At 46.5% G+C, this 129,290-nt stretch overlaps 1 protein-coding gene across 1 annotated transcript; it reads right to left on the bottom strand.

Moving 5' to 3' along the window:
- Nucleotides 1-17,049: 17,049 nt before the first annotated feature.
- On the bottom strand, nt 17,050-124,689 carry KIAA1549L (KIAA1549 like). The gene is made up of 20 exons (XM_036259001.1): nt 122,511-124,689; nt 121,499-122,113; nt 119,390-119,505; nt 116,744-116,963; nt 115,091-115,224; nt 108,463-108,625; nt 106,401-106,460; nt 100,554-100,705; nt 95,232-95,403; nt 86,084-86,247; nt 79,658-79,848; nt 72,950-73,077; nt 65,972-66,150; nt 61,432-61,649; nt 53,885-54,014; nt 30,560-30,910; nt 24,096-24,193; nt 21,683-21,831; nt 19,783-19,934; nt 17,050-17,380 (listed from the first exon to the last, which is right to left on the bottom strand). The coding sequence occupies exons 1-20, from the start codon at nt 124,687-124,689 to the stop codon at nt 17,099-17,101; spliced, it is 5,853 nt and encodes a 1,950-aa protein (XP_036114894.1). The 3' UTR covers nt 17,050-17,098.
- Nucleotides 124,690-129,290: the final 4,601 nt, after the last annotated feature.

Here is a 129,290-nt window from a genome sequence, read left to right as displayed (position 1 = left end):
GCGGGTGGCAGCCACTCGATGTGTCCGTTTCACATCGATGTTTCCCTCTATCTCTCTCTTTCGCTCTCTCCCTCCCACTCTATCTGTGCAAAAAAATGGAAAAATGTCCTCGGGTGAGGATTAAAAACAAACAAACAAAAAACCAGATAATATTATAAAGAGATAAATCATAATATGGTATCATAGACAATAACATAGTAAGGGGGGAAAGAGAGTAGGGTAAGGGTGGTCAGGAGGGTCAGAGGAAAGCAGGGTGGAATTTCAAATATGATTTCTTCAAAAGGTAATATTTAAACAAGGCTCAAAGGTGATTGAGGGTGATAGCCATGTGGCATCCTGGGAATGTTCCGGCAGAAGGACCGATGCAAAGGCTGAAAGTACGAGCATGCTGGGGTGTTTGAGAGTCTGCAAAAAGCCCGGATGGCAGGAGCAGGAGTGAGAGGACAGTGGGAGGGACGCTTGCAGAGAGGGTTCATTCACGTGGGGCCTCACAGTAAGGAACCCACGGTAAGGACTCTGGGTTCTACTCCACGTGGAATGGAGAGTGTTAGAGGGTTTTCAGCCAGTGAGTGACAGAATCTGACTGTGCTGCTGGGTTGTGAATAGACTAAGGAAGGAAACAGGGAGAGCAGTTACGAGGCTGCAGTCATGAAAAATCCAGCTGAGCAAGAAGTGACGGTGCAGCCCCTTCTGCCCTTTCCCCTCGCTTGGTGAGAGGTGTCTACGGGGCACCTGCTGCCACCCCCACCCCACCCCCACTGCCAGGTGCTGTCTGTAGAAGGAGGTAGGGGGTGGGAGGAGTGAGATCTCAGTGACAAGCACACAAAGAAAAAAGTATGTTATGAAACAAATCTTCAGTCAAGTAAAACATTTTGATGCTTGGCATCTAGACGCCCTTGGGCCTTCACTCTGCCAGCAGCAACTGTAGATCATAGCCCCAGAATTTGTGAAGTTCGGGCTTCTTGCAAAAGGAGAATGAAAAGGAGTGGCCGGTGACTCAGGTGTCTTAGAAGCCAGGTGAAGCGGTGTTTAGGAGGAGGTGGCAGAGGGACGGTAGAGGTCACAGCCTGTAGCGGGAGGAGTGAATTCCCTCCTCCCCAGTGGCTGTTTTGCCCAGGATGGAATATGAAAGCTGCTAGGGCTGACAGCCAGCTATTTATACCATTCCACGACCTTTCAGCACAGTCTGTTACTCTGAGAAATACCAGTTTCAGGTCTGACGGGAAAACCTCCAACTACTTTATCTAAGTAATCTTTGTCCCATTCCGTGGCCAGAGGAGTCAGGCAGGATCCAGTGCCAGCAGGGGCCTGGCTTCCTGGAGAGCAAGGCAGGGCGCTGAGCGAAGCTTTCTGTGTCCCTGGAAGTAAACACCACATGGGTGGCTCACGGAATATCACCCTTGTCCTTTCAATAGTGTCTTGATTTTGTAACCAACTAGATATGTGACCTCAGGAAACTTACCCCACCCCTCTGAGCCTGTTTCCTCATCTGACTGCTCTCACAGGATGGTTGGATGGGGCACAACAAAGTGAGAGATGTGAAACTTGCCCCAGCTGGGAGTCATTATTTTCCAGTTTGTTTATGACAACTCCCCTCCCCCACCACTGTTGAGCTACTGGTACATGGAGGGAGGATAGGATATGAGCTGGAGGGAGGCCCAATCTGCAGGGCAGGAGATGCCTTGGATTTGCAGAGCCCAAGAGTGATAAGGGGGTCAGCTGGCTGGGAGGCAGTCTGACTCTTTTCTAGAGAGAGCCAAACACACTTCTCCCAGGCAGCAGCCTATCGCTCTTATCAGCCAGGTAAGGCCAAGGGCTCGGCCTCTCTGTAGGTGATGCCCCAAAGAGAGGACTTTAGTTATCACCCATCTGCACCAGAGCATCAGCACGTCCAAGAAGGTATCTGTGCATTGATGGAGGGAAAGTGACCAGAGAGAAGTCCAGAAAATGCATCAGTGACACAGAGCTGGGACATCACCTACTCTAGGGGCTTTTTTGGTTAGAGGAAAAAGAAGGCCACTCAAACCAGCTTAGTTAAATAACAAGAGTGGCTGACAGTAGGGGTGTCTGTCTACAGGCAATAGAAACTGATGAAAGAGGAACAAAGAGGCCTCCAGGCCTTTAGGAGGAAAGGAAGGAGATGCTGCCGCCAGACAACTCAGCTCCAACCAGCATTCCTTGGAGAGGAAATGTGACTGGGCTACATGTCCCTGTGTGTCCCTGTTGGGGACGGGTGGACAGGGTGCTGTGATTGCAGCCCCACCAGAAGCACTTGGGGTGCCGGAGCAGCTACGGACAAAGATACCACATGTCCCCTCATGGGACTCATACCAATTGACACCAGGGCCCAGAAACCACCAGGAGCTGGAGGAAGCTGCCCTCGATCTCCTCCTGGATCCAGAGACCTATAGCACCTGCCACCCTTTCCTGCTTTTCCCATTCAGCTTCCTCATAATTTAACTACAAAGTAACTCATGGGAGCCACATTCATTTTCCACCGCAAACTCTTTCCTCGTTCCAGTTCCTAACAGATAAACAGAGTGACTCACCAGCTGCCTTCCAGCTAGGTTACAGGTCAGGGGAGGGGAGAGCCGGAGCAGGAAAGTCCCATCATCAGCTGATGGTTCAGCGGGGGTCTGAGGGATGATTCTTGATTCTTCTGGAAGGAGGGGAAAAGATTAGCTATCCCACCTATCCATTCACAAACTCACCCAGGATTATTAATCTCATCTCAGAGTTTATTTGAATGTAGCACAAACATTGTGTAATTGAAAACAGGGCACATAAATTAAGCCTGCCTTCATGTGCTCACTTGTTCGTTCATTATTCATCCAATTGTTTTTTCAGTAAAGCTGGTTCTAAACTTCTCTGAGCCCTTTCACTCATCTGGAAATACGCTGCTAACACCCCCTGCCTGGGGCGTTGTGAATGAACAGATAGTGTGTGTCAACTGCTTAGCTCACCACCTGACACACAGCCCCTGCTCACCATCATTTTGCCTCTTAGGGTTTGCTGGGCAAATTTTCATCAAGGTTCCTGGTCATTAATACAAGATCCTCCTGTTTCTCTCCTGATGGAACCCACGAGGTGGCAGCATGGATTTAGAAGTGGTATGACACCGCCTTTTCCCTTCCTAGACCTCTCACATCCATGGCTGACATTATCAGCTTGTTCGTTATCATCTAGGAGAAAATCCAGTTGAGAAATCATTTGGGAGGAGGAGACGCTGCAGCCGTTAAAGGCATTTGTTGCGAAGATAAACACAGGTGCGGCCCCGCCCCTCCCAGAGGCTGCAGGTGGCTGCTCCTGCAGAGCCACGTTCTACTTGCGCGAGGAAAGTCTCATTTCAGAACCAACGTCAAGATGAAAAGTCCAATTCCCGCAAGTAAAATGAGCAGATTGAACCCATTAATATGCTATGTGTATTGGCAAGCCCAGGCTTCTGTAACAAAACCACAGGCTGGGTGGCTTAAACGACAGACATTTATTTCTCACAGTTGTGGAGGCGGGGAGTCCAAGATCCAGGCGCTGGCCGGTCCAGGGCCTGGTGAGGGCGGTCTTCCTGGCGTGCAGAAAACTGCCTGCCTGCTGCCGCCTCACACCGCAGAGGCTTTGTCTTCTTATAAGGACACTAATCCCATCGTGAGGGCCCCGCCCCCATGACCTCATCTAGACCTAATCACCCCAAATCCCAACACAGTGGGGATTAAGACTTCAACATGAATTTGAAGGCGGAGATGGGGAGACACAATTGGGTCCATAGAATTACTTAGTGTGTTCCTAGTTATTCCTCCCTTTTCTGTTATGTTTCTACTGAGTTCCTATTATTCACATATTGGTAGGAAACATATATAGATCTAGTCGTGCACCACACAACAGTGTTTCAGTCGATGACGGACCACATATACTACAGTGGTCCCATAAGATTACAATGGAGCTGAATTTCCTGTAAGAAGTAGAAGGTTATGTGGTTCAGGGGTGATTTGTTTTTCCTCTGATGGGAGCAATATCTCTAGGGCTTGGTAACAGATTCCCTCTCACTCACGGCACCTCGATTTCGGGTGCACAGATCACATCCCAGTCAGTCAGCCCTGGGCCTGTTAGAGCACAGAGGGGGTCATCCCCCCATGGCTACATAGTCATAGGGCGCTACAGCCCTCCCGAGTCTAGCTTGACGGTCCTCAGAGAACACTGCTGTGGGTCTCCGTCGAGGACCTGAGATCCTGCACAAGGACGCAGATCCAGAGGCGCTCCCCTAGCCAGTACTGAGTGTCACCACCCAGTGAAAGCTTTCGGTGGCAGTGTGGAGCCAGCCTGTCCTAGACTTCGGAAATATCTTCAGATCGTAACGACGTGAAGCATAGATACGTTTTATTTCTTCCATCAGTTCAATGCCAGAGCAGGCCCTTTGCGTCAGATAGGACAGTGGAACTAAAACCAAATTTCCAAAGTCAAAATACTGAGTCCTCAGTTCTATACCCTTTACATGTTAAAAGCCTTCTTTTTTATGAATACCACAAAATTCCTTAATCTGATCGGTGCTCCAACATGCCATAGTCAAAACCACATTGCCATGGCAATCCTGTGTCCCTTCATCTCTCCATCTGGACTCCTTATTCCTACTGAGGCCCAGGCCACCTCTCACTCCCTCCTGACCGCCGCAGTCATGGTGACCTGCGCCTTCCCCAGCCAGTTCTCCTCGGTGTTTCCAATCAATCCAGCCCACGCCCCTGTGCGCCAAGCAGCACTGACAGCTTTGATGTTCTGTTTCTCACCCTCTCAGAAGAAAGCAAGGGGAGGGCTCGTTGTATAGTGTTTATAAAATCTGCAGTAGTGTCCACTCGTGTCCTAGGCCTTCGCAGTCACTCACCGCTCACTCACGACTCACCCCGAGCAGCTTCCAGTCCTGCGAGCTCCACTCAGGGATGGTGCCCTCTATAGGTGGACCATTAAAAAAAATTGTATACCGTCTTTTTACTGTAACTTTTATGGGTTTAGATATGTGTAGATACACAAATCTTTACTATTGTGTTGCAGTTGCCCAAGTATTCAGCACAGTAATGTGCTATACAGGTTTGTAGCCTAGGAGCAACAGGCTAGACCACACCTAGGTGTGCAGTGGACCACTCCATCGAGGTTTGTGGGAGTGCACTCTAGGATGTTCTCACAACCATGAAATTGCCGCATGTCGAATTTCTCAGAATGTGCCCCAGTTAAGTGATGCATAACTGTATATATAAGTAGACCATCAATGGATAACAATAATCACAGGTAATAAATAGGCGGATAGACAACCGTCCATAGATAAATAGGTATATAGCTACCTACCTACGGACTGTTGCATATATCTACTTATTGTTACCCATAAATGGTTGGATGGTATAGATCTATGTTGCCTGGTAGAATTTTCTGGAGTGACAGAAATGTTCTATATCTGTGTTGTTTAATATGTGACATTAGTCACATGTGGCTGGCTGGCTATTAAGACAACATGTGGTTGTACAACTAAGGAACTGAACTTTACATTTTATTTCATTTTAGTTATTTAAATTTAAGTTTAAACAGCCACATGGGGTTGTTGTAACCCAGGAGAGTCATCCTCACTCAGACATCAAGTAGTTTTGACTATTAGGAGCTTTATTACCTGCGCAGGGACTGCAACCAACCTACACAGAGGAGAACTGCAGCCCCGAGCTCAGGGGGAGGGTTGCTTATATAGGACAGGGGTTACTCAAGAGTTTAGCAGAGCAAGCAAGCTACGTGTACAGAAGCAGATATCAGCAGTTAGTAACTGCACAAGTTGTTTATTTTATATTTCTTAACATTTACTAGACCCCAGCCTTGAATGTCTCATTGCCCCACCTGGCATCTCCTGATCAGTTAAGCTCATGGTCAATACCCTTGTGGTCATGGCTGATGCATACCTTCCTCCTCAAGAATTTTTGCAAAAACAACTGGGGTTCAAGGAACCCAGGAGAGGTTCCTTCTTCTAGCGGATGGAGAATTACTGGATTATAACAGGGTTAAGTGACTGCCATATGGGACAGCTCAGGTCTAGAGAGAGCTACACACACACAAGTTCCCCCTTATTTAATCAATTAGATTGTATTGAGTTTGGAAAAAGGGAAAATTTGGTTTCCAGAGCTAACTACTGAAGGATCAGGTAAAAACAGTATTTCTTTATAAATGAGGAGACTAAGGTTCAGAGAAGCGAAGTCACTGCTCAGGTGTTACGGTGAGTCAGCAGCTGAGCCCGGGGGGCTTTCTCCAGCGGCAGCTCCTTCCTCCCTGCAGGCCCGCGGGAATCTAGCTCACCACGTTAAATCCCCTGCTCCCCCTCTTTCCTGTGCTGTGCATTATGCCCGTGTGACTTACTGGTTTTATAACCAGAAGGTTATCTTCATTTCACAATAAGGCTGGGAGAGGGGACCAGTGTGCCCACAACAACACATGTAGAGTGTGGTAGAGGTGAGGTTCAAATCTAGGTCTGGGTAACTCCAAATCCTAAGATATCCCTCTAAAGTGTGATAACAGTGGTCAGGACATAGTTCAGAGCTAGAGTAAAACCTTTTCAGGTCCCAAACTGAAAAGATTTTGATGCCCTCTTACCGCATATATAATTTAAAATGAAGACAATGAATTCCTCCACTCCCACCCCAAGGTGACTGCATTACTTTTTCCTGAAGATTAAATTATATTTAAAACCTCTCGCCCTGGCCGGTTTGGCTCAGCGGTTAGAGCGTCGGCCTGCGGTACAGAGAGACCCAGGTTCGGTTCCCGCTAAGGGCACGTACCTCGGTTGCAGTTTGTCCCCGGCCCTGGTTGGTTGTGCGGGTGGCAACCACTCGATGTGTCCCTTCGCATCGATGTTTCTCTCTCTCTTCCTCTCTCTCCCTCCCGCTCTGTCTGAACACAAAGTGCAAAAATGTCCTCGGGTGAGGATTAAAAAAATAAAATAAAAAAATAAAAAAAATAAAACCTCTCCATCGTCTTCCAATTTGAGTGCGTGTTTTGCCAAAACCCTAATTCTGCTTAATCTTTGACCAGCTAAGCCAACATCATGTGCACAGGCCAGGAGGTGTACCCCGTGTTGATTTCAGGGTGCAAAGCTGGAGAATTTCCCCACTAAATTCTCTTCCAACTCAAAGAGTATGGAATTTCATAATTTCAAAACAACAAGCTACATCAACTCATTACATGGCAATTTGTAATATTCTGAGAATCTGTGAATTCTTGTTAAATTTTTTTCGTATGGGGAGCAGAGAAAGAAATATTAACTAAGAAAAAAGATAAAATGTGAACACAAATATCCACAAATACCTTGGAAGGAAAATCACTAGTAAGACAATGTGCTTTATTTATTTATTTAAACTTATCTTTTTTTTTTAAATGAGGATTCATTTATTTCTTTCTTCATTGATTTTTAGAGAGAGATAGAAACATTGATGAGGGAGAACATCGATTGGCTGCCTTTTGCATGTCCCCCACTGGGGATCGGGCCCACAACCTGGGCACGTGCCCTGACTGAGAATCCAACCGGTGACCTCTTGATGCATGGGTTGACACTCAACCACTGAGTCACACTGGCAGGGCCAAACTTTAATCCTTACCCAGGAATATTTTTCTATTTATCATCAGATAGAGTGGGAGAGAGGGAGAGAGAGACAGAGAGACAGAGAGAAACATTGATGTGATGGAGCTACATTAACTGGTTGCCTCCCGCACAACCAGACCAGGGCCAGGGTTGAACTGCAACTGAGGTATGTGCCCTTGACTGGAATCGAACCAGAGACTCATTGGTCTGCAGGCTGACGCTCTAACCACTGAGCCAAACTGGACAGGGCTAAACTTCATTGTTAAATGTATTACAGATGTCCCTTCTCCCCCCACCCCTTGATCTCCTCCTCCCCACTCCCACCCCCCTCCTGTCGTCACCACACTATTGTCTGTGTCTATTGGTTATGCACATATGCATATAAGTTCTTTGGTTTCTCTCTTCCTGCCCCACCTCCAGACAATGTGCTTTATAGCAGAAGCGAATTTGTCATGAAAAGCCACCACAATTTCACTTACACTGAACAGAGAAATGCAGCAAGGAATGGTGTCCCTGCACAGCTCACTGGTTCACCTGTTCTGATGTGCTCCATAGAGCACTATATTTTGGAGGTGGAATAAAACCAACACCCATTCATTAAGTGCCTTCTGAATGGCACTTTATTGAAATAATGTAAAATGAGAGTGTTCAGTGTACTGTGGTTTCATTCATAAAGTGTATGGTTCCCGAAATTTTCATTTGGATTGCGTAATATACACATTTCCCACATTGGTTATCCCTCTTCTTACAGTTCGGGCTCTGGATTGCATTTGGCGATGAGAGCTCTGGATTTTGGGTTTGTAACACTTGCTGACTCTTGGCAGTGGGCATCTTGTTCTCTGTCCCCGTGGGGTTATTGTGAGCACCTTATTAATTGGATGCAGATCACTGGGAAGGAAAACTGTGTAGCCTAACGAAAAAACGCAACTGCAGAGTCTGTCCTTTTCTAAACCTAAATGTTTCCAAAAAGAAGGGGACTTCATTTTTATTTGGCTGGCTCATATGAAGTAGAAAATGCACTGAATGAATTGTGAATCCTTCAGATGTTGTTGGGCTTGTGCCTCAAGGATCTTTCTTCCTTGACAGGAGCTCTGTGGGGGGTGGGGGGAGGGAGGTACTCTGTGACCTGCTCACTGTTGAATCCCTATCACCTAGCGCCGTGTGTGGTGCATAGTAGGTCCTCAGGAAATGTTTGCTTGGCCAGAACACCTGAATGGATGGCTATGTGGAAGGTTCCCAAAACACTGAATATTAATGCACGAAGCAACTGGGCATTTTGGCAGCCCTTTGTTTTCTCAGTCTTAAGACTATCCAGCCTTTCTCTCAATGCTGCCGAAATGTGACCTAGAAGATGGACTTCTGCAGGAGTGTGCGAACAGCTTTGCGCTTCACCACCATGCATCTAGCAGACAGGATGAAGCATGAGACACCCGGTTCGACATCTGGCTTACCGGTAGACCCTAGCTCCCCAACCCAACTGTCCCATATGTAAGACATCCGGGTAGTAACCTGATTTTTTATTAGATTGTGTTGGCATCACTGGGGATATAGCCTCATGGGGTATGGGCACCGTGGGTCTTCCAAAGGCCTCAGCCACCAGGACTGAGGGGCTGGGTGATAGAGTGGGCACCAGGGGCAAAAGCAAGCGCTGTTATATGTTCAGTGAAGGTGCATCGGAGTCCAGAGCCAGCTCGTGTAGCCCATGTCAGAGACCAGGTAACCAGGAGTGCTTTTACCTCCAAGCATTTGCCAGAGCTCTTCGGCTTGGAGGAGAGCTTGGTGGTGGAACTGTTATGCGAACAAAACTTTATTTCAGGTCCAGAGTCAGAGGCTTTTCCCTAAATGCGGTTTGTCCAAGTGCAAACAGACTCTGAGAAGTTATAATAAAGTACCCAACTGTGCCAACCAGCATTTGTCATAACTGTACCTCCAAGAGGTCATAGAGAAAGTCAAAGCAGTTATGTTTCCCACTAACCATCTGTGCACATCTCTAGGTATTGGACCTCACCTCCACTGTTTCCATTACTTGGTTCCCACCTCCTTCCTAGTAGCCAGCAAAGCTCATAAGTTGGATGCATGACATTTACTTAAGGTCAGAGGTCATCCTTTGGACTCCTTTGCTCTCCTGTTACTGCTGGGGACCCAACAAGGAAAGGCTGGGCTCGCCATCTGTCTTTTTCAGCTCCCTGGGTCTATGTCATCGGCCATTCCTGGGACTGAAGTAGGCACCAGCACTTCCTTCCACTTGATCATGTCATTTGTCCTGCAAAATAAGAGCAGCCAGGGTCCAGTAGGAAAGCATAAGAAAATGGAGGAGCAGGGAACTCCTTAGTTCCTAGGCCCACTGGCTCTATTATCTGCAGTAATCTCCACCCCATGGGGAGTCCCACAAATGCATCTCATGGAGCCTCCAAGTTTATTCCTCATGACTGCAGTGAGACAGTGGCTTTGGGGGAGTGTGTGTGGGTGCATATTTGAGCCTTCTTTACAGGACAGAGCGATATAAAAGTGCTCCCTCAGTCCCTAAGTGATCATGTCAGTATTGCAGAGAGCTTCAGTGGAGTAAGCCCCAGTGGGAGACAACACCGCATTGCTGCCCAAGCCTCGGGGGGGCGCCACAGAAGCCTCAGGGCATGGGGCTCCATCAGGGCACGGGGCCTCCTGAGAAACACTGAACTGGGTTTTGTCTGTCTGTTTTTGTTACAGGAGACAGGCCCTTTTTCCTATATGCAAAACCTCCTTGACCTCGAGCTACTTCTCACTCAATAGTCTGCTTTCTTAGACTTTTGCTTTGAGCACAGTCCATCATGGCCTCTCTGAGTCCTGATCATTCAGTTTTAATATCTGCTGCTAAGTCTCTGCGTCTTGGCATTTCCTACAGAGAGAATCCGGTTGGCCTAGCCCCATCCCCGAGCCACAGTTTTGTGGCTAGTCAGCCTATGAATGTGTGCAGCTCTTGGGTTGGACGTCTCTCCTGTCCACTCAGCTTAGGCCAGAGGCTGAGCATGGCGTTTAACACAGGGGCTCTGGAATGGGCTGAACGTAAGGCAGGCATCATGATGGCTGGGAGAGGTAGGGGGTCTCGGGAGTTTGTGTCCACACCATGTCATCCCTGGACTGCTTGGGAGCCACTAACCTGGAAGGGACTTCTCTATGCTCTGAGAAAGGCATGTGAGCAGACATTGGCTTTTTGGGCCCCAAGAATACAATCGTGGATAGGCTGCTTCTCTGGGACCTGTGGATGGCCAGGGTGACCCTTCCTGGGCCACCGGCTCAGGCCTCAGGCTGGGACAGCCTCTGAGACCACACGGGGTCTGCCTGCATGTGTTCTTCACCAACACCCCGCAGGCCCTGCGGTGCAGCTGGGCTGTGAAGGGTTCCATCTCACCATCTGGCCGAGGCAGAATGAGGAGCAGGCAGGTTTGGGGTATGAAAGCCTTTGCCATTTTATTTTACAGTTAAAAAATTCCGACAGCATAAGAACACTCTGTCCCTGGTAGACGCCAAGGATGTACAAAGTTAATCCGAAAGCAAAGCCTTAAACAACAACAACTACAGTTCAAGCTCCTGCTCAGTACCCGTCTCTGCCCAGGGTGTTTCCTGTGGTTGGTAAGGAACCGCGGTCTGTCCTTACATGTCCTTCAAGTCACAGACAACACAACAGCAGCAAAATACAGCTCCAGAAGAGGCTGGCTTTTGTGGGCATTTCCAAACTTAGAAACATCTTTTTTTTTTTTTTTCATTTTATAGAATATAAAATTTAAAAATCTCATAGAACATGTGACAAATTAGTTCCATGGATAGAAGGAGCTAACATATTTTGCTCGATAAAACTGAATTAAGACGCTAACCCTTTAGTCAGAATACACTTTCCAAAGCATTTTCACACGCGGCAGGCCACGGGCTCCTCACAACCACCACCGGAGGTAGGAAGTGCTGACGCCCTCACACCCATGTCACAAATAAGGGGTCAGGGACTGGTTCATAGTGAGTTGACTGAGTCCTTGACCATTTATTAGGCCTTTTCCAAAATTCCCAGACAATGATATTCCTCTGGTTGTTTGCTACAAAGCTCCTCTCTTGTGTGTGGGTTGAGGGCGAGTTAACGCATCAGGTCCAGATGGTGGAAAATAAGGTGAGGCCGCGGGTAGTTTATGTAACATACACTGACAGCCTCCTTCCATAGTATACAAAAGTCTGGCCAAGGTCAGAGAATACAAATAATCAATTTCTAGATTTCGTTACAGAATGCCTTTCACTGAAGTGTGGGTTTGACCTACGGAGACAAATTCTGCCACATCCCGAGTTGCCCAATTTTGAGACCTGCACAATGAAAGCAACTTGATATCCTCTAAAAGAATTTGCTCCCGGCACGATCCATTCTATTTTGTAAACATTCCTTTTTAGAAACACCCAACATGTTAGCACTTAACACAGGCTAGGCTTCTCTAACAGTTCACCTTACGAAATCAAGATACTTATCAATTCCTGGGAACACTAACATACTCTATTTGGAAGGGCAGAGCCATGAGAACATCAATTTCCCTTGAAACTAATTTTGTTTCAAAAGACTCTGTTGAGAGCTCATGGGTTTTCTCATCCATGCAAGTGTGTGGCCGTTTGCCACATTAATAGCACCTGAGCTGAGATCATGCATTTCCATGTACAAGTATTTACTGTCTGCTGAGCAAGACATTGTGCTAACTGGGCCTTGGTCAGAAATCACTCTGAGACACAGCAGCAGAATCTATAGCACTGGTGGTGAGTAGGAAGTGGTTGCAGGAGGTCCGGCTAGTCCGCCAAGGTTTCAAGCTCATGCATTCTCACTGATGTGCAAGTCAAGGATGCTGTCTGTCTGTGGCAGTACCCATGGGGACTTCACACTCGTTGGTGGCATCCTAGGAATACTGGTCAATTCCAGTCTGTAGCAGATTCCTTTTGAAGATCCTGTCCATTCATGCTCCCTCCTCTGGGTACTAGCCCCCAACAAAAGCTTTCATTGAGAGGCCAGTCCAAGGGGCCATGTTCCTATTACATGACCCTGCCTCCTTGTTACAGTTGACGGGATAGACACCGACCAAGGGTGCCTGATCCACAGGCAGATGAACTGGACCAATCAGACTCTCGAGAATTGGCCCTAGGGGCGTAGAGATGGGAGTCAGAGAGGGATGGGTACGAAAGAGGAAAGAGTGTGGAGTGGGTCCAGGGGTGCATTTTCAGCTGTGCATCCACCACTGAGAACACAGAAAGCTAGCAGGCCAAGGGAAGCAGAGAACTGAGCAGCTACGCAGAGAGAAACACAGGTAAAGCCCACAGGAGAGAACATGAGAGCAAAAGAGAAGATGCTGTCTCCATCCCTTTCCCATATGGGGGCTGTGGTTTGTTTCTATGCAATGGCCCTGTACCTTCAGCCAATGGCCCTGTACCTCTGAAAGTGTGAACTGGCACGTATGAGTGGGTTTCTAGTCCTTGCAAAGTAGCTTGACTACAAAGAATGTTCCTGTAAGGCTGACCCACGGGCAGAATTTAATTCTAATACCGTGGACGGCCACTCCTCCAAGCTTTGCTGCTCTTTCCCTGAGTGCTAGGCCGTGCTCCGTAAGGAAGCCCACTGCTTCCTGGTGTGTGGCAGAAGGAATGGATTACGTTTAAATTCTGTCCTCAAACTTTTAAGATAATAGCTGTCATTTTATTTGTTAAGCACTGAGTGCTTGTGTGTTATGTAGGAAAAAAGCAGCTTCTTTATCTGTAATCGATATTAAAATCTTTGATCCATTTCCCTAATTTCTGCCTGTTAGAGAAGCATTTCCTTTAGTCAGGTATTTAAATTCCTCTCCTCCATCTGCACTCTCTCGCAGAAATTTTTTTTTTTAATCACAAACCTAATAATATCCTATCTGTTCTTCCATCGAGGTGGCTCAGAAATTACGTCTTTCCGCCGAATTCCTAAATTAACAAATGCACCACGTGACTTCTCCTGGGTCCAGAGGACTGATTCTTACACAGCCCACCCCATTTTAGTCAGCTCAGGCTGCCGTAACAAAGTACCACAGACTGGGCGGCATGTACACAACAGGAATTTATTTCCCATAGTTCCGGAGGTTGGAAGTTCAGATCAGGGTGCCAGCCTGGTAGGGTTTTGGTGAGAGCCACCAACTTCCTATTTTATCCTCACAAGCAGAAAAGAGGGCAAGAGAGCTCTTGGGGGGGGGGGTCCCTTTTATAAGGGCACTAATCCCATTCATGTGGGCTCCATACTCATGACCTAAGTCTCTCCCAAGGCCCCACCTCTTAGGATTTCGACATGAACTGGTGGGGGTGGGGCACAAGCATTCAGTCCATGGCACACTCAACTTCCTGCTCCATGGGTGACACTCCATCTCAGATCACAGGTACCAGGACACACAACAGACTTCCCGCACCACGGGGCTGCCACCCCAAGGCAGAGCATGGAACCTGCTACCTCACAATGACAGGCTGCCACAGTCCCCCGCCCCCTGTTTGAATACATAGCATTGAGAGGAACATACCCCTAGTCTTGAACAGCAGTTGAGAACACCATTTCCTCAATGGTACGCTCTAGAAGAAGCCAACATGCATTTCTTTTCTGAATGCAGAAAACTCACATCAAAACGAATTCCAAAAATGTTTATTATGCCACATATGCATTGTCCTCTATATACTGCATCTGAAGTTCTTTACATATTCGATCGTCTTTTTTCTTCCAAAGAACTTAGGAAATGTCTCATATGACCCTTGTCTACCTTTTAAATTTCCTAGCATAGTTCAAGAAACCACAGACAAGCACGCAGGCAGCGTGGTGAAGTGGGGAGCAGGTCGGATCATGAATCAGCAGGCGGGGCTGGAATCCTGGGCAGGTCGCTCTCTTCTCAGGACTCCTGCTTCCTTCTCCGAGGTCACCAGGATCCTGGAGGCTTCCCCAACTGTCTGGAGGGTCATGAGGAACACAAAACCTCTGGGCTCTCATGGAACTCTATTTTAACTTCCATGAAGCACTTTTGACCATTTGCCTTTTCTCTGAGCCAGTTGTCCAGGTATCTGTCACCTCCGTGAGATCAGGAGACTCCTTACAGAGGAGACCACATCTTAGTCATAGAATATCAAACAATGGCGCTGTCTCCCCGTGAGTGGGAAACCATGAACAGATTGACCTCTTTTCAATGTAAGGTTTTCCTTCCATATACTTTCTTAAAGTGGTGGTGTCTAGTTTAAGGGAGTCTCTGATTAAGCATGCTGTGTCTCAGCTGACTAACTCGGTATTTCATGGGTTCAGTAAAGACCTCAATGACTTGTTTCTCCATCCTCTTAGCAAGCTGGAGCCGAAGGCTCGTTCTCTTAGTCACTGGCACATCCAAAGCTCAGACACTGTCTTTGAAGCATGTGCACATATTTTAATTACACTAAGATCTTATAACTTCATTTTCACATACAACATTTCCAGGCATTTACCAAGTAGACAAAGTACTGGGTTGATGTCATTGCACTGATGAAATATTAATATTATTGATAAGGCGGGACAATGTAGCTGACTTTATCAGACTCATACCATTTGCATGAAAAGGCTGAGTTTCTTTGGCTCTTTGTTCATTCAAGTGCATTGAATACCAATTTGGATAGACTTAGGCATTGTGTTAATCTGTCGATAAAATCTTGCACTGTCCACAGTGTTTTGCAAGCTGATTTAGGTTTGGGATTACAACTGGCCATTGGTAGAAATATACCATATATACATGTGAAAATTACAAAAATACATTTTATTTATAGCTGATTTTTTTTTTTTAAGTAACAAAAAACTAACACTATGAAATATCAACCAGCATACCAAAGACACTACCTAAGATCAGCCAAACAAGAGGCTTTTGGGGAATTCCATGATGCATCAGCTCCGGAACATCCCAGGAAGAGCAATTTGCCCCTGGGAAATAAAAACCGCTTCTTTGAAAAGTCTGTGCTTTGTCAGTTTGAATCTCCCACTTTAACCAGTTCCGTTCCTACTCTTCTCTCAACTTTTAAATTTCCACCTTCTCTCAGTAAAGACCAAAGAAACTCATGAGGAGAATGGGAAGATGGGCTTGGGCAATGGATACAGCTGAAGCGAGATGGGTCTTGGATGAAGGCAGGACCGGACCTTATTCTCCAACAACCAAGTGAGCTCTCGGTGTCATGCATGGGCCCCCAAAGCTGGTGAGAAGACTGGCCTTTTCTCCCCGAGGCCCCGTCTGCGGCAGATGCCTCAGGCTGCGAGACGCTGCGCACCCAGAGCCCTGGAGGCCGACTGGCCACTGCAGGGGGGTGACTTGCAACATCACCCTCCCAAGGTCAACAGCCCTGCCATTTCAGCAAATGTCCTCCAGTGTTCATTAACCACAGGGAGTGGGGAGGAAGGGGATTGGCTACCTCCATACACTTTTTAAAAGGTTATTTACATTTAAACGCAAATCAACAGGTTTTCTATATTCAGAAGCTTCAGAGGCTGCAGGCTGGGGAGACCGGATCCACTATTGCTGCTTCTGGCAGGCATCAATGACTAGTTCCTTTCGTATCACTCGGCAGCCCAGGCTGGACATCATTGTTGCAGGGACGGAGATTTTTTCTCCTAAAAGTCAATGTATCTGTTATCCCCAAAGAGAAAGAGAAGCTTTGTTCTCGGGCCACCTTCATTGTAGGACAAAGAAGAAGCTCCACCAATAACTGTTTTTCTTTTGTAGGATCCTGAAAGCTCTTAGTACCGCTTCTCTTTTGGTTAGATTCCGCCTTGCAGGCTACTCCGGTTCCAGAATAACACCACCTTTTCAAAAACCCGTCAACACAAACCAGCCATTCCCTCTCATCTTCTCTCTTTCTTGGCTTTTGCTTAATTAATGGGGCGGAGGGGGCAGGCATCAGGACCATTTATAGATACAGTCATTGATAGCACTGATTGTCATCCAATGCATCTGACTTGGAACATGAATCTTCAAAAGAAAAGGACTCGCATTTCTTGGCTGGAGTCAGTGTCTCCTTTACAGACTGGAGGTGATTTTAACAATTACAGTCATGGCTGAATGAGAGAGAGTAAGGTCTGGTGCTTAATCACACGCCCGCATTGCCTTTAACACAGAAACAGAGCGACATGCAGGGCCACCAAAGACAGAGCTTTGTCCTCCACCTTTCGGTGACTTATTGAAATGTGGCATTGAACAGGAATCTGCAGATTAGCGAGTGTCTCTCGAGACTAAGGCTCCATAGGGAAAACATTTACTATAACAGAATATCAAACACACGGTCCCAAGCAGGGACTTCTTGACATACAATCAGTTGAACAGGCTGAGAATCCAGTTGTTCAAGAGTTTCCTGTTTCCCAGAAGCCCCACTGTTCACCTTGTCAGAAACTAAGGATGAGGAGGACTCACCCACAGTCTATGCCTCAAGTCCCAACACATTAGGCTTGACAAGCCCCAAAACTCTTTCCTCACAGTCGGGAAGTCCCATGGGGCTAAGGCATTAGACCTGGAACTCAAACATGTCCGTCTGTTTCTTGGCCAGCTTGGCCACCTCTTCCCGGATGGCCTTTACGAGGGCCGCTGTGGAGATGTTGGTCAGGGGTGTGTCGGGAGGGTCGTTTTCTGCCAGGCTCTGCTGGGAGGCGGCTGTGGAGGGCACAGGGGCCTGCTCCAAGCTGGGGTGCATGCTGGCTGGCTGGCTGTACTGGCGAGGAAGCCTGGAGGGAGAGTTCTGCTGATAACGTGACCGGGGGTAGGCCTCGATGTAGCCTGGGAGGGGGACCTGCAGAGAAGTTGGAGAGAGGAGAGGGCCTGGGATCAGGAAGGGGCTCAAGTCATAGGATACACCTGACACTGAAAGCAGGCGTGGATTGAGAACAAGGAAAAAGATTCAGAAGAAAACCATTGTATAGATACAAAACCTGGAGTTAGAATATAGGTCATTTGAATTCACTGGATATGCCGGTAGGAATTTACCCGAGTCTACATCTGAATCTACCCGGCCACCTTTTTAGTATAAGCAGAATCCATCCAACAGAAGTGCTATAATCTAAAAATTCTAGTACTTTGGAGATATCTGATGGGGGCAATAAACCTACAACGGTCAGAGACCATCTGACACATGCCGTTTTAGTACAGTGAGCCATGATAATGACGCTGAATCATTTTCTAAAGACAAATTAAATTATGTTTCTCTTTTAAAGGAGTTGGAAGGATAGAATTCATTCCAGAATTTTCCAAATAAAAGATGACATATATTTTAAAATATTTTAGAAAGTAAGGGGTAAGCTTTGATCACCAGGAAAATTAGTATATATAGAATAAATTCACACCCCCCCCCCCCATGATGATGTTTAGATGGGCCATCACTGCAATAAGAATAGGTACCAACTCTAAGGTTGAGTTGAATCTGTAGGGGTGGAAAGTGTGGAGCCCGGGGGGGACTCAGGCCTTGGGTGTCAACATGTTTCCTAACTCTAGAATGGATTTCAAATGCTGAGACTAAACCCTAAAATGACACACATGCCTGGCCGGTGTGGCTCGGTGGTTGAGTGTTGACCCATGCATTAAGAAGTCACCGGTTCCGCCCTGGCCGGTTTGGCTCAGCGGTTGGAGCGTCCGGAGTGACCCGGGTTCGGTTCCCGCTAAGGGCACATACCTCGGTTGCGGTTTGTCCCTTGCCCTGGTTGGTTGTGCAGGTGGCGACTACTCGATGTGTCCCTTTCACATCGATGTTTCTCTCTCTCTCTCTCTCTTCCTCTCTCTCCTTCCCACTCTACCTGAACAAAGGAATGGAAAAATGTCCTCGAGTGAGGATGATAAAAAAAAAAAAGAAGTCACCGGTTCCATTCCCTGTCAGGGCACATGCCCAAGTTGTGGGCCTGATCCCCAGTGGGGGGCATGCAGGAGGCAGCCCATGGATATTCTCTCTCATTGATGCTTCTATCTCTCTCTCCCTCTTCCTTCCTCTCTCTCTAACGTCAATAAAGAAAAATAATAATAACACACAGTACTGGGGGTCCTCAGGTTCAGCCTGGAGAGACAGCCTGCCTTTCCTATCCATGTAGGATGGTCTCACACAGGGATTGGAGCAACCCACTCCAGGGTCCATCAGATGTGCTCCCCCCCCCCCTGTTTTTTGTTTGTTTGTTTTTATTATTATTTTTCACTTAGCAGCCCTTGACAGGTGACTCAGAGGCAGGTTTGGATGTGACTATCCAGATGCATCTGGTTGCTGTCCCTCTTTTTTTTAAATCCTCAGCCAAGAACATTTTTTGCATTTACCTTCAGATAGAGCAGGAGGGAGAGAGGGGTGAAGAGAGAGAGAGAAACATCGATGTGACAGAGACACATCGACTGGTTGCCACCCGCACAACCCCAACCGGGGCCGGGGACAAACTGCAACCAAGGTACATGCCCTTAGTGGGATCCGAACCTGGGACTCTCTGGTCCGCAGGCCGACGCTCTAACCGCTGAGCCAAACCAGCCAGGGTTGCTGCCCCTCTTTTGTCCAGGCTTGGCCAGGTCCACTGAGCCACATACTCCTCATTATAAAGACGGGAGAAACCAGGGGACGATGACAAGACAGTCCTCAGCTGAAAGTCTGGCAGACAGCCTTAGGAGGTACATGCAAAGTAATTCAGTCTTGAGTTTCTAATACTTCATTTTCGGGTATTTCATCGACATTTTTTTACAGAATTTTAAAGCTAGAGGAACAAATTTAAAAAGGCTTTGGAGCCAGAGACAGGTTGGAATTCTGGCCACAGCGCCTCACAAAAGCTGCGTGGCTTTGGACTAGGCCTCAGTTTCCTCATCAGCAAAGTGGGACACATCATGGGAATAATAACACCTACCTGATAGGATGGCTGTGAAGATGAAAAAAGATCGTATAAATCAAATATCTAACATGGTGTCTAGCACGTAAGAAAATATCCCCCAAATGGTAGCTCTTATAAAAGTTTATTTGACTAAGGTTGCCCTGCTGGGAAGAGGTCGAACCTGGCAGGTCTCAACTTCCTCTACCAAAGGACAATCCATCTTACCATGTCACCTTTAAAATGGCTGGCTTTGCCATCTGGTTGGTGGAAGTGGGGCAGAGATGACACTGTCAGTCTCCACCTCTCACCCACTCTCTCCCTGAAGTGTGTCAGGCAGAAAACGTGAGGGAGTCAGCGGGGGTCTCACCGAATCGGCCCACTGGCCCGGGAGCTCGTGCTCTCCTGCACAGGACATCCAGGCCTGGCTCCTGTAGGACGAGGGGGGTGTCGGGATGAAGTAGCCAGTGAAGCCCGGTCTGTTGGCAGCTGGGATGGCGAACACTGCCGGCACCGTATTACCTGGCGTGGAGGAGAGGCATGGGAGAGCTTAGCACCCCACCCGCTCGACTGGCATCTGCACAAGCTGGGCAAGCTGGGAAACGGGGAGCTCTAGCCCGGGGGAGTTGGCCATGTGGGGGTGGGGGCTCCACCTGTAGCCTCGGTCTTGTTCACCAGCCCAGTCAGTATGAAAGGCATAATCTGCTGCGACGCAGACCTGTCTCTCTAGAGAAATGATCGCTCGGCTCCCCTCACTGAGCCCTCACCAACTCCCCCAGCCCCAGCCCAACACTTCAGCCTGCTGACAAGAGGAAAGAACACCTCAGTGCCCAGGTGTTTTCTTCCTAGGAGGATAGATTTTTTTTTTTTTTTTGGTACCTGCCCCTAGTGGGGACCGAACCCGGGACTCTGGTCCGCAGGCCGATGCTCCAACCGCTGAACCAAACCGGCCAGGGAAGGATAGATCTTTTTAAAGAGCCAAGAAAATCAATCAAAGGAATGGAATCCACCAGTGAAATGTCTGGACACAGTGAATGCTTGAATGAGTGCTAACAACTGGGTGCTTGCAGTTTTAGCCTGAAAGGTAAGGTTTGAATAAATAAATGAACAAACAAAATCAGGGCATGTACAGACCTCCGTGTTCATTCCAGCATTGTTTGTAATCATAAAAAATTGGAAACAACCAATTGTCCCTCACTAGGGAAAGGATAAGCTGTGACATATCATGTAATAGAATACCACATGGCAGTTTAGATCCATATGTATCCAGCAACCTGGAGAAATCTTAAAAACAATGTTGAATCAAGTAAACAAAGTGCAAAAGGAAATGTATAGCTTGTCATCACTTATGTATATGTAAAATACATAACTATTCCAATATATACATATTAATATATTCCAACGGTTTTCAGCTGTTGTGCTGCAAGAATTTTTAAAACATGCAATGCCTGCCCTGGCCGGTTTGGCTCAGCGGTTAGAGCGTCGGCCTGTGGTCCAGAGAGACCTGGGCTTGGTTCCCGCTAAGGGCACGTACCTCGGTTGCAGTTTGTCCCCGGCCCTGGTTGGGTCGTGCAGGTGGCAACCACTCAATGTGTCCCTTTCACGTCGATGTTTCTCTCTCTCCCTCCCACTCTATCTGAACAAAAAAAATAGAAAAATGTCCTCAGTTGAGGATTAAAAAAAAAAAAAGATGTTAAAACATGCAAGGCCTGATTATTTATTGTCAAATGAAAAAATCACAACAGCCAACACAATAGCTGTCCTGGTGTGAATTAACAGTATATCTTTTTTTTTGTTGTCAGACTGGCAATATATATATATATTTGGTGTGCTTCAAAATTTTAGTGACTAGTTTATGTGTGCCATGAGATAAAAAGGTTGAAAATTGCTGATATGTCCTGTCGTATATACGCAGGAAAAGGTTAATAGTCAGGACTTAAGGACTGTGATTCCCTCTGGGGAGAAGGGGAGTGAGATGGGGTGGAAGTTATATCTGTAATGCTCTAAAAAATATATAATAACTTTTGTAAAACCTGAAATCTGGCAAAATGTTAACATATACCCTGACTGTAACATATCTTAATGTTTTGTCAGATTTTCAGATCTTTTTAAGAAATAAAAGCAGTAGCTCTCCAGAAACGCAGTCGCTTGGGTTCCGGAGGGTGGCAGGCAGAAGGTGGAGGGCGGATTTAGCGGTACGGCGGGGGTCGAGGGGCTCTGTGCGGCCGGTCCGAAGCGGGCTTTTTGCAGGCTTTCCTCCTGTCACTCACCTGAGTAATTTAAAGCCGACTGATCCAGCTGCGCCACGGACACCGGGCCCCTGGACACCTGCGCGAAGGAGGCGCTGTCGTGCAGATGGGCGGGCTCGGGCCCCGCGGACTCGCCCATCCTCGTTTTGCTGCCGACGTCGGAGGTGGACCTGGGCGGGCAGAGGGGCTACGTTAGTCGCTTCCCCCAGATCACAGCCGGCCAGGGCCGGGACCTTGGGGAGCCACAGCGACCCTCAAGCCCCATGAGGATTTGCCCCCAAATAACGAAGGGGGCCAACACGCCCAGACGAGTCACAGCCACCGCGCTGGCTCTTATGTCTCTGGGGAGTCACAATACTTAATTTCCACATAAAATTAAGCGGAGCAATTAGCGCTGGGTATCAGCTGGGGAAGGTCGACCTGGGAGGTGATGACATCATCAACAGCCAATGAGAAGGCTCCATTTGGAGTGCCTGGGGGCTCCCCACCTCCAGACACAAAGACAAGTGACTCCCGAGGGCCGGGAGGACTGTGCAGGCAGGAAGGAAAGAGCCGGGACTCTGGGAAGCCCAGGCACGGGCCTAGCACTTCGCTCTTCCCGGGCATTAGAATAAGAACAGTTTTTTTTGGTCCCAGGCGAGCAGAGAATCTGGCCCATTTAACACGCCATAATTCCACCCAGTGCTGGGAAAGCCACGGAAGAGGGCGGCCTGGGCTCAGGGGCAGCCTCTCCCACAGTTAGGAGCGTGCTTCAGCCACAGACTGTCTCCCCTGTCCCAGAGAGTCCAGGCTGGGTGGCAGGCTGCCAGCCTACAGGGGTCACCCTCTAAGCAAAAGTCTAAACCTCTGGGTCTGTAGAGAGGGCCGCGGCCTCCTGATATTTGGTAAGGATGGCAGACAGTACAGAAGGACACGGGAGGAGACTGGTGGTTGAGAGAAGAGATGAAATCGATGCTGGCCTTGGGCAAACCGACCACATGGTGGATGTGGTCTCCTCCCAGCCCAACGATCAGGAGTACCCAAGAAGCCCTGTGCTGCTCCCCAGGGAGGGAGGGTGCTGGAGGCTCAGCAGTGTGGGGTGGGGCTCCCTTTCTTTTTCAATCCCTCCCTCCCTCTCTGGCCTGCTCTCTCCCACCGGCCTGGCCTCCCTCCTACTGTTCCAGGCATCGGCTACTCCTTCAGAAAACCCTTCCCAGGAGGAGGTCTGGGCCCTGCACCCACATTGGCCCCCTCTGAGGAATCCCAGAGCCTCTGAGATTATTTAGGGTGTGGCCCTCATTTTACAGATAAGGAACCAGGGACCAGACCGGTGAAGCAATTTGCCTGGAGTTACACAACACATTACTGGCAAGTCTGATGGTCAGATGGAACGCGGTCTGCTGCTCCTCACCCCACCCTGAGCTCCACTGGGGCCCAGGGGTGGTATCTACACACAGCTGGGCATTCTAAACCACCGGAAATGAGGGCAGGGTTGTTTCTGAGGGGAACACCATTTTTCTTTCCTGGGAATTCAAACCTGTGGTCCACAGATAAGGTGTGACTAGTGTGTTTGAGGGAGGCTAGGGTAAGAAGGCCAGGGCAGTGGCCTGCATATACTCCTGGGACCAGATGTTTCTCCCGGCCCTGGACGTAACTATTTCAACCTCTCCCATGACCTTTGTGTTTCTTGTCTACCTTTATTAAAAACATGCGCCTTTGCCCTGGCTGGTTTGGCTCAGCGGTTAGAGCGTCAGCCTGCGGTCCAGAGAGATCGGGGTTCGGTTCCCGCTAAGGGCATGTACCTCGGTTGCAGTTTGTCCCCGGCCCTGGTTGGTCGTGCAGGAGGCAGCCACTCGATGTGTCCCTTTCACATTGATGTTTCTCTCTATCTCTCTCTTCCTCTCTCTCTCTCCCACTCTATCTGAACAAAAAATATCTTCAGGTGAGGATAAATACATAAAAACCATGCACTTTTTATATTACACAGCAAAGAGAATGCTGGAATATGCTTCACAGGGACATGTTCATGTGCTTCCAGCCCCTCCCTCTTGGAAGTCAAGAGTTGGGGTGGCTGCAGAGACACGCTGCTCCCTGGCCTCCTGGACACCACCCCGAATAACAGACAGTCTCCTGGATGTGCACACATGGCAGGAGGTGCCCGAGCTGGAGTAATGTTTAGATGTTCGAGATCAGAGACGGAGCTTTCAGGGTATGGGGTAGTTGACACTGGGTTTCTTCAATTGTGGCTTCTACAAGACTTTCTATTTACAATGACAAGAAAGTCAGCCCTCTGTGTCCCCCACTCCCCTCCTGGTACTCGGGGTACCCAGGGCACATGGTTGTCTGTACAGGTGTTGCACAGAATGGGCGCAGCAGAAGGAAGTTGCCAGTGGGGTACACAGGAGCACATCCTTCCCACATATTCCAAACAAAGCAAAGAAAGGAAACGTGTTACCGCCTGAGAGAAGCGACCGCCACAGGGCCAGTCCGGGGAGGTACAGGCGGAGGGGGAGAGCCCATGACCATTTCCGGAAGCTGGGAAAACCTGTAGGCCTGTGAAAGAGACAAGCAAATAGAGGGAGATCTGTTCAAATCCAGAGTCGATCAACACACAGGTTCTTATTTAAATGGGAAGCAAATTTCCGAGGGGCAGGCTTTCCTTCCTTCCTCAAACTTCCCCCTCAGATCTTCCTTCACATGGTCTCCAGCCCCTCTTTGTCATCTCCTACCGCTCTCCACTCTGCTCAGGACACTGTGGCCACGGAGTCCTTCAGTTGCTCTTTGGCAAAGTGTTCGTGGCAACTGAATGTGCCAAGTTCTTCCCCGCCTGAGCTTTTGTACGTGCTGCTGCTTCTCCCTGGTGCGCCTTTAACATCGCTTGTTTATTTATTATCTGCCACCACCTAGACTGTAACAAGGGCAGGGACTTTGTTGCCAGCTGTATCCTTGCTCCTGGAACAATGCCTGGTATATCAAAGATGATCAATAAATATTAGATGCATGAGCCACTGATCGTGTCTTACTTTCTCACCCTCGGAAATGAAGTTTAACAGGGGAAAGCCGTGGGCTTGTAATCAGGAGGTATGGGTGGAGGGCCTGCTTGCTGATTAATAGATGTTATGTCCCTGAGCAAATCAGGGGACTCTCTGGGCCTCAGTGTCCTCTTCTGAAATGGAGCAGAGATACCTTGCTCAGGGGGTTACTGCAAAGATCAGGCAAGTGAGGGTATGTGTAAGTATTTTGCAATCTATAAAGTACTATTCAAAGATAAAGGATTGGAATTTCGCGAAAGTGAAGACTTCAATCAACACTTGAGGGGATAAGAAGATGACAGTCAGTGACAGGCAGGATCAGAGAGCCAGGCCACAGCCTTCTCAGCAAGAGAAAATCTAGAAATGCTCTCTAGAGAGACAAAGCTTGCCTTGTGCTTCTCATTCACCTTTTTCTTTAGGTGTCATGGCCTGCCAGATCTCTTGGGGAACCAGATAACAAGACTAAAACGGAAGGCATCACGACAAAAAGCAGCAGTAGAGAGAATCCATAAACTAGGATTCTTTAAACTGAATGAGTCTTCTCCCTTCAGCATTATGGCAACCACGTACGTATAAGGGCCAACCCACTGGGTAAAACATACCTTTTAAGCGCAGTGGGAAGTGCAAGATATAAGGGAAATCTCAAGGACTCCACCTTTCAGATTTGCTTACTACTCACTATTTCCAGCCCTGGTTTCAGCTCATGGTTTTATTGTAGTTTGCTGAGGTGTGTGTGTATGTGTGTGTGTGTGTGTGGGGGGGGGGTGGTGCATGCCCTGGTGAATTTGGCCCTTCACTTACCTGCACAGTGATAGCCTGGGGACTTTCCTGAACCTTAAGGTTTTGCTGAAAATGTGAAAATCATTGTCCTAGATGTCCTTGCAGCTTTGCATTCCATTATTATCAACAAACCAATAAGTAAGCACGTAACTTTCCCAAAACAGAGAAGGGGGTGCTCAGTTGGTTTTCAGAAGGAATTTCTCAGGGCAGTCCAAAGGCAAGGATCCAGGCATGACAGAATGACCCACCTTCATGACTCCTTAGAATTGGACCATGCCCCATGAACAGTGCCTGGGGATGGACCCTCTCCTGGTGACCCAACTTCATCAAACCACCAGTGACTTTGGTGTAACCAAAAATGAAGGGAGTTCAATGACAACTGATGTTGAGTTCCCCACCTACTTAGACAGAGGGACACTCAGAACAGATTCCAATTTGATTTGGAGAAACGCAAGAAATGAACACTTCTTGAACTCGAGCGCTGTGGTGGGTGCAAACTCGTAGCTGGTATGTCTGCACAGCTCATTGTGAGCACAGGTTTGGGGAGAGGTCTTTTTATTTTGCTTTGTTTTTGAGGGGAGAGAAGGAAAAAAAAAGAATAAAATTCTCAATTTCATCCTAACAGACATGTCTTCCTTACAGGGGGCAATGAAAGGGAAGGACAGAATCCCCTCAAATTGGGTGAGCTTCCTTATGAGAAGATCACACTGAAGTTTTGCAGACTCGAGTTCTCATCAGAGCCTGCAGGACCTCCCTACGGCCAGCAGGCCAGGGGGTTGGAAAGAGCGTGGGCTGTGAAGTTAGACAGCTCGAGGTTCTAACCCCAGCTCTTCCCTTCACAGCTGTGTAACCTTGGGCAAGTTTCTTTACTTCTCCAATTGAGTACACAGGGATAATAAAATTGACCTCATGGGTGGTTGTTAAATGATAAGAGGTAATACCTTAGCTTAGTGCCAGGTACACAGGAAGCTCAACAGACTGTTTTTTGTTCTTTTTGTTGTTGCTCTTAATCCTTACCCAACGATATTTTTCCATTGAATTTTTAGATAGAGTGGAAGGGAGGGAGGGAAAGAAAGAGAGGGAAAAATCGATATGAGAGAGATACATCAATTGGTTGCCTCCAGCATGACCCCAACTGGGGCCAGGGATCGAACCTGCAACCCAGCTACGTGCCCTGGACTGGAAATCGAACTCAAGACCCTTTGGTCTGCAGGTCGATGCTCTATCCACCGAGCCACACCATCTAGGGCTGTTGTTATTGTTATTATTGTTATTACTGTTAGTTTCCTCTGTAAAGCCTCTAGCACTTGTAGGGGGAGATATAACCTGTGGCTTTCTCAGAATCCCCTCCTCTGACACCACCAGGAAGGCCATGGATGTTTTCCCTCCACTTGGCACAGACCCATGATGGCTGCTGGCGAAATTCGATTGGTCACTAGGTATTGAGTCCAGTTTCTTCACAGATTTAGGGGTAAAACATGATCAAAGAGCTCTTAAAATGCATTACAGAAATCCCAAGCTGCCAGCAGTAACCTTTTCCATGATATAAATGCCATCAGCATGGAACCGCCAGCCTCCAATTATCCTCCGGCAGAACTCAGAGCGCTTCCTTTTGGGAAGCTGAAAAGTAATCATAGTTATCCTTCTAAATTGCCCCCTTTTCTATTGATTTCCTCATTATCATGGCACAAGGGGGCTCAGTAAGAACTTGGGTTAAGAACCATCATTTCTACTATGTATTGTTACCTATTTTCTCCTTTCATGAAAATCGGGCCACATGTGCTATTAGCAAAAGAAAACAAACAAATCTTAATAACCAAAGAACTGCCTTTGATTTTGGTCTGGCTGGATGGCCCCGCTCTCTGTTGCGTTATTTCTCAAGCCTTTTCCTGCCCTCATTTTTCCAGTACGTCATGCTGATGTTTTTGTCCTTCTTGGCACAACCACCAACCCCATATTGTGACAAATGGAACCATCTAAGTGTGCATATATCCCACAATGAAATTTTTAGGTGATTTTGTTAAATTGAGCATAACGGATATGGTTGTGGCATCTTCTTGCCTGTCATTGGTTGGAAGACTCATCCTGTTTAAGTAATTCTCTCTGAAACCCAGATCTCTTCACGATGCCCAGAATCTGGTCTCCAGCCAGAGGGGTCCAGTAGTTCTTGAGAATCATCTTTAAACACAAGTGCAGTTTCTCTGGAACTCAGAGCTGGGCACCCAGAGCATGCTCTGGAAGGAATGTCCCAGAGTAGGAGGAGAAGATGTCATCTCAGAACTGTCGGGGGAAAGGGATATTACCAGTGGAACCCAGTGAAAAGGAGAGAATATTTTCATGTTAATGACTATCATTTATCGAGTAATTCAGTGTGCTAGGCACCACACGAAGCACTTTAATTTCAGCAAACAAAGATCAGATGCTCGCTTGGTGCCAGGACGGTGCTAAGCATTTTACGCAGATTTCATCCTTTCCACGGCATCTTATTGTCACCAGTTTATGACTGAAGAATCTGAGGCTCAGAGGTGTAGTCACTGGCCAAGGTCACTCATCGGGAGAGGGGGGGAAATCCTGAGACATGGCGAGTGCATGGAGCTCAGGAAGGATGAACCAATGAAACCGACGTCAGTGTGAATCGATACAGAATGGATACAGGCCACTTCTCCCAGGGGACAGACACTCAAGAGGTAGTACATACAGGGTGTGGCAAAAGTAGGTTTATAGTTGTTCATATGGAAAATAATGCAACCATTAATAAATAATAATACAAATAAACTGGATTTCATGTGCTCACAACTGTAAACCTACTTTTGCCACACCCCGTGTGTGATAACATTAGAGTGTTTTCTAAATCTCAGTGAGAAAATCCCTTCTTCCCCCATTAAAGTAGGTACTAATTTAATGTGCAATTAGTGGAAAAGTGTAATATGACTGTCATGGAAAAGTATATTAAGGTGATAGATTTGTAAGTACAGTGAGAATTTTTTAAATTTTCTGAAAAAGGATTTGGACGCTAGACTGATGGGAGCGGGGCCAGTGGTGGCCCCCGAGGTGCCGACTCGCTTCTGGGAGGCAGCCCCTCTTGACTGTGTCCAGCCAAGTTCCCTGAGAGCAGAGGCAAAGTTGTGTTGCTGAGATCTGGGCATTGCCCTAAAGCCTTCTGTGTTCACTTTAATATTATATTAAGAATTTTGCATTATTCCACCCAGATTTCAGAAAATGAGATGCAAACAAAAAAGGATGCCCCGTGTTCATCCTGCTTCCTTTATTGACTATACTCTGGTATAATTTATTGCCGACTAGGAACGATGACTTCAAGACCACCCAGTTGTTCTGATAATATCTCACTTTCCCCAAACTGCCCATTTACTAATGAAAGGCACTGCTGACCAGCAAACAAACCTGGCCCACCTGGTCATCTGGCCTCTCATTGCAGGTTTGTGAGTTAGTATTCTTAACAATAAAGCAGTTGTTCTGAGCTTAATCAGCACGAGTCAGAGTCTCAGGATCTGACCACCCTGAAGCAGAGGCACCAAACAGAAATTCTGTACCTGACAAGGGCCTGCAATGATGGTGACCCCACCCAAGCACAGCCACCATTGCCCCAGAGGTTAAGTTTCAAATAAACTCTGGCCTCTCCTGCTAAAGCTTACTCAACAGGGGCAGGTTAGTCTAGAGAAGAACATTCCAAGAGAGGGCACCGACAGAGAAAGAGAGACAGAGGGGATTAGGAGCAGTGTCAAGGGAAGACCTCAGTGATCTGGGGGTGAAGGGGGATCTGGAGCAAAGGAGAACAGTAAGGAAATTCACAATGGTGTGCAGACTATGCAGTTACACAGCATAACAGCAATTTATTAAGTGCCAGTGCCGTGTGGGCTTTGGGCAGGTGGAGGGTGGTTCAGTGTTATTCCAGGGCTCTACAAGCCCATAGGTGTCCCAAAGAGTCTACAGCAAGTGGAAGAAATAATATGGATGGCAGTGTAACACAGCGCAGAGCAGAAAGGCAACTGCTTAAGAATATGGGCTCTGGCACCCGACTGCCTGGCTTTGGGCCCTAGTTCTGCCCCTTTCCGGCTGTGTGACTTGAACAAGTTGTGCAACCTCAGTTTCCTCATCTGTAAAATAGGGATAAAACCAGTATCTGTGTCAGAGGCTTGTAGTAAGAACTAATAAATGAGGTAACATACACATGACACCTAGATCGGTACCTTGCAACAGTGAAGCACTCAATAAATGTTAGTTTTTATTATGTAATTACATATCACTATGACAATTTATAAAACTCTATTAATGATAGGCCATGAAATATTACAAGGGTGGAATCTATACATGCACAAAGCATTGTCTATTATGGTCTATGGCTTACAAAATTAAGTCTGTCTTTTAAAAGAGATAGATGTGGATGCCATGATAATGAACACAATGCAAACTAATTAAAATAGTTGTTTAAATCAGGGAAGCTTTTTGTCACTGGGTGCTTTCTCAACACTGAAGTGCAGTTATCACAAAATGAAATAATCACAACTGATACTTCTGTAGCATGTACTATGTGCCTGCATTCTTCTGGTATCTTGCATGCATCGACTCGTTTAATCTTTACAAGAACCCTGGGAAGTAGATTATTTTTATTTGTTAATTTCATCTGTAGAGAATTTAAGTAACGTCCCCAAGTGACAAAGCCAGTGAATGGTAGAGCTGGGATTCAAAGTCAAACCCCCTGCCTCTGAGCGTCTGCTCTGAACCACCAGGCTACACGGACCCCCTAACAGGCAGCTCTGCGATGCGTTTTGACATTTAAAATAGGCCCTCACACTTGGAAATGTAGGAAACCATCAGTGCATGAAGAATGAGGTCAGCCCTTCACAGGAGAGATAATAGGAAAGGAAATTCATCCTGAAATGTATTCCTGTGTGCCTGTGCCCATAGGACTAAATGGCTTAGGCTTGGACATGGGTGGAGGACCGGATGAGAGCCCAGCAAAGTTCCATCTCCAAATCTCAAGATGCTTTATCACTAGAAGTCCCCCCCACCCCCCTTGAAAGCCCTGTTGGGACACTCTGGGCAGGACTGACTTGCTAATAGCAGGCAGGCAGGATGTCTGACTTACCGGCCGGGGCAGACTGTACTGGTACATTTCTGGGCGGTAAGTCGGCACCCACTGCACCCCAGCCCTGGGCCGCGTCATGGTCCCCGGAGCGCTGGTCACCACCTCCGAGTAGGGCAGGTGCTGCGTTGAGCCGTAGGCCTCCTGGTGCCGGCTCTGGCCCGCGTGGCCCGCCGAGGCCAGGCTGAAGGCCTCCTCCAGCAGCATGTGCATCTGCTGCCTGACCTCATCGATGGAGGGCTGGGAGCTGAGCGTGGAGGTCTCCGAGTGGCCTTTCACCTGCCGAGACCTGGCGTAGCCCCGGGGCTCGTTAACTCTGTCAACGTTGGTTTCCTCTATGATTTCAGGCTCAGTCTGTGGGATCAAACAAAAGCCCATAGACATGTTAATTGACTTCCCTTTCCATTAGTGTTGCCAGTAATGTACTCAAAAATGTTCAGCTTGGACGGTGCTGATTTGAATTACACCTTAGGTGCCCTGTCCAGAAATTCACACGATAGGGTAGTCAGCTGTCACTGTATCAGTAAGGCCATCCTGCTATCCCTGGGCACTTCAGTTACCCACAGCTCAAGCAGTGCCACAGGTTTGGCAAATTAGCATAATGACCATGGGAAGTGGCTTTTCATTAATAACATTAATGGTGTTCTAAAACCTCTGGGGGACCTTCTCTGCCCTTATGCCTTTTAGGCAAAAGAATCTAGAACATTCTGTAGTCTATATTCCAAAGGTTGGCCCTCTAGATTCTAGACTACCTCTCCAAATGGTCCTGGGTCCAGCACATTGCTGGTTGCCTAATGCTAATTTCAGAAACAATAACAAAACCTGCCTGGAGATCACTGATCTCAAGGTGTGACGCACACTGAATCAGAAGCTCTGGGGGACGGGCACAGCAGCTGTGCCTTAAACCCACCCGGAGATCCTGATGCCTGATGAAGTTTGAGACCCAGTATCTCGAATGTCCTCCTGCCTTTCTCCAGTGAACCTTTCATTTAGGGAACAGCTGCAGTATCTATGGCCAGAGAGCTAGGACTTCATCAGCTTCCAGAGCAGGCTGCACAGACTGGCTCATGGCTGCCTGCTAATGAATGCTTACTTTATTACATTTTTGTTATTGATTGATTGTTTAGGGAAAGAGGAAGGGAGGGGGAGAAGAAGGGGAAAGTAGGGAGAGTAAGAGACATCAATTTGTTGTTCCACTTATTTATGCATTCACTGGTTGATTCTTATATGTGCCTTGAATGGGGATCAAACCCACAACCTTGGCGTATCAGGATAATGTTCTAACCAATTGAGCTACCCAGCCAGGGCTGTTAATGAATGATTATTTAACGAGTCTTCATTTGTGGCAGATTTTGGTCCGAGACTGGCTTTTGCAATAGCCCAATGGTGAGGCTGTGGGAAAGTAGTTAATCCATAACCGTTTCAAGCGTGCTTCTGGCTACCATTGTTGGCTAAAAGAACTTGGGAGTTCTGTGAGTATAAATTGGCATAGATCAGTTTGCCACCCTGCTCTCCATCCATTACTTAAGTACAGTAGTCCCCCCTTTATCCATGAGAGATATATCCCAAGACCCTAGTGGCTTCCTGAAACCACAGACAGTACTGAACTCTACATGGAGGGGGGGGGGGGGGGAGTAGGTTACAGTTGTGAGTACACATAACACAGAGTTTATCTTTGCATTATTACTTATTAAGTATTGTATTATTTTCCATACGAACAACCGTAAACCTACTTTTGCTCATCCCTGTATATACTGTTTTTTTTCTATACACACTTATGATGACATTTAATTCATAAATCAGGCACAGTAGATTAACAACAGTAACTAATAACAAAATAGAACAATTATAACAATATACTATAATAAAATTTATGTGAAAGTGGTCTCTTTCTCCCTCTCTGTGTCTAACACCTGATCTGATAACGTACAGGGCTGCTAAGTGACTAATAGGCAGGGAGCGTATTGGCCTCTGACTCTGATCCTCTGTTAGTCAAGGGTGCCCCAGAGACTGTCCTCGCACTGAGATCTGTGTGGGTGCCAAGTGGGTGGAATGGGCTCCCACAGATGTCCCAGGGAACAGTGACCAAGAAGCCTCAGTGCAGAAGCCAGAAACACGACTGCTAACGAGACACAGCCACGCGGCTGCTGGGCCGGGCAGACAGCTGCCAGCTAGCAGGTAAGCCGGAAGGGAACAAGACGGCAGAGCAGCCGTTCCAACCAGGAACTTACTGAACTTTTCGCTGTTTCAGTTTTCTTGCCTGTAGGATGAGGATAATAATAAGAGCTGCTTCCAAGGGTTTTGTAAGGATTAAATAAGATGATACATGTACAGATTTTAGAACAGGAGCACATGGTAAAAACACAGTAATAGGAGATGCTGATGATCATCATAATTGTCATTATAATTGCTTTGACTCATTCAACTGCACATATTTCTCATGTACTGACTATGCATAAAGTACTTCAATATATGAGAATAAATAACAAGGAAACATCATCAGGGAACTCATTCCTAAAGGGAAGTCCTTTCCTCCTTAAAATCTATACACAGAAGGCCAGACTTTTGTTATTTTTCATATTTTAAAAATGTGTTTCCTTTTCTTTAGTATGCTCATAAAAGAAGAAATAAAAAATACAAAAAGAACACAAAAGAAATTAAATATTTCCTGTAATCAGCCAGGGTTAGGGCTTGTCTATAGTTCAAGATCAAAAGATAAGGTTCTCTGTCAACCTTCCAGTCTAGATTTATCAACAAGCACTACAGCAAGTAATTTAGAATATAACATCAACTATTTTTATATTAACAAAGCAAGGATAAATTATGGAGTAGAAAGCAAAACTACCATTGTGATAATAAGAACTCAAAGACATTGCATGCCTGGAGGCGTGCCCACAAACCCCACAAACCCAGGGCTGAGGGGTACACTGGGGCTCTTCTGCATTGGGGTTCTTTAGGGAAATGTGCTTCCTGGAGGCCTGGTGATACCTTCTAGGGTAGTGAATGCAGCTTCTGAAAAACATTTTCTTCACAATGCACAGAACATTCTGAACTCAATTTCAGAGCCTGAAGGGACTGTTGGAGACCATTCAATTCAAGCCCATTTTACAGATGAGAAGGTTGAGGCCCAAGTAGTTAAGTAACTTAGCCAGAGTTGCCCAGAGGTGTAGTGGCAGAGCCTGACTCTCCCAGCTGCTGTCCCTGTACGTCCTGCTGCACTACATTGCCTCCTACATTTCCCTGTCAATGCTGGTTGCTACCCACACACCGCCCTTCCTCCCTACATCCCCAGCCTCCCGAATAAATAATGGATGCTTAATGCTGAACTCTCCCCAGGTGGAAGATAAATGGCACTGGGAGAGCTATGATTTTCCCACCCTGGAGCTATGCTGTGCATTTCCAGTCATACCGGTGGATCTATATTATGTGAATTTACAGTTGTGCCTTAACCAGGGCAAAAGTATACTCAGCAATAACTGTCCACTCTCCTACTCTCCCAGCCCACGAGAGGGGCTGGGTTGGGTTGGGGGTGTTTCTGAGTAAGGTGGTGGGAGATATTACCTTCGCTGGGGAGATGAAGACACTTTCTCCAGGATCCTGCTGCATCTACCGTATAACGTCCCAGTGGAAACTGACCTCCGCTTCCTCTCATAGTTGCCATTTCGCATGGGGGAAGAGGGGCTCCCTTTAACTTGAGGGCCCAGAGTCATAACCCAAATATGACCTCAACAGATTTGATCTAAAGAACTGTCTTTCCATTGTTCTCACTTGGCTTTTCAGTTTCTCCTCGAGTTCATCTCGCCTCTGTCTTTCAGGAGCTTAGCATAATGCACTTGGCATTCAATAAAGCTCTGTGAAATTGAACCAAAATAAAACATTCTGTCCAATTTCCCATGGGGTGGGTTTTGAGCTTAAGATAAAAGGCCCATATTCCCTTACAAATTTCCTCCAATGCCACGAAGCTGCACGACCACAGGAAATCACATGAACTAAAAAACTATAGTCTGTGAAGTCCCTTCTGGTTCTCATATTTACTGTTTCTTGGACTCCATCTGCTCTAGAAGGGCCCAGATTCATCTACTGTCATCATCCTTGGGGGATTCTGATGTCTTCTCATGAAGGCCCCCCAACAATAACCTCCTTCACCACCTTGAAACATGTGAACACTCATAAGTTTGTCCTTTCGTTTAACAGGTAATTATTTATTTCTACCCTGTAAAAGGCCCTGGGTTGAGAGTTGTAGATACAAAAATTAATAAGTTAGTGACTCAGCCCTCAAGGAGCGCCCAATCTATAGGAGAAGACAAACAACAACAACAATAATAATATCAGCTAACATTTATTAGCAGTTTATGTGTCAGACACTGTTCTAAGTGCTATATACATATTCAATTTTTTTCTCACAGTAATAAGCATGATTATCTTCATTTTACAGATGAAGTAATTGAGGCATTGAAAGATCAAATATGCTGCCCGTAATTGGTGGAGCTGGGATTTGAACCCAGAGAATCTGAATCCAGCACCCAAGTTCTTACCCATTACATGTACAAACAAATCCATTACCATGCCACACACATGGCTCCAACAGAGGGCGGTACACCCTTCTGTGACCAGGAAAACAGACTACAACATAATCATTGGGGCCCTGGCCGGTTTGGCTCAGTGGTTGGAGCGTCGACCTGCGGTACAGAGAGACCCGGGTTCGGTTCCCGCTAAGGGCACGTACCTCGGTTGCAGTTTGTCCTCGGCCCTGGTTGGTGGTGCGGGTGGCAGCCACTCGATGTGTCCCTTCACGTCGATCTCTCTCTCCCTCCCGCTCTATCTGAACAAAAAATGGAAAAATGTCCTCGGGTGAGGATAAAAAAAATAAAAAAATAAAAAAAATAAAATCCAACTTCTTTAAAAAAAATAAAAATAAAAATAATCATTGGGATAATCTACCTCATAGATTACTATAAGAATGAAAGCACCAATATGTAAATATTAAGGTATTTAGAAGAGTGTCTGGCACATACGCACTTAGTAGACATTAGCTGCTAGCACTATTGTTATCTGCCTTCTCCCGTAGAGGGGAGCTCCTGCAGGGTTGAATCAGTGTCTTATCATTACATTCAAACTGAAACCGGGGGTCCTTCTGACTGATTAAATTTAGTTTTAAATTCTAGCTCTAGAAATCCCTCTAGAGAGAAATTTCTCTCTCTCTCTCTCTCTCTCTCTCTCTCTCTCTCTCTCCCTCCCTCCTTCCCTCACCCCTCCCCCTCCCCAGGCAGCAGAAAACAGTAGCCAGGACCTGACTAGTGGTCACAGGTCAAAGGGTCCCGACCTCTGGCAGGCTAAAGATAACATCTTGACCTAACTTATGTTTCAGCTCCTGAGCCCAAAGGCTACTTCTCCATGAAACCAGACAGAGGGACACCGGAAGAGACCTCAGAGCTGTCCTCAAGACCTGAACAAATGATTCCTTAGCTCTACCTTACCTCCGACCAATCAGCTGCCAGCACAGTCCCAAATCCCTAATCCATGGTGTCTTGTGATTTTGTCCTATATGGTCTGGAACCCACACGCCAGTGTGGAGTTCGGACGTTTGAGCATTAACTTCCTGTCTCCTGGTGGCGCCATTCATAATAAATTAGCCAGTATTTCCCCACTGCAATTCTTGGCAGTGTTTGGCTCTGCTGGTGCCTGGTGGGTGAACGCTTTCTGTTATGTGATCCATGGCTACCCCACAGCTGAGAACGGTAATTATTAAGTGGAAGAGGTGTTTAATTATTAACGTAACATAGAGGTGCTTAAATCCATTTGAGGACCTGTGACGTGCCAGCCTGTGCCCGGCTTTCCATCTGTGTGACCCCCTACGCTGGAGGTCTGCTTGGTTTTACCCGCCTTCCAGATAAGCCATACCTTGTCTGCTGCCTCCACCTGCTCCAAGTCCTTCTCCCTAACTTGCGTATTTCTAAAAGTACTTTCTGCTTTTATTTGACAAAAGTGGGGAGACAAGAGCAAAGACAAGCCTCTCAGTGTTGGCAGATGGCTGGCTTGGGTACAAGGTCAGGAGCCGTATCTGGGACAGAGAATATATTTTTAAACCTCCTTAACTTGAGTTTACCATACTTCCTTCTCCAACCAAATTTTCCTGAGAAGCACTGAGGAATTATTGTTTTTAAAACCATTCGAATAAACTAATCAAGATATACTTCAACAATAAATTTAAAAAATTAGTCAGGGAATGTCTGCTCGCGGTAGAAAATGAGAAAACACAGATAAGCAAAAGAAAGAAAATGAAAATCCACTCTAATCCTATCACCAGAAATAACTATTGTTAACATTTTGACCTTCACGTCTGTCCTGCCAGATGTTTTCTATGCACATGAAATAGAATGAGGAACAGGAAAGCTGGACCGGCGCCAGCACTCTCCCCCACTCCCCCCACCCCACCCCACCCCACCCCACCCCACGGCACAGCAAAGGATGCTGGTTTGGTCAGGCTCAGTGTTCCCCTGCTCCTCTTCTGAGAACCACCATTTGCCACACAGATTCTTCAGCTTTTGTCACAGAGAATAAGAAGTGGGGACAGCAAAGAGGGAGAAGGGGTGTGGGCTGCAAAATGTTTAAATGGGATTTTGGAGAGAGGTACAAAGGCAGCTGTGGTATGTGAATGGGAGAGGAATTTAAAGGGATTTTTAAAGTATTACTGGGCAACATGAATAAAGGAGAAGTATTTCAAAATTACTTTTGCTGACACAGATACTCTCTCAGACTGAGCCATCTGGGTCATAATTTTATAAACGAAATATATACATTCAGTTGTGTGTATATATACATACAAGTTTTTATAAAATGGGATTATATTATATATATTTTGAAAACTCTTTCTTATATATATTAAATATATAACAACATATGTAAATAAATAAACAACATTTATTTACATATATCTGTCAACAAATATATGTGTTCAAAGGGAATAACTTTAAATGATTCCACAGCATTCTGCCATATGGAGTTTTTAGCCAATATTGAGCAGTCCACTATTGTAGGTAGTTTCCCAGTATCTTACTACAGAAACAATTCTGAAATAAGTATATCTGTGATTAAAACTTTGCTTATAACCATGGATTCAGCCTTAGGTTAAATTCCTAGAAGTAGAATTATTGGGTTAGGGAATATGCAAATAAATATTTCAGATTTAGCAGCAAAGGCCACAGGTATTTTTTTTAAATTAAGGCCATTTCTTCTCTACACCTGAACATACATGAGCCCTGGACTTGAGCTTGATAGTGCCCACTGGACGTGATGGTGCCTTTCAACTGATAAAGATGATAACTGAGACTAAATGAACATGGGTCTGTGGGAGGAGCTAGGGCTTACGGGAGGAGTTCTCACACTGTCATGGTGAGAACCCAACAGGAAGACCCTGTGCTTACCGTAAAGCTCATGGTCGTTAGCTGTCCCTCCCCTTGACTTCCTCTTCCCTTCTGTATAGTTTCCATCTTGCCATCCTGTGCAGCATGCGTGAGACGTCACGACCACATGCACTGACTTGAGACCTTCTTTTCCCCCCTGAATAAACCCTTTCGGTGACAAAACTCCTTAGCCAATATCATTTTTTACATGACACATCGTTGTTTTCAAAAGAGCACACCAGCCCCACACACTTAGGACGGCCCACACAGTAGCTAAGTATCCATATGACACCACTTCTCTTTGAAACACCCCAGGGACAAACTGGAAGGAAATTACAGCCCTGCTGGGAACTCCAAGTATCCTCTCTCTGGAAAATATTCCAACACAGCTCAGTCCTACTGGCTGGTCCTAGAGCACATTCTGTAGGCCTAAGGCTTCTTTATCAAGATTTAAAACGTTGCAGCCCTGGCCAGTTTGGCTCAGCAGTTAGAGCATTGGCCTGTGGTCCAGAGAGACCCGGGTTCGGTTCCCGCTAGAGGTGCGTACCTCGGTTGCAGTTTGTCCTCGGCCCTGGTTGGGTCGTGTGGGTGGCAGCCACTCGATGTGTCCCTTTCACGTCGATGTTTCTCTGTCTCTCCCTCTCCCTCCCACTCTATCTGAACAAAAAATGGAAAAATGTCCTTGGGTGAGGATAAAAAAAAAAAAAAGGCAGTTGCAGTTGTTTTTTTTTTAGACAACTAGTGAAAAGACAAGCCATAAGCCAGGATAAAGTATTTGGATTTGTATCCAGAACACATAAGGAATTCCTACAAATGAATAACAACAACGACAAAAAAACAACAACAACAACTTAAAAACTGGGCAATGGGCTGGAACAGACACCTCAATAAAAGAAGATACATAAGTGTCCATAGGTAAATAAACACATGAAGAGAGCTAAACACCATTAGTAATTAGGGAAATTACAGCATTTCACATTCACTGGCATGAGAAAACTAAAAAGAAAAAGAACAACTGTTGATGAGGTTGAGGAGTAGACTTAGAACTACCACCTGTTGGCGGGAGGGTGAACAGTACACATACTTTGTAAACCTGTGTGTAGTTTCTTAAGAGGTTAAATATACACCTACCTTATAACCCAGAAATGCCACTCCTACAAATTTATCCAAGATAAAGGAAAACATATTGTCTTAGTCCGTTTAGGCTGCTAGAATAAAATAACACAGACAGGGTAGATTATCAACAACAGAAATGTATTTCTCACAGTTCTGGAGGCTGAAAGCCCAAGGTCAGGGTGCCAGCAAGGTTGGGCACGGGCCCTGCTCTGGTCTGCAGACTTCTCGCTGTGTCCTCACAGGGGGAAGGGACTCGGTGGGATCTCTTTCATGTGGCACTGGTCCCATTTATGGGCTCCAATCTCATGACCTAATCACCGCCCAAAGGCCCTACCTCCATACTAATACATTAGGGGTTGAGATTTCAACATAATTTGGGGGAGAAGCAAACATTCAGACCATAGCACACGTATTCACAACGTTTTTACATGAAAGTGTTTATAGCACTTTTTTTCCCCCTAGTAGCTCCAAAGTGAAAACAATCCAAATGTCCTACAACAGATAATGGATAAACAGTGGTAGAATTATACAATGGAATAGCACTCAGTAATAAAAAAATAAACTACTGATACATACAAGATACGTTTTGAGCAAAAGAAGTCAGACACAAAAGTGTACATGCTGAATAATTCCCTTTACATAAAGTTTAAGAAGAGGCAAAACCATGATGGTAGGTATCAGAAAAGTTGGTGGGGATGAAGACTGACTGAAAGAAAAAATGAGGCAACTTCCTGGAAGTGATGAAAATCTGTATTTTGATCAAATTGGTGGTTACAAGAGTATACATATTTGTCGAATCTCATCCAGTTGTACACTAAAGACCTGTACATTTTATCATATACAGAGTTTGCCTAAGAAAACAGACACAATGAGTTAGGCCACATAGCTAGTTCAATGGGGGTGATCAGGAAAGTCTTTTAGAAGAAGTAACTTCTGAGGGAGCAGAAGAAGCGATCAGCCATAGGATGATTACTGGATAGCTTATATAAAAAAGCTTAAGTTGGGAGAGAGCTTATAGCATTTGAGAAAGAAGAAGGTAGACGTCTATGGGCTAAACTGTGTCCCCACCCAAAATTCATATTGTGAAATCCTAAGCGTCCAGGACCTTAGAATGTGCCTGCATTTGGAAACTGGGTGTTTACAGAGGTAATTAGATTAAAATGAGGTCATTAGGGTGGGTCCTAATTCAGTAAGACTTCTAAGATGAAATTTGGACACAGACACGTGAAGGGGGAAGACAGTGTAAAAACAGGGAGAAGGTGGCCATCCGTAGTCCAAGGAGAGAGGCTGGGCACAGGTCCTTCCCTTGTGGCCCTCAGGAGGAACCAACCTTGCCAACCCTGTGAGAAAATGCATTTCAGTTGTTTTAAGTTGTCAGGTTTGTACAACTCTGCTAGGGCAGACTGAGCTGACTAATACGTGGACCACGTGGCTGAGGCCCTGACGGTCAGGAGATGGGGCTGGAGAGGCAGGCAGGGGCCAGATCACGCATGGTCTTAAAGGCCATGGTCAGAAGGTTAGATTGTTTTCAAAAGGCAATGGAAAATTCTTGACAAATTTCAAGCAGAGGAGAAACGTGATTGAAATTTATGGGAGGTCAGTTAGAAGACTTATAGTAATCCAGGCAAGAAGAGATGGCCGGGGCTTGGGTTAGAGTGGACACGGACAAAGAAGATGCGGATGAGTTCACGATACATTTTGGAAGAGTGCTGACAGGATTGGATAGATGTGCGGGGCTGAAGTAAAGGAAGGAGTCCAGGCTGAGACCCTTTACTGAGAACGAGCATCTTGCTACAGGGTCTCCTTGATGTTCTCTGAGCTCCCCAAGCTTAGGTCTTCCTCTGGGTCCTCCCACTTGCTGTTCCTTCTGCCAGGAATGTTCTTCCCCAGAGGGTCAGCATGGCTGGCTCCCTCATTTTAGGTCTCTGCTTAGAAGTCACTTCCCCAGAGAGCCCTACCCTGGTGGACCTATAAAGAGCACCTCCTGTTATTCTCTGCTGCCTTGCCTTGCTTTATGCTTCTCTGTTGCATTTCTGACACTATGGTCTACGAGTTCATTATCTGTTCCCTTACTAGAATATAAATCCCATGAAGGTAGGGGCTTTGTCATGTTTCCTCATGCCATGCATCTCAGAATGGCAATTAGTAGAGCATTAATAAATAGTTGTGGAATGAATGAATGGCAACCAGTCTTAAAATAGAGCCTAGAGGATTTCTGCTCAGAAGTCCTCAACAGTAAAAGACATCTGCAGGTGTCTGAAATGAAAGAGACCATCTTATTTAAAATGGAGTTGAAGAGGAGGAATGGACTCTTGAAGCACTGTACTCTAGAATTTCTTGAGCTATGAGCCCCAAAGTAGATAGATGTCTTACAAGAATACACAAATGTGTGCAATATCACTTTGCCTCACCCAGGTTCTTCATCTCCAGAGCACAAGAATTTGAAGGCTCTCTCCAAAATGTGCCTCAAGGTAGTGATTTTCCGCTTAGTGTCAATCACAGTCTCACCCAGCAAGGAGAACAGAGTCTGAACAAATTCTGCCACTTCACAGTGAAGACCAAGCAGGGTTTCAGAAGACAGATCTCTGGGCCGTCTGCACATGATGGATCACTCTGACTCCACGTCCATTTTTCTCTCCACCAAATAAGATCCTTTGGGCAACACGAAACAGTGTTGCTTCTCTGCATTCAATGCTGCTACGCCTGTTTGACAGCCTCATTGCAAGTGCTGCCTGTCACTGAGGAAGTAGGGACATATTTATGAAGCTGTTTGTGAAAATCAAACTTCAGGGAGTTTTCACTTCCTCTGCGGCGAGAAGAGCTGTCACAGCACAGGGGCCGCCAGCAGCCTCCTCCTGAGCCTACATCGCAAAAGCTTCTCTGACAACGAAGGGAAAGTTGCCTCTCAGGACAGGTAGGGGGTTCAAAAGAATGATTTGATGACGTCTCCTCTGCAACAGGTGCACAAATGGAATTTTTCAAAAACTCCCAGCAGTTTCTAATTTCACTCTGATTGCTTTCCATAGGATGACCCACAACCCCTTCAGAGCTATAAGGACATGAGAACAGCATGCTGTATCTGTATTTTAGGTGAGTAGAAATGACATTATAGGGTCTCGCATAGATTTCTAAGCAGAGTGGCGTTTTTTAAGCTTTCAGGAGGGGCCCATAATTCCGCTGAGATCATGGGGATGGGCAATCAAGGGCAAGAGCAGGTGCTTCAATACCCCCAGCACATGGACGAGTCTCAGCATCACTCACTGCTCCCAAAGCAAACCACATGCATCCTGTAGGAGTGTCAGGCTCCCTCCCCTTGCCTCCCTCCCCCGTAACCTGCTGCCTCCACAGAGCAGTGGAAACTCAACTACTGAGCAAGTCACGACATCCCATTGACCCTGAGTTACGACTGGCCACCTTGTGTGACCTTGGTGGTCACCTTTGGAAGTGTGACCCGTGTTGGGGAGAAGGTCTTGGGATCCCTTACCAAGCCCTCCTCTGGTCCTATCATGCTGGAGAAAGGCACCGTTTGAAAAATACAGTCCTCTCTTTGGTGTGTGACAAAATTCATAGCAGTTCTGAGCTGTCTAAAGTGTTAGAATGGAAAAGAAACAGAAAAAGGGTACCCCTCTGTCCCCCCCAGACTCCGTTAGCCATAGTTGTGACAGTTCCCTGTGCGCTTCACCTGCATGAACTCATTTAATGCTCACAACAACCCTAAAGGCGGGTACCACTTGGCTCCCCATTTTACAGATGGGAAAGTAAAGCACAGAGAGGTGAAGGAACTCGCCCCAATTCACACTGCTGTGAGTAGTTGAGCTGGAACATGGGCATAACCATTCCACAGCACTTCTCATGAATGCTGAGAAGGATCTCTGAGCCCCAGTCAGTGAATTAAAAATACCTTTTCAGAAGGAGTTAACCTGAAAGTAAACACAGAAGAGTGGTGTTCTCTCTTGGGAAGCTATGTTGCCTTTTGTTTTTGAGGTGAGTCATCACCGCTTTTTCTCACCTTCTCCTTTTTTTTTTTTTTTTATCCTCACCCGAGGATATTTTTCCATTTTTTGTACAGATAGAGTGGGAGAGAGAGAGAGGAACAGAGAGAGAGAGAAACATCGACGTGAAGGGACACATCGAGTGGCTGCCACCTGCACGACCAACCAGGGCCGGGGACAAACTGCAACCGAGGTACGCACCCTTAGCGGGAACCGAACCTGGGTCTCTCTGAACCGCAGGCCGACACTCTAACCGCTGAGCCAAACCGGCCAGGGCTTTCTCACCTTCTTAGCTGAGTACGCCGAGGTGGTGGGAGACCGAGGGTCATCCTGAGGGTTGACACTGCTCCATAATAAAACAGACCCTCCCCACCCCAGCGCACACCTGCTTTTTCTCCTCTTGAAAATCCAGACAGACTCATAAAACCCCTCTTTGTCACTCTATCTGCCTCCGAAACACAATCTCTAACTAAAACCAGGGCTTCCCAAGCCCACGGTAATAGTGGTCATTGGCTCAGCACCACACTGACCCTTCCTTTTATGGAGGGCTGACCCAAGATGAGAGGCTGAAACGGAGCGAGGACTGACAGGGAGGATGGTGTGGTTTTGTTCCATCCGCTCTTTACCCTGTGTCTCAGCAAAGGGGCCTGGAGGGCTGGGGAGGGGGGATCTCAGCCTGCCCCAGCTCCATTGGCGAGATCTGATTGGGTGAAATCAACTTCTCCCCCTCCCCCCACAGCTACTGTGATTGATACAGGGGTGGACACTTGACCTACAGTGGCCCCGTTAGAGTAAATCCCATAAACTTTGTTTGATGCTGGGAAAAGAGGAATTCTCTTCTTGTGCTGATCAAAGCAGTATGCAGGTGTGAGGCCAGAGGCTGTGCAGATGTGAGGCCAGAGGCTGTGCAGCATTTCCTACCAGAGAGAACCGACTTGCAGATGAAGCCAACAAATGGAGGAGGACAGCGCTGCATGAGTGCAGAGGAGTGAAACGGAGCCCCAGCCAACCATGCCTGGGTTCACGGGACCCAAACATTCTTAGGATTTCAGACAGTTGGAGCTGGGTGGGTCTGCTGTTATCTTAGCCAAAGCATCCTAACTGATAACCACCATTTAGACTGAACTTTAAACAGTAACATGCATTTGTCTCTCCTCTTCCTAAGCCAGTCAAATCAAATGTTTAGTGGTTCGGAGTTACCACTCTGCCCACGATTCAGGTCTCGGCTCAGGAGTCACCCCTTCAGGTTGGCACACTTGTTTGTTCATTTGCTCAGCAAATAGAGACACTGCATCTCCTACTTGCCAGGTCCTATTCCGGCCGCTGAGGTTCCAGCATGAATAAAACATGATTCCTGTCCTTGAGGAGTCAAACGGGGAGATGAGACATGTGAACCTACAGCGGGAAGACGGAGGAAGAGCTTTGACTGGGGTGAGTCCCAGGTGCTACCGAACACAAAGGACAGGCACCAGAGTCAGACCCATAGAGAAAAGGGGCTGAGGGAAAGATTCTGCAGGAGATCATGTTAAACTGAGCTCTGAAAGCAACATCCGCACGGGCGGTGCTCATTTGGCAACCTGTGAGCACATTTTTGGTTCTCACAATGGGGAGGTGCTGCAGACATCTAGAAGGTAGAGGCCAGGGATGCTAAACATCCTACAATGCACAGGACAAAGAAATGTCCAGCCCCAGATGTCAACAGTGCTGAGGGGGAGAAACCTGTCCTGTATGAAGCAGGCTGGAAGGAACGTTCGAGGCAGACACACACAGAGGGTGTGGGACACTACGTGACAAGTCTGGGATGGGCACATGGGGCTGGAGCAGTGGGTGGCAAGCTGCAGCTGCAAGGGCGTGCTGGAGGGGTGCCGGAGGGCTGACCCTAGAGGAGAGGCTGAAATGGAGGGAGGACTGAGAGGGAAGAGGAGTCCTGAGTCAGAGCTTGGAGTTGAGTCTATTCCCCGAAAGTGTGGGGAGCTGCGGAAGGATTTAAACAAGGGTGTGTGGTTTCGAATTCCTCTGGCAGTTATTTGGCAGCGTCAGCAGGTGGGTAATGGGGACTGGACCTGGCAGAGACTGTGGGACAGACAAGGTCAGGCCTTCAGGAGGACTCTCTGTTCCCATCCAAGGTCACTGCCACAGAACACTGCGTGTATCTCTACCTGCCTGTCCATAAAAGCACCTTGGGCAAATGCTACAGTTAATCTGCTTTTCTCTTCTCTGTAGAGCCTCCCACAGGTAGTACTTGTGGGGCTTAGAGCTAATGTCTGCAGAGAGGTAAATATCATGTATAGTAAAACCTTTGAAAATCCCTTAAATCGGCCACATAGTAAAACATACATGGCCTATATATACAGCCTTATAGAGAAATGTGTGTAAAGGAATATATAACCTGTAATGTACAATATGAACAGAATATACGCAAAAGTTTTGGGTTTTTTTTTTTTTTGCAATATTTAAATTAGTTTTTTTCCTTTGTTTTTCAGGACCTGTGTTGTTGAGTTTTCCTGTTCAATGCAGATAGGATGCAATGATGCACTGCACTCAATAATGTTTGCTGGAGCAAAGGAAAGGACATTCCCAAGGGGTGCTCTCATTTGCCCGTGGGCCTCGGGCTCCTGCAGGGCTTTGAAGGCCACTTCTGGGCCAAGGAGAACCAGGGTTGGGAGGGACCAGTGCAGAGAGGACACTCTGAGGTGCTGCTCAGAACCACAGATCGTATTCCCGCAGCTGCCGGCCCTCAGCTGCCAATTGGGCATTGCCCTTGTCACTCAGGACAACTCTGTAGGGCCATGTGAGCTCCAGAGCTCCCCATGGATCAGCTGAGACCTTGCAGTATCTGTACCATAGCCCCGCTTTGAACTCTGTCCAATCCTGCTTCCCCTACAGGTGGCCAGACCAAGAGTATGCTGGGGGCCCTGGCCTGCAATAAGGGGTTACACTGGTCAAGGCTATGAAGTCTGAGTCCAGGAGAGGCAGGAGGGTAGGTGGGTGCCAGGCGTAGGAGCAGGCAGCATCCAGATCCGAGGGAGCCAGAGAAAAGGAGCAGGCAGATGACACTGTGCGCTCACCACAGAAGGGGAGCTGTTTGTCCCCTGCCCCGTGGGAAACTGCCCCTGTAGGAGGGAGGTCCTGAGCCTGCAGGGGACACCTGGCTCCGGGTGAGGTCACTGGGCCGTCCTGAAACTGGGCCTACTCTTTCCCAAACCTGCCAACAAAATCCACCTCCTGCTCCTCACTGGCCAAGGGGCCTTCACCTTTGTGGGGTTAACAATATCTTTCTGGACAGCCACCAGCCTGGTGAAATCTGGACGACACCCAAAGGCCCCCGTCACCACCACACACCTCACCTCGGCCTCAGGCTCAATGACACCCTGATTTCAGGTGATCACTGAAAATTCCTTTGGATTAAACACACCTGTTAAAATACAATTGTACTATAAATTAATTTGCACTAACAGATTAAGCAGGGTTATTAATAGTTTATGCAGCTGGCAGAGGCAGGATGAGGGAATTAAAGCCTGAGATGGGAGACACATGTAACAAACAGTTCTAGGTGGGATGGTGCGGGGAGTCAGCACAAGAGCACCTAGGTCAGAGGGCAACAAGCAGGTTGAGGTGAAGGGCAAAACCCCCAAATCCAACCACCTGCTTCTCAATGCGACCACAAGTTGATTGGACCTTTTACTGGGAACACCAGGTGGTGCCAGGACATGGCTGTGCTTTGCCCTGGCCTCCACTATCATGCTGGGGGCGGGGGTGAGCAGGAGAGGCGCCCATTAATAACAGGGTATACACATTTATCTAGAAGGCCCCAGACTTGCTGTAAGCTATTGCAGGCAGTCAGGGGCTTTCCAGATCATATTTCATTCCCCAGCAAATGGAACCCATCAAAACCACTGTTCCGACTCTTCGGCCTCCTTCCTGTAACCACTGCTCACCTGACCAAAGGGAAACTGGCTGCTTTGTCAGCAGAGAGAGGCCAGCAAGATAAACACCCTGTCACACACAGCACACCACACCGGGCAGGCGGCAGGTACTGAGCTCGGGGTGATGCTTCCAGCTTCCCCTTTGCTTACTTTCCTCCACTGACTCCCTGACTGCTTCCCAGTAGTGCTCTGCCTGGCCATTCTCTCCTCTCCCTCTTCCCTGGTGCCCGGGGTGGGGAATCCCTCCTCTCCCTCTCACCTGGTGCCGCAGTGGGGAATCCCTCCTCTCCCTCTCACCTGGTGCCGCAGTGGGGAATCCCTCCTCTCCCTCTCTCCTGGTGCCCCAGGTGGGGAATCCCTCCTCTCCCTCTCACCTGGTGCCCCTGCTGGGGAATCCCTCCTCTCCCTCTCTCCTGGTGCCCCAGGTGGGGAATCCCTCCTCTCCCTCTCTCCTGGTGCCCCAGGTGGGGAATCCCTCCTCTCCCTCTTCCCTGGTGCCCCTGCTGGGGAATCCCTCCTCTCCCTCTCACCTGGTGCCCCAAGTGGGGAATCCCTCCTCTCCCTCTCACCTGGTGCCCCTGGTGGGGAATCCCTCCTCTCCCTCTCACCTGGTGCCCCAAGTGGGGAATCCCTCCTCTCCCTCTCTCCTGGTGCCCCAGGTGGGGAATCCCTCCTCTCCCTCTCACCTGGTGCCCCTGGTGGGGAATCCCTCCTCTCCCTCTCACCTGGTGCCCCCAGTGAGGAATCCCTCCTCTCCCTCTCTCCTGGTGCCCCAAGTGGGGAATCCCTCATCTCCCTCTCTCCTGGTGCCCCAAGTGGGGAATCCCTCCTCTCCCTCTCTCCTGGTGCCCCAGGTGGGGAATCCCTCCTCTCCCTCTCTCCTGGTGCCCCTGGTGGGGAATCCCTCCTCTCCCTCTCACCTGGTGCCCCCAGTGAGGAATCCCTCCTCTCCCTCTCTCCTGGTGCCCCAAGTGGGGAATCCCTCATCTCCCTCTCTCCTGGTGCCCCAGGTGGGGAATCCCTCCTCTCCCTCTCTCCTGGTGCCCCAAGTGGGGAATCCCTCCTCTCCCTCTCACCTGGTGCCCCAGGTGGGGAATCCCTCCTCTCCCTCTCTCCTGGTGCCCCAAGTGGGGAATCCCTCCTCTCCCTCTCTCCTGGTGCCCCAGGTGGGGAATCCCTCCTCTCCCTCTCACCTGGTGCCCCTGGTAGGGAATCCCTCCTCTCCCTCTCACCTGGTGCCCCAAGTGGGGAATCCCTCCTCTCCCTCTCTCCTGGTGCCCCAGGTGGGGAATCCCTCCTCTCCCTCTCACCTGGTGCCCCTGGTAGGGAATCCCTCCTCTCCCTCTCACCTGGTGCCCCAAGTGGGGAATCCCTCCTCTCCCTCTCTCCTGGTGCCCCAGGTGGGGAATCCCTCCTCTCCCTCTCTCCTGGTGCCCCAAGTGGGGAATCCCTCATCTCCCTCTCTCCTGGTGCCCCAAGTGGGGAATCCCTCATCTCCCTCTCTCCTGGTGCCCCAAGTGGGGAATCCCTCCTCTCCCTCTCACCCGGTGCCCCAGGTGGGGAATCCCTCCTCTCCCTCTCTCCTGGTGCCCCTGGTGGGGAATCCCTCCTCTCCCTCTCACCTGGTGCCCCCAGTGAGGAATCCCTCCTCTCCCTCTCTCCTGGTGCCCCAAGTGGGGAATCCCTCATCTCCCTCTCTCCTGGTGCCCCAAGTGGGGAATCCCTCCTCTCCCTCTCACCTGGTGCCCCAGGTGGGGAATCCCTCCTCTCCCTCTCTCCTGGTGCCCCAAGTGGGGAATCCCTCCTCTCCCTCTCTCCTGGTGCCCCAGGTGGGGAATCCCTCCTCTCCCTCTCACCTGGTGCCCCTGGTAGGGAATCCCTCCTCTCCCTCTCACCTGGTGCCCCAGGTGGGGAATCCCTCCTCTCCCTCTCTCCTGGTGCCCCAGGTGGGGAATCCCTCCTCTCCCTCTCACCTGGTGCCCCTGGTAGGGAATCCCTCCTCTCCCTCTCACCTGGTGCCCCAAGTGGGGAATCCCTCCTCTCCCTCTCTCCTGGTGCCCCAGGTGGGGAATCCCTCCTCTCCCTCTCACCTGGTGCCCCAGGTGGGGAATCCCTCTTCTCCCTCTCACCTGGTGCCCCAAGTGGGGAATCCCTCCTCTCCCTCTCTCCTGGTGCCCCAGGTGGGGAATCCCTCCTCTCCCTCTCACCTGGTGCCCCAGGTGGGGAATCCCTCTTCTCCCTCTCTCCTGGTGCCCCAAGTGGGGAATCCCTCCTCTCCCTCTCACCTGGTGCCCCCAGGTGGGGAATCCCTCCTCTCCCTCTCACCTGGTGCCCCTGGTAGGGAATCCCTCCTCTCCCTCTCACCTGGTGCCCCAAGTGGGGAATCCCTCCTCTCCCTCTCTCCTGGTGCCCCTGGTAGGGAATCCCTCCTCTCCCTCTCACCTGGTGCCCCAAGTGGGGAATCCCTCCTCTCCCTCTCACCTGGTGCCCCTGGTAGGGAATCCCTCATCTCCCTCTCTCCTGGTGCCCCAAGTGGGGAATCCCTCCTCTCCCTCTCACCCGGTGCCCCAGGTGGGGAATCCCTCCTCTCCCTCTCTCCTGGTGCCCCTGCTGGGGAATCCCTCCTCTCCCTCTCACCTGGTGCCCCTGCTGGGGAATCCCTCCTCTCCCTCTCACCTGGTGTCCCAGGTGGGGAATCCCTCCTCTCTCTCTCCCTGGTGTCCCCAGTGGGGAAGTGGACCGCCTCTTTGCAGCGTGCACTCCTGGGGTGCTGAGGCTGGCCCGTTAAACTGCACACATTCCAAGCCCTCCATGAGGCACAGTGGTTGAAACATTAAGTTCTGTTAACTACATGCCCTGGTGTGCAGGTTGAACAGAGGCCGTGAAGCAGGGCCCAACCTTCTGCCCCCCACATCCAGGGCAGGCCGCTTCCCACCTTCCTGCTTGGGGCAGAGCAGGAGCCCCCCCCCCCCCCAGCCCCAGCCCTGTGCTCTTGTTCAGTCTTTCTGGAACCTTCCTCCAGCACTCCCATGACTTGGGGACCACCTAATTCCTCGCAGTCATTTTTTTGTCTGTTTAAATGACTCACTGTTTTCTGTTTTCTGCCGCTGAGCCTTGCCTGATAGAGTACCTTTTCTTTCTTTTTTTTTTTTTTTCTGTAGATTTACATATACTTTTCCATTGTCAAATCAGCTGGTGTTCACTAACATTTCAAAACATTTCCCTGAAGAACGCCTCTGAGATGAGAACTGACGGGTGTGGTTGCCACATGCAATCTCGCTTCTGAAATGCAGCGGTGGGCATTTCCAACCAATGCCCCATTTCAGGGTCTGAGCCCGCCGCTCTGCCCCAGCGCTCTGCGGCCCCAGCCCGAGGACCCCTGGGCGAGGCGCTGGAGACACACCTACGTGCAGCAGCTGGCCAAGGTCTTTGCTTCGGAGAGGTCGGCGCTCGTTTGCAAAGGTATAATTCAGACGATGCACTCAGAGTCTCCTTCACAGCCAGGGCACATAGCCCACCCATTCCCGTCACAGATTTTTAAATGCCAAACACAAATCAAGGTTGAGGAGGTGCATTTTCATTTCTGGGGAATGATCTGATTATTACTTGCCCTTTGGAAGCAAAGGCTGATTCATCAGCCACATACAGAAGTTATTAATTTGGCTGATAACAGGAGAAATCACTTGGGTTTTTATTCTGCCTGAGAATTCACATTTGGGCCATTTTCTTTTCCTCACTGCTTCATTATTTTCTATGGTTTTCATTTGAAAAAAACAACAACTTTGAAATAGAGATATTTTTGTTTTTAAATATTAGGCTGACATTATCTCTTCCACCCGCATTATGCACTGGGAGGAATTAATTTCAGTGTCAAAGTTTAGTTTAATGATATGGTCTGGCCCTTTGGGAGTGATCAGTTTTGGACACCTCTCTAAAAGCATGCATTCTTCTACAGGGGCTGCCTCCTCCTGGAAAATTACCACCCAGCGGAGCCACAGTTGCTGCCAGGAGCGTGTTGTTATCTCTTAGTTGTTAGGGTGACTAAGGGGTTCTCTTCCACAGTCCCTTACACCTCCTGATTTACGGAAAAATTCTGAAACAATCCAGACTGCCTTCACTCCAAACGCATTTGTCTGTGGCACATGTGTTAACTTGCTTATTTATTTATTCTTTCATTTTTACATGAGGGCTTTTCTGCTGGGACTCTCAAGTAGTCAACTTTGGGACAAATCCACAAGTAAATCAATTTCCCAGGGCTTTTGTTTCTCCCAAGGAGCAGGACCCCCTGGTGTTTCCTAATCTGGCAGAAATGACCGGAAATTTTGGCCTGGCTTCAAGTTCCCCAGATCCAGTAGGAAGACTGACACGTGTCCAACTGAATGACCTGTTCACTGCTGGGCTAATGGCGTCTTTTGCCAGGAGTGCCTTGGTATTTTTGGAAAATCAACAACTCAGAAAACGAATGCATTGTTTAAAACTAGGACTCTTCTCTTTTTCTACTTTATGTGCTGGTCCATTCTTGGCTAACGTGAGTTATCCATGTGAGAAGTCTTGTGAGACCTGACATCGAGCCTCGTAGAGAGATTCAGAAATATAGAATATATATTATGTTATGTGAGGACAGATGTTTAGTGTGGTGGGTGTAGATGGAAGTCATAATGCAGATGACTAAGGGAATGGGTTCTAGAGACGAGCAGACAAATTATGTAACTGCTCTATGACTTGGTTTTCCCATCTGGACAATGGGCATAATGAGAGTACCTCGCTGACTGGTGACTTTGTAACTCCGATTAGATAACACACATGGAAAGACTAGGATAGGCCCTGGTCTACAGGGTACAGTCAGTAAATGATAGCTACTTTTCATATGATTAGAATAAAAAACAGAGGAGGAGATATAGGAAGCAATTTCATTCTTATAGTCAACAGTCTAAATTCTTAAAATTGCTCCCTGGATGATCATTTTCTCTTAAGAAAACATATTTGCTTATGTTTCTGAGATCACATACATGCCTCAAAGAAATGTGTATTTTTAAAAAATCTATTAGTGCCTCCCTAAAGTAATCTGTGATTGGAATATTTAGACGTTTGTGAGGGGTAAGCAACCTCTTTTTAAAAACCACCTCTCTTCCTCTAGGTTATTTACTAACGCAATATTCCAAAAGTACTAAGTGAGTACTCTAACTCAAGGCACAGTGGTTAAAAAATAAAAAACCGCAATGTTCTCTTTTCAAGATTAATACAGAAACCTCTGGCCTATTTCCTCAAACAGTAAAAATTTCTGTGCCTAGAATCTCACAAGAAACCTATAAATATCAATCTTTTTTTTTTTCCTCACCCGAGGACATTTTTCCATTTTTTGTTCAGGTAGAGTGGGAGGGAGAGAGAGGAACAGAGAGAGAGAGAGAAACATCGATGTGAAGGGACACATCGAGTGGTTGCCACCCGCACAACTGACCAGGGCCGGGGACAAACTGCAACCGAGGTACATGCCCTTAGCGGGAACCGAACCCGGGTCTCTCAGGTCCGCAGGCCGACACTCTAACCGCTGAGCCAAACCGGCCAGGGCTAAATATCAATCTTGACATAACTTAAGAATCCTATCATACAAGCATCCAGGAAAAATATTCACTGTTGGTAGGGAGAGAGTAATTGGAAAAGTCAAATGCCCAATATTTAACCACAGGCTGATTATTAAATTGATGACTGCATTTGGTATAAGAAATACTTTTATGAGGAGAAAAATGAACAATGAATAATTTAACTGGGGGTGGGGGTGGGGGAATAATTTGCCCAAAACATTTAGAATTTTACAAAATTAAACTACCAAACTGTCTTATATTAAAAAGGAAAAAGAAATAAATAATAAGAATATCACCACCAACACAAACATCAGGTTTAAATATAAGAAAGGTAATTAGAAATTCAGATTAGGTAGACTATCTAATCGTTTTAATTGGACCATTAAAAAACAAAACGAAACCCATTTTAAGCTTTTGTAGAAAACAATGACCAATCCTGAGGGGATGGGGAGAAGTCTTGCCTTCAAATGACCATGGTATATTTAAGTAATCAAGTGTTATTTTCAAATCACAACAAAACTTTATCTAGACATATTTGCATCGTAGGTCATTACAGAAAATCTCTTATTTGTAATAAGATAAACATTTTAGGAGCATGGGAAATAAACACTTTTCATAAGACCTAAGAGTATATTCAAGACCATTTGAAATTCTGGGGCCGGGTGAAGCTCATTGAATATCTCTGCAGGGTATCATTCATGTGAGTGCAACTCATGGGTACAATGACATGTGACAGGATGTACACAACTCGATAGGAGGTACCAGACTATAACCCATCATCTGGGGAAGTTTGATGCCATTAGCAGAATTTTTGCAGTTTGGAGACATCATTACAAATAACATGTACTTCATCATATGAAATCACCAGATAACTCTGTTGACATCTCACCATTTCCATGATATATTGAGGAGTTATGTAATCAACAAACTCAACTTCTTAACATTGCTATGAATTAAAAGAAGCCTGAATTCCAACGAGTTCTAACCTACGGCCATAGTTCACACTAAGTTTCTGAGAAGAGAGGGGAAAAATTAAGGACATTTAAAATTGCTGTTGAGTTTAAGGTTAATAATGTACTATTCATAAATGATTGGATTTAGAAACTGAGACCCTTTTAGCAATAATGTGCTACTCTGGCAATTCCAAATAGTCTTACTTTGAAAAATAGATAACAAGGAATAATAAAACATTTTACTGCGTTTTTAAATTCCACAACTACATACTAAACTGAAACATATGGAATGCTCTACACCTTTTGTTTTCACGGAAAGAAAAGCTTGTGTTTACCTTGGCCCACCAGAGACTTACATCATATCCGCTGTTACGAATTCCACGCCGGGGTCGCTCCCGAGTCACCAGAAGGTCCATTTCTGTTTCCCCGGGACTTGGGCTATTCAGAGACTGCCGGCTTCGGTAGACAGAGTTCTTCGTCTGTTGCCTGTAGGAAATTCAACAACTGTTATGATGCAGCAAATGCCCTGACAGATGGAATTCTCCACTGATCCAAAATACAGGCAACCAATGAAGGGTTTGGTCGGATTTGCCTCACAAATCTCAGAATTGATGGTATTTTTTTCCCCAGCCATCAGGGACCACAGAAATAGTGGAATAAAGACTTTTCCCCCCCCAGATGCTGTAACCATTTGGCTGGATTGTAAATGCTCTTTCATACGGTGACTACAATCAATTGCAACACTGCAACCTCATCTAAAATCCTGCTGATGGTGAGGCCAAGGGCTTTCCCTTGACCCTTAAAACAGCTAACACTGGAAGAACAAATTTGCTTTTGTTGACTGTTGACTCAGCAGCCTCCTGTTCCTTTTAATCTTTCTGATTCCGCAGACAGGGTTTCATGATGTGTTAATAAACCCTGAGGCTAGTGGGATGCTTAATACTACCCTGTTGATAGATTTGCTTTTCTATCTTCACCATAGTGGCTTCCCCTCTGGGCTAAGGAACCATAAACTGAAGGCAGTTTGGGGCTCATCAGGCCATTGGTCCATCCATCCATCCATCCATCCATCCATCCATCCATCCATCCGATATTTCCTGAGTGCCTACTATGTTCCAGTCACTGTGGAAGATGATGAAGATCCACAGTGGCAACACAGAGCTCAGTCTTACATTCTAATGAGAGCGACAGATAAACCATATGATAATTTCAGAGTGATAAGCGTTATTAACAAAAACAAGGAGATGAAAAGAACAGATTGGTAGTTAGAAAATAGTTGTGGGGATGTCAAGTACAGCACAGGGAACATAGTCAGTAATGTTGTTATAACTATGTATGGTGCCAGTTAGGTGGAAATAGGAGGGGGACACTTGTCAAGTATACGATGGTCTAACCACAATGCTACACACCTGAAACTAATACAAAATAATACTGAATGTAAACTGTAATTGAAAAAATTAAAAGAACTAACAAATACTGGTTTGTCCAGACTTCATTAAATATAAATACATGTTATATTCATATGTGTGTGTGTGTGTGTGTTTAATCAACCATAAAGTATAGTACTGTTGGCAATAAAAGCCTTATAGTAATATAAAAAAAAAAAAAACAAGGCGATGTGACAGAGGGTGATGAGGGACAAGTTAGATAGGAAGACCAGGGACTGCCTCTCAGGAGAGGTGACTTTTCAGCCAAGACCTGTCTAGAGGCAGCCACACGCCCGTCGGGCACAGAGCCTTCCAGGCTCGGGGAGCAGCATGTTCAGAGGCTCCACTCAGCTCCCCCCTGGAAATGCAAACATTTGCCACCACTGTCCTGTTTCTACTTGTCATTGAAGAATTTTTTTGAGGAGGGTGAAAAAAACAAACAAACAGCAACAAATGAGGGTTGTGGCTTTGCTTTGCCTTTTCCGCAAGAGTAACTCTTCCAAGTGGGGAGTGAGGCCCAGTGGGGACAGGTGAGTTTCACCTGATCCTGCAGAGTGACAAAGATGGGATAAAATCACGGACTTTCTTCTCATCCAACAATAAGTTTCCCTTGCATTTCAAAGCATCTATCTTGAGAGAACGCCCCATAAAATAGCACCTGTTTTATGTCTAGGTACTAACCTTCTAACCATTCACGGGTTGAAGGTGAAAAGGTTGCATTATTTATTCCCATTGGCTATGTGGGAAACCAGAAACCTGGCAGGTACACATGCCTTTTCATGATCACATATCCGTTAGTCAAAGCACAACAGCCATACCCTGTTAGTCCAGAACGGACATTAGAACTCCCAAGGTAAAACACTACCCTTGCAATTAGCCTCGGCAATGAAACAGACACTGATAAACCTACTCCCTCACCATGAATTGCTTACACCTATTTACGGAGCATCTGTGTTCTCTGCTTGCCTGGTACCCATATGCTATTCTTGGTGGCATTTGCTTCCTCTGGGGGTTGGCATGTGACTCAGGCTGCATAATCACAGCATCACATCTCCATGGTCACACTGATTGGTCAGAGGGTGGGTACACGAGCTGGTCCAATGACACTGAGTTCCAGGACTTCTAGAGCACCCAGGAAACAGGCATTCTCTTGGCACTGAGGTTTCTAGAGGGGCTGGCAGCCAATGTGCCACTGTGAGGTAAGAGCCTGCCTGAAAAGGAGCCCGCAAAGAGTGAAGAGAGAGGAAGAGAACTATGAGAGACATTGTATGATCCCTTGGATCTAGCCTCGGCGGAAGCCTTGCCTTTTCAATTACGTTCGATAATAAGTACCTTTTTATTTAACCGATTCGTGCTGGATTTCTATCACTTGCAACCAACAGAATGCTGACTAATAGAAGAGCTTAAACTGACAATAGCAAACCGTGCCTGTAGTCACCTGCCATGAGAAGCTTCCCTTAGGAACGGGACACCACTATGTAGAACAGAATCCATTCTGAGTGATGCACACTTCAAGAGAGGCCCCACAGCATCACATCTCCATGGTCACACTGATTGGTCTTTGACCTAATTACAAACAGATTTCACAGCTGTCCCGAGATTGCCAATTAGCCTATTTAGAAAAGACTTACTAATAGGGGAGGGGGGTGGATAACACACAGGATTAGTAAGGCAGATTATTTGGAAGTACAATTGTGAGATTGTGTAAGCCCCTTCGAGAAGCGTGAGTGCGGGTGAGCACTCAGGCACCAGGTGCACCGCAGCCTCCTTTGCGGGCAAAGACCACGCTCCATTTTGATACATCACTTGAAGCTGCTGTTCAGCATGGATCTCGATCGACCAGACCGTCAGGGTGCGTGGTGTGCAAGAAACTACTTAGAAATAATTGGGCTCTCAGGTAGAGAGATAACTTATTGTGTGTGTGTTTTCTTTTTTCAAATTCTATTTATTTATTTTTGTTACAGATGTTTCTCCTTTTTCCCCCATAGACACCCTCCTCCCCCTCCCTCCCCGCCCTGTCCCCAGCTTTGTTGTCCATTGGTTATGCATACATGCATAAAAGTTCTGTGCTTTAGAGAGATGACTTACTTTAATTAAACAGAGTTTCATTTCTTGTATTCATTTCTTGTTGGTTTGTTGCTATATTCTTTATAAGTTAACACATGTAGAAACTTGAGAACTTGAGAAGTAAGTTTTTACCTCTGAAAATACAGGGTATGTAATGATCAACTTTATTTGGATTTTTAGGGGCTTTTTAATCCCACTATAGTTGAAGAAAGTAGTTCCCAAAGTGTGTTCTATGGGACCCTAGGGTTCCTTAAAGATGGACTGGAGCCATCTAGTCCTCCATCCGAAGAAGAGGAGGAGGAGGAGGAGGAGGAGGAGGAGGCCCTGCTTCCATCAGAGCAACTCTGTCTTTGTAAGTTACTGCCTTAGGTAGGGTTCTGCCAGATGTAGTCTTTGTAATGGTTTAAGCTCAAGTGATTTATTTGGGAGAGGGTTCCGGGACACACACGTTGGGAAGTAGGGACGCGAGAGGGGAAGGGAGGAAGCCAGTAAAGGGTGTGATATAGAGCAGATTAGACAGGGGCCTCAAGCTCACTGGAAGAGTGTGGGAGGAAGTTGTTTTAAAATGTAGGTGTTCTTTTATTCAGGTGTGGCAACAGCGACAGCTCAGGAGATGACTGCCACCAAGGCAGCTTGTTATACTCGGAGGTCCCCAGGGGCATGCCCACCGCAGAGGGCCCGTGGGGAGCACCAGGGTCTGTCACAAGGCAGAGGGAGTGAGGGGACAATGTGGGCCAGAGCCTTTATTGTGGTTTTGCGGGAAGGAACGGGCAAAGCCGGGTATGTAGGTTTAGGATTGGATCGTTTGAATAATTTCAGCAGACTCTGGGACCAAGGGGCTGTCCCTAGTTGCGTGGCACCTGGCTGAAGTGATTAGGACAGGGGGATGGGGACCAGAGTGTGAGGGCCCTGTGTAAAGGGGACGGACATAGGGCTCTGCTTTTTGATTTGCTTACGGATGGTGTACTTGCAGGTGAGCCCTTACCTTTCTGAGAATTGGCTAGACCACCTGGGAGGGGCATTTCCTCCAGGGTCAGCAAGGCCCCACATGTCAAATCATCAGATACAGAAAATAGAAAATGTGGCTATTACAACAGTGTAGCTTACACCTTGAGGTTCTCCTCACGTGTCAGTGACAGAGTCTGCTGCAAGGCACATTAACTACCTGACACCTCCGGCTGGGGTTGCCGAGTAAAAGCCCTCAAGTTAGAGTCATAGGTGCTCCCAGGAAGAAGGACCTAAGGCCTGTATGGGTGCAGTGGGAGCCAAGGGGACCTATGGGTGGGGGTGAGGTGGGGGCTGCCCTCTGACAGTGTCTGCCTCAGTTGGATTACATACTTTGTGTCTCTGGGTAAGAGTTGATAACATAAAAATGGGGTATTCTCCTGACTGTAAAGAAAACCTGTGAAAACGCTTTCAAAAGAGTTCAGGATGAGTCAACATTTGGAATCTAAACTTTGTCTTTTATTTGATTTATTTAGGTCTCAGGGTAAAGTTCTGGTTACCAATGCTGCCTCTGGACTAAACAATAGTTCACCTGTCCCTCACGTGGAACAGGTCACTGAGAGCAGAAGTTCTGGAGAGTTGAACTGTAAATAGCAATTAACAGGCAACTCTAACCTGTGACGACTGATCACACACAGTGGGCAGCCTCCGGAGCCGACCGCAGAGTGTGACAAGATAACACGTCGGAGCTCACTGAGTCTCTGTCACTCTCTTTTCCTCTGTTAAGCTTTCCCTCCCCACCCCATCACTTGCTAGCTTCATCTCTATTCCTATTCTCACCTCGCTTGATTTGTAGTAAAAATAATGTAATATTATTTTTGGTGCTTGAGAGCCACTGTTATTTCTTTAACAGACACTTACTGAGAATCGACAACACATTCAGAGATCGGCAGGTCATCAAAGGGCCTTAAGGGTCTGGCCTGAACCTATGCTAGGCAGCAGAGATGACCTCTGTAGGAAAAGAGTTTTGTTCATTCTCCTTATCAAAAGCCTCAGCTGGGAAAGAATCCAACACAACACTACAGAAAGCCATCGCCATACAGGAGAAGAAAGCAAGAGAATAAGACAGAAACAGAGAACGACAAAAGCAATCAGAAACAATAAAATGGCAGTACATTCATACCTATCAATAAATAAATGTAAATGGATTAAATGCTCCAATCAAAAGACGAATGGATAGAGATGTGGTACATCTATACAACGAAATATTACTTGGCCATAAAAAGAATGAAACCTTACCATTTACGACAGCATGAATGGACCTAGAGGGTATTATGTTAAGTGAAATTAGTAAGACAAAGAAAGGCAAATACCATGATTTCACTTATATGTGGAATCTGAAAAACAAAATAAATGAACAATCAAAACAGAAACAGACTCACAGATACAGAGAACAAACTGATGATTGCCAGATGGAAGGGGATGTGGGGGACTGGGTAAAAAGGGTGAAGGGATTAAGACATACAAATTGGGTCCTGGCCAGTTTGGCTCAGCGGTTAGAACATAGGCCCGCAGACCAATGAGTCGCAGGTTCGATTCTGGTCAAGGGCACGTACCTCAGTTATGGTTCATTCCCGGCCCCGGTCAGAGTCGTGCAGGAGGCAACCAGTCGATGTGTCTCTCTCACATTGATGTTTCTGTCTCTTTCCCTCCCACTCTGTCTGAACAACAAAAAATGGAAAAATATCCTCAGGTGAGGATTGAAAAAGTAAAAAAAAGAAGTACAAATTGGTGGTCACAAAGTATTCATGGGAATGCACAGCACAGAAAATACAGTCAGCAATACTGATAACTACGTATGATGCCAGATGGGTAGTAGACTTATTAGGGGGTTCACTTTGCAAGTTATATAAATAAATGTCTAACGACTATACTGTACACCTGAAGCTAACTGAAAAAATTTAAAAAAAAATTTTAAGCCCTAACTGAAAATTTAATTTATTTCTCAAATAGCTTCCAAGTTAAGTTCTTCTTATTTGCACATGATCTTTGATTCATCTTCCGAGTGTCAGCAAGAAACCCAGAAAAAACAACTTCACTCCCAGTCAATAAAAGTCGGCTGGAGTAAAAAAAGTCTTCAAGTGCAAAGCAAAAGCTAAGGAAGCCCTCAGCCTCCCCATAAAATCTTTTTTATTTCTCTTCTTTCTACAGTTACCTGCATTGAGGTTCCTGTCACATTGAGATTTCACATCAATAGCTTGTTATCCTCACCAAGCCTAATTAGACGGTTGATAAACAACGCACTGGTTTAGAAATCTCTCATTTCTTTGTTGAAAATAAATGATGTTCATTCCATTCATAAAATTTAGCTCCACCTCCCAGCAGGACTTTGCGGCTTCTATCCAAGCCTGCCACTCAGGCAGGGAACTGTCCCGTCCCTCCCAGTCTGTGGAGAGTGCGGCTGCCCAGGCTATGGGGTGGGTCGAAGCATTGGCATGCTATAAGCCAAGGGGCTGTCACCAAGGAGAAGGTGCATTTGAAAGAGATGGTCTCAAATTATGAAAAAGTTCTGAAGAAGTGCTTCGGGGTGGGGAGGAAAAGAAGACAGCTGGGGATGCACAGCTTTGCTAAAACCTCTGTGCCTTTACCCAGTAGGTGAGGTCACTCTGTGCTTCGCTGGCAACAAAGCTTAGAAAGGATGCTAATTCAAACCACTAGGCCTAACCTCCCCTCCGAAGGCCTGGTCCCACTCATAGACCTCACATTTCAAACTCCCATCACACTTGAGATGGTTACCTTTCTCTCCCAATTCGGACCTTAAACTCCATAAGAGCAGCAATTGGGCTGTCTTGTCTACCATAAAATGTTGAATTGATTGAATGAATGAGTGAATAAATGAATGAGAAAAGGCAACACGACCGTGAAAGTATTCAGCTTTGTGCATGGCAGAGAATACATTGTAGGTAATAGTAAATGTCAAATACATGAACAAATCTATGAATTAGAGAGATGAACCCAGCACGGAGCTCTGAGCAGCTACATAGTAAATACTTACTGAAGTTCAGTGAAAAGGTGAGGCGTGAAATTTGCTTTTCTTATGCAAGAGCCTCTAAAATAATTGAAAAATACCCATGTCCCTTGATCTCGAAGTTGCATAACCAGGTAGGTGATAATGATATCTTCACCCAGCTCTGAAACAGCTAAAGTTTGAAAATGTCGTTAAGCTAAAGGACAATTATGGTTGTTTGCCCAAGCATTTTTTAATGGTTTCAATTTTATTCTCCTCCAGACTCATTATGGAGCACGTGCTCCCACAAGAACAGCATGGCCGGTTCAGCAGCCTTCAAAGAAGACAGTCCTAAGCTGACAGATCCAGGCACCGGGACTGTAGTGCCCAAGGCGCCCTCTGTCTTCAGCCCACCAGTGCCACAGCGGCCCTCAGAGAATCCCTTTGTAGACCGCACCTGTTTTTAGACTCCGCAAACGGGGCGCACAATTCTGGGTCGGGATCCAACACGTGCTCGATTTCCTTCTGGGCTTTCTCGTACATCTTTTTTCTTTCCGTCTGAGCCTGGCTTGTCTCCACAGCAGGGAAATCGTAATACCCCTTCCTCTTGGCTTTGAGGCGCAGCTTGTTCCGATAGTGCTCGATGTCTGACTTCTGCTTCAGGGCTTTGTTCACCTGGAGAGAGAGACAGTCTCAGGCCCACACCTGACCCTGTACAGCCGACAGGTGAGGCTTCCATCACCTGACCCTGCACGGCCGACAGGTGAGGCTTCCTTCACCTGACCCTGCACGGCCGACAGGTGAGGCTTCCATCACCTGACCCTGCACGGCCGACAGGTGAGGCTTCCTTCACCTGACCCTGCACGGCCGACAGGTGAGGCTTCCATCACCTGACCCTGCACGGCCGACAGGTGAGGCTTCCATCACCTGTCCCTGCACGGCCGACAGGTGTGGCTTCCATCACCTGACCCTGTACGGCCGACAGGTGAGGCTTCCATCAGAGGGTCGCAGCTCCAGGAGAAGTACTCCTAGGCTTCACGTCTGGGCCTTTGAGCTGGCCATACCCAACGGTGATCCGTTCCAAGACTAGCCCACAGCAATGGGCCACAAACAACGTGGAGTCTGGCACTCACCAAAGCTGCCTGAGACCTTCCATCAAGGCCTCCTTCTCCCTAATCTACTTGAGTCTGCTCAGACCTCGGCCAGAGTCCACGCTTTTAGCTTTGTGGTGTGGGCCATCATACCGCCTACACCCCTTTGGTCCGCTTGTCTAAGAGCCTCTGACTTGCCTGAATCTAGCTTCAACCCTCAGGAACCCAGTGGTCTCCCTTGGGCCATTCAGTTGGTGCTTAGCTGGATAAGACAGCCAGTTCCTGAAGAGGCTGAATTGAGATGGGTGGGGTGGGAATGAGCAGCAGACACCCTGCTCCCAGGGTCTCTCCACTCTATCCATCTGCATTTGAAAGCTTATTGTTGGGAATCTACATTTTTCTCAAGAGACAGGAAATTCTGAAGCCTTGGATGGCCACTAATGCCAACCAGTTCCTTCTCTCAAGGGCAAAACCAGTATGGTCTTCTAGAAAGGAACACGGCCCAACATAACTTCTGACCTGCCAAATATACAAGCAGATGACTATGCTAAATAAATAACAAACAACGAGGATATTATACCCATAAATGGAACTGAATGGTGAAATCTGCCTGACACTGGATGATACAGAGAACCGTTAGTGCTGTTTGTAATCAGACTTAACTACATTAATATAACCATAGATAGTATTGTTATTATGTTTTCTTTAAAATGACCTTTAAAAGAATTTTCTGTAATTCATAAAAGAAAAATTCACCCAATGATAAGATAAATATCAACCTACACAATATGAGGACCAAGGTTCACTATCTTAGATATTTTAGTTTTACAACACTTGAAGAAACAATAACTGGAGGACCTATTTTTTCTAACTTTCACAACAATCTCCCTGACCAGGGTCCTAATAATATTTTTAGGCTGGTAGAATTTCACAGGTCTTCATTGTTCGTTCATTCTGCTTGCCAGTGGGAAACTAGTGAAGAGAGGAAGTTAGCATAACATCCTCTGAGCTGGGAGCCCGTTTCTGTCATCTCAGCCAAAGCAACATTGCACGAGAGGTGCAAAGTCAGGGATGAAAGTTACCATCACCAGTAATGAGACACATCAAGATCAGGCACTTCCTGATATGATGCCCATGAAAGGGCACATCACTCCCGTGGGTACTCAAAAAAAAATGCATAACCTCAATCCAGTCTTAAGAAAACATTGGACAAACCCAAATTGAGAGACATTCTACCTGAGAAGTAGCCAGTAGTCTTCACAAGAGGAATGGTCATGAAACAAAAAGAACAGTCACAAAGAATGACTGAGGGACTATCCCAGACTGGAGGAGACCAAGGAGACATGAAATGCCATGTGGCATCCTTGGCTGGATCCCGAAATGGGAAAAGGCCATCAGCGGGAAAACTAGTGAAACTCAAAAGAGGTCTGTAGATTAATCAATAGTATTGCACCAATGTCAATTTCCTAGGTATGATCATTATTGTATGGTTCTGTAAGATGTGTCCGGATACCCCAAGGTCGTGTGTTTGATCCCGTCAGGGCACATGTGAGAACCAACCAATGAATGCCTAGCTAAGTGGAACAACAAAATCGATGTTTCTTTGTGTGTTTTTTCTTTTTCTCTCTCTCCCTTCCTCTCTCTCCCTCTTTAAAAAAATCAATCAATAAAATAATTTTAAAAACTGTATAGGAACTCTGTACTATTACTAAAACTTTTTAAGTCTAAAATTATTTCAAAATAAAAAGTTTTAAAAAGTCATATATGAAATTATTCATTGAAGTGATGTTTATAATAACCAAAACCCAAACCAAAGAATCCCTGGGAGGTTTGAACAAGGGGAGAAGAGCTTTCCAGTCGATGGCATACCTTCTCAATGACGTCATTAGAAATGACCATCAGCCCAACAATAGCAACACAGCAAATGCCTAACATTCAAGATGATGAGATTCTAAAATATGCATGAGTTTGATGGAAAGTTTGAAGAGAGATGTAAGAATGAAAACGGAGGATAGGATTGGGTAGTGAACTTAGAGTGATTTTCCTCTTATTTTCTGAACTTTCTATGCTGTTATGTTTTCTTTAAAATAACCTTTACAAGAATGTACTGTAACACATAAAAGAAAAATTTATGGGTTTGGGGCTGTGCTTTCTTCATTTAAACAAGTCACCCAGAAGAGAAGGGAAAAAACATTATATGATAATTTGTCTAAACTCCACAAGGCAGTAAATTACAGAGGACACTTCAGGGCTCTTTTCCAATCGTAATGCCAGCAAGGTCCATTCCTTTAACTACCAAAAATGTGACAGGTATCCGTTTCTGGACAGAGAAAATGCTTATTCTTCTCCTTCCGTGACAGGGTGATGGACTTGGCAGGAAACGAGAGCAGTAAATTGAATTTAGTTGAGATTTGGAATCGGTTCCTGTGACATTTATATCACTAAGCTGGGATGAAGTGATCTAGGCATGGCGACCCTTACCTGGGTCCATAACTGGGCAGAGGGTCCTAATCAGAAGCAGTTACCAGAGCATTAGTGACCATCTCAGAGGCTCTAATCATTGGGCTGCATGTCTGGTGACAGAAATGTGCCTAAGGAAAGATTCAGTGGGCGTGATTGGCATGAGAAAATATACCAGTTCCCAAATCACAGAGCCAAGGGGCATAAAGTATATGACCAACGAATCCTTGCTCATTGGCTGAGTGATGATGATGATGATGATGATGATAGCTTACTGAGTGCTAGGCACTTCTAAGTGTTTTACATTATTATAAGTGTTGTGATCCTCACAACAGCCCCATTTTACAGATAGAGATACTGAGGCACAGCGAAATGCACACAGATAGTAAGGAGAAGAGCTGAAATTCCAATCCTTGCAGCACATCTCGCGAGTCAGTAGTCTTTTACGTGCAATGCTATTTTTCACTGATGGGCCACAGTAAGTCAAAGAGAGGGAAGGAGCACTGGACAGGGAGCCAGGGGACCTGAACATCATGGACGTCACAATAACCTGCAGTGTGACTTTGAACAGGTCACTTAACCTCTCTGGCTTGTTTTTTAAAAGTAAGTATGTGTATGTGTACAACACATGTGAAATGTAAATGTTCACATTCAGGTTCCGTATGCATGTGTTTAAAGGTTCATTACATCTTTAGCCCACTGACCATTCTGCTGCAGAAGGTGGAGGAATGGCAGATATTTACCTCACTTGCTCTCTTGTTCTCTTCTACACTGCCTCTATCTATCTATCTATCTATCTATCTATCTATCTATCTATCTATCCATCCATCCACCCACCCACCCACCCACCCACCCACCCACCAGTCCATCCATCTGTTTTTCTTTGTGAAGTCATCATTCTCCATGTATGTTACAATATTTTTCAGACTCTTGGGAAAATTGATGACCACATGATATCCATAGATATCCTTCTGAAAGTAGGCAAAGGGTTGTTTCAAGCTTGCTCAAAGGAGTAAAAGTCATTTCAAAGCCTATATAGTGGGCCACACCCGTTTGAATGACAGTATCCTCTCCAGTTCCCTCTCACTTTAAGTCCCTCCCGTCCCCACTACAATTGACATCCATAACCAACAGTTTAGGAGTGTTACCAAGAAAGGTAGAAGACTGTATGTGTATGTGGGGAAGAATTTCTGATGTTTCTCTTCATAACTACAGTTTTTAAAAAGCCCCCTTGGGGCTTTCTCATGAAGGTTTTAAAAAATGCTCTAAAAACATCACCCAACAAACTCGTTTTGGGTGACTTGTATCCTGATTCCTTCCTCTGAGCCTGTGCATGCAGAGGTAAAGTGACGGAGAGCCCTGTGTACCTGGATGAGCCTGCCCCCGCACTCCCAGGGGTGCTCCGGCTGCCCTGGCCCTCTCCCGCTCTGGGTGCTGGGCGCTCACCTCGCCGTTGAGCACCGCAGCCTCCTGGCTGCGGTCCGGGGTGGGGTGCACCACGGGGAGGGCTGTGGGTTTTATTGCGATGAGCTGCACAGACCCAGAGGACGTGTCGAAAGGGTCGGCAGCTGCCTTGCCGGAGTTGTCGAAAAGAACTGCTCCTTCCTCTTCATCACTCGCTGGCACTGAAGAACAAATAAACACATTGGTTTTATGGCCGTAGGGGAGCTGCACGATCATGGGGGGATTTATGTGGACCGTTCACAGCCTAAGGACATTACTCTGCTCAGAATGACCTGAGGAACAGCAGCGTCTGGGGCTGCGCCAAGGGCTCCCTGCTGCGTGCGCTGCTTTTACAGTTTAAGACCCGCGCTACTCAGCCCTCTGCTGCGTTATTCATGGGTAGGAGAGAATTTTAAAGGTCTGAATTTAAATGGTAAAAAACTGTTCTTTCAAACTTGTGACAAATGCTTTTCTTAAAAAAAAAAAGTAAAATTTTGTTCTCCAAGTTTGAGTCAGAGATGGATAAAATGCAATTTGGCCAAACCTGGAACCGCTCTTAAACTATGACAATCAACCGAACAACAGCGTCCAGTTCGCTCTCTGCCTCCAGAGCCACCCATTTCTGCACGATGTTAAGGTGGCGAGTCTTCCCCCGTCACAGTAACTGCAGCTGACAATTTACTATTTTTTTTTTCTGTTGAAAGGCTGCTTCTCAGTGATTTGGGTTTTCATTTCTTTCGTTTGTCTAAAACAAAAGAAAGCTAAGACATAACCACCAGAGAAACTAATTTAAAGCTACAGACAACTCCCCTAATTAAATAGAGCAATTTTCACGTGCGCCCTTTTAAATGCATTCTTGCCTCTGACTGATAACTCCACTGTGATTGCTGAAAGACACCAGCCTGTCTGTGGATTTACTTGTCCTTAAAGCATGTTCCCATTAAGGGCCTATAAGAATGACAGTTTATTAAGCGTGACTCGGTAAGAGATAAATTAAGTCTGTTCACACAACTAAACCAGTAGGCAATTTAGGAGCAAAACAGGTGTTATTAATATATGAATGTAATAGGAAGATATTTATCTTTCCTCCTGTCTGCTCAAGAGATTGGAATGTTATTTAAATTATTGAGAAACGCATAGTTTGTATCATTCTGTCACTTATCATAATCACGGAAGATTTGTCAAATTAAGCCAAGTAAAAACTGTTATTGCACAAGGTGGCTGAACCACCTCAGAGTCTAACAATGGCTAAAATTGGAGTCGTTTTTTGGTTCTGTGGGCTTATTTGCAAATAGTCCACTAAGCAGCCAATGAGAGCCAACAATCTCCACCCAGACATGTTACCAGATGCACGTATCTTTTTAGAGTGGAGTTTTGCTGGGCAACCTTTGCCTGGCCATCATGACCTCCCACCTGGACACTTGCTATGAAAGCCATCAATGGTAGCCAGACTCCCAGATGGCACCCAGTAATTCTCACCTCCTCAGAGTCACAGACACAATAAATAGGACTGACCTGTGTAACAAAAAAGAAATTGCAGAAATGACAGTTTGTTACTTCCATGGCTAGGTCATTAAAATATTGTGGCTTCCACTTTGCTCTCTCTTGGATCCCTTACTCTGGGAAAAGCCAGCTGCCATGTTATGAGGTCACTCAAGTAGCCCTAAGGAGAGGACCATGTGGCAAGAAACTGAGACACCTGCCAACAGCTATGAATGAACCAGCTGGTAAGTGGGTTCTGCAGCCCAGCCAAACTTAGATAACCACAGCCTGGACTGTGACCTCATGAAATTCTGAGCCAAACTACCCAGCTAAGCCACTCCTGAATTCCTGACCTACAGACATTAGTGACACAATAAATGTAGACTGTGGCTTTCGGTCACTAGGTGTTGGGGTAATTTGTTATGCAGCAATAAATAACTAATACACCTCCTAAACAACTCCCCTCCTCCAAGCTTCTACTCTTGTCCTCCTACTTTTAAAATACGTACTCCACCAGCAGCCAGGATGCATCATCTTTTCAAAAGGCAACCAGATCACAGCACTCCTTCAATCAGAACCCTCCGAAAGCTTCATGTCTCTCAGAATAAAACCCAGAGTCTAGTGTGGCCACCAAGGTTCCGTACAGCTGGTCCTGGCCACCTTGCCGAGCTCATCCTGCCTCTCCCCTGTACCCACTCTCCAGCTGCAGCAGCCTCCTCGAACACATCAGGCTTCTTCCCACCTCCGGACTTTACATTAGCTGTTTCCTCTGCTCGGAAAGCTCTTTCCCCAGATCTTTACATGGCTAGTTCCTGCCTAGTCTTCAAGTTGCAGCTTGAAAAAGACTTTCCTTGTCTCCCAGTCTAAAATACCCTGCCTCATCACCCTGCTATATTTTCTTCATAGCATTTAGTACACTGATTTGTGAACTGATGTCACCCGCCCCGCCCCTGCCACTAGAATATAAGCTCCAGTCTCTTTTAAGGGCGATGCCCCAGAAACTGTAATAACTACAACTCGTTTATATTCTCACTCTCAAAATGGTCCTATTCAGACTTGTATAATAAGTCCTCTACGTTTAAGAGAAAAATAATTAGTTGTCTTCCCCCCCAAAAAGACTATACAGGAAAATACATTATAGGACATCACATTAAATATTAATACTAAAATGTTGTGTGTGTACAGCAGGTTCATGGACATACTTAGTGCATAATTAGTCCCCAAAGAAAAAATGCGAGAGAACGCTAAACAAAAGGGCCACAATTACACTACGGAAGTGGCCCAGATACCATCGCCAGTAAATGCCACCATCTGGATCTGGTTGCGTCTTAGTTGCAATGTTGGTTTGAACTTCTGCAAATTAGGCCAGGAAGGGAGATTTTATTTCTTTATATTTAAACTGGAATGCAGGGCAGGGCTCCCATTTGAAGCAGAAAATGCTCTTCAACAAAGCATGCCCTCTCTTTCTGGAATTTCCATGAAAGCTCAGAGACAACGTATAACTAGCATCACTACCCTCTGCTGTTGTTTATCAGGTAACAGGCAAGTAAGTCTTCACCTCACTGGGAAGGCAAAGAAAGAATTAAACCGGAAACTGCTTCTGAGCTAATATCTCTGACACGTCCTCAAGGGCCCCTGCTACGAAAGTGGTAATTCGTCCTCTGCAGTCTCAGATTCTCGTCCTCCTCCAGCCCCGTTGCTCCACGACCAGCAGGAGGCAAGGTCTGATCGGATTCTGAGCCTTGGCAGTGAAATCTCAGTGACTTAAAGGAAGGCGCACCCTGAAAGGTTTATGGGGCTTTTTGTTCATAAATGACTGAAGACTTATATATATATTGTATGTTCTCATCTGGAACTCATTTTTGACCCTTTTCCTGGAAAACACATTTTCCAAGGTGACATTGGTTTTAATTCAGAAGTTGAAGCGTCTATATTTGGTTGAAAAAAGTTCAAATTATTTTGCTTTCAAAATTCTAGCTCTCACCTCTATCTTTCCACTTATATTTAAGGATGGTCCTGAAATAGACTTCAAAGCAGCCTTGCAGCTACAGTAGCTAGGGAGGCCCCTGAGCTCGAAGGGTCACCCACCCCGGCCCTGTTGCTAGAGGGATAGTCTTTCCCTTTCAAAATTCTTATTTTCACAAAAGTGGAAAATCAGAGCCTACGAATGCAACAAAACTAGTGGGAAATAAGAATAGTTTAAAAATAACAACCTGGTACATTAACATTTATTAACTAACCTTAGTAATCTAACCTCTAGAATGGATACTGAGCCATAAAACAACAGTATCTGAATGTTCCGTACCACTAGTCTATTGTCAGAGGCCACAGTCACACAATAAAATACCTTTTGTAAGCTGACAATCTGATATCTTTTTGTTTTCTCCACAATTCCATTCAATCTCCTTCCCTCCCTCCCTCCCTCCCTTCCTTCTTTCCTCCCTCCCTTCCTTCCTTCCTTCCTTCCTTCCTTCCTTCCTTCCTTCCTTCCTTCCTCCAATCCAATAAAATAAAAATACAGTACTGATTTTATTTTTGATGAACTCTAACCTAGCATTATGATAAAGTGGAGCCCTTTGATAAAAAGGACAGTATAGTGTAGCCCTGGCCAGTGTTCCTGAGTGGTTAGTGTTGGCCCATACACCAGAGGGTCACAGGTTCAATTCCCAGTCAAGGGCACATACCTGGGCCACAGGTTCAATCTCCAGAACCAGTAGGGGTGCATGCAGGAGGCAACCAATCGATGTGTTTCTCTCATATCGATGTTTCTCTCTTTCTCTCTCCCCCCCTCCTTTCCTCCCTTCCACGCTATCTAAAAAAAAAATTCAATGGAAAAAATATCCTTCAGTGAGGATTAACAACAACAACAACAAAAAAGACAAGTGTAGGTCTGTAGGTTCCACTGAAGGTCCACTCTAGAATTCCGACGTGCTTCAGCATCTGTTTACATTAATTAAATGAGTTGGTTCTATCATTTCTATTTGAAAAATTCAAACGGAAACCTCACTGAATGGGAACTAATGGTGAAACAGAAGCGGCCACACCCGAAAATTCACTGTGTTCACTTCTGGCAAAAAGTGCAGCGAAGCTCGGCCGTGTGGCTCAGTGGTTAGGTGTCGACCCAGGCATCAGGAGGCCGCAGGTTCAATTCCCGGTCAGGGCACACGTCCAGGTTGTGAGCCAAATCCCCAGTGGGGGGCGTGCAGGAGGCGGCAAATCAATATTCTCTCTCATCAATGTTTCTACCTCTCTTTCCCTCTCCCTTCCTCTCTCTCTAAAATCAATAAAGAAAAAAATCAATTAAAAAAAAAAAAGAAGACAGTGCAGTGAAACCCTGGGAAACCGGAGAAAGAGTGGCTTTTTAATAAAACAAACGCATTAAAACTTCAACCCCATACAGTAACTGCATTTTGTCTGTGCACCCTGCTGTTATTTCTGAACCTGATATTTAAAAAATCAAAGTGACCTAAACAGAATAAGGAGGCAGCAGAGAGGGTGGCCAAATAAGAAGGGTAAGGTCAGCAGAAGATTTGGAGCATGTCAGCGTCTCCCCCGAGGGTGGGGGGCGACGGGTCTGGAACTGGCCCTGCTCCCTCCCTGTCTCCAAATTAAATGCAGGGGCAGGGAAGGCATCTTCTTGTAACTGTGAATTTACTGACAGAGGAGTCTGTATTCTGCACATTCTCATGCATGAAAAAGGTAATAGAACAGTATGTACGTTGATCCCATTTTATAAAATAAAACAAAGCTATACAATAAAAACAGATACGGGTGTGTTGTTACATGCATAATAAAAAGGGCTGAGAAAGACACACTAAGTTGTTCAAGGTCATTTGAGGACTAGGGTGGATGGAGGGGCATCTAGGGGAGGGTGGACTTTGACTTGACATATTTCCAGGAAGGAAGGAAGGAAGGAAGGAAGGAAGGAAGGAAGGAAGGAAGGAAGGAAGGAAGGAAGGAAGGAAGGAAGGAAGGAAGGAAGGAAGGAAGGAAAGGAGGGAGGGAGGGAGGGAGGGAGGGAGGGAGGGAGGGAGGGAGGGAGGGAGGGAGGGAGGGAGGGAGGGGAAGCAGGGAGGGCCCCTTGGTTAGGTGCCATGGCAGTCTCGGGGCTCAGTTAAAACAGCTTGCCCTGTGCCTTCACTGTCCACCTGCCCATCTCTCCTAGCACCTCACTCTGGGAAGGAAGACCAGAAAGTTGCCAAGTTCACATCCCCCTTCACCTATCAGAGCTCTGGTCCTCTGTGAGCTGGCTCGCCAGAGAGCTGATGGGCAGGGTTTCTGGTGGTCCTACGGAGGACAGACATCCCAGGAAAACCCCACACGTCACACCCTGATTCTGCTGTGGAAAGCACCCTCTCCATGTTACAGGGCATGAGGAATTCAGGAGAAGGAAAAATGTTAGGCTCAAACAGAACGATAGTTCATACAAGTGTTTTATGTAACTGCTGGGAATGGGATCCACACTCTCCCTGTAGAAGAAGGTAAATCCATTGTGCCATCATTTCTTTTCTTTCTTTCTCCTTTTGTCAGAAGAAAAAGAAATAAGCAAGTGACATTTGAAAACAAAAGAATGTTCTGGCACAACCTGCGAGAGAGAGTCCCCGAGCCACACTTCATCCAGTTCCTTTTAAAAGGAAGCACACTCAGCAGACTACCGGGTCATCTGGCTTTTGCCCTGGCATTTCTGTAGGACTCTGCCTACACCACCTTTGAAGTTCAAAAGAGACTTTCTCTGATCTGAGTGGCAGCCCTGGGCACCTGAACCTGGGCTCCAGGAAGCCAGCGTCATCCGCGGAAGGACCGAGTGGAGAGGAGGATCAGAACAAAGGTGGGATGGGGAGCTCAGGGCTGCACATGGTGTCCAACAGGTGTGAGCTACAGATGGTGCCACAGCACAGCCAGGCAGCTCTGAGGACTTATCAAGAAACCCCAACACCAAACCTTTCTAAAGAGGGAGAAGGTCTGCTTGAGACACTCAACAGTTAAGTTGTCCTAGAGAATCAAGGCAGAAGCATAGGCTGATGTCTACGATGACATTTATTACTGTGCTGTTCTCCCTGGGGGAGGTGGATTTGCAACATCTGGACTCACTGGCCAAGACTGGACCCCAGAAAAGTATCAGGGAGTCAGGGCAAGAAAATGAGGGGAACCTACAAGACCAGCAGAGTTTCAGAGACCTGCCACCCAAGAAGACCTGGTGCTAGAAATGTTGATTCACCCCAGAATTAGAAAAACCTCTAAGCAAACACCCGATCATTCTGCATGGAGCCTTTTTTAAGGCCCTACACCATCCCATTAGAACAGGGGGCAGAATAATTCAAAGAAAGGGGTAAGGTGATACCCTAACAGGTAGGCAGGAAACTGATTCCTGGCCTTTATAGGATGCACGAAAGAACTAAGAGTGAAAGCACACTGGTGTGTGTGAGTGTGTGCAGGTCTATGTTTCACGCGTGTGTGGGACGGGCTTGGGGGTGGTGCTTGGCAGGGAAGGCTTCTCACCATTCCTCTTCCGTGCCTCCTCCTTTGTCACTTTCTGCTGTGCCATTACATTCTGGGGCGAGTGCCCCCCCGAGCTGGGCTTCCCTGATTCGTTGCTGATGACAGAGCCATTCTCACTGGGCGACCTGCTGGAGGTAACCATAGCAACAGGGAGATGGTAAGTTTCAACTAGAGCAGCCTCCTCTCAAGGTTATTTTATTTGCACAGTTTATGTCTGTAGCCTTTCTTTCCGGTTTTATCCACAAAGAAGAAATGGTTTGGGAATAAAAAAGAACCCATACTGCAGCATGGGTCAAGTAGCCGGTTATTCCAAAGAGCATTTACTGGCGCTTCGCTCTGCAGAGAAGTTCAGTGAGCACAGCCCTCAATTCCCATCTCTTTTCCATCAGCCCCCAGTGACTATGGGAACGGTTTTAAACATGCCCCCTTATTAAAACACAGCACTGTGGAGAGTGTTGCCAAGTGCTTGATTCACGTGGCATCTTCAGGGACATGTATGAATCATGGTTCTCTTTGGCTATTCTCTTTACAGAATAGAACTTGACTACTAAAGGTGAAGTCACCCCACCATTAAGTTCTTCACTCTGACACACACACACATTCTCTCTCTCATGTTCTTCTTATTTTCTAATCCTCACCTGAGGATATCCCTCCATTTATTTTCAGACAGAGTGGGAGGGAAGGAAGGAGAGAGAGAGAAAAACATCGACGTGAGAAGACACATCACCTAGTTGCCTCTGGCAAGACCCTGACCAGGGTTGGGAATGAACTGGAATTGAACCTGCGACTCAGTGGTCTGCGGGTCGACACTCTAACCGCTGAGCCAAACTGGCCAGGGCTCTCACATGTTCTTAACTGTGCTAACTGCTAACCACTTTCATTTGAAACTACCATTTTAAGCTATTCATTCATTGAGGAAATACTTATGTGCACCAACTCTGCGGGCATTGTGCCAGGTGTACAGGGGTAGAGGTACCAAGACACCGCCCATGCTCTCCAAGAGCTCCGCAGCAGGAGCACCTACTGTGGACCCAGGACAATGCTGAATGCTTTAGAAAGTGTTAATGCGTTGTTTTGACAACCCACGGATTTGGCAACATCAGCCTTGGTTAGCTCGTGAGAAATGTGAGGCTCCAGGAAGTGAAGTATTCTGTCCAGGGCAGGGTTGGGAGGTGGCAAATCAGCCCTGGGAGCCAGAGCCCCCTGCAGGTAGGGGCTGGAGCACCTTCCCTTACTGTCTCTCCTACAATGCCTTAGACAGGGTAAGCCACAGGGCCTTCCTGCCTTCCCTCGGGGGCTGGCCTCTGGCCTCTGGAACCTGGTGGGAAAATGAGCTCTTGAGAGCCCCTGCTGAGTTCATGCTCCCTTGGGCCTTAGGTCATGCCAAAGTGTGGGTGGGCGGAGCATAAAGACCAATTGCCTTGCCCTCTGTGGGAGACAATCAGGTGGCAGATATCCACCTACTGTCAATTGTCCAGATCCAGAACCTAATAGTGTCCAGCCCCTACACTGGAAATTTACTGGAATAAAAGGAAGCAGCACTTGACCTAGTGGATGCTCCTCTTCTTCCTCCTCTCTCCTCCTTCTTCATCTCGGGGAATTTAGAATTCTTGGTTCTGTATATGTCTATGCACTTTAGCACCCTAAGAATCATGAACAATGGAAATGCCCACTCACAGCCACGGGATAAAGCAGTCTGCCAGGAACGGAACAAGTGGGAGGTTCCTTGCCAAAGCCCCACAGATGAGTACAAGTTGGGGAATGTTGTTTACTACGCTCCTGCTTTGGCTATTGCCAGGGCACATGAGCTCATCAAAAGCTCAGATCGGTCTTGTCATAAGGAAACTCATCTCCTTTTGTTTAATTCATCATTTCCCAGTTTATTTCGCTATAGATCTCTTTCACCATAATAACCTCTGAATCTCCTATAAAACCTTACTGGTTGTTAAAGAATATAGTTTGGGAAAATATAGGGAAGGCATGGATTTATGGTATATAGCTTATTGATCCAAAAGCTATTTGATCGCTGAATGCTGGGAGTACAAATACACATACACGGAGAAGACATGTCCTTTGATTGCTTTTCAGAAGCTCAGTTACTGGCACATACTCTTCCAGCTGGCTTTGTTGGGACCAAGAGGTTTTTGGCGAGGTCCCCAGGAGAGGGAAGGAAAAGGCTTCTTGTCATCTATTTTACATTCGCAGATTACTTAATGGTTTTCGCAGGATTTGCATACCCTTTCCCTCATTTGATCCTGAAACACTTTTCTGGCTGTTCCTCTCACTTCAAGAAAAGGTGTGAGTGAGCAGATTTCTGGAGATGAAAAACCCTACTCTGCTTTACTCTTTGCATCGGCTTACAGACAGATTTACACGGAGCCATCAACTCAAAATGTCTGGTCAAAAACAGAAAGTGAGATACATGTATACGTGTGTCTACTCACCAGACAGTAACAAAAATGTTTTTTGAAAGTGTCACCTATGAGGATGTAATTTCGGGATATTGAACATAATAGTCTCCATTCTGAGGATATGGATGGACATAAAAACTGGAAAAAAGGTATCACCTCACACCTGTCAGAATGGTTGCCATCAACAAATCATCAAACAAGTGTTGGCGAGGGTTTGGAGAAAAGGGGACTCTAGTACACTGCTGGTGGGAATGCAGACTGGTGCAGCCACTATGGAAAACAATATAGTGCTACCTCAAAAAATTAAAAATTGAACTTCCATTTGACCCACTGATCCCTCTTCTAGGACTATACCCTAAGAAGCCTGAAACACCAATCAGAAAGAATATATGTACCCCCATGTTCACAGCAGCACTATTTACAATAGCTAAGATCTGGAAACAGCCCAAGTGTCCATCAGTAGACAAATGGATAAAAAAGCTGTGGTTCATATACACAATGGAGTACTATGCAGCTGTAAGAAAGAAAGATCTCTTATCCTTTGAGACGACATGGAGGGACCTGGAAAGTATTATCCTAAGTGAAACAAGCCAAGCAGAAAAAGACAAATACCACATGATCTCACTTATATATGGAATATAATGAATATAACAGTCTGAGGAATAGGATAGACCCAGAAACATGGAAGTAGGGTACAGACTGACAACCCTCAGAAGAGGGGGGGGTGGGAAGAGATAAACCACAGAACTTATATGCATGTATGCATAACCAATGGACATGGACAACAAAGCTGGGGACGGGGCGGGGGGGGGATTGGGAGGAGGGTGTCAATGGGGTAAAAAAGGAAAAACATCTGTAACAAAAATAAAATTAAATAAATAAAAATAAAATAAAATTGAAAATTTAAAAAAAAAAAAAAACTGGAAAAAAAATCTCATGGTGAGGATTAATCATTTGCTGAACAACGATGACCAATCACTGCATTGAAGTACCCAGTGAAGGAAGTCGTTGATTCTCCATCCTTGCCCGTTAATCCCAATCATGGACCAACAAAATAGCATCATCAAAGCCTACATAAGGAAAGGGACCCACAGTATCTGTCTGGTTGTCTGTAAGTGGCTGAATGTTCATTTTCTTTCAGTTTTAAAACAACTTTTAAATATTGAGATATCTTAATAACCACAAAATCACTGGTTTCCCCTATTTTTCACTTGCAAAACTTTTTGGGTAATCTAACAGGCCCATTCTGAAAGTCATGCAGTCCTGATCTCGTAGGAATGAGGAAGTCAATGGGGCAAGATAAATCATCTATTGCAGGAATAGATATATCTTTCTCTGTATATTTCAATTCTGCTCTGCTTAGGCTCCTCCTTGCTGGGGTAAATGGTTGAAGTAATGGTCCCAACTTATCCACACCTTCCTGTAACCAAGCTTTAGGAAGGCCCCTCCTACACTGACTTGGACTTGACCATGTATCTTGCTACGGCCAATAGGGCAGTAGCAAATACATAATAGAAGAGACTTAAGTGCTTGCCCTTTGGGGTTGTTTTCTTGCTGCCCTTGGAACCCTGTAATCGCCTTGTGGGAAAGCTGGGGCTAGTCTGCTGGAGGATAAGAGGCCATGCGCCATGAGGCCCTGGTTACCTGGCAACCCCAGACAAGGCAGCCCACCTGACTACAGATGCGTGATCGACCGCAGCTGAACTCAGCCAAGCCTACCTCAAGCCAGAGCCACGCCCAGCTAGGCTCAGCCTAAACTGCTGTCCATGAAAAATTATTAGCTAAATAAATGGTTGTTGTATTGAGCTGCTAAGCTCTGCAGTAATTTGTTGTGGAACAATAGGGAACTAACCACATGCCCTCAACCTTCTTTCCCACACAACCCTCTGAAATTCAACCCTCTGGTTCTCTGTGCCTCTTTCTCAGGTACTAAGAGCTGCTGGGAAAACACAGCTGCTTGACTCCAATATGAAAACTTGTATTTCTTCTTTTCTCCTCCAACTCCCTTCCTCTGGCTCCTCAGATTCCACTCTTGCTTTGTTCTTCTCATGCCTTTCTTCCTGACACTTTTTGTCTCCTTTGCTGATTCTTTTTCATCATCTGGGCCTGCAATCATTGCAGTATCCCCGTGGTCAGTTCTTGAATCTCTTCTCTATCTACACTCTCCTAAGTCCTCACAATGAGTCTCCTGGCAACATCCAGTCTCATAGCTTACATAACTAAACACCGACAACTGCTACATTGATGTTTCTGCCCTGACCTCTCCTCTTAACTCTAGACTCCTGGTTAACTGAGTTCTCAACATGCCCACCTGCATGCCTAATGGGCTTCTCAAACTTAACATCCAAACTCTTGATCATCCCCTATAAACTCTTCTCCTCCATTCTTCCCCAACATAACAAATGGCGAATTCATTCCTATTTTCGTACTCCACAATAAGCTATCAGCAAATCTTGTCAGCTCTTCCTTCAAAATATCTCTAGAATCCAATCATGTCTTACCATCTCTCAACTGGACTCCTGCAAGATCCCCTAACAGGTCTGCCTGCTTCTACTCTGTTTCTCTAGAGTCTGTTTTCCACACAGCAGCCAGAGTCAGCCTTTAAAACTGCAAGTCACATTATGTCATTGTTCTTCTCCAAAAACCTTCTATGACTTCTAATCTTTATTCACCACAAAATCCCCAGTCCTGACTTTGGTCTATGAAGCCTGACGTGACTGACTTCAGGCAACTTCTCTGACTCCTCTGGGGCCACTTCTTCCGCGGTCCACATCAGCCTCTGTGACCTTCTTGCTCTCCTTTGAGCAAGTCAAGCAGTCCCGCCTCTGGGATTTGCATATACTGTTCCAACTGCTTAGAACACTCTTCCTCTAGATAGCCTCAAGGCTTACACATCATTTCAATTAGGTCTTCTTCAAATGTCACACTATCAGAGAGGCCTTCCCTGACTTCCTGCTAGGATAGCATCACGTCCCCCCTCCGTCTCTCTATGTCTTTACCATGCTTCAGTTTTCTTCTTCATTCTCACCACCACTAGATCCTCTATGTGTCTATTTCTCTGTTTATTGTCTATCTGCCCCCCAGACTGTAATCCCCAGAGAGCAGGAAACTTGTTCACTGCAGTATCCCCAGTGCCTGTTAAACAGCAAGCAATCAATAAATATATGTTAGGTGAAGGGAAGGAGACAGGAAGGATATAGCTTTTCCAGCCATTGTGGTCTCCAGGAAAAGGAGAAGGGTTTGGCAATGGGAGTTGGTTTATTCAGTCAACAGAGCTGGCCATAGGGTTCATTACCTCTTTCTAAGACCATTGCAAAGTCCTTACAATGAGTCTCCTGTCCTCCAGCCTAACCTCTCCTACTATCTTCCTCATTACCACCTGAGTCATCTTTATAACTACAGGCTGGACATTACTGTCTTCCTCAAGAACTTTCAGTGGCTTCCCATTGGCTAGAGCATAAAGGTCAAAGTCCTTAGCCTGGGAGTCAAAACCATCTACAAGTTTCATCTATCTTCTGGTTTCATCCTTCACTACATCCCAGCCCCTGTGAACTCTAAACTCCAGGGACACTCACCATCAAGTGAACATGGCTGTCCCTTATCCTTCCCAGCTTTTTCAGACCGGATTCCTTTATCTCCTCCCACCTATTGACACCCCACTCACCCTTGAAGGCCTGGCTAAAACATAGCCTCCTCCATGATGCCCTCCCTCATCAGAATTAAGTTCTTGCCTCCTCTTTTCCAGAGCACTCTGTTCAGACTCCACTGTGGGCATCCACACATCACGCATCATATTCCAGCTATCTAGCTCTCTCGTCTCTTTATCTTGAGAGCCACAGGGTCAGGAATCCATCCTAAACCTCTCTGTAGACCTCCCAGTGCATGGCAATGCACTCCGTTCATGGTAAAAACTCAATAAATGGTTTGGAGCGAAATTCATAAGCCACCGAGAAACTACCAGATACAATACAACTACACATGCTAACTCAAAGAAACTGCTTTTAAGGTAAGTTACAGTTTGCAAGTGTGACATCAGTGCCAAATGTATTATAATGAATGTAAGAGCTACAGCTCCGCTGTTGTGGTTGATCTGCGACAGAAAACCTTCCAAGGGTGGCTCCCGAGAAGCAGGTATTGTGATTCTCCTCCTCTCCTCCAGTCTCCTTTTCAAATATTCAAAATGAGCGTGAAGGGGGATGTTTAAAGAGGACAGGGATGTGAGCTTCAGGGCTTTGGCTCTACTCAGCATTAGTTATTTCTCTTGCTGACACGGAGGGGCAGACGCTGGCCCGCCTACCTCTTTCTGGTTTCGGTGGACTTGGCCGTCTTGATGGTGCTTCCGTCCTGGGCGACGTCCCTTTCCTGCGAGGCAGGAGCATCTCTAACAGGGAGTGGGAGGACCACCGTCTCCTGGGTCACGGGGATGACCTCCTCGTCGGCCCCTTGCTGGCCCAGGTGCTGTTTGGCATAGTCAAAGCCTTGCACAGGCTGCAAAGAGGAAACAGATGGGCAGTCACGTTTCTGGCAAAGTGCGGCTCCAACAACGGCTGTAAGAGAAGACAGGTGGGAACGTGCATGGGTCGGGACCATGCTTAGCTTTCCAACAAACAGGAGTTCGCTCATCTCCATCGTAACTATCTCTGCAAAATCAGATTCTGTGTTGATTCCACCTACCTTCAGAATCTCTATAGATAAGACTTACTCAGAAAAGTGAATAGTGAAAACAAGATGCAAATAATGTGTGAGGACAAACTTCTTTTAAGGATCTGAGAGCACTAATTTTAAGTCTCTGGATATGGCTAATTAGAAACTCTTAATTGATGTGTTTAAGAAGGTCTTGTATAATCTCCTACCCAGGAATATTCTGTCACCCCCTAACTCCCCTGCAATAGTAGGTGTGTGACTTGGCCAAGTCACTTGAACACTGAACCTCAATTTTCTCATCTGACAAATAAAGAAAATCATATCTGCTTTACCTCCATTACCCTTGAGTATTAAGAGAGAATCACAGATCTGAAAACAGAGGGGAAAAAACATGCCACCACATGGAATTTATGGAGTCACTATTTATTTAAAATGTACATTTATTGTTGGAAGTATTACAGATGTCTCCCCTTTTTCCCCCATTGACCCTTCTCTTCCCCACACCTCTCTCCCCCACCCCCACCTCATCTTCACTGCTGTGTCCATTGGTTATACATACTAGTTCTTTGATTTATCTCTTCCCAAAGCCCCTCCTCCCCCCTTCCTTCTGAGGTTCATCAGTCTGTTTATGGAAATCACTCTTTAATCCAGACCTCTCCCTTAAGCAAGTTGGCTCTTCTATGATTCGTTACTGGGAAATTAGCAAGGCTTTTACTGCACAATGTCTGAAATCCCAAGCGAACAGGGCAGTTGTGAGCAAAACCCAACAGACATCTATTAGCGTAGTAATAAAAAACCAAGAGGCGCGTTTAAGCAACTCCTAGGAGTGTCTCTATTCTGCTTTACACCCCAAAGCAGCACAATACAGATCTGAGGCAGGACAGTGGGGTGGTTAGCAGCGACAGCTCTAAAAACAGAGTGCCTAGGTTCAAATCCTAGCTCTGCCACTTACAGCTGGGTGACTCTGGGTAAGTCACTGAAATTCCCTGCACGTCAGTTTTCCCATGTGTAAAATGGAGATAATAATAGTGTAAACAGGATAAAATGTGTGTGGCTATGAGAGCGATATTTAACCATTCTCGAAGGGATGCTGTGTGGATTAAATAAGTAAATTCAAGTCCAACACTTAGCTAAGTGCCTGGTACATAGTAAGTACTCAACCACTACTGGCCAGTATTGTTTGCCTTGCTAGTAAATCCTAGCCCAGGTGGAATGGGCATCAGAAATTCTCTTCAAGAAAATTTTGGGAGGAAACTCAACCCCTATCATTTGGGTTCTATCAGAACTTGAAATGATCAGAAGCTCCTCCTCCAGCAGCCAATTGAGCTGAGAAATATAACAGCAGGCTCCAGCAAGATTCAATGGTCTAAGGCTTTGACCCAACTGGTCAAATCTTGCTACCGCATCTCAGAACAGAATGGAGTTTTATTGCTAAATCCAGCAAAGCTTCCTTATTTTAAGCCGTCTATAATTTTGTCATGGAAAAACCCCCCAATTCCCTGGGAAACTCACTCTGGGCACTGTGCTCCCCCCACCGTCTTCTCTGAGGCACTCACACTGCGACCCGTGTGATGACCACTGGCATTCGATGCCAGGACCTGGAAGTGTTTCTGAAGTAGTGTCTGTCTATTCATTTCCCTCCCCATCCTTGGGGCCACATGAAACAGATGGAGCTTTGGATGACTTGATAACGTTACTGGATTACCGAACTGCCTGCTCCTCCTGCAACCGACTGGTCACCAACTGGGTTCAAGTGAAATGCTTCTAGAAGCCGACCTTTGCGCTCCAGGTTCAGTTGCATGGACTCCTGCCTTGGTCTCCTTACTCCCATTCTGCTCATTTGCAGGCCCACCCTTGACAAGCCTCCAACGTTATCTCCCTTAAACCATATCAGGTCATTAAAAATGATTCATGGCACCTACCCTCTATGGAAAGGCATTCAAGGACCTTTACATTCTCGCTGAACCCACCTGCCCAGCCTCATCTCCTGCAGGCTCCTTTTCCAAAATACCTCCAGCCCCCATTATCCTATTAGATTTTGTTCCAATTAGAGTTGCTGAGCAGTGGCTAGTGCCAGGGACTGGGCTTGGTGCTGGAGATATACAGATGAATAACAACTGGTCCCTACCCTCAAGGTGCTCACAGTTGCAGCTTCACTTGATATTACTGGTAGAGTACCAAACACATTGCATAAAACTGTCATTTCATCCTCAGTACAGCTCAAGGGGGTAGGTATTATTATGATTCCCCACTTTAAAGATGAAGAAACGGAGGAGGTGAAGCAGTTTCCCAGGCTCACATAGCTGGTCTGTGGAGCCAGAGCCAGGATATCTAACCGCTGCTGATGCTTCTTCCCACGGCCTCCCCGTTCCTTCTGCAGCCTCCCCTCTTGTTGGCATCTCCTGCTACACGTGGCCCTGCTTACACGCTGAGACTCCCGGCATGTCAGTGAGGAACTGGGAGTCCCCGATGGCAGCTCAGACTTCTCAGGAACTAGTGAAAACCATACACTGGCTCTGGCCTTCTCCCCCCACCCCTAACTCCCTCTGGGTGTGGCTCGTCGTCCTTCACACTGGGCTGAACTTCCCTGCTGGATACTTCGGGGGGCTGGATTGATGATGGGTAAGCAGAAATAAGGACATTAAGGAATGATGAGCTTGAAAGGCGGCCTTGTTATTAGGTGAATGACAACAGCCCCTGCACATGTTCAGTACGCAGAGCCTGCAAAATGCTGACACCTCGTTTTGTCCTCGCAGCAACCCTGTGAGGTAAGCAGGGAAAACATCACAGTCTTCATTTTACAGGTAAGAAAATAAAGGCTTACAGAGGTTCAGTGACTCGCCCAAGATCACACAGCTAAGTGGTGAAAAATTCAAGACTAGTCCCTTACTCTTCTGACTGACGGAGTAGTGGTCTTTCAACCTCCAACCTGAGATTAACCACTCATTAGATTCAACTAGCGATCCCCAACCCCATTAATACATCATCAAGAAGTATGTATAGTTATTTCAATGAGTTTTGTAAAACTATCAAATCAAATTATCTCTAATAATTAAAAGTTGACATGTTCCCCAGATATTTTAAGAAAACATTGTGATAATAAAAGCCAGTTTGTATATAATACTTATTATATACCAGGCACAGCTCCAAGTAATTTATATAACTCAGTCTTCACAACAACCTATCATCCCCCTTTCACAGATAGGAAAATTGAGGCACAAAGAGGTTAAGTACACAGGTCATACAGATAGTATGTGAGAAAGAGAAAGGAGTTGGGCATGTTTGGCGGTGGGTGACCTGTCCTGAGCAGATGGTCATGCCAACCAGTGCAGGCCCGCTGAGCTCCATGCACACCTGGATACGGTCCTACCTGTGTCTCCTAAGGCTGCCTGCTCCTGGGAACCACATTCTCTCCAAGAATATGAAGAGCACAACTGGGGAAAGGCGGTGAATTCAATGACGAAGAGTAAGGAGACATGAACTAGGAAGAAAGGAGGTGATTGGCTGGCCCTCCTGTGTTTATCATCTTCTCAACATTCTACCTGCAGAAAGCCCTGCTGACAACAAGGGTAACGGGTCTGCCCGTGGTACCTCATCTCCGAAGGAGGATACTGGCATCATGCCCTGGTCTCAGCTCCCAGGACAGCCACATCACCTCCTCTCAGCATGTTCATCTATTACTGAGTCTCCGTCAGGATCCCCAGAATGTCTTCTGGCATGGCAGCCTGTGTTCTAAAGATGCAGTGATGTTCAGGAGACTGGGGCCCCACCCTCCTGGCGGCAAAGGCTAACGTTCTCATTCCACCCCATCCTTCGGCATTCCATGAATTCTGCTCACACACAGAGGTGAGAAGTCACGCAGGTGGCTCTCCTCTCGCCAGCACTGCAGGGTCACTGGGTCGCCACGGCAGCAGGATGCAGTAAAAATGAGTTCCACCCTGCTGGTCTCCCACAATAAAAGGGCTTTGGCAATCAAAGTGTGTAGCCCAGCCTCGTAGAGGGAGAAAACAACCAACATCACCACACACAAGTGAATTCAATCATCTCGTGCAACCTAAAGTTGTTTGATTTTCAACATCAGCTGGTATCTCTCGTAGTACAATGCACCGGCTAGGAACATAAAAAGGGTCTATGAGAACCCACAAACATTGATCCGTTCCAGCTTCAGGTAGCTTTCAAGCCAGAAGGTATGCTGAAGTCATGTGCCGGCCAACTCATCTTAGCAAACTAATAAAATTCTGGCTTAATCTTTAACACAAAGACAGTATTTACAACCTCAGTGTGACATGTTTTGCATTCCTGGACTGGGCTGCAATTAGATTCTGGTGATGACTGCTATGTCTGAGAGGCTCAGGTAAGCTCGGATGGAAATGAAATACCCCCACTCGGAACAGTCTCATTTTTCACTGCTTGGGTAATTCCCGACATCACGCTGCATCTGGGAAGCAGGTGGCTTTGTGTCAACAGAATCAGAACGACATTCTTTGGGGTTTGGCTCTGCAGGAGACGGAGTGTCTAATCAGGCTGCAGCTTCTCAATAGGTGAATTGGTTTAATAAACAATAAAATTCATTTGATTTCTTTGGCTGAAGCTAAGAGTGATCATCCAGAAAAACGAGGCATGCGTGACTCCCAGCAAGAACGATCTCCATGACATGCATTCCAGTGGCTACGAAATTTCATTCACCGTTTCATTCCTGCACAGATGGACTAAGCTCGGGAACTCAGAGCTGGAGGAGGGTTCTACCTGCCAAGGCTCAGGGTTCAGAGAGGTGTAGAAAGTAGAAAGAACCCAAAGACTCGGATGTGGGCCTGAGTCGCCCCTCTGCTGAGAGTCGTGTGACTTTGGACAAGTCCCGCAGTATCTCTTTGAGTTTCTTAGCAATAAAATAATAAAATCTTCCCAGCCACCTACCTCACTGTGAGTAGCAAGGGCTGCTGTAATGAGCAAGGGAGGTGACAGACGTAGGGGAGCCCAGAAAATTGTCCGGCATCATTTAGACGTCGGGTATTGCAGGGCATTGTATGCCCTTCACGGAATACCATGGAGGGAGCACGTGAATGGAAATCAGCCTTTGGATGTCCGCAGTCCCTTCCCCTCCCAGGCACCAGAGGTGGCCGGGGCAGGCCTGTGGAGGCTGTTGAGAGTGGATGACCTCCTGGCCAGGCTTCATTGGAGCCACTGGGGTGTGACAGCTGACTGGCCGAGGTTTTGCAGCTCGCCCCTCATGGCAGCCTTTGAGAATTAGCCACTCCGGCCAGCGGAAGAAGGGACATTCTGAGGGTCTTAGGTGAAGAGCCCTGCGTTGTGAGACAAGAGACCTAACTCTACTAAGAGTTCTGCTACTTACTAACTGCGATCTTGAGGGAGTCACTTCTTTGCCAGAGGGGGTCAGATTCGATGAAGGCCCCTTTTAGGTCTAGCTAGTTTTCTGTGCCTCAGTTTCCTCATCTGTACGAGAAGGGCCCTTCCTCGGAGGGTAGGTGCGAGGGCCGAGTGAACTGCTCTATGTGAAGCGCTTAGAAGCACTGACAGCAGAGTGGGCATGAGACAGCATTAGCTGTCAGTCCTGATGACAAATGAAGGCGGTACAGCCTTGACCGGCCCAGGTGGTGGCAGCATCGTCCCCTATACCAAAAGGCTGAGGGTTTGATTCCCAGTCAGGACACATCCTTGGTTGGGGTCCGTATGGGAGGCAACTGATCCATATTTCTCTCTGACATCAATGTTTCTCTCTCTCTCTCCCTCTCTCCCCCCCTTCCACCTTTCTCTAAAATCAATAAACATATCTGTGGGTGAGGATAAAATAAATAAATAAAGGGAGTACAACAAAATAATTATGCTTAACAACACTGAATTGTTGACTTAAAAATGATTAAGATGATACATTTTGTTATGTACATTTCACCACAAACTTTTAAACATTCAAACAGATAAATTAATGAATGAAAGGACTCCTTGGAAATGAGAATGTTTCTGAAGGGACTAGCAATGTCTCAAAAGCTAAGGGAGGAAAGGCAGGCAGAGCGCCCCCTGCAGGCCGGGCTCCTGCGTCTCTCCGCCCGCGTCCACGGCCTACCTTTGCCCTCTGAGGCAGGTTCATCACAGTGTCCGGCTTGAAGTCGTTCTTGTTCTTCCGGCAGAGCACAGCAGTGATGATGATGATGATGACGGTGACCACGGCGATGGGTGCCAGCACCGCGGCGATGATCCACAGGTTGTTGGGTGGGTTCTTCACCACAGCTGCAGGGAAGAGCCAGTGGGGAGCACATGACAAGGAGCACTGGGAAGGGGAAGGCCACCAGAGACAATCCCTCCCAGTCCCAAATCGTGAGATGGTTCAGAGGGTTTGGGATCAGAAAGGCTCTTGCCTTGGACAAGTGACTCAAGGTCTCTGAGTCTCAGTTTCCTCATCTGTAAAATGGGGCTATCACTTTGTGAGGCATCAGTGAGACGAGACACATGTGGTGCTTCGGTAGGTGCTCAATAAAAGGTGCTACTAAAAGGAGGAGGAGGACGATGGATAGGTATCAATTTTCCTCATTGGTGATGTCAATGAGTCAAAAAGAAGAGAGAAGAAATCTGAGCATTAGAGTGCTGGAATCAGGAAGCAAAGGCCACAGAGAGATGATTCTAAATATTGTCGTGAAGTCACCCTCTGAATAAGGGTTGATTAAAGTGTACCCAGCGGAGACCTCCCTCCCACGTTCGCAAATGGCTGGCTGGGGAAGCTGGGAATGCTTCAGTCTAATCAAAAGGATCCGGCTGTTCTCAGAGCCAGAGTACAGAAAAGAATGACCAAAGCCAATGTCAGTTGGAAGAATGTGTTATCAGACATGCTCTATATCCCGACAGCAGCTGGCATTACACAGGTGTACACATTTGTCAAAACGCATCAAATGAGATATGTAGGGTCTGTGCATTTCACTGTATGTAAATTTCACCTAAAACATCATAAAAAAATACTGAACTTGAGGCAATGATATGCACGCTGAAGTGTTTAGGGTTGAAGTCTACAGATGTTTGCAACCTTGAAATGCATCGGAAAATAAGATGGATGAATTGGTGAATGGAAGGATTGATAGATGAACAGATATGTAGTAATAAAAATATAGTAAAATGCTCATTGTGGAATCTAGGTGGTGGAGATTTGGGTGTTCACCATACAATTCTTTCAATTTTTTAATAAGTTGGGTTAGAAAAATGTAAGAAAAAGGAAAGGCCCTGGCGTGAGGTGGATGAGAGTCCCCTATAATCACTGGTGGGGAACCTTGGAAAACACTTCAGTTCAATCAAAAGGACCACTATGTTCTTAGAACCAAAATAAAGAAAACAGTAACCAAAGCAACTGTCTGTAGAAAGGCATTCTTGGAAGGGAGTGGGGTCTGCAGAAAAGCTACAGAATGAGAACCAAAGGCCAGGCAAGGAGTTGTCATGCCAGGGGAATGTGCCCTGACTGGCAAACATGGGTAATCTGGATGGATGGCAGGTCTATCTTCATGCAACTGGCTGTTTTGGTTTGGTCACGCTGTCCATTAGTACCACCAAGTTCTCTTCCCCACTCCCTGGATGATCTCATAGAATCATGGCTTTAAATATCACCTGTGTTCTGCCCAGCTGGTGTGGCTCAGTGGATGACTGTCATCCCATAGACTGAGAGGTCCTGGTTCGATTCCCGTTCAGGGCACATGCCCGGGTTGCGGGCTTGATCCCTGGTGGGGGGAGTGCAGGAGGCAGCCGATTGATGTTTCTCTCTCACATCAATGTTTTGTTTTTATCTCTCTCTCCCTTCCCCTCTCTCTAAAAAAAAAATCAATAAAAACATATGTAAAATAAATAAATCAATACCACCTGTGTTCTGATGAAGCTCATTTATACATCTCCAACCTCCACCCTCAATTCTAGATTCCTACGTCCAACTGCCAGCTCCACTCTCCAGTTAGATACCTAAGAGCTACCTCAAGTTAATATGTCCAGAATCCACTCTCCACTTCCCTCCGAAACCTATTCTTCCTGTGATATTCTCCACTCCAATAAATGTCAACTTCTTCCTTCCAGTTTCTCAGGCCAGTAATTTCGTCATCAGCGTTGACCCTTCTCTTTTACCCTCATCCAACATCCCATTCATCAACAAACCCTGTCATCTCCATCCTCGGGACATACCCAGGGTTTGTTCCCTTCTTTCCGTCACCGCCGCTTTCACTGTGGTCCAAACTCCCTACATCTCCCCCTGAATCACTCAGCGGCCTCCCACCCTGCACCTTGTCCCCTATGGTCTATTTGTAACACAGCAGCTGGAGTGATACTTTAAAAACTCATATCACAACACTCTTCTGCTCAAAACCCTCTAGAGCAGTGGTTCCCAACCTTCCTAGTGCCACGACCCTTTAATGCAGCTCCTCATGTTGTGTGTGGGCGCATCTGCATGTGGGCGGACCCGCCTGGAGATGGATGAGGAGCGGTGTCTCGGTTCCTAAGACCGTCGGAAATACGTGTTTTCCGATGGTCTTAGGCCACCTCTGTGAAAAGGTCGTTCCACCCTCAAAGGGGTCGTGACCCACAGGTTGAGAACCGCTGCTCTAGAGGCTCCCACCCTACTCACAGTAAAGGCCAGAGAATCCTTATAATTTCTATGAGTCCCTAAGTGATCTGCCCCTACAACCACCTCAGTCTGGCCTTATAAGCCCATTGCTCTCCCCTTGACTCACTCTGTTACCACCACTGGCCTCCTACTGTTCCTTGGATGTGCTGGACATGCCCCTGTCTCAGGGCCTTTGCACTGGCTGATCCCTCCACCTAGAACATTCTTCACCTACATATTCTCATGGCTCCCCCTCCCAGTTTCTCAGGCCAATAATTTTTTTTTTAATCTTCACCCGAGGATGTTTTACTTCTTCAGATAGAGTGGGAGGGAGGGAGAGAGAGAGAAACATCAGCGTGTTGTGAGAGAGACACGTAGACTGGCTGCCTCCCACTCGACCCCAAGCAGGGCCGGGGACGAACCGCAACCAAGGTAAGTGCCCTTGACTGGAATTGAACCCGCGACTCATCGGTCCATGGGATGATGCTCTAACCACTGAGAAAACCAGCCAGGGCTCTCAGGCCAACAACTTTGTCATCAGTGTTGACCCTTCTCTTCAGGGCTCTAAACAAGTGCCACCTATCTGTGAGTCCTCTCCTGTACTCCCTGGCACGCTCCATTCCCCTTATCCTACTCAATCTTTCTTCTTTTTTTTTTTTTTTTTTTATCCTCACCCGAGGATATTTTTCCTTTTTTTGTACAGATAGAGTGGGAGGGAGGGAGAGGAACAGAGAGAGAGAGAGAAACATCGACGTGAAGGGACACATCGAGTGGCTGCCACCCACACGACCAACCAGGGCCGGGACAAACCGCAACCGAAGTACATGCCCTTAGCGGGAACCGAACCCGGGTCTCTCCAGACCGCAGGCCAACGCTCTAACCGCTGAGCCAAACTGGCCAGGGCTCAATCTTTCTTCTAATGCAGTGCTTCTGAAACGTTCATGTGTACGTCAATCACCTGGAATCTCACTTAAACATGGGTTCTGGTTCATGTGGGTTGGGGTAGGGCCTGAGATTCTGCCTTTCTAACAAGCTACCATGCAGTACCCATGCCGCAGGCACCCGGGTCACACTCTAAAGCACATGTCACTATCTGACATGGTCCATATGTCATCTGGCACCCCCAGCCCCTCTGTTAGAATATACACTCCAAGAGGGCAGGAAACGTTTTGTCCCTTGTTCACTGCTGTATCTGCAGGGCCTAGAACAGGACCTTGTACATAGTAGGTGCTCAATTAAAAGCTGAATGAATGTCTAAATTAACTACCATTACCCTTGTTACAATTCAGCTTCCCATACAGATTTTCATACGGGACAGAGTAACGGGCAGTTAGAAAGAGAAGTGCCATCTCCTTAGTATTTCTAATCCATATTTTAAATTAATATACTGCCAATCTGATTTATATTTCAATATCTTAGTCAATCTGGTTAGCATGAGTTGATCCTCCTGATCCTGTTGAACTAGACTGGCAAAGCTGAGCACCAGACTCTGGAATATAAAGATCCCATTGGTGAGGACCTGGCCGGGAAGCCAGCCCACCTGCCTCTGACCCCCACCACCCCCGGCCTTCAGCTGGGGCCTCTCATCAGGCAGCACTTCGCTCCGGAGTGCTATTAGGGAAAAAGAACATCTTTTCCTCGGTTTTTGTCAATTGGTGATTAATCACATTATTAACTTCTGAAAACAGCTCATTAGATAATGTGCTTCTGTTGACATTAAACATTTAATTGCTACTGCTTTTAGTAATTTGGTATTTCTATGTGAGTATAAATGTCTTCGACATTTTTTAAAGCTTAGACCTGCTGTGAAAAATGTGCCTCTTTTTGGCTACGCTGTTCTACCCCGATAAAGAAGATGTATAGTGCGCCAGAACAGGGCGCCCTAAACATAGACCTGTTTTTTTTTTTTTCGTGAGCAAGAATGAACTAGGTACACGTGTTCTGCTTTTACTCAACTTTGTTGTTTTGGTGGATATGTTCCTTCTTGGTGCAGTCTGTGAAATCCTTTTACCTCTATTTCAATGAGGAGAGAACAGACTGATCTTATGTACATTAATAAATTCATTTAATAGTCAAAGACACAGTAAGGTTAGGTCAAACTGAAGTCATGCAAACACAATATATTCATTGGCACAATGATCTAAAACTACAAAGTCATGTACAGAGGTGAAAAGAAACAAATGGTTATTCGATTGGCAAGAAAGTCAGTAGAGGAAGGACAGGAAAGGGGACATGTTCTGAGCATCTCTGCGGGTTAGGTGCCGTGACAGGACCTTTGCCTGGGTGCTGTTCTTATCCCCAGTTTGCAGGTGAGCAAACTGAGCCCCAATGGGTTAGGTGCTTTTATGAAAAATCACTTCTCTGAAATACACAGTTTAAGTCAGTTCTGGGTTAATACACACACATACACAAACGCACGCACGTGTGCACGCGCACGTTTGTCAGAAAGAATGAAGGCAAAGGATCCACATAAGCTAAACTAAAAATAAATTATTCTCACATGGAACCAATGTTGAAAAGAGAAGAAATCTGTTTTGAAATGTTTCTGGCTCATTTTTGTGAGGCTGTGAAAACACCAGAGATCATGGCTGGTGTGAGTGGATGGGGAGGCGGGCCTCGCCCAGGGCCGGCCGCTGCTGAGTGCTTGGCCCATGCTGTCCGCCTGCCCAAACCACCCCATGGCTGTCATCCCCCTCGGGGTGCGGCCCATGAGGCCCCTGCGTGCCTCTGACCTCCTTGCTGATCTCCCACCATCCCCTTCTTCCTGGAACCTCGTCCCCAGGTATCTTCAGGGGTCACTCAAAAGTGACTACCTCAGCGATCCTCTTCTTGACCCCCTCCCCAAGAATTTAAAATCACTGTTATCTCCTCAGCGTCCCTTAGCCCTTCCCTGCTTAATTTTTCTCCACGGCACTTATTAGCATGAAACATTATTTATTTATTTTTATTTGATCTGCCCACTCAGGAATGTAAGCTCCATGAGGTCGGACTTTGTCTGTTTCATCCACTGCTAGGTCTCCGGTGCCTGGAACAGTACCAGGCACATAACAGGTGCTTAAAAAAGGAATTTGTTGATCCCTGGCCGGTTTGGCTCAGCGGTTAGAGCATTGGCCCGCGGACCAGAGAGACCCAGGTTCGGTTCCTGCTAAGGGCATGTATCTTGGCTGCAGTTTGTCCCCGGCCCCGGTTGGGGTCACACAGGAGGCAGCTAGTCAATGTGTCTCTCTCACATCGATGTTTCTCTCTTACTCCCTCTCTCCCTCCCGCTCTATCTGAAGATAAATGCAAAAATGTCCTTGGGTAAGGATAAAAAATAAATAAATAAATTTGTTGGAAAAAAAATCGAATGAGCATGAGTTCCTTTCACCACAAGGTCAGCCTGTAGCTTTCTGTAAATGACATTTTTGAGGTGAATGTCTGATGGCCATGTAAGGCAAACCAATTCCTGCTCTGGTTTGGCTCTGCGTGGAGAGACTTTTTTCGACTCTGTCAGCTAGACAACTACTATGAAGGGCCTCTCACTCCAGGTCCTGCAAAGGGAGCGGATGAAAACCTTCACAGTAAATGCAGCTGCCTCTTTAGAATTCCCTGCTGCCTCCTTACCTAGAGGTGACGAGGTGAAGTGGCACTGTACCCTCCAATTGAAGGGCACACAGGGCCCTGTACCCTGGCCCAGAACTAGCAATTTAGAAGACCCTGGAACACACAGAACGTTAACAACCCCCTATCCCCCAGAGGGATAAGGTGTTCATTCAACACTGTGACCGTTCAAAGTGTTGACCTCAGATTCACACGGCAGGCTGATTTCAGAACCATTAGGAGAAAATGAGATTGACAACATCTCTGTTCCTCCTCTTCTTCATTGGTCGCAGCTTCTTCCTCATCCGATCCTGGGCATGGAGGCATGTCCCACGGTCTGTCCTCCAGCTACACCCTCCCCCAAAGCACTCAGATTTTCTCTGGGATTTTAACAATAACAACATTCTCAAAATCTATAGTGTTAACTTGAACTTCTCTTCTGAAATCCAGGCTTGAATTCCAACAACTTTCTTAACTTCAGTCCTCAATATCCCACCAACACCCTCAATGTTTTATCAGCACCCCTCAATATCCCAACAGCACCCCTTAATACCTCTCCTTTCTAAAAATGCTTCTCCCCTCCAACCCCCTTTCTATTTTCACTAGTAGCCCCCTATTCTGTGAACTATATGGGTCCCTAACCTTCACATCACCTTTCTTTCCTCCCTCCCTCTTTCCTTCAGTCCTACCTTGTGGACAAATGAGACATTCAGCTACCACTTACTAAGTGCTTAATCGGCGCCCCAGGATTGTACTAAGCCCTGTCCATGCATAATTCTCTCATTTAGTCCTCCGAGTAGCTCTATTAGGTCTGTTTTTAAAAAAATGTATCACCACTTTACAGATGAGGACAATGAAGGTCAGAGAGGGCCGTCCACTTGTCTCTGAGCTCCCCAGCTAAGTGGAAGCGCAGGGGCACGCATCCAGGTCTGTCTTGCTGCAAAGGCTCTGCTCCCCCCTGCTCCGCTTCGGTGTCTTCCAACCATGTGCCTCCCTCGGGGCCTGGCACAGGCACTTAGCAAAGGCCAGTCATTTGCCTTCTCAAGAACAGAGCCAGACAGTAGTTGGGGCTGGATATTCAGAGATAAATGAGACATTGCCACCGCTTTTAAAAGGCTCATGAGGGAGAGAGAAACAACTCATGTGCTCAATGTGATAAGGGCAATGGAAGCCCCTGGAACTAAGAAGATTGGGGACAGGGGGCTCTGCTTCAGGGGTCAAGGAAGGCTTCAGAGGAATAGGAAATGTGAGGGATGAGTACTCCTGTGTGGCCGAAGCATGAGGTATGAAGGAGAGGGGACCCGGCTGGGAAGGGACCGGGGCGTCGGTTGAGTACCTAGTACGAAGGGCTTGGAAGACCCATTTTAAGGAGTCTAGATTTTATTCTGTGAACAATAGAGAACCATCAAATGTATTTTTTTTAATGGAGTAGATGTAAGATCAGAATCTGTGTTTTCCAAAGAGTATATAATGACTCTAATTACAGTATGGATGGTGCATTAACGGCAAAGTGACTGAGGTCAAGTTATTTGGGAAGCACTTGCAAAGTCTAAGAGGACACGATGAAATGGAGGCGAGGGGGAGTTATTGCAGAAGGGACCCGAGAGGACCACGTGGATCTGGAGGAGACAGAGAAGTCAGGCTGAGAGACAGCACTTTGGGGCTCGGCCGAACAGGCTCTGGAGCCTGGCTCTCTGAGTCGTAGCCAGCCTCTGGGTGATCCCCTAGGTGATCCCGGGACTCATTCCCAAAAGGCTCCGTGCATCTTCTAAATCTGGCCCGATCTCTCTCCCACCTGTGCTCTCACACCTTCCACTGTCCCCTTCACCATCAGCCAGGGCTCCTTAGCCTCAACCACCTCCTCCGACACTCTGTTCACCCCTTGCTCTAAATAAAGCCAGCTCTCGATTTTCTGCCCTTTCTCAAGCATCACAGGCCTCTGACCGAAGTGAGGGGGCCACAGAACTCATAGGTCAAAGTAGCTGGGACCGAAGAAGCAATGCAGAAGCAGACACAGTGAACCAGGCAGAAGCAGAGACAGTGAACCAGGCGAAAATCTCCAGCAAATGAATCGTATACGCACATTCTCCTTCCCCTGCCCACCAAGGCCGGACTCTCTCAAGCAATACACCTCTCTAAGGCCATCAACTCCCCCCCGTGTTTCTGCACTCCAGGCACTGAGCTCCTTGTTTTCCAAGCATACCCGATACTTTCCGCTTCCATTCTTTTTCTCACGCTGCTCCCTCTCTCTGGAATATACACCCTTCCTCTCCCTCTGCTGAAATCTTAGCGTGTAACACAGTTAAGAACCTATGTTTGCGGTTGGACACATCTAGATTCATATCTGGGTGACCTAAGCACTATTTCTGCGGGGCTGACCAACTCAGTTAACTTTTCTGAGCCTCGGTTTCCTCATCTGTAATTTGGAGCTGAATAAAGTTGCCCCGATGAGAAGAGAAAGTGGGAAATCTATGTAGAGCCATGAGCACAGCAGCTGCCATGAGGGAGGGTATTCAAAGAGGCAGCTATTATTTTTAATATCCTTTTAATATCCTCTGCACACTCTTTCCAGGTGCCCCTTCAGAGCAAACCCCCCTGTCAGCCCCGGTGTCACCCTGCCTCCTTGTAGCACTGTCCTGCAGGCCACTCCTTTGGATCTGCATGAACGCCCTCTCTGCTCCTTAGCGGCAGGGAGCAGGCCTTGCCCACCTCTGTATGTCTTCCAGCACCAACGCAGTTCTTGTGGGGCTCTGCAAATTATCTTTAACTCCCCAGCAGACAAATATGATCTCAGCTGTGGTGACTTTTCCAACCATTCACCTGACTATACTGAGGAGGAAGAGTGGGTAGAATTTGGGCATAGCAATATTATTACTATCTTTCTAATATTCGAAACATATCTCTTACCCAAATCGTATTGCTTCAAACACAGCTGACTGATTGAAAAACCTTCTAGAACAGAAATGTGTTTATCTCTGGGTCCATTAACTGGAGCTTAGGGAATCATTTGATTTGCAGAAAACATTTAACGGGTTAAAAAGAATGAATGGAAAGAATATCCCCTTACGGTCAGCTTGCAGAAGGACAACGTGATGCAAGGTCAAGGCCATCCTTTGGGAGTCAATGGTGCTCAGGATCTTGGCAGCTGCAGTCCCCAGCAAAGGCTTCCCGTTGTACAGGGTGTAGTAAGTCAGCTCCGCTGGGTCCTTGGGTCCCGGCACGCGCTGCATCTTGACCATCTTTCAGAAAAAAAGAGGCCATGTTTCTAGGGCACCTTGCATAGACCCTGCAATCCCTCGGGTGACCAGCAGGCTCTCTCCTGACTGCTGAAGCCTTCTATGGCCCAGTGCACCCACACCATACATTTTAGACATCAACCTTCACGTACCTCCCCAGCACCAACCCGCGAAAGCCCTGCTGTCACCGGAGGGGAGGCGGGGAGGAGAAACTATGAACATCTGGAAAGCACAGTTTGAGGCTGGAGAAAACACTGAAGCAGTGATGTCTTGCAGCCTCCAGAGAACTCTGGCCTCATTTGAAAATAGGCCTGCACATTAATTCAGGGCATGTTAGGTTCTTCTCAAACAAGATTTGTAATTTCAAACTCCTGAAATTGCCAGAGAAGAAAAAAAATGAACATATATGTCTGCAATTCCAAAGATCTCTGATAAAAGCAGTATCTGGAGACTCCAAGTTCTTTTCCTAAAAGAACCTTTCTTGCTTTTTCTCACCGTGCAAGTTATACATATTCACTACAGAAAATTTGAAAATACAGAAAAGAATCAAGAAGTGAAACAAAATAAAAACACTCTGTACTTCCTCCACCACAAGCTAATGACTATGATCATTTTAGAGTATTTTTTGTTTTCCCTCCACAAACCTTTTATTTATTATTTTACAAAATTATTTATTATACTCGCTATACAGTATAACATATTGCTATTGTTACTTGTATCTTTAAATGATCTTAAATATAACAAAGGTATAAATGTTCATTCCTACGTTATAATTCACACCTCATAAATTTATTCAGCAAATCCTCTATTGATAAACATTTAAATTGTTATTCATTTTCCAGTATTGTGATTAATAATTGGAAATCATGATAAATGCATAAAACATACATTTTAATACCTACATAATGTTCTACTGCATGCATGTCTCATGCACATAACTGACCCTTCATTTTTGAACATTTAGGTTGTTATCAACTTTTCACTGTTATAATTAACAATTGATAGACTTTATAGCACAGTATAGTGTTTTTCTAAAGTGTGTATTACAGATTACGAGTTTCATAGGTAATTGAAAGATATTACAAAAATGTTTATAATAGCATTGTTAATAGCAAAAAAAAAAAAAACCTAAAAATTCAAAACTCACTAACAGTAGAATGGACGAACGAGCTATGGTATAGACACATAATGGAATATTATATAGTAGTCTAAATGACCTCTGGCTTTTGTATAATATGGCTGAATACAATAGTCTGACACTGAGCATCACAGAACATAGAATTCAAAAACAGGCAAAACCAAATGATGTACTATTTAGGGATGGTAAAATATATAGAGCAAATACAGGCATGTGTTAACACAAAATTCAGAAGCACATTCAACTCTGATAGGACAAAAGGAAGTGTGTATAATAAAAGACACAAAATGCTTCTGAGGTAAGCTAAGAATAATGTTCTTACCCTTTGGGTTGTGGATTCTTTCTATTAGTGGTCTTTAAACTCTATATTTTTAGACCCCTTGGTATATATGCTATATATAACAATTAAATAGATATTCCTACAACTCAATAAAAATGGGATTTAAAAAATCTGACCAGACAATTCACAAAGGAAGACATCTAAATCGCCAATGGGCATATAAAAAAGGCTCAATGGGGAGATTCAGTTTAAGCCACAGACACCAGCACCCACCGGACGGCTCGGATAACAAGGGCTGACAGTACCAAGTGCTGATGAGAACGTGGAGTGACTGGAGCTCCTCATCTGGCTGGGGGGAGAGGAAAACGCTACACTTTGGGGAAAGATCAGGTAGTTTCGTACAGAATGAACACACACCAACCCCATGAACAGCAACTCAACTCCTACCTACCCAAGAGAAATGAGAGCACATGGCCATAGAAAGACTTGCAGGAGAATGTTCACGGCAGTTTTGTTTATACTCGCTAAAAACTGGGAAAAGCCCAGTAGCCATCAACAGAAGAATGAGTCAACTGTGGAATATTCATACAAGGGAATATTATTCAGCAATCAATCAATCAATAAATAAATAAATAAATGGACAGATAACACAACAACATGGATGAATCTCAAAAACACTACACTGAGTCAAAAAAGAAAAAGAAAGCTTTATACAAAAGAGAATATACTATAGGATTCCATTTCTATCAAGTTCTACAACAGTGTGGAAATGACATGCTAGCAGTATAAAACAGTGCATAGTCCACACTGATAACTGCAGAACCTACATGGTGAGTATATGGGTGTTTACCGTATCATTTTTCAAATGTTTCTGTGGGTTTGAACATGTTCCAATAAAATGTTGGAGAACTGGAGATAGTACTAAAAACAAGGGTCTTGCTGGCATTTACATTTAGAAACCATATAATATGTAGAAAGGAGATTTATTTACTATAGGTCTTTTTAGTCTTTGGTTTGCAAATATGCCTTGGACTCGTCAAGAAGGGGCTACGGCGCAGCCCGACCCACGCTGGTCTGGCCAGAGAGCCCTTTGCTCAGCTGAGAAATGCTGCTCTCACCTTCATCTTTGTTTACTCCGTCTTTGAAATGAAGACCTAGGAGGAAGTTTGTGACCACCTCCAAGGTTCTTGTGGTTATCAGAAGGAAAGGGGTGTGAGGGAGGTAGAACAGGGTATTGGGGGGGGGGTGATGGAAGAAGACTTGGCTTGGGGTGGTGAACATACAATAAAATACATAGTTGATGTATTATAGAATTGTACAGCAGAAATCTATATAATTTTATTTATCAATGTCACCCTAACAAATTTCATAAAAAAGAGAGAAAGTTTTTTAAAGAGAGGGGAAAAACATCTTTAAGAGAGAAAAAAATAGAACGTTCTCGTCTAAATTGCTCACTTGCCCTCCCGAGAGGTCACACCCACGTACTGTTTGAAAGTACCGTCTCCCAGCGCCCTCACCAATACGGGGCGGTACCAGTTCACCCGTCTTCGGTAGATAAAAATGTGATCTGGCAGTTAAAACTTGCATTACTTTTATGACAAATGGAGTCAGACATTTAAAAATATGTATTGGTGGTGTGTATTTCTTCTTTGGACTCATTTTCCCCAAATATATCTACTAGAGAAATCTCTAAATTCTAGACCTCTAAATCTCTACATTCATGAAGGTAGCTCATCTTTTAAAACGATCAGATTCCAGAAGACAGGCCTCTGTGTGGAAAGACGAGGTCAGCTATGTGGAGTGAATTCTACTTGGTAAATTTGGACACATTATTCCTGTCCCTTGTGGGAGAGGAGGTGAGGAGAGTATTAGTACAACCAGGTAGAAGGTGAATGAGCTTTCAAATATCTAGTAACTGCACTCAATTTCAATTTATTAGGAAATCCTTCTTACCAAGATTTCTCCAAAGGTGATGTTAGAAGTTGATCTACAACCTCTGCAAATTAGGGATTTGCAGAAATAAATTCCTACTTGTTTCGCTCAGACTTTCCCGGTGACTGACTATAGAGGCCAAGCACACTGGGTACTCAGAGGAAAAGAGAGAAGACTGTCTCACTGGGGGCCCTTGTCAACACATAGAATGTTGTTAGACTGTTAGCTTTACTAATGACACCGAGACTGCAGGTGTTAGGAGTAAATAATTTGTCTCCCCCTTCAGCTGAGGCAAATCCCATGTCACTGTCCTCTTTGTGGCTTGGAGAAGTGTGAAAAAAAGAGTTTACTAAGAACCCACAGAGGAAAAATCGCCAACCTGGCTAGAGAAATTAAGGGTCACTTTATCTCAGGACAAGGCTGTCACAAGCCACAAAGACATTTACAGCAGGACAAGTGACCGAAGTCACTGGCTGTGAATGTGAGACCTGGAGTCTCCCTCGAGGGCACAGCGGACTCAAGTGGGGAAAGCGTGTTTCAGAAGATAGGTTCTTTGTGCTTCCGAGACTGCCTGGGGACATAATCTGCAGGCAGACTGTGCTGATGTCTAATTTCCTTTTGAACGCTTCCTCTCACGCGGTATGGTAGCATGCATGTGTGTTCGGGTTCATTTACACCCACCATCGGGAGCTCACACCATGGGCACTGGGCTCGATTCGAGTTAGGAAACCCACTCTGGAGGCAGCTATAAGGGGTGTCCTTCCCCAACGTGTTTTCCTGCTCAACAGAGCTTTGTTAATTAGCATAACAAATGTTAGAAATCGCTTCTCATCTGGCCACATTAGGGCAGTTCAAGATATATGGATTGGCTAGAAGATGCTCGAGACAGCCCTATTCTTGCTTAAAGAACCCAGAGGCTTGGAGTCCCTGCTTTGGGGAGGCTCCTCTCTTCTGTTTGGTTCCCTCAGAGCAGGTTCAGAAGTTGAGCGCTGACAGTTTACTTGAGAGGTGCAAGGAACTGATAGGGAGGTGAGTAGGTGATAAAGGGGTGGGAGGGAGCTAACAAGGGGTGTTATTAAGCCAGTTACCACAGTGGGTAGTTAAAGCTTCATTCTGATCGAAACAGACATTTCAGAATTCTCCTGGCTCAGAGACAAGGCAGCTGGGGATCTGTGCCCCCACCACTGGTCGGGATCCAGGCACTTCAGCCGCCATGGTGTGGACAAGGTGGGTTCTAGCATCTCAGGAGCAATTTCTCCCTAACGATTCAGAGGGGGCTGATGGCATTCATAGACGTGGTAAGGGGATCTGGGCAGAGCACCAGAGTCTGCTACGGCTCCCTAGCCTAAATCTCTGTGTGGTCATGTGTCCACTATGAACTGGAAAGGCTCCAGTCGTCGACACTGACTAAATCAGGATAAGAGCACCCTGGCCCTGGAATCCCGGCTGGTGCCTCTGTTCCAGAGATGGCGCTGAGGGGCCTGGAAGCGCCGGGAGCTGGGCCTTCATCCAGCCCACAGCACAGGTCGGTGAGCAGCCTGAGCCTGCTCACGTATAACTTCACTGAATAACCACCTGCATGCGTGCAGAATGTGTTCTTGTCATCCAGTAGTGCGACTGTCGGGGGAGTAGCTAGCTGTCATCCTTCTTCACGATTTTGATGTTATGACCCTGACCCCGAACCCCAAGAGCAAACGGCTTGGTCGGTCTGCGGAGCTGCAGCTCTTCTGCACACAGCATGAATCTCACGCAGCAAGTTCCCCCCGGGAACGAGGAGACCCCAGGGGCTTCGCGCACACCCACCTGTACGGTGTAGCTTCCCAGGGTGGTGGCCCGTTTGAAGCGCCGGCCTTGTTGCTGGGACATCATGAACAGCTGGGCCAGGCGCTGCTCCATGACCCGGGCGAAGCTCTGGTTGTGCAGACCCACCAGCGAATTGTCCACGCCCTGCAGCACTGCGATGCAGAAGGCAGACGGGCTGCTCAGGACAGACTCCCTGCCGACTCACAACCACAACCACCACCCTCCCTGCCCCAGCCACGAGGTGCCATGGGCCCTACCTCATGGGAGGGCTCAGCCATCCTTACCTTGCTTTACTGTCACAACAGCCCCAGGAATTAGGAATCACTCAAGGATAAGTGACTTGTCAAGGTCACAGCTAGTACCGAGGAAAGTGAGCGTTCAAACCCAAAGCCTGGGCTCTCTCCTCCATGAGCCGTGCCACGTCTAATACTGTTTACTAAATCCAAACCTCACTGAAGATTACGTGCAGTTAGAGTCCATGTGGGAATACAGCCGAAATACAGGTATGGCTAACTGGATGTTCTGCGGGTTCCCAGTCAGAAGCTCCGGCTCAGGGCTACCCTTATTTTATTTTCCCTTCTCAACAGCTTTGCTGTGGAATCTAAATTCCATCCTGCAACTCAGCACCATACACCTTGGCAGACCACCCTGTTCACATCCCCCCTCCTCTGTGGTCCTCGAGGGAGCCACCCCAAGCTGCCCAGGGCCTCTGGGGTACTCTTCCATTTGAGAGCCCGACAGCGTGTTAGGAAGAGTGAGCTCCTGCCAGCTGTGACACTTCCGGCAAACCACTGGCTGTGTCTGAGTCCAAGTCCTTCCCTGTAAAAAGGGAATAAGTTTGTCTGGCCGGTGTGGCTCAGTGGTTGAGTGTTGACCCATGCACCAGGAGGTCACCGGTTCAATTCCCGGTCAGGACACATGCCCAGGTCGTGGGCCCGATCCCCAGTGGGGGGCATGCCGGAGGCGGCCAATCGATGTTCTCTCTCATCGATGTTTCTAGTTCTCTCTCCCTCTTATCTCCTCTCTCTCTAAAATCAATAAAGGAAAAAATTTTTTTAAAAAGGGAGTAAGTTCACATCACAGGAAATAGATTCCTAATGAGGTCTGTGGTTGAAATGACACAAGGTGTGTAAAGGAGCTTGGCACAGTGCCCAGGGCATGGAAGGCACATGGAACTCCATCGCCCCTGTCCTCCCAGGTGTCTGTCATCCACAGGCAAGGCGTCAGTGCTGGAATTCCGGGCAGTGGCGAGTGTGTGGAGGGGGTTTAATGAACACCAGGCCTAGGACTGCAGTGGTCACTTTCTATGGCGGGGGGTGGCTGCCTTTTGCTGTCAACCCCCAAAATCTAGTCTTTCCTCCAAGTCCCTTGGGAAGCACACTTCATCCCAAACACACAAACACTGCCTTCAAACACAGCCATTCCTGCTATTTAAAATGCTAAAAACAATTCTCATCTTAAAGAAACCAAGACATACATGGGCTGGGGAGTTTGTTCTGCCACAATCCAGTTAAAGACCACTAATACCAGCCATCTACTGGGATATGAAAGTAGTTTGGGTATAAAGAACGTGTCGTGCCCTGGCCGGTTTGGCTCAGCGGTTAGAGCGTCGGCCTGTGGTCCGGAGGGACCCGGGTTCGGTTCCCGCTAAGGGCATGTACCTCGGTTGCAGTTTGTCCCCGGCCCTGGTTGGTCGTGTGGGTGGCAGCCACTCGATGTGTCCCTTTCACGTCTATGTTTCTCTCTCCCTCTCTCTCCCTCCCACCCTATCTGAACAAAAAAATGGAAAAATGTCCTCGGGTGAGGGTTAAAAAAAAAAAAAAAAAGAACGTGTCATTGTTGTGATCACATTCTACTCAGGGCCAAAACAAGCAACAATTCTCAACAAGATCCAGAGAGTGATGTTTAAACTGATCGAAAGAGAAGTAAAACCCACAGCTGAGCCTCAGAAATTACTTCTTTGAGGTCATAAGTGCCAAATAATCCTCGCGGAGGCTATCAATCAGCTCTCTTTCTGGGGCCTTTGTGAGCGACTCCCAGCTCAGCGGCCAGCACAATTCCTGCCAACAAAGAGAAAACACCCCTGTACTGTCCCCAGTGCAGCAGGTCCCACAGAGGCCCCTCGGAACCCCCCTGACACAGCCTACCTCCTGGCCCAGACAGGAGAGTCTGTGTTCTTGCTCATTCAGAGATGCCCCTCTAGTAAAATTCCACCATCAACTGCGGAAGGATTTCTTCTAAGTCGGCCTCTCCTGACCAATGGACAGAGTAATAGAGGGGACCCAGGACACCGAGGGGCTTCATCATGGACTGATTGCTTTATGGGAATCCCAGTGATGGCACAAGGGCAGGCATCAAAGAAAAGGATAGTCAAAGCCCCCCGGGCGATGAAAAAGTTCCAGAAGTACATAGCAGGGTACAACACTGGGCTTGTATTTAATGCCACTGAATTAGACACTTCAAAATGGTTCAAATGTTCAATTTCATGTTATGTGTATTTTATCACAATTTCGAAAATTGAGGGAAAAAGCCAACAAACCTCCAGGGAAGTGTAGGAGGCTGTGGAAACCTCCCACAGTTACATGGAATCAGCACCTGGACAGTTCCCACACGCCTCATTGCTCTGTTAGCGAAGATAATGTGTCCGTAGGAGGCAGCGGGAGAAGGGCTGGGGGTTGGAGCCAGGGGCCTGGATTTGAACTCTGACTTCCCCTTACTGGGGCCTGTATTTGAACCCTGACTTCCCCTTACAGAGTGTTCTTGGGCAAGTCGCTCAGTTTGGTGGGCCCTGGTTCCTTGTCTGAAACAGGGGGATCACACTCTAATCTTGATTGTGTTGCTGTGAAAAACAGCTACTTTGTTGTTGTTTTTCAAATGCTTCCAGCACCGTGCTATCAGGCACTCGAGAGGATGCCCATAATTGGTAGCTTTGTTGTTGTTCAAGTGTGCCCCCTTCTTTGCTGAACACATCCTTATCAGAGGAAGAAACAACATATTACAGAACAGTGTTCCAGGGCTGTGCTCTTCTCCTCCCCTGAGAAGTGTGCCAGGCCCCAGGCTCCCCCCTCTCCCTGGCCTGGAAGGGAGTAGAGAGGGGCGTGCACCCACACCTCTCCCAGCAGCACAGAGCAGGAGGGGAGCTTGGACCCTGGCCACCCACCCTCAGCCATCACTGACTCAGCTGAGAGGAGGCGGGCAAGTCTCCAGCTATGCTCAAAGGAGCTTTGTCCAGAAGATTTGGTGATTGTTACATTGCTGGTCTCTTATTCTTTCTTTATTTACAATTGCACTGGGCCCTAAAAGTTCCACTGATCAGACCTGGTTCAGCTTCCCGTATCCAGTCTAAACTGTTTTATTCATGGTTGAATCCCACACACTCTGAGCCAAAAGAGCCTGAATGTTCAGCTCCTGTCTCCTCCTGATTCTAAGGGTGAGAGTGTAACACCCACAGGGTCTGAGTGACTGGCTTAAGGGCATACATGGCTCATATGTAGCAGAGCTGAGGCCAGAAGAAATCCGGCAATTGCAGGGTCTGGAGTATTTTGACTGGTGAGTAAAATAAAGACAGATTCCAAACCTCCGCTGGGCTCTCACCTCTGGCAGGCAGCAATATTGAGACTACATCTCTGTCCTGCCTGGTTGCAGACGCATGGACAGCAGGGTAGCTCCTGGGCTCTCTGTGCAGACAGACTGACTTGCCACCAAAGAGGGACCCACGCCCAGGGAGGGGAGAAGTGTACCATGTGTAAAAACATATTTAATATAAGTTCAGTGGGCATACAGATGAAAACATGGCAGGGTTTTATACCACAAACTAAACAAAGGAAAGTTGCTCCAAGTTACTGGTGGGCAGTCGAAGGGGTGCCCGTGATGGATGGCTGGGAGGAGAAGGCAGAGTGGCTGGTTGTTCAAGGGGCCAGGGTTTGAACAGGAAGAACAAAGCTCTCTTCATCTCTCAGCTCCCGACCTCCCACCCCTTCTGTAACTGATGGTCCAAGGTTGCTGGTGGCTGCCCATGGGGTTAGAAAGTGGTCGTGAGAAGGAAGAGGGTCATCCTGAGGCTGGTTTCAGTCCCCAGAAGCACTAACTGACCCGACCAGCCCCAAATGCAGTGATGGAGACCACTGTTCCATCTGATCCCCAACAGCCACAGCAGCAATAACCAATGAGGGTTACATAGGTGAGGGGACAGGGGTTAAGCCCCAGGAGAATCCTCAAAACAAGGCCATGTGTGGGGTTCTCTATTAAGGTTATGTCACTACAGTAGAGGCAGGGCAAGACACAGGCGCATGAGGACGGGCGGAAACAGGAGGCTGACTAGGACATCCCGTGTGTGAGAGTAGACGTGTCACCACTCCATGTAAACCTCAAAGCTAACAGGAGGGGGGCCTGCAGCATTCCTGGTGGAGAGAGAACATGCTTTTGCAAGTTACGTAACCTACTGGCTCCGAAAACGTGTTGCTGGGTTAGCACTGTCTTTCCCTTGGGCATAAACTCTGGTGAGGTTTTTTTCTTTTTAAACACTTTTGACGTTTAGGTGGGGGCTTGGGCAGGCCTCATCCAGCAGGGTGTGCTTGTGTCAGTGGGTGGGCAGAGGCCCCCTGGCCCGCAGAGCATGGGAGGGAGGAGACAGGAGGCAGGGAGGGAGGGAGGAGGAAGAGGCTTTTGGATGGCCCTGCTTGCCCAGGCTCCTCTTCCGTGACTTACAGGATCTTCCTCACTCCTCGTTATGTGCTGAACCGTGTCCTCCCAAAATTCAGATGTCAGGGTCCTAACCCCCAGTCCCTCAGAAGGGGAATGTATTTGGAGACAGGGCCTTTAAAGAGGTAAATGAGGTAAAATGAGATCATATAAGTGGACCCTCATCCAATATGACTGTGTCCTTATAAGAAGAGGAAATGAGGACATAGGCATACACAGAGGAAGACCGCCTGAGGACAGAGAGGAAAGGTGGCCATCTGTCAGCCAAGGAGAGAGGCCTCAGGAGAACCAGCCCTGCTGACCCCTTCATACCATACCCAGCTTCCAGGCTGCTGAAGCCCCGGCCCTAGTCTTTGCTACTTTCTGTGTTGCCCTAGCAGACTGATTCGCTCCCTGTCCTGTCCCTTCCTACAGCTGACCTGGTCACTTTTCTTCCTTCAAACATCTGTCTTCTCTCTTTGCTTCCAATCCTTGCTTCTCTGATTTTCAGAGGTACTGCCTGGCTTTTGAAAAACAAGAACTGCTGCTGTTTCATAAAGCTCAGCTGGGAAATGTCAAAGGAGAAAAAAAAAAAAGAAAATGCCACCCAAACACCCTTTTACTTCCATCCGCCCTCCCTGTCAGGACGCGCCTGGGCTCCACCAGGACTAGTGTGGGTGTGGGCCTCGTGCCGGGCGAGAGGAAAGTGCGTGCCTGGCATTCCTCTGACGTTCACTGGCATTCTGTAGGGCAGTGCAGAAAAGCCGACTCTCTTGAAACAGACAGTTATTCCCATGGACACACCCTGGGTGTCCACAGGTAAATGCTGGACCTTCGGATGGGTCCACTTTCTGCAAAGAGGAAGCCACTAGGTGGGCTCTTCAGCTTGCTATTTTGAATTGGTTATCTAACTTTCATCTCCAGTGTGATGGGTAGGGTTTTTTGTTTGTTTGTTTGTTTGTTTGTTTGTTTGTTTCAGCTTACACCACCCACTCCTGGTCCTGTGAAAGTAACTCCTTGAATTATAGGACAGGACCAAATAAAGGATGCCAATCCTATCGCTGAGTGACATGCAGGTTTAATTTTTTTTTTTCTCCTTCTGACATGCAATTTGAAAATAACAAACCAACCCGAGAGGGTGAAAGGGGAAATAAAGTAAGAGATTACCTGTAATTACCCAGTAGTCTCTGGTTGTCTCCGATATGTCAAGGTTGGGATATTCCAGTGCTAAAACAAGTAAGAAATGCACCAAATTACTTTCATGAGGTTTATATGTAAATATTGTTACGGGAAATGGACACAGGGACAAAATATAAAGCAGCTGAAACCTGCTTTGTCATTCTTAGGAAGTCTGTGGCATCCAGGACAAAAACTACCTTGCTGTTCAATAAACTGAAATACTCAATGAAGAGCTCACTCTCAGATGAAAGTGAGTTTTCTAGGGTTTGTGGATTTCTGCTCTTTCAGTTTTTCCATCAAGGCCTCATAAGTGAAACATCCTTATCAAGACCCACAGCTAGAACCTGTCTTAACTGTAGCTTTCTCTTTAAAATGCCCAACTGTCACTCCCATTTTTAGGAATAATTATCTCTTGAATGGGTTTTTCCAATGTCAAGGACTAAGTATAGTAGCCAAATATTGCAACCAACATTTTTTTTTCAGGTGTAGTGACCATCAGAGTTAATATGCAAAGGGCTTAGCATGTCCCAGCACCCAGTAAGTGCTCACTAAATCACAGCTGTTGTTATATCAAACTATCGAAATGAAAGAAAATAAATACTTCACATGCTGCCATGTGACATGGTGCCTTCTTTTATGACAGCATCTTCTGCATAAAATCCAGTTATCTTTCCTTCCTGTATGGAAATTTGCAATAGCTTGCTATTAAACAAACATTCAGAAAAATTCTGAATGGCTACCCTGTGCTAAAGCACCACACACATCAACTCATTTATTTACAATATCAAAAGCAAGCACAGAAGGAAATAAAAAGAATGTTGTTAATATGTGTTTTATAAAAAACTTGCCCATTGACCTTGAGAAATGTACCAACAATTAAATTTAAAAGCCCAAATCTTTACTTCCTTTTGCTACGAAGTGAGTGTTTGGGGACAAAATGCTAGACTGTGTCATCTTCCAAGCCTAGACCTGCTGTATAGTAATGAAGATTAAATAACTGAGGCATTAGCAGCGGTTCTCAACCTGTGGGTTGTGACCCCTTTGGGGGTCGAAAGACCCTTCCACAGGGGTCGCCTAAGACATAACAGTAGCAAAATTACAGTTATGAAGTAGCAACGAAAATAATTTTATGGTTGGGGGTCACCACAACATGAGGAACTGTATTAAAAAGTCACAGCATTGCCCTGGCAGGTTTTGCTCAGTGGTTAGAGTGTTGGCCCGAGGTCCAGAGACACCCGGGTTCAGTTCCCACTAAGGGTGTGTACCTCAGTTGCAGTTTGTCCCCGGCCCTGGTTGGTTGTGTGGGTGGCAGCCACTCGATGTGTCCCTTTCACGTCGATGTTTCTCTCTCTCTTCCTCTCTCTCCCTCCCACCTTGTCTGAACAAAAAATGGAAGAATGTCCTCGAGTGAGGATAAAGAAATAAAAATTAAAAAAATAAATAAAAATAAAAAGTTGTGGCATTAGGAAGGTTGAGAATCACTGATTAGGAAGGTTGAGAACCACAGATTAGAGGAAGACAAGGCCAAAGAACTGTGGGGAAGTGAAGTCACGATGCTGACTGCAAATGAGCTGCACTGATACCTACAGCCAGGGCAAGGGCTGAGGGCCCCAGGACATTTGCTGATGGCAGACGGGGGAAACCACAGCTCCATACTGCCATGAGGACAGGTGCCCTACCAGACAGGATTATCAGCTCAGAGGCAGACTGCTTGGGTTCAAATCCCACGTCTTACTAGCTGTGTGAGCTTGGACATTTTATTAAACTTAATCAACTTCAATTTTCTTGTCTAATGTTGCACCTACCTCATAGGGTCGTTGTAAGGATTAAATGAGATACGAACGAGATAGGTGAAGAGTAAAAGGCACCCAGCGAGTGCTTTTTTTCAATGTGCAATAAACTTGTCACCAATTCAATCCCCATGTATCACATATTCTAGTTGTCTTATGACAAAGGAGTTAGTATGCAGCCCGGCACAGTGGACGTTTGCAGCATGGAGAAAGGCCCCGGGGGCATCGGCAGAGTATCAGTATGACGTGGCCATACTCACGTTCAGCGATGGTGAGCGGCGGGTAGGTGAGGTAGAACCCCACCAGCTCGGCCGAGAGCTGGCGGAGGAGGCTGCTGGCGACGGTGCCATTGAGGAATGAGTTCCGATTGCCCACCACGTACACCAAGGTGACAGTCTGGGAGGCGTTGGACGTGCTCACAATCTGAATCGACACAGGAGGAAAGGGGAGGGAGACATGCCAAATAAGATGAGGGTCTGTTTCATGGGGGCCGTGGGAGAAGAAGTTTCAGCAGAAGTCGAGGGTAGGAATGAAAGGGAGGTGGGGAAAGAACGAGGAAGAGACAAGAATAAGAACGGTCATCACTCACAGATTGCTTGCTCCGTGCCAGGCATCGTGCCGAGGGTACGTTATCTCATTTAATCCTCACCCCAACCCTAGGAGGTGTATATAAGGATGACTCACTTTTACAGAGGAGGAAACCGGGGCCCAGAATGATCAGGGGGCTTGCCCAAGGTCACATAGCTAAGAAGTGACAGAGCCAGGCCGTCTGACTTCAGGTTTTAACCACTGGTGTGTATCTTGGCCAGGGGCTACATTGTCTCAGATTACTTTTACAGTTCTGACAATACAAAGTAGAGCACAGGAATGTTCAATGTAAGGAGGACTCACGTGCTCAGGCAGGGAAAGCTTGAGTCATTGTGGGGGGAATTTTAAAGAAGAAAGGACAGGGAGTGTATGCCAACCTAGCAACAAAGAGAGTGACTGAACCCGATTATTCAGAAACGTCAAATAGCTTCTCTAGAGAGTGAATGCATTTCCTTGTGGTCTATGAATTCAATATAGACCATGTAAATATGAATATGAGATGGTGTGGATTTCCTTTCGCATTTTGTCTAAGTCAGTTTTTTCGTTACTGGAAAATGAAGTGTTCTGGGTCCATGTATGAACAAAAAAATATCCCACAGATGAGATTTGAAAAGCAGATGCAGTAGGAAGTCATTCCACTTGGTGAGACAGTCTTTGTCTGCTCCTTCTTTCTCCAGATCCACTTGCCACCCCTCATTCTGCTCAGCACCCCAGAGGCAGAGCCTTGTGGAACACCTCAGTGGGCTCCTTGGCCCCTTGGCTTCGGCTAAAGGGAGATCAGGAGGGGATGGGGAGACGGGGAGCGAGGTCAGTGCATTGGTGTTGGGGACTCCCTCCCTGTGGGGTAAAAGCTCCCGCTGGGCAGCTCTGGCCAAGGACTTCTTGTAACTGTCCCCTCCCCCGCCCCTTAGTCCCAATCTGTGCAGTTTTGGGTACTGACTGTCTCTGTGGTTTCCCCGAGTGCCTGCCCAGCCTTCTGCAAAGGATCTCTTTTATTAGATTCTCCTTAAATTGCCTTCATTTGAGTGTACCCTGTCTTCCTGCCAGGAGCTGACTGATATCCTTCCCAGACTTCTGTGTGCCCAGACATACATATGCGGGCAATTTTCCTTTTAAACCTTACTTTGAAGAAGACTGTCAAAAATAGCTTGTTCATGTTATTTCCCACTTTTCCCCATACATGGACTTTCCTTTTAAATTCTGTCCCAGAGTATATAATATAGTCCCATGATTCATGACATAGTGAATCGACATTTCTGGTCAACTTTTCCTCTCCTCTCTGCAAGTATTTTTGGAATGTGGTTTAGCCACAGGTATTCACATCTTTCTCCAGTTACCAAACAGAAAGGCACTTCTCTCTGAACAATTCTAAAGACCTCACTGTACTGTCACCTATAAAAGCAGTAACTAAAATAACTTTGCAGCCTTTATCTCCAATCTTTATCTCCATTGTGACATTCTATGTTCTGCTTTTCAACAAAACTACATTTCACTGGGTCCCAAAGAGCCTGGCCCCTGTGCATACTGCGCTTGACCAGGTAATGATACTTTTTAAAGCTAAGAATATTTTTATTGAAGTATAATTATTGAAGTATAATTAACATATTATATTATATCAGTTTCATACATTTTTATTGTGGTGAAGTACAATTTTACCATTTTACCCATTTTAAGTGTACAGTTCCATGGCTTTAAGTACATTCGCATTATTGCACAACTATCACCACTATCCATCTCCAGAACTTATTCATCATCCCAAAATGAAACCCTGTCCCAGTCCCTATTAGCCACCATTCTACTTTGTCTTTATTAATTTGACAAACTAAATACCTTTTATAAATGGGATCATACACCATTTGTCCTTTGGGGTCTGGCTTATTTCACTTAGCATAATGTCCTCAAGCCTCATCCATATTGTAGCCCGTGTCAGAATTAAGCTCCAGCCCTGGCCGGTTTGGCTCAGCAGTTAGAGTGTCGGCCTGTGGTCCGGAGAGACCCGGGTTCAGTTCCCGCTAAGGGCACGTACCTCAGTTGCAGTTTGTCCCCGGCCCTGGTCGGTCGTGTGGGTGGCAGCCACTCGATGTGTTCCTTTCACGTCGATGTTTCTCTCTCTCTCTCTGTTCCTCTCTCTCCCTCCCACTCTACCTGAACAAAAAATGGAAAAGTGTCCTCGGGTGAGGATAAAAAAATAAAATAAAAAAGAATTAAGCTCCATTTTTAGGATGAATAGCATTCTACAGTATCTACATACATCATTTATTTGTTCATTCATCTGTGGATGGACACCTGGGTTGCTTCTACCTTTTGGCTGTTGTGAATAATGCTACCATGAACATGGGTGTACAAATATCTATCCAACTGCTTAGTTCTATTGGTTATATACCCAGTAATTCTATGTTTACTTTTTTTAGGGAACGGCCAGCTTTCTACAGTAGCTGTACTGTTTGACATGCCCACCAGCAGTGTGCACAAGGGTTCCAATTCCTCCACATCCTTACCAACACTTGTTATATTCTATTTTTTAAATAACAGCTTCCTAATAGGTGTGAAGTGGTATGTCACTGTGGTTTTGATTTGCATTTCCCTAGCGATTAGTCATGTGAAGTACCCTTTCACTGCCTACTGGGCATCTGCTATCCTCTTCAGAGAGATGTCTGTTCAAGTCCTTTGCCCATTTCTTAATTGGGTTGTTTTATTTTGGTTGTTGAGTTGTAGGAGTTCTTTATGTAGTCTAGATAGTAACCCCTTGTTATATACTGTTTGATTTGCAAATATTTTCTCCCATTCTGTGGGTTGCCTTATAACTGTGTCCTTTGGTCCACAAAAGTTTTTAATTTTGATGGAGACCGATTTATCTATTTTTTCTTTTGTTGCCTGTGTTTTTGGTGTCATACCCAACAAATCATTGTCAAATCCAATGTCATGAAGTTTTTCTCCTCTATGTTCTTCTAAGATTAATAGTTTAACTCTTACATTTAGGTCTTTGATCCACATTGAGTTAATATATGTATATGGTGTTAAGTAAGGGTCCACTTCATTCTTTTGTTTATGAATGTCCAGTTTTCTCAGTACCATTGGTTGAAAAGACTGCCCTTTTCCCATTGTCTTAGCATCCTTGTCAAAAACCATTTGACCATGCCCAGCCAGTGTGGCTCAGTGGTTGAGCATCGACCTGTGCACCAAGAGGTCACTGGTTCGATTCCCGGTCAGGGCACATGCCCAGATTGTGGGCCAGATCCCTAGTCGGGGGCGTGCAGGAGGTGGCCAATCAATGTTCTCTCTCATCCATGTTTCTATCTCTCTCTCCCTCTCCTTTCCTCTCTCTCTAAAATCAATTTTTAAAAAATCATTTGACTATATATGCAACAACTTGTTTTTGAGCTCTCTGTTGCATTGGTTTATATATTTATGCCAGTTCCACACTGTCTTTATTATCATAGCTTTTTAGTAAGTTTTGAAATGAGGAAGTGGGAGACCTCCAACTTTTTAAGATTGTTTTGGTTCTTCAGAGTCCCTTGAGATTCCATATGAATTTTAGGATTTCCACACAAAAAAAGTCACTGGGATTTTGACAGGGATAGCATTGAATCTAGATCGTTCTTGGTAGTTTTGACATCTTAACAACATTAAGTCTTCCAATTCATGAACACAGAATGTTTTTCCACTTATATGTGTCTTCTTTAACATAGTCTTTTTATTTTTAAGTTAAGGAAAGTGTGAGCATTGTTGGTGGCTGCTTAACACTAGCTTCATAAATAAGAAGAGGTCCACAGCCCTGATACCAGGTCCTATCATTGTTCCCTGAATGCCATGCCATGTCCCCCATCACTTCTTTATTCTTAGGCCCTGTGGCTTCTGACCTAATCCCTTACTTCCCACTCACTCATGACATCATTCATTTAGCTAATTAGTCCTACAAGGCTGACCAAGTGGAAGGCTGTTATTTTTGCCTATCCAGCACCCATTGTCCCTTCTACCCCGCATCACAATTTTTCTTGGAGAAATACCTCTTCTCTCCCATCGGTTTATGTGCTTTGGGTGGGGCTGCCCCACCCAAGCTCCAGGAGGAGGCATCTGAGCCAGGCCTAATTGATGGGGACATTTCATCTCCTTGGCCACAGTTACTGGTCCAGAAATAGGTACAGGATCCAAGTGGGTTCAATGAGAGCTAATCCCAGGATTTTTACTGAAATGACAGAAAAAGGCACTTTGGTTCCACGAGACTGGGAGCCATAAGGATGAGGTAAACCTGGAGGTGCCAGGGACCACCCCACAGGGCCTGAGGAGGATACCAGCCCAGAGCAAGGCAAGAAATGAAGAGAGAACTGCATGAAGAAATCGTTGAGCTCCTGGACCCAATTGTGCCTGAAACAAATAAACTTTCTTCCAGTCACATGAACCAACCACTTCCTCTTTTTGCTTAAGCCCATGAGCTTGGATGTCATTTGTACCAAAAAGTCCCAATTGAGTCTACTGTCATCTAGCCTTTAAGATCAATGCTATACAAGTAAAAATAAATAAATAAAAAATTCTAAGTCACTTTTTCAATGATTCTCTAAACAAATTAATTAAATATTTATGTGATCTTATTCCACAGAGGACCCAAGGTGCTCTACAAAAGATATTTAATACAATAAAATGGAAAGTTATAATTACAAAACCAGGTCCTGAATAAAAGATTAAAGGCAGCCCCAAGGGAATGGCTATCATATAGCTATCTATGCGTAGAGACAGGGGCTTACAGGATTACTAAACCCAGGCAACAGCTTTGTCTCTGGGCTTCCTGTCAGCCAAAGCAAAAAGAGAAATGAGGTTAATAAAACAATTCACCCAATTATACATTCATTTCAAGAGCCTTGACATATTCAAGAGCATCAAAAATCTATTTAGATACAATTTTCAAATCGCCTGCTGTCGTGTTTTCCAAGGAAGGTTTCTTACTAAGGTCAAGGGCAGCTTTTTTATCTTGGTGTCCCTTCCCGTGCCTGATGAATAGCAGGTGCTCAATAAGCCTGTGCTTCTGAAACAGTCAGAGCATATTCCAGCTCTAACCAGACTACCTGTGAAGATCCCGGTCCAATCAAGATCTCCCACAAAGGAGCTGAGTCATAGTCCTTACGTAAATCTTACATCTGTGACACGTTTTTAGACTTTAGTCTAACATGAACCAAATCAGAATGAGATAGTTCTACTTGGGATGAATCTAGAAAAGGAAAGCTTCTCATTCAAATTAAATTGTATGTTTTCTGCACCATATTGGCTTTGCTGATAATTCACTTCTGCTAAATGTCGATTTCAAAACCACTGGGTTTCATTGCAAAGGCTTTTAGTTCAGTAAAAACAGAGACATTGGCCAGTACAGTTAAGTCAGAAATTTGGGGGCTGGATACATATCATTAAGAAGCATCTGTCTTTAGTGGGATGGTGTCTACACCATTGCAAAAAAACATGGGTGTGAGAAAGGTTTTAGATGGTATGTCAACTATAAATTCCAGAAATTGAAATACAGTTCACCAGGAGTGGGATTCTTCTGGGAAATAATTTATGTGGCTGCCAAAAGTTTCACCAAGGATCCCGTTTCTGCACTGCATTGATGCTAGTGTGGCATGGTGGATGAGAGTGTGAGTTCGGCTCAAGTCTTTGTTCCACTTTTTTACCAACTGTGTGACCTTCTGGAAGTTTCTGTCCTCTCTCTCAGTTCCTCTTCTGTGAAATGGTGATAATAATACTTCAGAAGGTTGTCTTAAGTATTGTGTAGCAAAACATTCATGAAGCACTTAGCACAGTCCTGGCACATAGGAAGCCCTAAATGTGAGTGTGTGTGTGTGTGTGTGTGTGTGTGTGTGTGTGTAAAGTAAGATGACTAGTCATGTGGATATTTGTAAAATACCTCAATGAAAATCACAGAATAGACAAATCTTAGTAAATTAGCTATTTAAAAATGATTCATTTTACATAAGATATCTGACATATCAAATATAGTATATTCTAGTTCATTAAAAAAAAAAAAGTATTGGAAAGGCCTGAGAAATCTTCACATGGGAAAAGAAATCTAAAACCCCAAACCACAGCAGGGAGACAGCAACACAGCATCCATCCCCAGACACCCTCACCAGTGCCAGGACTGACCCCCCTCAGTGGCCCCAGAGAGGCACTGTCTCCTGCCTACATCACACACTCAAAGTACAAAGTAGCATTTACCCAAAAAAGCTTTGAAATGGGGGACCAAGTCACCTCTTGTCAACATCTGCATTATGATTGGCCTCTGTCAACTACACAGCTCAAGAGTCCCCTCCTTACCTGAATCGTCAGGTTGCTTTGGGTATTCAGAACCTTCTTCTCGGCATCCTGGAAGGCCTTCTGCAGCCTCTGTTCCATTGTCTGAGCAAACCTGCAGGACTGGATGTTGTCAGACTGGCTCACAAACTGAAGCACTAGAATGAGAGTAATAAATCAGCACTCACTCAAATGCTGTGTCTTTGTTCCTTGGACTTGATAGCAGTCATAATATAAAACCACAATTTTGCCCTGGCCGGTTTAGCTCAGTAGTTAGATAATCGGCCCACAAACCAGAGTCTCGGGTTTGATTCCAGTCAAGGGCATGTACCTCAGTTGTGGCTCGGTCCCCGGCCCTGGTTAGGGTCATGCAGGAGGCAACCAATCGATGTGTCTCTCTCACATTGATGTCTCTCTCTCTCTCCCCCTCCCACTCTATCTGAAGATAAATGGAAAAATATCCTGGGGGGAGCATTAAAAAAACACACACAATTTTTACATCAGAGTAATTAGGTAAGTAAGAGAGACAAGGTTTGGCTATAGTTCTGGAAGTGGCTCTTAAAATTATTTATAACCTAGAATTAAAAGTGTGATTGCCTCTAATGCAAAGGATTTTGTGATTTCATTTGATTGGAATACATAGATATCTATCTGCTCCAAGACTGCTAGAAAATAACATGAGAGAGATCATGCCATCTGATTCTTTGGAGGGGAATAAATAAGCAATTGACCGGCATTACTAAGTTGATTGAGTCTTTCAATTTTAATGGCTTCTCCATGCCTGTGGTTTGGAACCAGCAGGGAACTTGAAAGAATGATTCCAAGGTCTAAGCTCAGAGATTCTAATTCAGTGGCAACTGGAACGTGTTGTTTCGAAGCACAGATTTTTATGGGTGCTTGACTATTATCAGTATCCATAATAAAGAAAAAAATAAAAAATATAGTATTTGGTGCACGTAAGTACTAATTATATACATAGGGAAGAAAGGGTCCTATGAAAAAGTATTTCTTTTTTTTATATACATGTTTTTATTGATTTTTTTAGAGAGAGAGAGAAACATTGATGAGAGAGACAAACATTGATTGGGTGCCTCCAGCACACCCTCTACTGGGGATCAGGTTCACAACCCAGGCATGTGCCCCGACCAGGAATCAAACCGGGACCTCCCAGTCCATGGGACGGTGCTCAATCCACTGAGCCACACCAGCCAGGCAAGAAATATTTCTAATGCATCCAGGAAAAATTAAGGTTGATGTGCAGGGCACTTAGACATTTGATTAGGAGGGCCCCTTGAGGAAGGAAAACACAGGGACTTTAAGAGATGACAGAGCAGCCCTGGCCAGTTTGGCTCAGTGGTTAGAGTGTCGGCCTACAGACCAGAGAGTCTCAGGTTCAGTTCCTGCTAAGGGCATGTACCTCAGTTGTAGTTCGTCCCTGGCCCCTGTTGGGGTCTTGTGGGTGGCAACTAATCGATGTGTCTCTCTCACATGGATGTTTCTCTCTCTCTCTCCCTCCTGCTTTATCTGAAAATAAATGCAAAAATGTCCTCGGGTGAGGATTTAAAAAAAAGAGAGATGACACAGAGCAGTTAGCAATGGAGTTTTTAAAGAGGTGTCTTCTTGGTTCTGCCCCTGATTCCACAACATGCAGAAATCCTTTCCTTCTGAGTTACTTGCCTGTTTTGAGCTGGAAGTAGCCTGCAGGCTGGGGGTTCCACGGGGAGGCGAGTACTGCCACAGACTGCAAGTTTGGGGTATGCTGCTTCAGATCTGCAGTGACGTTGCTGACCCCATAAACACCCAGCATTTCGATCACTACAGCAGGCAAGTACACCAGCCTCCCTTTGGTAGCATAATAACCAACTGTGACATTGTGAGAATGTTCCAGAATGTCCACCTACAAAACAAATGGACCCACAGAACTCAGTATTTGTTTCTATAGTACTTTAAGTTCTTGATGTCTCCTAGGACCATAACTAATATTTAGCATGGCTGGGGAATAGAATGTTCTCCTTCAACAAATATTCTTAACAATCCTATAAAGCATACATAGTTTGGCAAGTCTCAAAATAACAGAATACAACAAAGTATAATTTATATTGAACCTACATGGAATAGAATTAAATCTGTGTTTTTTTTATTCCTTAAGTGCCTCAGTAGAATCCTGTGAACACCAATTATCATGCAAAATGGCAGTCAAAAGAGATTTCCAGGGAACAGATTGCTTTAAAAAAATAGCTTTATTATATTTCTCATCACTTCTGAAAATTAAAAAGCAGAAATTTTAGATTAAGTGGGGGAACATTCAGGACAGAGGTCAAACAGTATATGAGGTGACTCCTCTTTCTATAAGCGAAGAGAAGAATTGGTCAAACTCAGCACCCTTCTTGACTTGAAAGTTGGTTCAAGGCCAAGGTGGGGTGGGCCATGGAGAGTTTCTCTGACAGCTGCGTCCTAAGGGATCCTGATCATCTAAACTCTTTTTGACCCAATTGGAAGATTTGAGGTTTTAGACTTGATTCTTTTTGTTTGTTTGTTTTCTCAGTGTTTTATATTAATAAGTCAGGGTGTAACAACCTCCCCCCCCCCACCCCTTACTCTTGTATCTCCATTAGTAGTGTCATGCATATTTGCCAAAGAAACCAACAGGTTTTGCAACAGGCTGGGTGTGCCTTTGGTTCCTCCATACTGTTTCCAAAGGTGTTGTTCAAGATGGCTTTAGGTGACTGATGGTTGCCAGCGGGGAGGGGTTGGGCGCTGGGTGAACGAGTTGATGGGATTCAGAAATACAAATCGGTAGTTACAAAGTAGTCATGGGAATATAAAGCACAGCATAGGACATATAGTCAATGATATTGTAACAACTATGTATAGCCCCAGCTGGGCACTGGAAACATCTAGGGGATCACTTCGTAAAGTATACTATTGTCTAACCACTATGCTGTACACTTGAAACGAATACAAAATGACACTGAATGTAAACTGTCATTGAAAAGTAAATGTTTTAAAAGGTGGCTTTAGGTGGAATGAGAAACTTCTGGATGGAGTGCGAACGTAGCAGGGACACCAGCGAGAAGTGAGTCCTGTCCCCTTCATCTCATTACCTCAAGAACCAAGGCTCAGCTCGCAGGTTATTTCCTTCTAATACTCTCCAATCCTTACAAATCATATTTCTGCCAACAATGACTAGTTTGAATTTAACAATCTGTTTCCGTTATTCTCATTTTTATGATTACCATTTTTTTTTTTTTTTTTTGTGGCCAATGATCCTGATTTCCATTTATGGTGGTAATAGCAAACATCCTTTCAAAAGAAATGTATTTAAGTTTCTAAAAATGAGCCAATTAAAAAAAAAACAAAAAACAAATACATACTAGTTGTGTCACAGTGGTCTGTGACGACATGTAGAAAAGGCAAAAACCATGAAGGTCACTTGCAGAAGGCGAGTGAGAGCTGTATCAGGCGACCAGTGGACACATTCACGTTTTCCACGTTCGAATAGTTTGTGGTGCAGAAACCACAGATGGCTCTCGTGGAATGCATTTTTTTCCTTTTTTCCAAAATTATATAAAAGAGATTGACAATGGCCAACAAATGATGTACCAAATCTTATTCCTGGTCCTTGGTGTGGTGGTCAGGGGGAGGGGACCACCCAGCTGAATGCAGCTGTAGAACAAAGCGTCCAAGGAAGAGGCCAGAGCAGTATTTTCAAGTGTTGCAAAGGGTTGCCCACCGACTGCCAATTGCATTTACTGCTTTAAAACTTGGAACCAAACCAAAAGTGTGTAAAGCGAGGTTTCTATGCCACCGAAATCAGCTAGCAGTTGTTAAATAGTACTTGGCATTAAAGAGTGTGGAGGGGAAAAAAAGTGTTCACTTCCCAGTCTGCTGTTGGTAATTTAAGCAAAGTTGATTTTAATTTACAAGTCAGAGCAATTTTTAAATGTCCAGAAATAAATCATTAACTATTTATAATGGTGAGGAAGATAGAGGGAGAAAATGGATGGTTTCTGGAGAAATGCACGAACAATCACTAAATACTTTTCCCAAGCGACCGGATAATAGAACCATTTAAAACAGTATATCCAGGCTTAAAAAAAAAAATCTGGACATAAGGCAATTAGTCTCAATTTTCCATCTCAAAATGTGACCTTTTTTCTCCAGCCACCACCACTCATTAACTATTTGCCAAAATGAGAAAAGATGCTACTTCTGGCCAGCGCGATTCTGGTACCCAGGGAGGAGGAAAACAATCTGAATATACTCTGGACCCCAGAGCAAGATGTAGACAGATTAGTCTGATGACAAACGCAAGGGGCTTACGTGAGCCGAGACGTCGTTCTGGTGGAAAGCCTTCCGCAGGGCCTGTGTGAGCCCTTTGGCTATATTGAGCTTCAGGGTTTCACTGATCTGCACTCTCCTTTGCATCAGAAAGAGAACTGTGGGACAAAACCAAAGCATGGCGATCAGAGGTCCTAATAAATGAGCCCCCTTCTCCTCCCCAGCCAAAGCTCTGAGCAAAGTCTGTGAGCGCAGGTCCAATGAGGGCGGGGCTGCGGTAGGAGCTCTGTTGGTCCCCCTCAAGTCCTGAGGAAAGAAGGCCCTAGCCATTTGTGTGGGGAGACAGCTCTCATGTTGGTAGCACTTCATGTCAGACCAATGCTGCTTCTGACTTGGACAGGTGGGCTCGGCCGTGCCAGCCCCTGGTGGGAAATTCCCTCCACAGCATTCCCGAGAGCCCTGGGGGGCAGGCCCTGAGCTGGTGGGCTGTGGCCCAGAACAACCCTGGATCAGGAAGGCAGTCTCCACCCCACAAGTTCGACAGAGACAGGAGAGAAGACCCGGGTGAAAACTGGCATTTGTGACTAAGTGGGACAGGTGTTACTTGCAGGGAGGCCCAGGACGCTGCTGGAGGCCCTCCGAGGAGCATCCAGCCCTGCCGTGGCGAGGGCGTGGGGATGAAGGAAGGCTTCCTGGGACTGATGCCGCTGTGAGTCCTGCTGAGTCCCGAGTCCTGGGAGGACCTGTGCCCCCACTCCCAGCAGGGGGAGGACCACGGGCAAAGGCACAGGGGAGAGACGTGAACTGCTGCGGTTGTATGTTTGCGCTTGGTCCTAAGGACAGTGGGAAGTGAAGGGTTTTGAATAAAGGCACACATTTTAGAAGGTTCCTTTAACTGCAGACTAGAGGACAGGTTGTGGGCGGGGGGGTTCTGGAGGCAGAGAGATAAACGGGGCTGTCGTTGCAGAAATCTGGGTGCGCGATCCTGCCAAAGTAAACGAGGGCCGTGGCAGTGGTGGTAGGGAGGAAGGGGACGCTGGGGGTAGAACTGAAAGGAGCTGGTGATTGATGGGGTGTGGCTGGGGTCACAGGGTGTTGGTGACGATGAGAGTCGGAGAATGTTCCAGACTTCTGCATCTGGGTGGCTGAGGTTGCCGCTCAGGGGAGGAGGCGTGGATCTGGAGGGGAGGGGGAGGGAAAGTGGGAAACCAGATGGCATAATTTCTTGAGATATAGAAAGAGATCCTGTGCTTTCCGCTATGCCTACTTCATAATTTCCTATTTTAAAATAAGATATGTCTCAAGAGATACTTTCATTTAGTTCTTTGTGAGGTGAAGAGGAGGGCGGGATGTGAGACTTCAACATTGGCTTGCTCTTTCAGATACTGTGACTCATGCTTTTTATAGCAAACACCCCCACACGGTTAAAAGGACCCCGCGCCTTCCCGGTCTGCTTTGCTGCAATCGGGTGGTAGGGGCTACAAATACAGCACCCACCACCCAACACGTCCAAGGTCTCCTTTGTAACATCAAAAGAAATCCCAGGCTCCCATGAGGTGTACCATAGCTGTACCCAGTATCTGCTGATTGAGAAAATACACGACGAAAAGGCTTTCTGAATTCCGTCACTTCCCAAGACCGCACAGTTTACTAACACTGTTCATTCATTCATGTGAAACGTCACTGACTCGTTCTGCAGGCAAACAGGGCACCCATTTGCTTCCTCAGACCCCTGGCCAAACTGGTCGCCCAGGGGCCTCTGGTATCAGGACTGATTCCAAGACCAGGTCATGTCACATAACGCTTGTCCTCTCTTCTGTCACTTGATAAAGATCAGGGGTCCTCAATCCTGGCCCTACTGACAATGTGGGCTGGACTGTCCTTGTTGTCAACCATCCTGCACACTGTAGGATGTTCAGCAGCATCCTACTCTCTCTATCACTAGGTACTAGTAGCACCCTCCCTACCCTTCACATTGTAAAGACCCCAAAACATCTCCAGATGGGGCCAAATGTCCCCTGGGGGAAGGGGGAGCGAAACTGCCCCTGACTGAGAACCACTGTTGGCAAAGAAATCTAGTCATTCTGTTGCATCTCTGAAGCCATTACATGCTTGCTGCTTCCAAGTAAAATCAGGAGAGCGAGGGCTTACCTATCTTCACCAGGAGTTTACTGGACATCTGACACTCCAGGTTGGATGCCATTTTGCCGGTTGTGACCATAGCTGTCGACACAGCAGGTAGAGCAGCATTTGGGTTTTCTGCCAGCAGAGGCGGCAACCGGGTCGCCCTCACCGGTGCGGTGAGGGACGTCCAGGCTGCCGTGATTGTCAGTGCGCGCGTGGTGGACGCCCTGGGCATGTCTGGGCTGGCGGCGTTTGGGAAGTTCGTGTGCATGGCTTGTGGTTTCCTGGGGAGGTGTGTTGTGGACAGCAGGCCAGAGGCAGCGCCCGTGTTCACTTGCATGGCTGTGTGAGTGCTCATGGTGTGTGCCGATCTCGCAAACATGTAGGTTGGCGTGAAGGAGAAGGCTGGGTGGACTGCGCCTGGGGTCGCCTTCGGGCCAGGTGCTGTGTTGTTTGTGACGTTTTTGGCTAGAGCAGTGGTCAAACTGCTCTTGACTAGTCCTGAGGCCACGGCCGAAGGGCTGCTGCCGGTGCCCTTAGCGAGCAAGGCTGCAGACAGTGCCGGTGGACTTGATTTCCTCAGAAACAACGTCGGTGCCGCCGCCGCCGTGGGTTCTGCCTTGGACGGCACTGTGAAGTCCACTGCAGAGAGAGAGAAAGCAACATTTGTCATTGGCCCACTGGGCACACATCACTTGTGGTGATGAATGGATGTAACTTATGGGTTTGCTGGGGTGAAAAGTCTCTGTGCTCTGAAATTTAGGCCAGGCAGCTTAGGCTCATTAAGTCAATTAACCATAATGGGAATGCCAGTTATAGCAAAGCTACGGTTGGTAATAAGGACACTTAAATTCTGAATACTTTCATAAAAACCAAGTCAGAAGATTAAGGACATGACTCTTTGGGGCTGCTGAGTCATTCATCAGTGTGGAAGGGGGTGTCTGCTCCTGAGCAAAGCTGGGTATCTGTGTTGAGCTTGAAGATGCTTTGACCACAGAAGCAGTCATACCTGTTTTCTGGGTACCAGGAAACAAACTACCTGCATTCGTGGCTGCACCTGTCCATGTCTTGGGGAGCTGCAAGGGCAGAAGCACTTTGGATGGGGCCCTGGATAAGGCTCTGGCTGACAGAGGAGACTCAGCAGTAGAGTGATATCTCAGGACACTCTGGAATGGTGCGGAAGCATTTATCACAGGAGATGGGGAGATGCTGCTGGGAATTTGGAAACGTGTATCCATTCTATCTGAAAACACTTCCTGCGAGCCAGCGGTGGAAGGCAGACTTGGAGAGGTTAGCAAGACAGGATGTGCTGGATGGGTAGGCTGTCGTAGATGGAGATGAGACTTGACATGTTGACTTGTGGATGGGTAATCTTCAACCTCAGCTGGTTGGGAGTCTCTGGAATGAGTACTGTTACTTATTATGGATAAGACATCTGTATGGTTTCCAGCCATGGTCACATCCAACTGTTGGATGGGCTGGTTGGTGCTTGTATCGAGGACTGGATCCTGAATGCTAAAGCCTTCTGCAGTTGCTAAATGCCCAGCAGTGTCTTTGAGATCCTGAGATTCTATTGTTCCAACAGCTGAAGCTAAACCACTGGGGGCAGTAGAGGAAGTTGAATGAGTTTTCCAACTTGTGGAGTTAATTGTGTGCCCATTTATACCATAATTTGTTTGCTGCAGCAAGCCAGATATCGTTGGTTCTGTGGAAAGGGATCCAGTTTCTGCTGAAAGAGAACTCCAGGAAACATCTGAGACTGCTGGCTTTTTCACGTTTCCCATTGTTGAGAAATCATAGACCTCAGCGGAGGAAGGAAATGCTGCCAACTGTTTGGAAGTTGAAACTGGCAACTCCGAAGGGTCCATCGCAGCTGCGTGAGTCTGTGGCTGGCTGTTGGGAAAGCTGGGAGATGGGGCAACAGTCTGGGCGGTTCGTACGGAGGGGATGGAACGTGGAGGTAATTCTGGAGAAAAGTTTGTTCTTGGTGTTGTAATGACAGTGGGTGGAATGCGATCAGTGCTAAAATCAGAGGTGAAGCCATTTACGGTGTGAAGACTCAGAATCTCTTTACTTGGAAGGGTCTGGAGAGCCACTGTCAAATTTGCCTTTTCGTTTTTCTTTAAAACAGCTGTCACACCGTCTTCTTTCTGCAGGGGAAATGTCCAAGTCGTGGCAAGGATATTAGGAGATTTGCTTGAGAGGAGGAAGTCAGTAGCTGCAGTAGGAGGGGGTCCATCACGGCCCTCTTCCTGAGGAGCTGGCATTTGGGGCTCAGTGGATGGAGAGGCACGATTCTGCGCCAGCTTCAGAAAAGCGGGTTTGGAGGGAAAGTCTTCTGCTGTGCCCTTCGGTGGTGATGCAGGAACCTCCCCAGAAAGGATGGCTTGTCCTCGGCCAGCTGCAGTGGGAGGCACCAAGGAGAACGATGTGTGTTCTGCAGAAAGGGCAGGCCCTCTGGAGCTCTCTGGAGCTGCTGACCAATGCAGTGGGTTAGCAGAGCCTCTTGCAGTGGCGGGGGCTAGCTTTCTGCTCATCACTTCCACTGACTCAGCAGTCTGGAAAAGCGAAGGCACGGCCCCTTGGGTGGCGGCTGCCTCCACACTCTTCAAAACCTCCTTGTGCACTCTTTCGACCACCTCCGCTTCTACTGGCTGGGTGGATGCAGGACTTGAAGTCACTTCCAACCTTGACCATGAGAGAGTTCCACCTGGGAGCTGAAGACTTCCAGGTACTAGGGGAAGGGGAGACAGATGGGTCAGTTCTGCCCCGGAGCTCAGAAACTCTGGTGTCGGGGAACCTGCTGTGCGAGGACCCTCCGTGGGGGACAGCTCCGAATACTGCTTTGTTGACAATCCGGAAAAACCTAGACGAGGGATGCCTATTAAATCCTGGGCATTTTTGGATGGAGTGTGGTTCATTTCATCAACAAAAGGGTTTAGGGGATTAGCTATACTCTGACTTGAAGAGGAGTCAGTTGGAGCTATTTGGGGGGAAGGAGGCACTTTGGTGGGTCGCTTGGCTGGTTTGGAAAAGATGATGGAATGAGGTGAGTCAGGAGCCAATGAAGAGGATGGAGATGGAGGGAGAAGAGGGAGGATGTCTGACCTCAGAGAATGTCGTTTTGAGATGGAAGGAGTCCCCACCCATAGTGGCTGAGATGGGAGGACAGGGCTCAAGGACGTCCCTGATGGGCCAGTGGACAATGGGGGGAGCATGCTAGTGTGAGGCAAACCTGACACACCGGCTGCCGCTTTCCCCCCTTGAGGTCTTGGCTGGACCAGCGGCTCAGTGGAATCCTTGGAAGGCTCGAGGGAGGCGCTGTGTCCGCTCCCTTGGTAAGGGGAAGAAGAGAAGTCCCCGTGAGCCCTAGCTCGGCGGAGCGTCTTGGGAGGAGGTGTCCGGGAGAACTGCAGCACGCTGGTGTTGTCAGGGGGCGGTCCCAGCACGTGCCGGATTCTGTCCACTGCTGAGGAAGACTGCACTTCTGAGAAAGGCCATGTTGGTGAAATCGGTAACAACTTCCCAGGAGAAAATGACTCTGGGTTTGGGGTGACAGTGATCTGTAGATTGTCTGTTCCTGTGAAACAAAACACCAAGCGGTCAGACATCAGACAGTCATTAAGTGCCTGTGGTGGTAGGTCCTGGAGAGAAGTTTTGGGCAAGACAGGCACTACTCAGAGCTCACACCCCAACGTGGAAGACAATCAACCCATTCGAACAATGCAGTACGTAACCAGAAATATGCAAACGCCACAGCTGACCTACAGGGCGGGGTTGGTGATGAGTAGTCTCTGTGAAGTGACGTTTAAGCAACATCATATTTCAGTGATGGAACATGCTTATGGATTTTAAATCTTTCTTCTGTACCATCTATGAGGGTTGCTGGGAAACTTACAATCCAGAAAGTCAAAGACGAATGTGCCTACCTGCCATGGCCGATGACACCAAAACAAACCTCACCCAAAACCCAAACTGCAACACAACAGGACATAGTATCCAAATGCAGATCTTTTTCAGGCTCCTAACCCATCTCGAGCGGAATAACGGGTTGCCTATGTTTGGGAAGATGGCAGCAAGGAGGCTTGTATCTTGTTGGATTTGAAAGGAATCTTGATGCTACTGTTCAGGACATGCCAAAAAGCACAGGGGATTTCTTTCCGATGAGACTATTTCTGAAAGAAAAACCGTTTGCAACTAACCTAGGACCAGAGACACCCCTCATGAAGCCTGGGGTCCCTACCAGCACTGTGAGCACTGTGTGGAACTGTAGGCAGAAAGGCAAGGACACAGGGCACAAAGGGGGAACCTCCATGAGGAAGGAGGCAAGGGAGTAACTGATTAGAAGCAGGAAGAGAAACAACATCCTCCAGGATGGTTCTCTGACCCTCTTTCCATGGATCTGTGGTGTGGATCGTGCTGATGACCCCAGAGGTGGCTAGGTGCCGTTAGATAATATTTTAAATGAAAAAGAGAGAAGAGGTACTTCAAGAGCTTTCTACAGTATTAGCTAAAAATGTTAGAACTGTCTGACAGAAACAAACAAACAAGCCAAGCATTGCAGCCAGGAAATCTGGGTTTGCACACGCCCTCCCGCCAGCTGGAGCTGCGGCTCTGGGTCACCCGGTGGGGAGCGGGGGCAATACGCAGGCCAACTACCCCAGGAGGCTGCTGAGGGGAGCAAATGAGATCAGGAAGGGGGAAGGAAGGCTCTTCAAATAGAAAAGCACTAAAAAAAAAAAATGCTAAAAAAAACCCACAAAACAAACAAAAACAAAACACTACACAATGAGTAGTCATTAAAGCCCTGTGTTTTTGTTTATTTGTTTAACAAAAAAGCATACTGGCCCAGAGGGGACACCATTTGCCGGAATCCACATAACTGATTGGAGACCCAAGCAGGTTCAGGAGCAGTGCTTTCTGTCTTTTTTTTTTTCCTCACCCAAGGATATTTTTCCATTTTTTGTACAGATAGAGTGGGAGGGAGAGAGAGGAAGGGAGAGAGAGTGAGAAACATCGACGTGAAGGGACACATCGAGTGGCTGCCACCCGCACGACCAACCAGGGCCGGGGACAAACTGCAACCGAAGTACGTGCCCTTAGCAGGAACCGAACCCGGGTCTCTCTGGACCGCAGGCCGACGCTCTAACCGCTGAGCCAAACTGGCCAGGGCTGGAGCAGTGCTTTCTGTATATGCAGCCTGGTCTTCACCCCACACCCACTGTGGTCTGCCCACAAAACCCCAAACTACACCTGAAATCTTAAAATATATATTTAAATCCTCACCCAAGGATATGTGTAGAGAGGAAGAGAGAGAGAGAAGCATCAATGTGAGAGAGAAACACGGATAGGTTGCCTTTCATACACGCTCCGACTGGGGATTAAACCCACTACCTAGGTATGTGCCCTTCACCAGGAATCGAACCTGCAACCTTTTGATGTACTGAATGATGTTCCAACTAACTGAGCCACCTGGCCAGGGCCAAAATCTTAAAATATTTGAGTTTTTTATTTGTAATATACTCTGTATGCACAAAAGCTAAACAGTGATGGTTTTCTGAAATACTATTTTCAGTTTCCTTTGTTTAACTTGGAATTCATTATCACACATTTCCTTTTTGATTCATTGTGTTCTTTCTTTTAAATCCCCCATTCTTGGGATTTACAGATACCCAAGAAACTGGCCTTCATCATCCTTAGGACACATCAGGTGTAAACCAATACTACTTTAAAGGTAAGTCGGTGGACTTGCTCACTCAGTCTGTAAGCAAGAACCAGCCTTTGTCCTGGGCAAGCAATCCTCAAAGCCCCTCTTAGCTCCTTCGTCTCATAATCACCATATCAGAATGACTAAAGCCCTCACCAGCAGCATCCAATGCTCCCTCGGACCTGTTATCCAAAACCCACCTTACACAGAAACAAGCAGCAAGACGCATAGACAGCTACAGGACACCAAAGTCTAACACAGCATTTCATTAAAGCATCTGTGCTCCTTGGGAGCTGCCTTGGTCTGCAATAAAAATTGTGTTTCTGTTACCACATGTAGTCAGGTGTACATGGACATTTTGCAATTGTACATGGGAGACTGATACGGCTTTCATCCCTCATTCCTTCCTTCTCAGGTTGCTTATCTCCTAGATAGACTCAGCTTCACACTTTGCATGCAGTCTTGCCTTGTTCTATATATGGGTAGTACACAAAGCCAGGGAAGACAGCACGTTCATTGAATTAGCAAGTAACACCAAATTCAGAGAATAACTGATATGAAGAATTTCAGAGAAACCCACTCCAAAGACTTATTTACTGACTGAAATTATTGTTAAAAGATAGAATGGCTTGCCCTTAACCCAAATATTACCTAGACAGGAACTTCCCTTTAAGAATAGTTTGTGTTGCCTGTAGGCAGTTAACTGGAGCCCATCTTGAACTAGAATAGGAATGTAGGCTAACAAAGAAATAACAAATTCTTAGGCCCCATTAAAACGTTTTCACTTCTGCCCTGGCCAGTTTGGCTCAGTGGTTAGAGTGTCAGCCTGCGGTCCAGAGAGACCCAGGTTTGGTTCCCGCTAAGGGCGCGTACCTCGGTTGCAGTTTGTCCCCAGCCCTGGTTGGGTTGTGCGGGTGGCAGCCACTCGATGTGTCCCTTTCACATCGATGTTTCTCTCTCTCTCTCTCTCTTCCTCTCTCTCCCTCCCACTCTATCTAAACAAAAAATGGAAAAATGTCCTCAGGTGAGGATAAAAAAAAAGTTTTCACTTCTAAAATAAAAAATATTTTACACTTAGATAATAATATGTATACCATCTTCATGTAAGGTATAAAGAATAAATAGTAAGCCCAGCTGGTGTGGCTCAGTGGATTGAGCATTGTCCCATGGACTGAGATGTCCCAGTTCAAGTCCCAGTCAGGGCACATGCCCGGGTTGTGGGCTCAATCCCCAGTGGGGGGCATGCAGGAGGCAGCCAATCAATGTTTCTCGCTCACATCGATGTTTCTCTCTCTCTCTAAAATATCAATTAAAAAAACATATTTTAAAAAAGAATAGATAGTGAAAAATATACAGCATCTATGGCTTCACAGAACTCAAGTCTTATGGGAGATGCAGAGTTGAACATTCTCACAAATGGAAAAATGATCAGTGTTACAACTGAAAGATACATAGACCTTACAAGGATGTCATAGGAGGATGTGACCTGATCAGGCAGATCAGAAAGTACATCACTGGGAAACTGACTATGAAGCAGAGATCCAAAGAATACAAAGAAGTTAACCAAACAAAGAGGGTAGGAGAAAAACATCCCATGTAGAGGGACAGACATATGCAAAGGCCCTGTGGCAGGAAGAAGCATAAAAGTACAGGGAACTGAAAGGAGGTGACCATAGCTAGGTCAGGGATAACATTGGCAGGCATGGCATGAGATAAGCTGCAGAGGTAGGTGACGGCCTGACCACTGCAGGGTTACAGGTTGTAGTTTGAAGACATGGGAGATGGAGGTGAGGGTGGGTGATACACAAGAGCAAATTTGTGATTTAGAGCAATCATTCTGGCTGTGGAATGAAGAACAGGCTGGAAAGGGGCAAGAGTGGATGACAGGAGACCAGAAAGGAAACACCTGCAGTGGTCCAGCCATGTGATGACCGGAAGGTCGTAGAGAGGAGCTGAGTCCTCGGTGAGAGGCCCAAATAGATAATCCTTTACGGCCCCTTTCAAATCTCAGAGGTTGAGGTAACATAGTCCTTTAAATATACTTGTGTTTGTACATGTGATAGTTTTGTTTTATAATGGCTGCAAATTCTCCTATATGCCTCCCATTGAGCG

This window comes from Molossus molossus, unplaced genomic scaffold, assembly GCF_014108415.1.
Source record: "Molossus molossus isolate mMolMol1 unplaced genomic scaffold, mMolMol1.p scaffold_m16_p_13, whole genome shotgun sequence".
NCBI lineage: Eukaryota > Metazoa > Chordata > Mammalia > Chiroptera > Molossidae > Molossus > Molossus molossus.
The sequence above is the reverse complement of the archived record's forward strand: the minus strand, read 5'-3'. Positions and strand labels throughout refer to the sequence as shown.

Excerpts from the sequence above, each read along its gene's own strand:
- KIAA1549L (XM_036259001.1), bottom strand. The coding sequence starts at position 124,689 with ATGCTCCCCCCATTGTCCACTGGCCCATCAGGGACGTCCTTGAGCCCT. Across the intron at positions 116,964-119,389 it reads AGAACGACGTCTCGGCTCAC|GTGGACATTCTGGAACATTC; the intron begins GTAAGCCCCTTG and ends TTTGTTTTGTAG. Across the intron at positions 100,706-106,400 it reads AGACTACTGGGTAATTACAG|TGCTGCAGGGCGTGGACAAT; the intron begins GTAATCTCTTAC and ends TCTGCATCGCAG.